The sequence below is a fragment of the Lontra canadensis genome, unplaced genomic scaffold (assembly GCF_010015895.1).
Source record: "Lontra canadensis isolate GAN:19392208 unplaced genomic scaffold, GSC_riverotter_1.0 scaffold38, whole genome shotgun sequence".
Lineage (NCBI taxonomy): Eukaryota > Metazoa > Chordata > Mammalia > Carnivora > Mustelidae > Lontra > Lontra canadensis.
In genome coordinates this window covers 178,320-322,498 of record NW_022631032.1, presented here as the reverse complement: position 1 = coordinate 322,498, position 144,179 = coordinate 178,320, and the positions used below count along the sequence as shown (strand labels likewise).

General features: G+C 38.7%; 1 protein-coding gene across 5 annotated transcripts; it reads right to left on the bottom strand.

Annotated features, from left to right (window-relative positions):
- Positions 1-35,762: 35,762 nt before the first annotated feature.
- OPA1 (OPA1 mitochondrial dynamin like GTPase) lies at positions 35,763-128,574 on the bottom strand. Of its 5 annotated transcripts, none has more exons than XM_032869269.1 (31): positions 128,355-128,574; positions 121,637-121,955; positions 120,884-120,980; positions 119,108-119,215; positions 118,556-118,609; positions 117,803-117,870; positions 109,486-109,596; positions 104,449-104,502; positions 101,255-101,359; positions 93,159-93,245; positions 92,350-92,463; positions 87,987-88,067; positions 87,786-87,860; positions 87,405-87,476; positions 87,222-87,321; positions 86,759-86,889; positions 83,845-83,917; positions 83,684-83,756; positions 81,768-81,883; positions 80,858-80,922; positions 80,016-80,092; positions 73,414-73,579; positions 71,061-71,213; positions 69,227-69,335; positions 68,420-68,499; positions 64,761-64,901; positions 62,872-62,988; positions 61,181-61,274; positions 60,384-60,498; positions 39,071-39,138; positions 35,763-36,907 (listed from the first exon to the last, which is right to left on the bottom strand). In XM_032869269.1, exons 1-30 carry the CDS (start codon positions 128,384-128,386, stop codon positions 39,108-39,110), a joined length of 3,018 nt encoding a protein of 1,005 aa, XP_032725160.1. In that variant the 5' UTR covers positions 128,387-128,574; the 3' UTR covers positions 35,763-36,907; positions 39,071-39,107. The 5 variants fall into 5 exon arrangements, with proteins under 5 accessions (XP_032725160.1, XP_032725159.1, XP_032725162.1 ...); XM_032869268.1 differs by having other exon boundaries at positions 60,388-60,498; positions 128,355-128,573; XM_032869271.1 differs by lacking the exon at positions 109,486-109,596 and having other exon boundaries at positions 60,388-60,498; positions 128,355-128,573.
- Positions 128,575-144,179: the final 15,605 nt, after the last annotated feature.

Sequence of the window (144,179 nt, the reverse complement as noted above, 5' to 3'; positions counted from 1 at the left end):
TACAAACAAAAAATGATTCACTCTTTCAACATATTGAGGAAGGAATGAAAAAAGGGTCTGTGGTGGGTGGGGGTGGGGGGTGGGGGAATATAGGAGTGGGGGCTAGGGAGCCGCGGGGGGGGGGGGGGGGGGGGCTTGCAGAGAAAACCATAAATTTACAGGTTGACTCAACCTGTTCCAGCTGGCAGCTGGTGTGGTGGGGATGGGGACACTTGACCTCGATATATCTTCCGAACAAAGTGGGAGGGAAGGGCTTCCTGCCATCCTTTGTCATCAAGCAGGCCAAGCCTAGCTAATGGGAACTATCACCTGGGCCTTTCCAGGTCAGAAACGAAGAACAGCAATTAACTTCTCCCGGAGGCCCGCGGCCCTGAGCAGGCCCCGCTAGGCCAGGTAGCTAAATCATTAAAGACACAGTTCTTTTCAGTGATAAATTGTGCAGGCGCGTGAAACCCGCTGCTGGCCATTAATCTGGGCTAATCAGCTTGAAAGCTCGGTTGTTTTATTTAGTAATTAACGGGTTATGTGAAAAACATGATCCATGGCCTGGGGCGTGTCTATAGAGCACTGTCCAGGAGGAGAGAATGGAGAGCGGCGGGGATTCTCTGGAGAGCCACTCAGCCTTACGCAATTACAGCCATTGGCAAACGCTGAAAAATGACCCTGGGCTCGTATTGACACCCAGGAAAAAAACATTCCTGCCAACAGCACAGGCGGCGTCTTGAAGGCCGATAATTGCTCTGTCCCTCCTTCCCCTCACCGCAGCCTGCTCTGAACCCCAGGTTTCCGAGATGCACGTGGATCCTGCAAGCACGCAAGGCTCCTCAGAGCAGCAGACAGCCTGCTTTGGAAAGTGGGCGGGACGGAGGTGGTGCCTGTTGCTGAACCGGGGTCTAAGGGGGGAGAAGGGGGGCGCGAGAGACGAATGGTTTGCGCTGAACACGTTGGCATCTTGGTGGTCAGGGATGGCCAAGAGGGAGGGGGGCCTTGGCTAGTGGACAGATGGATCTGGAGCTCAGACGTGGGGCTGAGGCTATGGTCGCCAAGGAGGGCGTGTTAGGGGCAAAGTAGGGAAGGCCGGGCTCAGGGCCCCGGATGTGGCCCAGCTGGAGGTTTGCGGGGGTGGGTCTCCTGCCCAGTCCACCCCACCCCCCTTCCGCCAGCACAATTCTGCTGTTTACTGGCTTCTCTCCTACCCTCTTGCTCCACATCAAGTTACCAGAGATCAAGCCCTACCCGTTCCAACTTCTCACTCGCCCTCATTTCCTGTTTTCCTGCTCCTTGGCCTGCTCTCCCCATCGAGGCACCATGGCCTCTGTAGCAGTCTGTTGCAATAGCTACCTTACAGGGCTGCCAACGTTCATTCTTCAGTCTGCTTCAGCCTCCTCCAGGGCAGCCACGGTGATCTTTCTAAAGATCTAAAATTCTTGGGATACTCCTGAATGACGTCAAGATAAAATCAGAATCCTCACCGGGGTTGTCAAGGTCTGGCATGATATCAGGGCTTTGCCTGCCTGTCCATCCTTCTCTCCAGCTACCTCCTTGCCCCTCACCCTCTGAGACCCAACCATGCCACACTTCACTTCTACAAATCCACATTCACGAATCTACAAGTCTGTGTCTTCCTTGCCCCCTGGCCCCATGCTAGCTAGCATCCGCCTGGTCTCTGCTGAAATGTCCCCTCCTCTAAGAAAACCTATCTGGCCCCTCAAGCTGGCTTAGGAGCCTTCCTGTAGGGTCCCTCCAACCTGTGCCTCCAGCATGCCCTCCACTTTGTGGCCATTACCTTTATGCTTCTCTCTGTGTCACTCACTCCAGACTCTCTGAAGTCACAGACAACAACCAGAGTGCTGTTTGATCTTGCCTTTCTAGCTCTGCAAGGGTTCCTGGCACACAGTCGGTACTTGACAAAATTTGTTGAATGAAGCTGTGAGTAAAAGGGTTCACTGAACAGGAAGCCTCGTGAAGAGCACTGACTGTCAACCCTCGCTGTACGGATAAGGAAACTGACCCCAGAGAAGGCCGATAACACACCAGGCCATATGGCAAATGGGCGGTGGACTCCAAAAGAAACACGGGTCTCCTGACCCAGCCCAGGGCTCTGGCAGCAAACTACGTTACCTTTCAATTCACATCTGCCAACGGCTTTCTCTCTGGAAAGTTGATTCTTTAAATTCTTTGTGGAAGGCCCTTGCTCTTTTGATCAGTTTGAGCAATTTCTCCAGATAAGCAGCCTGTTGGTATGAATGGGAATATCTGACATTTCCCCACAACATCAATGACGAGAAACGATTTAAGGAACATTCCTTAATTTTATGTTAACATTCTAGGAATCTCTGGAGGCAGTTCAAGTGACAGGTAAGAGTGAGTATTTTGGAGCCAGAAACCCCCCGGGGTTAAATCCTGGCTCTGCCATGTATTAGCTGTGTGATTTTGGGCAATGTGCTGGACTTCTCTGTGCCTTACTTCTTTCATCTATAAAATGGGGATAATACTAACACTGACCTAATAAATTATCCCTAATAATAATGGAAGATAATGTTTATTAAGTGCCAGATTCTGTGCTAAATATGTCTTATCTCCATCTCTGAACAACATACTCTTCTTATTCCTGTTTCGTGGCTGGGAATACAGTGCGGCACAGAAAGAGTCCGCCAGTTGCCCAAGGTCACGCAGTCATTTGGTGGAGGGGCCAGAACTGACTCACTTGGAACCATGGTGCTCTATTCCCCGTACAGCCAATACTTGCCATGAATGCACCCCCTCGGCGATGCCTGGTATGAGTGGGGGCAACACCAGGAGCACCTGTAGAAATGGTGTTTTGTCCAGGGCCTTCTTCCTAGTAGCTGCTCCATAAATGGTAGCTTCTAGGACTGTTACTAGCCCAAAAAGTCTGTGTTCCAAAATGTGTTTTCTCTAAAAAAAAAAAAAAAAAAAAAAACCTCAAATTTCAAAAACATAAATTCCAGAATTTGTTTAAAAAAAAAAAAAAGATCTAGGAGTCTTTGCAAGGAAATCCGATCAACAGGAGTGAGTTCCTGTGAAGCTACAGAAGGCCTTCTGGCCATGGAGGAGTCAGGGGTCTCAGTGGGCCAGGAGTTCTGGGCTTGGCCGGCTTCCAGTCCGTGGGCTGCCAAGTCAGGATGTGCCAGGCTCCAAATGGTTTCATCTCCTCCCAGTCTGGAGGCTCAGCCCATGTGTGCAAGCCAGATGGAGGGTCGGGTCAAATATATGAGGGGCAGTGGAAGAACCTGGGAGAGGACGGTGAGAGTTCCAGGGCCCTTGTTTCCCCTGGGACTAGGCCAGGGATGGCCAAGAGAGGACACACCCCAGCTGCCCAGGCCAGCCAAGCAGCAGAGAGGGACGTTCCCACTGTCTTCTTCTCCTAGGAGAAGTCTCTCATCTCTCAAAGACATGCATCTTTTGTGGGTCTTACGGTCTGGGTGAGCAAGGGAAGGTACAAGCCAGTCAGGGCTGATTGGACAAGAACATCAGTGGCACCAGCCCTCAGCAAAGTGGGGCCTTGCTGGACTCGGGAGACGGAAGGGTACTTGCTCGATTTCCTATGAAGGTCAGTGTTATCATATTAAGGCTGAGAGCATGGACTGTGGAAGCATCCTCCCCAGGTTTGAATCCAGGCTCCGTGATGTTCCAGCTCTATGAACTAGGACATTTCCCTGTAACTCCATTTTCTCATCTGTACTAATGGGAACAATAACAGTGCTTACGTCTTAGAGTTCTGTGAATATCACAGGTGAGGGCCCATGTGAAGTATTTAGAACAGTCCTGGAGACGTAATGCTTGCTCCGTATCAATTACTAATTCATGTGTCTATAACCTGCACACCCCCTGCAGGAATCCTCACGATGACTCACATGCAGTTATTGTCTGCTTGACTTTCTCTAGCGACAGGCAGCTCATCACCTTTCAAGGCTGTTCTTATAGCTGCCAGACAACTCTGATTATTGGGTGTACACCCCAACTCTATGCAACAATTAAAAAGCACCATCGGGGGTGGGGGGAGCACCTGGGTGGCTCAGTCAATTAAGCCTCTACCTTCAGGTCAGGTCATGATCTCTGGGTCCTGGGATCAAACCCTGCATCAGACTCTCTGCTCAGTGGGGAGTCTGCTTCTTCTTCTCACTCTCCCCCTGTGCTCTCTCTCTCTCAAATAAATAAATAAAAATCTTAAAAAAAATTATAAGTGCCCGTGGGAAGTCTACATGTCCTAGAATGAAAGATATCCAACATATATTCGACATACTCAGTGATAGCAAATATTGGCTCTCCTGTCTGGGTGATTGGATTCCAAAAGGAATCCGAGGAATCGCCCTCCCACGGGCAAATTTTAGGCATCAGGGCAGGCCGATAGGTAACAGAGGAGAGTGTAGGTGGGGAGGCTCCTGCTAACTTGCCCAGCTGCCCATTAATCCTGTCGTAGGTAAGGTCAGTCCCAGACCTTGACCAGAGGAGACTCACTGGCTTCAAGAAGTGGTTTAGATTATTCTGTGAATGGAGCTCAGGACCTGGAATCAACGGGAGTTCTCCGACCCATCATTTAAAAAAATTCCCTCAGTTCTCAAGAGTTGGTCAAGCATCTGTTCTAGAAGACATGACACGTGCTAATCAGGGCAATCCTAAATCACCATCTCTTTCAGGACACCCCAAGAGTCCTGCTGGAAGCCTCCTGTTGTCCTCCTGATGGCCAGACCTCCTCTCTGCACCTGCTCTACCCAGCCACAGGGGGAGTCAGATTTCCTCCCTGCAGAGGGGAGACCTGGAATAGTATCCTGCAACCACTTGATTAGCATAGAGAGAATGCTCACCTTGTCTGTGAGCATGGTTTCTGCCAGAGAAGTTTCTGTGGGTCCTTGGAAGTTGGCAGACCTGACCCACGTGATGGTGCAAAACTCCACCATCTTCTTTATTTTGTTTAACCTTAAAATAAGGCATGTGGGAGGTCTGGTTCCCATTTCACAGATGAGAAGCCGAGACAAGGAGAGGGAAAGAACCTCCTGAAGGTTGCACAGCTCCCTGGCGGCAGAGGTTGGTTTATATTTTGTCTTCCAACTCCTCACTGAAGGTTCTTTCTCGGCCGCCCTCCCCCACCCCCCACCCTGGCCCCTAGAAGCTTCCTCATTTCCTCCCATCTTTGTTCTTGGACCCGTTCTGCTGCCCCGTTCAAACACCTGCCATCCTTCAATACCAGGGGGCAGGGAGGGTGGAGGAGGAGAAAGGTGAAAGAAAAACATGACAGAACGGAGAACTGTTGGAATTCCAGCGTTGGCACGGCAGCGATCGCAAACACAAAGCCTGTGCCTCCTGCCCTGGCCCCAGACCATCCAAGCTGAGTGTGGGGGTCTGGCTGGAAGGAAGAGGAAGCTCCTCCTGGCGGTGAGCCCAGTCCCTGTGCTCAGAGCTTCAGAGGGCTAGCTCATGAGGCTCAGCAACAGGACTGATGAGGAGACAAAGGGCCCTGATGTGGGCCCGAGGGCACGTACACCGAGGCCACAGAGGTGCCTTAGAGCCTTGAAGCCATACTTTGAAGAAGGGCAGGGATGTGGCCAAATCAAGGAGGAAGGTCATGGACAATGGCCAAAGTGGCAGCCTCACCCGGCAGTGTCATTTCCAAGAAACAGAGACGGGCGGGGGAGAGAGAGAGAGAGAGAGAAACAGAGAGAGAGAGACTAAGGGGTGGGGGGAAGAGGGAGAAAAAGAGGGAAGGGGGGAGAGAGGAAACCAATCACTAGACTGGTCCTGTGCCTATGTTTTGCCCACTAGCCCCAGTCCTTCGCATCTTGGAGTTCAAGGCAAGGATGGTCCAGACATACCCTCCCTCCAGTGGGGACTCTACACTGAGAAGCTGGAGAAGAGGTTTTCAATTTTTTCTCATAAGTAGGGGTTCTTTGGGGACTTTCGATTCCACATCTGTGGGACAAGGGGCTGAAGAAAATTTCCAGTGTTTGTTCCGCTTTCCTGTGACTCTAAATCCCACACGTTGACTTTCAAAAAGCCTGTGTCCCCAGACACTCCAGGGGGACCTATGTGAGATTTTATCCCAGAGAGAGGCCGCTGCTTTACCAAGCATCAAAAACAAGAAAATATTAAATTTTTCCGTGACAGCCTCAGGTGTGTCAGTGTGGCTCCCTAATTCAGCTGCACCCAGTTACCAGGTTAATATAATAATCTAGGTAGGAGTCGCCATGGCTTTCTTTTAATTCAGCCAAAGCTCTGCCTGGAGGATCCCACAGGTCCCTCCAGGTCCGAAAGTGCCCGTTTTAGGTCTTCGTGCAGGTTTCCAATGGTTTCCCCGCTTCCAGCAGCTCAGAGATATCCTTTTCTTAGGAATTTTTATAAACTTTTAGGAATACATGGGAAGACATGTGCACACACCCATGTACATTCATTCAGCGAAATGCGCCCTTGGTCCAGCTTTTGTGCGGGGTGCCAGGCTGACGGTCTCAGGGAGGATGCAGACGAGATAAGCAAGCAGAAAATGACGTCAGAAGCTAACATGGACATGTGTGCCTTGATCCTCCAGGCATTCGGGATCAGACTTGAACACAGGAGATGAAGGCTAAAAATAGGAAACTCACATTGCCCTGTGCACAGGGCTATGGCGGAGGTCACAGGGCCACAGTGGGCAGCCCGGGAGAGTCTCCCCTCCCACTGACCCGACTGGCCCCTCACTCCCCGCTCCCATCACCCCATCACGTGCAGCTCCCTGGGGACCCCATTGTCTACACGGATAAGCACGGGGTTCATTTGGGAAACTTGTCCCTGGGAATGGAATGGGAGATTTCAACCGTGGAGTTGGACTTTTGTGTTAATACAACCATGTTTTGTCTTTTTTCAAATAACACCACACAGAGAACCCTAAGAAAGTCCCCAGGCTGCGACAGACAGACGCATCGCATAGTTTCTTTTTATCTCATCAGTCAGGGGGAAAAAAGTGAGAGAGAGAAAAGAAAGGGACGAAAAGAAAAAGAAGTCCCTTAGAGCCGCTCTCCTGTCCTTCCCATCAGCCACGTGGGTCCGCACAATTAAATCTCAATAGCTCCTTCCACGGATTTGTGGGGCCCTCCCTGCCCCAGGAGGACACCGGGCGCTCAGAGGAATGCTCCTTTGCACATGCCCTCAGGTCTCTCTTTCCGGCCATCACCTAGCCAGGACTGACTGCTCCTGAGGAGTGGGTCATGTTCCCAGCCACAAAGGAGCCCATGCCTGCCTGAGGCAGCCCAGCCTCCAGCTGGGAAAACCTGCCGAAAGCTGCCAGTCCATAAAGAATACAGAGGCTGGCCATGGGCATCATGTACCTTTGCATGGCTGCAAAGAGGGTTCATCCCAAGTGTTACGCTGGTTTATAGCAAGAACAAGAAAATGGTTTGCTCAGAAATTTTTTGCTTTTGTTTTGTTTTCCCTATTAAGGATCTATCTAAGGATCTATCGGGGGTCTTGTGCATTCACAAACCTTTAGTATTTTCTACTTTCAAAAAATCCTAAACTTTCAATTTATAGGATAATGAAATTAAGAATGTGGAAAGATCTGTATATAAAATTACAGTCTCCCTGGTGCTGGAAGCGGGGCAAGGAGGGAGGACATCAGGGAAGGGAACCATGCAGGTGTGAATGGAAAATGGCGACTGGTTTTATTGGAACCAAGAAGGCTCACAAGGTGAGTCTGGAAGAGCTGGTTGAGCGGTATCTGTAGAGGCTTCACATGAGTATTAGGAAAGCCCTCGAGGATTTTTGAGTCAAGAGGTGATGTGCTGTGGGGCGCCTGGGTGGTTCAGTGGGTTAAAACCTCTGCCTTCAGCTCAGGTCATGATCCCAGGGTTCTGGGATCAAGCCCCACATCTGGCTCTCTGCTCAGGGAGGAGCCTGCTTCCCTTCCTCTCTCGGCCTGCCTCTCTGCCTGCTTGTGATCCCTATCTATCGAATTAAAGAAAAAAAAGGTGATGTGCTGTGAGCTCCATCTGAGTGCAGTGACTATGACAGATTGTGCTGGAGGATGGAGACGATGGAGAAGGCCACCATGAGTGGCCTTCTAGCCAGGCAGGTGTGGACTGGGTTGTAGCAACAGTGAGGAGAGAGTGGATTCCGACTCCACCCTTTACCCCCCAAAGGAAGGGGCCTTTGCAGATTACCTTCTGGTGGGTGAGGAAGGAAGGCCAAGAAGCAGTGTCCATGACATCATGAGTGGGTCATCTGTTACCCCAAGGCACCCCCATCCATAGACGGCATTACAGCTGCCTGTGGCTTGTCGGTCTCCCACACTGGACTGTACGCTCCTTGAAAAGGTATCAGAGCAACCTCATATGTCCAGCATCTGGCCCATGGAAGGTGCTAGTAAATACATGTGTGGAATGAATGAGGGTGACTCAAATGTACCCAGTGCCTTCAGGAGAGCCCGTTAGTGAAAGCCTGGGCAAAGGGTTTGTGAGGGAGCTACATTTTGGATAGTGTGGCCCCTTGGGTCTTCCCCCATCCCAGGAAGTTTCTAGTTGCCTCTATTCACGCTTTGCTTTGGCTCTTCCCATCTGATGCAGGTCCCATGACAAGACGAGCCCAGCCCAGACCCAGTCCTGCTCATCACTGATAGCCACCATGGCAGGATTTGTGAGGTGTCTGTTCTCTGCTAGACCCCAAGGCTATGACATCCATCATCTCATTTAATTTCACTTCATCTTTATGGGGAATCCTTTCAAAGAGTCATCACCCCATGTATCAGTGGTAGGAGCTGGGGTCCAGAAGATGTCAGTAACTTGCTCGAGGCTACACAAGGAAACACAATGGAATCAAATTATTCTGCTGCGAAGAACCTGAGGGTAAGACAGCATTGCACTCACTTTTGTAGCCCCCACACCCTGCCCATGCCATGCAATTTTGAGTATTTGTTGAATGAATGAATGAAATATTCTTTTCACTCCAAAGCTCAAATATATCCTGTGCTTCCATTGCCTCATCTAGAAATAATATGAACCTCATGGACTTGGTGTGAGGTTACAAATGGGTCCTAGCTGTTTGTTTGGTAAACAGAGGGGTATGTAAGCCACCTTCTTTCCAGAATTCCCCAAACCCCACGCTGCAGATAATGCATACGGATACCCTCTTGAAGATATTTGGCCTTCAGAGCTCAGCTCACTGCCCACTGGCCTCATTTGTGGGTCTGATCTGATACTTAAATACTGCTAACATCACTGGCTAGCAGGCAAATAGCAAACTTTCCATGAGAAGCTGAACAAACTCCCTTTATTTCCGGAGTGTCTGAAACCTGCTCACCATACCTGGCCACCACCCGCTGGACCACACCTCCCAGCTCTGCTGCCACCTTGTTCTACAGCCCTTTGTCAAAGATCTGAGAAGTGAAAGATTAACTGAAGGGGGACATCTCTAGGGCCAGAATAAGTTAGCAGTGGGTCTGGGTCTCTGCCATTCCTGCTCAAGTTTCAGCTGCTATGGCCACACAGGGCAGGCCTTGTTCAGTCCTGAAAGTTCTAGCCCCAGTTTTGTTCCAGGGATGTGAAACCTTCAGTGGGACCTTTGTGGCCAAAGAAATCTCCTGGACAATTGGGCTACCCTCCTTCAAAATGCTTCCTCCACCCTGGAGGGAGGGCCAAGGCTCACACACTTTTGGCTCCCCAGCACTTTGTGGACGTGGAAAGTTCCATGAAGCCCAGGAGATATGGAGAGCTCAGGCTTCTACTGTGCCATGCCCCTCTTAGGCCAAGTCACAACCCAAGGGACAGTGGCTGCCAGCCCTCGCCTGCCTAATGGTGCCAACATCAACCAGATCCACTGGGGAGCAAGAAGGGAGACTGAAACTCAGCTGAGCTGTCTCACTCCGAGGCGGCCTTCCTCTGCCCAGTGCAGATAGAGACCCCTCTTTGTCTAGAGTGCCAAGACTATGTCATGACCAAAGACAGAGGGTTCAGTGGGGAAAAGTTATGGGGCACTTACTGAATGCCAGGTGGTGTGGGAAGCACCTTAACAAATTAATATGTATTAAGCATCTATTATGTCCTCGGCACTCTGTTAAACAATTAATATCCCTCTTTTCACTTTAGGTTCCCAACAATCTTACAAAGAAGGTAGGAATAGTACAGTCCTCATTTTACAGGTGATAGTGCTGAGGTTCGAAGAGTTCTAGTGACTTGCCTATGGTCTCACAGTCTGTAAATGGTGAACTGGGGTTTAAACCCACGTCTGTACAACAGGGAAGTCTATATTCTTTTTCTTTACTCGTGTATAACTGACAAAGCATGTATGTCAGAGTGAAAGTGTAGAGTTGATCGTTTTCAATGTACATGAGACCATCACCACTCAAGGTGCTGAACGTACTCATTTCCCCAGAGTTCCTTTGTGCCTCTTTGTAGCACCTTTATCCTATCCCAGAGCAACCACAGATGTATTCTTACTGTAATTAGTTTACAATTCCTATATGATTCCTAGAACCATATAACATGTACTTTTTTTTTTAATGTGCCTTCTTTCACTTGGCATAATCATTTTAAGACTCATGTTGTTGCATAGACCACCAGTCTGTTCCTTTCGATGGTCAAGTACCATTCCATTGCCTAGATGTACCAATGTTTGTTTATACATTGCTCTGTTGGTGGACATTGGGATTATGCCCAGTTTCTGGCTGTTAGAAATGAAGCTATTCTGAATATCTGTGTACAAATCTTGTATAGATGGGGCGCCTGAGTGGCTCAGTGGATTAACATCTGCCTTGGGATCAGATCATGATCTCGGGGTCCTGGAATGGAGCCTTACATCGGGATCCCTGCTCGGCAGGGAGTCTGCTTCTCCTCCTCTCTCTGCCCCTCCCCCTGCTCATTCTCTCTCTCTCTCTCTCTCTCAAATAAGTGAATAAAATCTTAAAAAAATAATAAAACACAAGTCTTGTATAGACACATACTTTCATTTTTCTTCGGTGGAAACCTAGGAATAGAATGACTAGATCGTATGAAAGGTTACATATTTAAACATTTAAGAAGGGGTCAACTGTTTTCCAAAGTGGTTGCAGTGTTTTACACTCTCCACCAACAGTGTCTGAAGATCCCAATTGCTCCACACTTTTATCAACACATGGTGTGGTCAGTCTTTAATTTTAACATTTCTAATAGGTGTGGTGGATGGTGGAACCTCATCTTTCCATGGGCTTATTTGCCATCATACACCTTCTTTGCTGAAATGTCTATTTCAATCTATCGCCCTTATTTTTATTGGGTTGTTTGAGTGCTTACCTGGAGTTTTGAGAGTTCTTTATACATTCTAAATACAAGACCTTAATGAGATATAGGATTTATAAATATTTTCTCCCAGTCTGTGGTTTGTCTTTGGAAGAATGGAAGTTTTACATTTTGATGATATCTAATTTATCAATTTCTACTTTTACAGAGGGTACTTTAGTTGTAGTCTGTAATACATGGTTGCCTAATTTAAAGTTGTAAAAATTGTTTCCCTATGTTTTCTTCTATAAGTTTCATAGTTAGAGTTTTTACATTTATGCCCATGATCCTTTTCATGTTATTTTTTGTATATGATGAATTAAAGCTTATTTTTTTGCACATTCAATTGTTTTGGAAACATTTGCTGAAAAAAACATCCTTTCTTCATTGAGTTGTCTTTGAACATCTGTCAGAAATCAGGTGTCCATATATGCATAGGTTTATTTCTGTATTCTGTTTCATTGACCTATTTGTTTGTCTTTAACAGAATATCATGTTGTCCCCACCTGCTTTATTGATTATCTTCTTCTGCTTTATTCTTCTTTGCAAATTTGTTTTGTTTTTTAAGTCCTTTGCACGGCCATACAAATTTTAGAATCAGTTTGTCAATTTTTACTAAAAAATTCTGCTGTGGGGCACCTGACTAACTCAGTCAGTAGAATAGGCAACTCTTGATTTTGGGGTGGTGAGTTCAAGCCCCAAACTGGGCATAGAGTTTACTTAAAAATTTTTTTAAAAATCTGCTGGCATATTGATGAAACTCCTATCTTTAATTACATGCTAATCATATTTGAATTTTACCAAAAATCTTTGAAGTTAGCATATTATTCTTACTATTTTATAGATGAAGAAACCAAGACTCATGTAGGTAACAGAATTGCATTAGAACCAGAACCCATGAGGCGCCTGGGTGGCTCAGAGGGTTAAGCCTCGGCGTTGGCCTCAGGTCATGATCTCTGGCTTCTGGGATCAAGCGCCGCATGGCATCCGGGCTCTCTGCTCATCAGGGAGCTTGCTTCCCCCGCTCTCTGCCTGCCTCTCTGCCTACTTGTGATCTCTCTCTCTCTGTCAAATAAATACATAAAATCTTAAAAAGAAAAGTTCAAGTTCAAAAAAAAAAAAAAAAAAGAACTAGAACCCATGACCCCACGACTGCTATAATTCTTGCTACAGCACTAGAGCTTGGAAAAGTTAGCTGGGTCATAAACGGTGTCCCCGCCTTCAGCTGGGATTTCCCTTTAAACATTTTTGGGTTGTATTCAACCCATGAAGCCATCATTTGATGTCTACTTGACTGCAAAATAGACCTTCAAAACCCATCCTTCATGCTGCTTCTGACTGACCCTCTCTTCATCCTCACTTCTTCCACAAGTGGGAAAAACACATGCTCTCATCTATGTAAATAGCACCTTCCCTGTGAGTCTCACTATGCATGAATATAACAACTTACTTACTGGGCCTGTTCATAATGCTCAAGTAATCATCTCCTTAAAAGCATGTCACTCTCTTGCCCAAACACAAAAAATGACTCCCAATTCTATTAAATTATGTTGACTCGTGGAGTTGTGCACGCTTAGAGCAAAAAGAGACCTTGGAGATCAAGCATACAAAACTTTGAAGAAGTCATGTTGAACCCTCCTGTTTCTGATGGAAGAGCTAATTACCAAGGAGAAGAAATTACTTTGATGCAAGGAATCTGTAACTCCATCTATCTTAGGAATTCTGGTTTTGTTTTATTTGGTTTTGAGTTTATGGCAGGATTTTTATTGCAGTCCCAACCTAATGGTTTTTCTTCTAAAACTCTGCCATTCAAGGCTCTCCTCACTCACACGCCTGCCCGTTTCCTATCGTTCCAGCATACTCCATACTCCATACTTCCTGACCTCTGTGCCTTGCTTTCTGCTGGTCTGTCCAGTGATGAGTACTCCTTTCTCTCTTCGCATCCATTTCTTCGTAAAATACCCCTACTCCTTATCACTTGAGGCTGATCTCAGATGCCACCTCTTCCATGAACTTCATTTCCATGAAATCCACATGCGGACACTATGTTCTTCATCCTCCACCCCCAAGTTTCCAACATCCTGGGTCTGATATGAGAAATACCCTGGATGGAACTAAGAGCAGATTGGTGACTACAGAGGAGAAGATGAGTGGATTTGATGACAGAGCAACAGAACACCAAATGAGAGCCAAAATAAAACCCAGAGATAAAAAGAGAACAGGAAAAATAGACAGTCAATGAGTAGCAAGATAGCTCCACGTGGCCTAATATATGTAATTGGGTCACAGAAGAAGAGGAGAGGTTGCCCAAGAAAATACCGAAGAAGTAATAGCTAAAGTTTTTGTACGTTTAATTTTTAAAAAGCAAACAAACAAAACAGCCCAGATTGAAGAAAGTCAATAAACCCCCAAGAACAGGAAATATGAAGAAAAGTACAAGGCATATTCTAATCAAATAGCTTAAAACTAGTGGTAAAAAGAAAAAAAAAATAAAAGCAATTAGAAAAAATAGGCACAGTGTGTAAAAAAAAAACAAGAATGACAGCATACTTCACCTAACAATGCAAGTCAGAAGATGGTGGTGAAACGTCATGAAAGTTCTGAAAAAAAGAAAACCAACTTAAAATTCTATACCCAGAGAAGGTGAAGTAAAGACTTCCTGGGACATGTGAACGCTGAAAGGGATCATCCTCAGCAGGCCTACACTATGCAAAATATTAAGGTAAATCCATTAAAAATGATACCAGGTGGACATCTGGGATCTACAGAAAGGAATGGTGAGCACCAGGAATGGCTAAACGTGGGTAAGGGCATAAAAGCATGTAAATCCCTTTGAAAGATTCTTTAAAAAAAAAAAAAAAAGAAGAAGTCTCAGGGCACCCGGGTTGCTCAGTGGGTTAAGCCTCTGCCTTCGGCTCAGGTCATGATCTCAGGGTCCTGGGATCGAGCCCTGCATCAGGCTCTCTGCTCATCAGGGAGCCTGCTTCCTCCTCTCTCTCTGCCTGCCTCTCTGCCTACTTGTGATCTCTCTTTCTGTCAAATAAATAGATAAAATCTTTAAAAAAATAAAAATAACAACCATGTATTGGAGAATTTGTAACATACGTTGAAGTAAAATGTATGATAGAAGAGCCCGAAGTTGAGGGATTGCAAAATGGAAGTGTTCTCTGAAAGGTTCTTACATTATATGTGAAGTATAACATTGTTTGAGGTAAACATTTACATCACGAACCCAAAGCTAACATTAAGAATCAAAACAAAGAGGTATAGCTAACATGCTGATAAAGGAAATAAAATGTAATCATAAAGTATATTCAATTATCCCAAAAGAAGGAGAAAAAGGGGAACAAAAAATCAGACAAGTAGAAAATATCACGATGACAGACATAAAATGACAAGATGATAGATTTAAGACCAAGTTATCAATAATCACGTTAAATGAAAATGGTCTAAATGCCTGAATCCAAAGGCAATATACGTAACATAAACAACAATGTTAACCTTTTAACAATAGAAGAGTCAGGGTGAAATGTACATGGAATACTTGTCACTTTTCTTGTAATTTTTCTGTGACTTTGAAATTATTTTAAAATTATTTAAAAATAACAATTTAAGAATATAATCTTTGTGGGTTACCTGGGTGGCTTAGTCGGTTAAGCGGCTGCCTTTGGCTCAGGTCAGCATCTCAGGGTCCTTCTCAGCAGGGAGTCTGCTTCTGCCTCTCCCTGCCCCTCCCCTTGCTTGTGTGCGCATTCTCTCTCTCTCTCTCTCTCTTTCTCTCTTGCACATGCATGCATGTTCTTTCTTTCTCTCTCAAATTAATCTAAAAAAAAAATATGATCCTTGTATTTTTTTTTAAACCAATAGATATTGGTTTAAAAAAACCTCTCACGTCTCTTTCCATATGGCCTGGTATGATCTCAGGTTTCCACTGTGCTAAATGCTGGCAGAGGTGTGCACTGGAAAAAAGCCCTGGTCAGGGAAGCACGGGACCTGAACTATAGTTCTATTTCTACTATGTATTTGACTTGACCTTTCTGATCCTCAGCTCTCTCATCTGAACTGGGCACAATAAAGCATACCTCACCCAATGATTGTAAGAGAGATGGTGCTGAGACATGGGTGCCCAGTGAAAGGCATGCCACCAACAAACAGCCTAAAACCAGGCCTTGGGAGCTTGAGTCCATCTCAGCTCTGCAAGTGGAAGCTAAGAAGAACCTTGTCTCTGGAACCAAACCCAAGTCCAGGCCAGAACCAGGACGGGGCCAAGGCCAGCTGGGCTAACCTGGCCCACCTTCTGCCCTTGCCCACTTCCGGGGCATCATTCCTGATGGCTTTCTCTGGGAATCATTAAAATGCTGAACCTACCCATGCTCCTCCCCGCCCCCACACCAGCATGGAGGGAGATACTATGCCCAGACACAGACAAAGAGTGAACACCCATGTTGGTCTCATCAGCTTCATCCTTATTGCCAGGGTCAGGCTGTGACCCTTGTCACTTCACACCTGGACCATGATGAAGACTCATAAAGGTCACTGAGCCTCCACTTTTACGCTAACCTCCAGCTCCTCACGTCCGAAGCTACTCTCCACTCCATTACTGTGGTCAAAATGATCCTTCAATAAAGCAATTCTGATTACATCTCTTCTTTCTCAAAATTCTTCAACGGCTCCCCATCACCTTCAGGATGAAAATCTAAACTCAGCTGGTTGCAATGTCACCCAAACCTGACTCTTCCATCTCCTCACCCAGCCTGCTCCCCCAGACAAAGACGCAGCCTCGGCTATCATCACCCCAGGTCAGCTGCGGTTACCTAACTCCGTGTGTGACGTTTAACGAGCACCTGCTGTGTGCCAGAAACCCTGCTAAGGGCTTTAAAATATTTTAAATACATATACATTTTCACTGTAAACTTTCCCAGGCTTCACGACAACGAAGTAAGAGCTTACTGTGCCAAAGGGAAAACAGGATGGTGCATTTTCTGAACGTCAGCTCACAGGCCACCTCCTCTGTAAAGCCCACCTAGGCTGGATCTGCTCTCTTTTTGCTCCTTTTCGGAGTGCTGGTTGTCTAAAGTTATTTATTTATTTATTTATTTTGGCCTGTGATCAGGATTATTACTCTCTTCTTCAAGTTCAGCCCCTACCAAATGGTATGAGCCCCTTGAGGGAAGTGAAGCGAAGGCCTCAGGACAAGGGAAATGTTCCCAAGATTGCAGGGGCTGTAGGGCATCCGGGTCCCCCCATGGAGGCCCCTACGCTGGTGGTCTCTGCCAGGCCCTTTTGCCTCTGGTGGGTGGTGTGTCTTGACCATCTGGCAATGGCAGGTCCACCGCGCATGCTCAGGAGAGAGGGCGCCGGACTCTGGGTTCAGGCAAGAGGGGAGATCCCGAGGCTCCGCCTGCTGCCTCAACAACAGAAGTCTCTTAGGAGCATGGCATTTCCCAGTCAGTTTCTTGGCCAAGAATGTGACACGGGGTGACATAATCCAAAATGCAGAACTCCTAGTAGCAGGACCCAGTGTTGTTTTGACCATGGGAAGCGCAGATTCCGAAAGAGACCTCAGTTGGGGTGGGGGTAGAGGTGATGTGAACGCCTGGAGAAGTAGGTGACATGGAGAATTCTCATGGTGCGAATAGTCGTTTTGTTGTTGTGTGTCTGTGCGTCTGTGTGTGTGTCCCATGACATTAGCAATGAAGTTCTTTAAAAGCATTCCAGGATGGATATGGCAAACTGGAGGGAGCCTGTCCACTCTCTACATAGTCTCAGGGAAGTCCCCTCCCTTTTTTGGCCCTCAGTTTCCCCACCTGTTGAGTGAGACAGTTGAACCCTTAGCTCTGGCATGCTTTTTTGTCACCCATTTTAAGCTGCCTCTCATCTCCCAGCCCCCAGTTTGCTTTAGGAATGTGAAAGGAGTGGGGTGTCACGTAGCAGAGCATAGTTAAAAGGAGGCTCCCCCTTCCCTCTCTCAGTTGGCCTGGGGGTGTTTTCAGGCAGAAGAATGGACCAGATTCAGGACTGGAATGACTCCAGTGTATTTGGTGGCATGGAGGGAATCCATAAACCACGTGTCTTCTGATGTTTCTGAACAGTGGTATGGAAGGTATGGAGGTACAGTGGGGCATGGTGGGCTGGGCGCCTGCAACCTTCCTGGGACATAACACCCGAGCCTGTGCATTGCCCGTGGCTTCGACAGTCCTCCTCATGCTCGAGGCAGTAGAGTGGACCCAGGGACCACACACCGGTACTGGGAAGGCCCCAAGGGACATGAGACCAACTCTGTGCTTTCCCGGAGCCCACCCCAACACCAGAGCAGGGAAGGGGCTTGCCTGGGTCAGGGCAGAGCTGGGAGCCGTCGGTGCCAGGCTGTGTGGTGACCATGCCCTGTGGGACAGACACATCGCAGGCCGGCTTCAGATGCCACGGGAAGTTTTCAAAACCATGCGGCTTAACACAGGGGGAACTACTGTATGTTAGAAGTCAGGCGAGCAGTCAGCCTTGCAGGATGTGATGCCTGGGAGGGTCGCAGGTGGGCTTGGGGGATGCTGGGAACATTCAGGTTCTTGATCTACTGGATACAAGGGTGGGGTGCTCTGGGACAGTCCATGAGGCTGACAGATGACACATGTGCATTCTATAGCAAACTTTTTTTTTTTTTTTTTTAAACAAACCGAGAAGAGAGGAAAGGAAGCCTGTGTCTTGGCTACTGTGGTCAGCACCCCTCCCCAGGGGGCAGGCAGAAGAGGGTGAGCGAGGCTCACGCCCCCAGCTGTCCCCCAGCAGTGGGAGGCTGGAAGGCCCGGCCACCCGCACGTATTGGCAGAGCAAACACAGGGGCCTCCGAGCACACTGGCCCCTCTGTGTACACAGGGTGTTAGGCCGGACTCCCCTGGGCTGCACTTCATGGGGACAAAGACAACAAAGACACCATCTCCGAACAGTCAACAGCATGGCCGTACTCGAGTCTTTGGTTCAATATTTGCAGAGTCAGACAAGCCATAGCCACTCTGCCATATTGACTTAGATCCACCACTTACCAGAAAAAGTGGAGGCCCCCGCCCTGCCTGCTCACCTGCCTGGGCCTTCAGTGAGTCTGTGGCCTTCAGCAGGAAGATGGGGGCCTGCGGGTTTGGAGACTCAGGCCTGCTTTGCTTCCTGGCTGTCTGTGTTGTCATTGTTACCTTCTCCCTGTACCTCGGGAGGGAGTCAGGCCTTTCCGGATCGCCTGTAGCCCCGTGTGAATGCTGAGGAGGCAGCTGGGAACACGAGGCATGAAGTTCACAGCCTTGAACTGAAGCTTTCAGGAAATGGCAATTAGAAAGATTTTTTTTTTCCCTGAAAAAGTTTTCTTTTTCATAATGGAGTTAAACCCTGCAAGTGCCAAACATGCTAGCCTCCGGTTCAGGATTTGACGTCCCTCCCAGTAACTTCTGAGTGAGACACTTTCCCATTGACCAACACAAGAGACTACTTTCCAGAAACTCTGCCCCCTTTGTGAGCTCCAGGCCCCCGCAGTGGCGGCCATGACCTGTGACCTCCTGGCTCCCAGCCTTGCTGTCAGCTGGAGAAAGAGAGGGGCCCCGCCTGCGTCAGCTGGACAGACGAGGGCCTGGAAACGCTGCCTGGAGGCTCTGCTTTCCGCAAGGCGCTGACCCCTCGCTGCAGGTGCCTGTCCCCAGGGCAGCTTGCTGCGCGGTCAGGTGGCAAGTTGCTGAGACATCTCAGCTCTCTGAGAATGACTCTTTTTTCCATTTGATCCGAAGAGCTCTGAGGACACTGCTTGGCCTGCCCTCTCTCTGCCTCCAGGGCCCACACATTCAGTGAGGCCTCCAATAACCATTAATTTAGCCAATTTCCTGGGCCACACGGGCCCCCCAGGACCCCACTTTGGTGGGCGGCAGCGGAACAAGCCTCCCTGCTGTTTGCCTTCCCTTTTAATTACACGGGGACAAGCTTCCTTGGGCTGACTTTGGGAGGCAAGCCCCAGGCCAGCCTGGCTGCCCTCCACGAAACAATGCACACATGTTCGGGAGAATTCCCTCCTCGCCTAATCCGGGCTGGGAAGAAAAGGGCTTTTCTTCTTGTTGTCAAAGGGGGTCTTCGATGCTAAGATACCATTTTGTGTCTCAAGTCATGTCACGGGACTTCTGCCTCGGCCTCCGCTGCCTGCTCTTTAGAAATGAAAGACACAGTCCTTGCTTCACCTCAGGACAAGTGCCCCCCACCCTGCCCTCCTCTGAAAATAAAGGGGGTTGGGGGCCTAGGGAAGCAGGAAAAGCTCCCAACTCCCACTGTTCCTTTCTCGTCCTGGCAACCTCGGCTTTCTGGACTATTTGCCCAAAGGATGAGTAGGGAGGGCTGAGCCTCACCTGCTGATCTCAAGGGTCATGAATATTCTTATAATCCCCTGGAAAGAAGGACCCTTTCATTAGAGGAGCAGATTCCTCCTGGAGGCCTGGAGGCTGGCCTCCCCCCTCCTCCTACCCACCGGCTTGCCTGCTGGCTGCTTTCCTGCTCTGCGGCCTCTGGGTCTGGCTAGCTTCTCTGCTCTTGGCGCAGGTTGCATGGAGAGCCAGATTTTCCTAAGGCATTGCTATGCTGCTTCCCTCACTACTCCCTGTCCCTCTTCTGCAGATGAATCAAAGGACATAACAAAGAAACCCCAGACATGCCTCCTGCTGCATAGAAAGGAGCTGGAGTCAGTACAGGAAGGAGAGCAAAGTGACAGCATCTCTGATAGTTGAGTGTACTTATGTTTACATGTTTTACCTATATTTGGCAGAAGAACTGGAGGTCGCTTTTGGAAATACCCACAAAAATTCAGATGAAGAAATCAAAGATAATTAGAGCAAAATGTAACCAAGGCAGGGGAAAGCTTAGTACCACCAGTCAATGTTAACAAGTAAGTTACAAGTAAATGTCAGTATCCATATGGGAGCAAGGCTGAGCTCAGAATGCAAATTTGGGCTTCCTAGAAGCCCAAGAAAAGGGGGAAAAATGGTCTATGGATGGTCAGAGCACTAGTCGCTCAGGGGAAGCACAGTTCTCCCTGACACTGAGGGCTGAGACCCTCTACTAACAGTGGGTCCTTAAACAAACAAAAATTTTCGTGCGCTGCATTAAACATATCACCCCTAATCTTAGAACAGTTTCCTCAATCTGTCTGTCAAGTGGTTCAACCTGCAAGTCACAAACCAACAATCACTGACGTTTGCTAGACTACTTTTAACCCTTGCTATGGATTTAAAATCCATCTTGAATTAGGCTAAGAAACTAAGAGGTAATTCTCATGGAGAGTGCATTGCTTCAGATTTTTTTTAAAAGATTTTATTTATTTATTTAATAGAGAGCGAGATCACAAGTAGGCAGAGAGGCAGGAAGAGAGAGAAGGGGAAGCAGGCTCCCTGCCAAACAGAGAGCCCGATGTGGGGTTCGATCCCAGGACCCTGAGATCATGACCTGAGCCTAAGGCAGAGCTTTAACCCACTGAGCCACCCAGGTGCCCCTGCTTCAGATATTTTAAAGAGGCTTTTTTTTTTTTTTTTTTAATTTACTTGACAGAGAGATAGAAGACAAGTAGGCAGAGTGGCAGGCAGAGGGAGAGGGAGAATCAGGCCCCCCGCCGAGCAGGGAGTCCCAGGATTCTGGGACCACAACCCGAGCAGAAGGCAGACGCCCAATAGACTGAGCCACCCAGGTGACTCTGTTTCAGATATTTTAAACAAAGAGATGGTCTGGTCCTATAGTTAAGCCTCATAGTACAAAGCAGTGATTTTTAGAATTTTAATCTCTTAAAATTATTGAGTATCCCAGAGAAATTTTTCTTTAGATGGGTTACATGTATCAATATTTAATATTTAATATAATATTTGATATCGGTATTTTCAAAATTGACATGGAGAATCATTTAAAATATATACTCATTAATTAATTAAAAAATAAAACAACTTCATGTTAACATAAATTACATTTCTTATTAAAAAACTATAGCTTAATTTTTGAATTTTCTTTGATGTCTGGCTTGATAGAAGATAATTGGAGTCTTCCATCCACTTCTACATTCAACCTATTACAATGTATTGTTTTGATTGAAGTGTACAAAGAAAACTTGGTCTCACACAGTAATGTAATTAGGAAAGAGAAGGAGAATTTAATAGCTTTCCAGGTAATTATGAATCTTCTTTGGTACTACACCAACATTTGATAAAGTTTAGTTGCAATGTAGACTCTGTAATCGTTATCAATGAACTTCTCATACTCTGTGATGTAAAATCCATAGGTCTACCTTCCCCTTGGAAAGGAGCTTTCCCTAGGCTTGACTTGATCCCATCATGCATTAGCCATTTGGAAAATACTGGTTTCCTTGGTTATGCAGATCTTCTGATACATTTCTTTTTACAATATCAAAAAGATACATTCATCTAAATCATGAGAATAAAAGGCACAGCGTAGGAAATACAGTGACATTGTAACAGCATTGCATGGTGACAGATGGGAGCTGCACTTGTGGAGAGCATAGTACAGAAAGGATGAATTACTATGTTGTATGTCTGAAACTATGTAACACTGTGTGTCAGTTATTCTCAAAAACATTAAAAAAATTAAAACATGCTTTAAAAAAAAGATATTCATCAAAGTCATCATTCATTCATTTCTCCAGAAAAATACTGAGAAGTTGTCACGCTCACTCTGTTTTTCCAGATTCCACTTTTTGCCTAAATGTGTAAGTTTTATCATTTGGAAATGAATACAACAGAGTTTTCCATGAAGTGGCAGGCCCACTCTGCTTATTTTTGAGAAAATGTCTGCCACATGACCAAGTTTGAATTAGCATAGTTTCTCAGTCATCCTCACCAAAATGGTGTTCTTTCAAAAAAGTGAGACTTCAGGTCACAAAGCAAGTAACTGCATAACTATTCTTCCTCAAGATGATCATCATATTTTGGGCGTCAAAGTGTTTTATGTGAACCTCCGAATTCGTCACAGACCATGAAAAAGACATGAAAAGTACTTACAGGTGGAGATTAAGCAAAAGTAAAAATCAGTAAAATCATAGTAATACAAAATAATAAAATAAATGACTTTGCTACTTCATCAAGCCATTCATTAAGTAAAACTGGCTTTTTCCTTTTTCTAAACTGTGAGTGTGTAGCAGTGTGGGCAGCACAACATCCCTGCCTGATTCGATCTTAGCAGGGTCACCCACCGCAACTCTGGCACAGCCAGTGGGTATCAATGCAGTGCAAAGGGCAAACAACATGTTAGTACTACTACAAAGTCATGTTGACCTTGTGAGCCTGGAATAGTCTTGACAAGCCCTGGGGTCCACAAACCACCTTTTATCAGACTCGGGTGCAGAGGAAGACCCAGTTTGTAAGACAGCAGTTACTCGAGGAGAGGATCTCCAGATGCCAAGTAAGAAAAGGCAAGCATTTCCTTATGAACATGTTTTACGTCTTGAGTACAGCTCTGACAGCTCCAAGAATTAGAAATGTATCCTGTACTGCAGAAACAAATATTTTTGCAGAAACAAAATACTTCAGAAATTTAGTGGTAGAGTCAAACCATTTGATTAAGGTTAGATAAATACTTAAAATAGGCTAACCACTGAATTCTACTCACCCTATCACAATGACTATCTTCTCTATCGTATTGTTAAATTGTGAAGATCAAATGAGATAATAGCTCTGATGGCTGTATGCCAATTAAGGGTCGTTTTATTTTTTATTTTTAAGGGTAGTTTTATCGGTAAGAGGCAGTTTTGTATAAAAATAGTATTAAAATTTTCGCAAATTATCAGCATCAGAAGGACCTTTAGTGAATATCCAGACAAACCTTCTGTTTTATCAGTGAGGAAATTAAGACCAAAGATGAAAAGGACTTTCCAAGTTATAGCAAATCCTGATTATGGGTCCAATTTTTTGCCAACTGAAGTGAAAAGTTGTTTATGCCAGTTAGCAAATGAAAAGAGACCACACGCGCGTGCGCATGTGCACACACACCCACCCACACCCACACCCACACACCCCCACACACACACGAGTAAACATACAGAGAGCAATAAACATTAATTTGTATGTAACTCAGTATCTACATAGTCTATGCTTTATAGACATGAACAATTGACTCATTTAGACAGTTTTTCCATATTTGTGATGTGCTAAGTGTTAGGTATCTGAAAAGAGAGAACACAGTCCCTGTCCTCGAGATCTTTCAATCTTATGAGGAAATGCGTGAGTGATCAGTAACTCCAGGACATGCCGCTGTGTTAGGATAGGAGTGCGCTTAAGGCGCTGATGAAAAGCAGTTAACTCAGGTGGGAGACAAGGGCGTAAGGAAGGGGTCACATAAGGAGATGGTGCTGGATTGTGGTCCCCAGGAAGGCAGGAGGGTCGCCAGAGCAAGGAAGCTGGTCCAGCCTGAGCAGTGTGTGTGCAGAAAGGCAGTGTGGTGGAGCGGGGGGCTCTGGGCACCAACAGGGATGTGGGATGAGAAGCAGGGCTGGAACTGCTGTCAGAGAGGTGGGCAGATCTCTCATCAGGAAGAGCTATGAGCTGAAGATTTTGAACTTTACCTTGAAAGCTATCTGCAGACAGTTATTAAGTGGTCACGTTTGCACTTTGGACACATCATTCTGACAAGAGTGTGGAGGATGGATGGGGGAGAAGGGACAGTGAAGGTCTGTGGTGGCAATAGAGTTAGACATGAGGGTCATCTGATATGCACAGAGGCCGTAAGATGGTGATGTAGGATAGTAAGATGAAAAGTAGGGAGACTGGTGATTGGGTTTGTCGGGGAGAGAGGGAGATTCCCAGATGTTTGTCTTGTGCACCTATCAGTCAGTGTCTGTCACCAAAATAGTGAGGTCTGGAGAAGGGACAGGTTTAATGGAGAAAGCAGTAGTCTCGCTGTGGACGGGTGTCTGTGGGACATGGGAGTGGACAACTGGAGATGGGGCTTTGGGGCATGGGGAGAGGACTGGGACAGAGCCAGAGAGTGACAGTCACTGCAAACATGGCAGGGAGTGGACCAGCCAGGGAGAACATGAGATTGAGGAAAGGACACTGAGGGAGAGCTCTGGGAAAGGCCACCATTTAGAAAGGTCTGCAAAGAGCACCAAGAATCAGCAGCTGCTTTGTTACTAGAAGGGAAACCAGGAAAAAGTGGTGTCATCAAAGGACAGAAGCCAAGGAAATAAGGGTTTACAGAGAGAGAGAGAAGGGAAGGGAGAGGGAATGGATGCCACCGTGTTAAATGGCCAAGTAAGTAAAAGAGTGCTTGGGGGGACAGTGGTGGCCTCGATGAGGGGCATGGCAGAGCAGCCCAGGTGGCCAAAGAAAATGCGAGCTAGGAGTGAGCCAAACAAGGAATGGTGCATGATTTCTCTTTCAAGGATCCTGGCTGTGAATGAAAGGAAAGATAGTGTACACTTTACAGATTGACAGACTTCACAAAAGATACCAATTTGTTTCTAGATCCTGGGATTCACGGATATTTTAAAAGTTCATTTAGAGTGTCTGAGTGGCTCAGTAGGTTGAGCCCCTGACTCTTGATTTTGGCTCAGGTCATGATCTCAGGGTCCTGGGATCGAACCCCCCATCGGGCTCTGCCCTCAGCACACAGTCTGCTTGAGATTCTCTCCCTCCACCCCTCCTGCTTACATGTGCACATGCCCTCTCTAAAATAAATAAGCAAATCTTTAAAAAAAAATTTTAAGAAAAATTCATTTGCCTTATTTCCAAATAACTATATCCAGAGTACCCAGAACACAGTATGTTAAAGTGGTGGTATAAAATGAGAATAAAGGAAAACCCATTCGGATTAAAAAAATGCAAAAACAGCAAATGCAAACCACCATACTGGTAATCTAAAATGCTCCAAATCCAGTTTCCTTATACCCACATGGTGGCTAAAGCATGGCCTGGGATCCCAGCAGGTCTATTTTAGAGAAGGCAATCCCTTTTCCACCTGGTTGTGAACCTAAGTTCACTCAGCTCGCACTGTGCTCTCTCCCAGGCAGCCAACCGATAGTCTCTTTGGAAGCCTAAAGTGTATATATATACAATGTAATATAATGCAGCCACCAAAAAATAAATAAATAAATATTGCCAATTGTAACGACCGTGGATGGAACTAGAGGGTATTGTGCTGAGCGAAATAAGTCAATCAGAGAAAGACAATTATCATATGATCTCCCTGATATGAGGCATTTGAGAAACAAGACAAGAGGATCACAGGGGAAGGGAGGGGAAAATAAAACAAGATGAAATCAGAGAGAGGGAGACAAACCATAAGGGACTCTTAACTCAGGAAACTGAGAGTTGCTGGAGGGGAGAAGGTAGGAGGGATGGGGTGAACACTGGGGAGGCTATGTGCTATGGTGTGTGCTGTGAATTGTGTTAAGACTGATGATTCACAGACCTGTACCCCTGAAACAAATAATACATTATAGGTTAATTAAAAAAAAATACAAAAAAAAAAAAAAAGAAAAAAGAAAAAAAGAACCCTACTTTGGATTTAGGTCTCTTTGCTCATTCCTGTTCTAGTGCAGATTGACACAGGCTCATGCCCTTTGCCCCTGGCAGGGAGTAGCTGCTGGCTGTGAGCTGTCTTGTTCGAAGTGAGGGGTATCTCAGGACTGGTGTGTGGAGCCAAGGCACCTGTGAGCCAGCAACGCTATTTCTCTGTGCAAACATTCCTGAGAAAGCAGGACCTCTCCTTACCTACAGCTCCCCAATGCCTCCCTTCTGAACTCACAACCTCCCAAACTTCTCTGGTGTCTTTGCCAACAGTAACTTCTTAGTCTTGCATCGTACCATGCAATGCAGGCCATTTATGGGTGAGAAACAATTTATAGCACAGGATGGTGGTGAGGGGCACAGATCAAGGTGGAAGTCCCAGCTTTGCCACTTATAAGCTAAGCAAACTGACAATGTGGACAATTTAAAAGCTGTTTTGTTTTTGCCTATAAAATGGGGGAAATAATAGTACCTATCTCTCAGGGTTGTGGAAGTTACCAACATTCACATAGTTTAAGTGCCTACAACAGTGCCTGACAAACAGTACATGGTAACTAGTTATTTAGAAGGATTCAACAGAGAAACACCTTGTACCTGGTTTTGAGGCAACTATTAGAATGCCTTTCACTGAAAAAAGAGTGTGATCTGGAAAACATCTTGCCTGACTTGGTTGGACAAGGATGCATGTTTCCTTGGTTTCTCTGGATGCTAAGTTTAATCAGTGGCAGAAACTCAGAGGTTATCTGGGCTGGAGGAAACCTGTGGGGCTGTCCTTTCACACATCTGGTCTGGGGAAGGAAGTGGCTCTGACACAGTCATGTGGGGAGCAGAGCATGTTTAATCCGAAGTAGGACTCCTGTGCTTCATGGTCCTGGGCTCTGCTTTGCCCTTCTGAAGAGCCAGACACACAGGCTTGAGCTCTGTGTGTGCCCATGTCATTGCCTTCTTTCCTGACAGAATTTCTCCAAATAGGATGGCTTTTTTTGGGAACTAAGTTGAACCCTTTGTTAGAGATCCAGGATAAATACACACACACACATACACAGTAGACAACTGGCTTTCCCTTATGATTCGGTACCCTTTAGTTAGTGAGATGATTTTATTAAAGCTGAGCAACAAAAACAAAATAATTACCAGAATTCTGGGCTACCTCTTCCTCCGTAAACCTTAAAAATAGAATGTGCTCTGAATACTCAGGATTCACTTAAATTGTGCAAAATTTGGCCTCGGGGCCATTTTCCCCTGTTGAAGTTCACCAGCGTGACTTTCAGAACTTGAAAAAGGTAGGCGTATAGAACAAAAGACTTTTACTTAAATATGTGCATCTTATTCAATCAGGGTTTCCTCTCAGCACCGACTTGTCCGTGGTCCTGGAAGTAGTATATTAAGTATCTCTTCAGGAATGTGCACACTTCTTTGCGGCTTACAACATGAAAAGGAACTGCTGGGTCAGGACAGGTGAGTGGGTGACGGAAGGGGGCTCCGGGCACGTTGCCAGCTTATTCACTACCCGCTCTGTTTTCCAGGCTCTGCAGGCAAACCTACATGGGATCCCAGACAGACTCAGCTAACTTGTCAGCCTGGGAACTCAGGGAAGCCCTTCCAGCAGGCATCCACATACTGGAAAACAGCGATAGTGCCGATATTAGGAAGAATTAAGAAATATATTTAGTATAGTTGGCATTTAATAAATGAGATTTCCCCCTTCAGTCCAGTCTCATCATTCAACTTCATTTAAAGTTAAGGCTCCATGCCTCTAAATGCAGCTGAACATCTGTGCACCTCTAAGCATGCCCAGAAATCATGCTCTCTTCAGAAGCCCTCAGGAGTGTTGTCACTCAGCTGCACGGAGGCCGGCAGTGAACAAAACGCTGCAGTTCAAATTGAGAGTTTTCACATGGTGATCCGTGGCCGGGCAGCATGCTGGTTGTGAATGTTTCTGTCTGACTTACACACCGTTTAGGATTTTTTCAAAAAAATATTTATTTATTTGAGAGAGAGAGTGAGCGAGCAAGCAGGGGGAGGAGCAGAGGGAGAGGGAGAAGCAGACTCCCCGCTGAGTGCAGAGTTTGACACAGGGCTAGATCCCAGGACCCTAAGACCGTGACTTGAGCCCAAATCAAGAGTTGGATGCTCAGCCCACTGAGCCACCCAGGCGCCCCAAGGTTTTTAAATACCTGCTAACATTCAAAAGTAAGGCGATTTCAAATAAATATTCAGATTCCCCAGGTTCTTTTGCAAAATGCCTGACTTTGGGGGCCCTGAGTTTGTGGCCTGGCTTAAATCTTCTCAGAATAGAAACAGTCCCCCATGATCAAGACGCCGGTGGATGCCTGAAACTGCAGAGTTCCGGCCCTATAGACGTCATGTTTTTCCCTATTCATACATACCTAGGATAAAGTTTAGTTTAGTAAATCTAGTAAGAGATTAACAATAACCAGTAACAAGATAGAACAACTGTAACAATATACTATAATAAAAGTTGTGTGAATATGGTCTCTTTCTTCAAATACCTTATTGGCCTGTACTCACCCTCCTTCTTGTGATGAGATGGAGTGAGGGGAATGACGTAGGCACCATGACAGAGCGTTAGGACACTGCTGGCCTGATGATGCCTCAAGAGGGTCACCCGCTTCCAGATGGGGGTTGCCCTTGGATCACTGGAGTCCCGGGTAAGGGAGGATGCCTGTACTTGTTTAGGAGTCAGAAGACAATGGTTCTCGTTCTGTCACTAATTGAACAAATTGTTTCTTCTCTCAGGACCTCTTTTCTTCTTTTGCAAATGGCAAGCTATCGTTGTTCTCAAACTATAACTTACTGGCTAAAGTGAAGCCGAGGGTAAAAAAAGGGATAGAAAGCCTCTGCAGATCACACCATCCTCCATACGGTCAGCCAGGTCGTGGACGCCTTTAAAAATGTTTCCAAATACGCATCTGGTTGCACAGAAGACTATCCAAACTACAGGCGTTAGTAATAAAAGCTATGGTAGTTCAGAAGGAGGGAACTCTTTTTTAAAGGAAGAACTACTCTATTTTATATACACAGGACGATCTTCGCTTCCCACAACCAGATGGCAAACACGTAGACGTGCCGCGTATGCATCTTCTCTAGAAATTTCCCTATTTCCATATTCTCATCTTGTAGTTTTGAGGAGGTTGGCTGAGCATGCCACGCCTGGTCCGTGGAGGCTTTCTGCTCGGTTGGCTTCAGACAAAGTTACCATTAACTCCCCAACCTGCAAGAAAATTATTTAACACAAAGGATTCCAAAATGTCCTCCTCTCCCCCTACAAGCCTGCAAACAAATGGTACAGGAATGAGGTCAGAAAGGAATCCCCCGCCTACCAGGCCTCTGAATTCATTTACCTACCTCAGAGCCCATTCAGGGAAAGGGGTGGAACGGGGAACAAGAGATGCTCGGAGGCCAAGTGGAGTTTGGGGGTCGAGCGCTACATTACGAGATTTGACAGGCCTTTGCCAGCCTTCAGCTTCTTTGTGTCTCTCACATAATAGAGAAACACAAACTGAGCAGCACACGATCTGTGGTTACACCCTTGGACAGAGCACACTCTTTGCAAATGCTAATAGTATTGTAGCATCCTGTCACCCGGGAACACAAAAAAGGATGTTGATTTTCACATGAACCAGAACAGGCCCATTGTACACACGTTTGTGACCAACTTGTAGTATCTGCACATCAAAAGCCCAGCCAATCATAGGGTGCGCAGCTGGTGAACTGCACCGATGGGGGTGTTCAACGGCGAACAAGATCCAAATGCCTCGTCCGTCCATACAGCGACACACATGGTACTTTTGACATGAATGAAACTACCATCTCACAATCCTGGTTCAGCTCTGGCCATGGCAATTGGCAAGTATAATTAGCAAGAAAGGAGATGTCTCGGATGTTTAAAAAGAGAAATCTGGATGTATGAAAACGAGAGTGGTTTCACTCGTGCTGAGAGCCTCCCATATGGGAGAGGCAGCAAAGGGTGGGGGTGTTTAATTAAGGGTGATCTGATACACGAGAAGATAAACTCATGAGGATGCTGGCAAGAAAAGTATCTATTTCCAAGTCCTGGCGAACTAGAAACTCAAGGCAAGAAAATTAAATAAGGAATGTATATGATGTTCTTAAAAATAAGTTGAGTCAAAATTGTAGAGGCTTCTGCTAACAGCCTTTCTCTCAAGGTTTAAGCTTATTAGAAACAGAAAGGCAGCCAAAGTTTGGGAAGAGATTCAATCCAGGTTTTAAAAACTGGGGTAAAAATAATCCTGGATCTGAATAGTTGGGCTAACTCAAAAGAATGTAGAGAATCAACATAGGTAAGATGCGAAAATTAACATGATTAACATGTTGAGGAAAAATCACCAGGTACTACTAACTACTACTGAGGTTTGAGGTCTGAGGCAGGCAGGAGATTCGAACCCCTGAATCTCAGTATCACCTTGTCCCCCAGGACCCCACAGGAGCCCCCGCCTCTGCCGAGATCCCCATTCTTGTGATGCAGCAACAGCCTCATTAGTTAGGGTTAGTCCCTTATGCACGTTCTAAGTCTGTCGGGGGCCAGAATACTCCTCAATGAATTCACTTCATAAATAAGCTTACTGTCCTAAAACTACGTCTGAGAGACAGCAAAGTGCACACGGGTTTGTAACCAGACTTGTTTTCAAATTTAGACTTTACTACTCACTAGAATGACCTTGGGCAGGTTACTTAAAATTTTGGAGCCAATTTCCTCATCGACAAAATGGAAATACTACTACCTGGGGTAATGAATGCAAAACACAAGATATACCCGTTTGAGTTCGTTTCTTAACTTCAAAACTTAAAAGAAAACCCCCCAAAATTTATGGGACCAATCCTTGGCAAGATAGGATACTAAAAAGGCTTAGGGACCTCAAAATGCTAATGGCCAGTGACAGTACACATCTTTGCTGTGCGCTCAGTCCTGCAAGGACCTTTCTGATGGGCCCTTAGTAAGGGTGTGCTACTGTCTGTAACTTTCTCCCAACACGCACCAGGAACCTCTTCCTCCTGTTAGTACTGCTCATGGAGGCAAGGAGGCAGGTTTGCTGTTTTAACTGGGTTCATGCTGTGCTCTTAAAGCACAGCTAAGGTGTTTTAAGTGTGGGTACTTTTGGACTTAAGCTCTCTAGACAAATACATTTCTTGATGAAGAGAGAGTAAGCACTGCAGCTTGTTAGTGATGTGTGACTACTTCCATGTTAAGACCTATGGAAAAGAGAGATTAAAAACAAAAGTGGAAAGCAGAAAAATGGATAGGTTAATTCCTTAAGAGGTAAATTAATTTCAGCATTTCCTGCAGCTGAAGTGAAGAAACAGGTTAAAGTCTTGAATTCTTTTTGACAGAAAAGTGACATACACATTTGTTTGGAGTGGGAAGCTTTGCTGGAACTTAATTATCTCGTAATCCTTACTTTAATGAACTTAAATGAAAAGTCATGTTCTTAGGTTTTACTTCTGCAAAGGATACCTTGCAGAAGAGTATTTTCTTCAAATAGGTACATCATATAGGATCTGGGAGAGCCAAGGGCATATTAGATAAATCAAGAGGTAGGTCAGTGGCAGTCCAGGCACTATTGCTTCCTGAAGATTTGGCCTAATTCTCAGAAAAAGTTTAGTAGAGCAAGATGGAGTTAGTCTATTCTCTACGTACTTTCTCAGAAATGTTAGAGGTCTCACAAGCTTCTGGCAAGTGCTAAATCATGTAAACCATGACTGTATTTTCTGACAAGTGGATATAATTCTAATTTCCATGCTGTTGCTATGTGATTAAGTGACTGCAAGAGGGAGCAGCAGAACAGACATTCAGCTTCAAACATGGAGTATACCCTGTATTGGTAGCACAGCTTCTGGGAGAGGCAGCTAGCAGTGTCACGGCATGGTGACTGGGTTTTCACTGGGGTCTTGGGCCTATAGGCGTTTTAAAAATCGGGTTTTTCAATTTTCTCAAATACCTGGATAGGAACCAGGCCAACACCTGGATTAATTAGTTAAAAACAAAACAAGTAAGAATTCTTTACCTCAAAGAATGAGGGAATAGGGATTTAAAAAGTTACTTCCTACTCAGTGACTTGTCCGCAAATGAGCCTCAACACTGGCCCTAGGGAATGTGAACCTAACTCAACTCCTTCATTTCAAGATACTTATTTAACCTTATGAGGCACATTTTTCTTACCCTTATCCTATAGAACTGTCTTCTTCAGGGTAAAGGTCACTCACATTTAAATAGAATGGAGGTTCCTCAGTAAGTTCAAAATAGAGCTACCCTAAGACCTAGCAATTGCACAGCTGGGTATTTACCCCAGACATAGTGAAAAGAAGGGCACCTGCATCCCAATGTTCATAGCAGCAATGTCCACAAGAGCCAAACTGTGGAAAGAGCTGAGATGTCCTTCAATAGGTGAATGGATAAAGAAGATGTGGTTCATGTATACAATGGAATATTACTCAGCCACCAGAGAGGATAAATACCTTCCATTCATATCAACGTGGATGGAACCGGAGGGTACTATGCTAAGTGAAATAAGGCAATCAGAGAAAGATAATTATCATATGGTTTCACTCATATGTGGAATGTAAGAAACAGTGCAGAGGACCATAGGGGAAGGGAGGGAAACTGAATGGGAGGAAATGAAAGGGAGACAAACCATGAGATACTCCCGAGTCTGGGAAACAAACAGGGTTGCTGGAGGGGAGGTGGGTGGGGTGATGGGGTAACCGGGTGATGGGTATTAAGGAGGGCATGTGATGTGATGAGCACTGGGTGGTATATGAAACTGATGAATCACTAAACATACATCAGAAACTAATGATGTACTACTATATGTTGGATAACTGAATTTAAATAAATAATAAACAAAAATAAACTTTACTGATACTGTTCTGCTTCTTAATCTTTGACAATTTTTATAGCACTCATCTTAACTCTAAAGTTTTCTACATCTATTAACTTATATGTGCAGAATATAACCATTTTAATTATCACCAATTGGATGTGTTTGATTATTTTAAAACACATTTTGTAATACAATTAAACAATACATCTGTATTATTTACAAGCACATGATAGCTGCTTCACTTTGGTAGAGAATTCTTCATACATCTGAAACTAGTTTAATATTATGTTAACTGTATTTCAATTAAAAATGAGTAATTTTTAAAAGGTATGACTTTTTTCATTTGGAAGCGTGAGAAGGAATAAATCACTCTGTTAAATCTACAGGAAGTAAATTCTTCAACCTTTTTTGATGCATGCAGTTTTTGAACCTGAAGTATACAAAAGGATAATAAAGTACAACTACTTTTTGAGCCTCACATTGAGACTGGTCTGTTAACAGTGACAAGTGACATACAGGCTAACGTGACTAAAACATGTTCTTTGCTACAAAACTTCCAAAGGAATTCGAAGACGGTCTCTTGACATTAACTCACCAGCAATAAACCATATTCCAGCTAGAATGTACTACTTATAGAAGCAATCATGACTTTGAGTCTTTCCCTAGTTTTGACTTCAGCCAACCAGAGGAATCCTGGAGAAGGCACACTTCTACTCTGTCTTATTTTACACATCAAATGATCAACAAACATTTAATAAGCATCATTTAGGAGCAAAGTTCTGGGAAGAAAAAAAAAAGAGAGAGAAATAGGAGTTCATAACAAGGTGGTAGATGGAAGTAAGGGATCCTCAATTTCTTCCCATTCTAAGACTTGGGTATGATTTTCCAGTAAGCCTCCTGTACAAATGAACATGCTAGGTAGCATCATTAATGAAAATGATGGCCATGGCAGCAAAATCCAATTAAAAGACATTTTTAATACATTTTATCAGAGAAGATACCAAAATGTTTTGACAAATATCAAGACATGAAAAAAGGCATTGTTTGACCATGGATTACAACGGTGAAATGTGAAGCATGTGAAATATAAGTATTCAGAAAAGAGCCACATTAAGAGGCTTATGAGACCATGAATTTGGTTAAACTATGAGGTCAAATTATGAGCCTAGGTGCACAGGTCTCTCTCTCTCTCTCTCTTTCTCTCTCTCGCCTCCTCATTAATACAGAGAAAAGTTAAAAGATGCTCTCCAATATCAAATTATAACATGATTTAAATATTTTTAATTACTAATCTATACAAATGACCTTAATTAAGCACAAGCAAAATAAAATTGCAATAACATCTACATGGAGTACGAAGGTTTTAAAAAATAATACAAAGTTCATTCACAGTGCACAAGTAAAAACAAGGTTAAGTTTTAAAAATTTAAACACATAGCCATGACCATTCAAAAGTAAGTATATTTGTAAGCACATCTGTACACTGCTAAGTACCTACAGCCAACACCAGCTTAGAGAACTGAGAGAAAAAGCACTATTCTGATCCCTTTCAGTGGAAAACTAAAATACCATTATTTCTTTTTTAAGATAAATACATCTGAAATAAATAAATATAAAATTATTAACTAGTTAAGGAATTTACCTTGTAAGCCTACACTCTGAATCTTACCATCGTATGTAAATTTCCCAAATTATACGGTGAGGAAGTATCACTCTCTGCAATGTACCCTACTCATTTTTCCACTATTCATTTGTATTTGGAGGCCAAATTATTTGTGGGAAGGAGTCCAGTGGGGTAAAGTCTGAAAAAGGGGGGTAATACAAAGAGGAGAGAATACAATGAAGCCACTAAGAAAGGCGGATTGCTCCACCGATAGCTAGAGCTCAGTGGGTTCAACTGTGAAGCAGTGAGAAGGGCTTATTTCCTGTTGTGCACTGCCTACGAATATGGAGTTTTAAAACTGACACCTTGACCGAGTCAATTATAGATATCATCTACTTACAGTTGTTCAGTCTTCCATACGGGGCTTTGTTCACCCTATTCTTGGCAAATTCTGCCAGGAAAAACAAATGATTCCTGGTCAAGTTAGAACTTAACTCCTGTATATTCAATTTCTGAAATGATTTGTTTAAATTTGAATCATTTGTAATTTTTTGAACTACAGACAAAACACACAGGATTTACTGTTGAGAATCTGAATTTTATTTTTTCTTTAAATAACATCTGCATCAACCTAACTTCCAAGGGGCGGAGGGGAGGCATGCTTAGAATGAGATCAGCTTAAAAAGGGAAAAAAAAAAAAAAAAATGTAGCCCATGAAAGAAAGAAGTCATATTAGTGTGGGGGATGAGGGGGGGTATCTGGACTCTTACATGGGATTTTTAATCACATTAATTTTTATCACCTATTTGTGTGTTTAATTTATAAACACTGATCTCAAAAATGAAGACACCTATCACTGTTTCTTGTATTTACACAAAGAGATGTGAAAAAGTACTGACTTAACATTAACCTTCTGCTTGGGAAAAAGCTATAGAAATACAGCTGAGGGTATTTTTTTCCTATCCATAGCATATACAAATAAACATGGTCCTATTTCTTTAGAAACAGATTTATAGTTGTAAAGTGGCTGTGTTTTACAACTACAGAAATATTCCTAAGTGCACAGTGCCTGCTTCAGTGAGGAGTTACCACCAAACAGCACTGGTTAGAGGGAGTTAACCAGTGAGGTCATCTCCAAACTCAGCACAGAACACGTGTGTGTGTGTGTGTGTGTGTGTGTGTGTGTGTGTGTGTATTTATTCCCTTTCTGTTCACCCATCAGCCCTAGAGGTGAAAGACACATGAAATGTTCTTGACTCTCTTCTACCAAATAACAACACAGATTGCTACCAGCTGTGTAAAACTGGATCTACCTTTCTTATCAAATAGTATAAAACAAATATTTACTGAATTCTCAATTTCTGAAATATTCTGTGATATCCTTCCAACTTTGTATATTAAATGTCCTCAGATCTTAGAGAAATCACAATGAAGAGTATATTGATGCTAAATTAAAAAAAAAAAGTGGGATAGCAAGTAAACTGTTACCAAAACATAATTCTAAAAATAGCTGTAAAATTAAGTAAACTATAAAATAAAACTGTCACACAATGGGCACTTTTATTAGATTAATAAAGGCTTAATGAAATGGCAACAAAGAGCAGAGAGAAACGAGAAAGATTTTAAGCCCAAAATGGCTTATTTCTTTGCTTTAAAGTCCTTCAGCCAATAAAAAAGTATTTGTATGAAACACACGAAAATGCTGTGAGGGTACAGTAACTGAACTACAGTGAATCAAATTTTATGTTTTTTTTTTTACATGTTCAGCTAAGAGGGAGATGGTCGTTATTCGGTTGAAATAATTTCTATTTAAAACAGTCTTGTGACAGAAAGCCTTTTCCTGAAGCCCACCAGAAATGCTTGATAACAGTCTCAATGAAATCAGTCAACTGATTATTCTTTATCTTCCTTACCCTGTGTCACAATCCAGTAGCTCTGTCCACGGGTTCAAAACATCCATGGTTAACAGAACACCGACTTACCTATACAACATCCAAAATGGGTACAGAAAGGATGAAACTGTCAACGGAAGCAAACAGGGAAGCCGCTGCCGACTTGGCTTCTAAGGCAGCCCTCTTAGCCAGCAATGAAGGGTGAGACCTCTTTCACGGGATGTACCCGGAGTTGCTGAAATCCGAATTCACCTATTTGAGGCACTCTTCTGTTAGCTAGTCCTCTTTCACATGATAAATGTAAACTGAATTTTCATAATCAGATAGCTACTGCATATAGAGCATTACAGATACAGACAACAACTTAGCGGGCTACCATCATCTTATATACAATTGATAGCTCTTCACAACATCTGGCATTTTTTCCCCAGAAAAAAACTGACACTGAGTAACATGAGCTAATGAATTAGTTGAACACGTGCCACCACAAATGAGACAAGCAGGAGAGCAGGTTTCTTATCTTCAAGGACTGAATCTAACTGCCACACCACTTGTACTATCTTAATTTGTCACTTCAATACAATAAAACAGGATTTTAATGCCATTTCCATTGTTCTTGCATTCGAAAGGCAACTGATGGTTAAAGTGCCTCGAACACACATAAATTATTTTTATCCCATGACTTTATTTTATGTTTAAAAAGGTGGAATAGCAGAAGGAAAAAAAGCAGGACAAGAGACCTTGAAGTTTTCTTTCTTCACATGTATGCAGAGGTGATTATATTATGGGTAGGATTCTGCAAAAATAAACACATTTGATAAATTAAGGTATGAGACAAATACAAAATTTCTAAACTTTATTACTGCAAGATTATAAAAATACTGAAGCTTAACTGCTTGTCTGCTAGTTTTATTAAATTCAAAATATCACCTAATGTAACAATAGAACAATTTTATTAACATGATGTGTAAATCAAAAAATGCTGTTAATTTATTTTTGATGGCAAAAATTTAAAAACCTATTAAAACCAATCAGCAGAAGGAAACTGTGTATGACTGTGTTGGGTATAAACCTCTTCAGCAATTATCAGAATGAACTACTTAAAAACCATCAGGCTGAGAAACCCTATCATTAAGAAACTATTCTTTAAAGTTCGTTCCTGGTAACTTTTATAAAATGGTCAGAATGAAGCAAGGCTACTACCATTTTGCCACGTTTATTCTTTTCATTGGCTTTGCAGGGTACAAAATAGAATTACTAACAGTTGACAAGGTTATAAATCCCAAGGGTTGGGAAGGGCCTTAGAGACTAAAGACAAGTAAGGAACAATGAAAGTTGGGGTGGTTTCCTCATAGACAAGTGTCATTACAACTTAGCTCTTGGGACTGCCCTGGACTCCACCTGACACAGACACTCTGGAAGGAAAAGGCATGTTCTCAGTAGCAATGGTAACACCAAGATGTCACACTGACCAGCTCAGGGAAGTGACATCGACCATTATGTAAAACACTGGCTGGCTTTAGGCTTCTTCATTTTATTAAAGACAGAAATGAAGCTTTTATTTTTAATGGGTTTCTGTGATTTTCATGAATTTTCTCCACCCCCCCATCCCCGCCCTGAACCACATTTATAAACAAAAATTTCAAGAGAACGTTGGTACTGAAGAAGAGAATCTCCAAATCAAAAAGGCTCTCAAAATGTTTATTTCTAACATTAATATTAATTACTGATAGTAATTATGACAGCGAGGAAGATATAACAACCTTATGGCTTTAAGAGAAAATTTTCAGACACTGAAGTTGTATAAAATAATTTATGAACATAGACACTTTTAAAAACAATGAATTACTTTTGGATTGTGTTCAAGATGATTGATACTTAGTTTCTAGATACATTTTGTATACATCCATATATACATCTGTCTTAACTTCAGGGAGAGAGACAGAACAAAGTAACAAAGCATTACTGGAAAGCTTTCTAAGTCCTTCCTCCCTCATTCATTGCTGGGATGCTATTCTGATGAGAAGGATCTGAGCTGTGCTTCCTTTTCTAGCTTGCTTTCTCAAATATACTGTCCCTCCAATAGAGGAAAACAGGTAGTCTGGCTAAAGACCTTTCCTGAAATGAATGCAGCTAGGGAGGGAATCTTTCATTTTTCTATTCCTTCCAGTTCTGAATGTGTTGCATGCTGCCTACAGGGCAAGGCTCACAAATGAAGTGATTAATTAAATATTTTAAATACATGATAATGGCTTAATTACAGCATTTTCCCTTTCTCAGTTTCTTCAGTAAAAGCAAAAGACTTACTAATTATAATTCTTTAGCAATAATCAGCAGGTTACTAAGCTACTAAGGCAAGTCTTTAAATATGTAATACTTTATTTGGAACATGCTTCCAATGCCAGACTACAGAATTAGACAAGAGTCCACACATTCAGAAGAGTACTACATTCTAAGGCTATCTGAGTTATTTTAAACAACAGAAATATTTTTAAACATAAGAGAATAAGATTTAGGAAAATTTTTAGGATTACTAGTCAAGCCAAATAAATGCTTTGCAAGTTAACATACACATAATTACCTACTGAGTGTGAACAATGAGCAATAAAATAATGAGGGCTACAGTCCAATTCTTTACATGCAGAAAACTTACGAGCCACGTGCATATTATGAAACAGCTTAGAGCTTTGTTTACCTTTGTTCTGTTCAAAATGAGTTCTAGAGGATATTTTTAGTTCAGCCAGAAGACAATCAAGTATTCAAAAGGGACATTACATGTATGAAATGTAGAATTAGTTTCAGAGATTCCTGCTATTAAAATTATTTAATTACACTAAAACTGTTATTAAGGACAAGCAAGATATAGTCAACTATAATGATAAACTATAATAATAAGTTAAAAAATACAAATTTTGCATCTAGTCAGTACCAATGCAGTAAGAGGACTTTTACTTATTACCATTTATTTCTCCTGATGAAGAGCTTCAATAAAAGCATCAAGTTTTTCTTGAATTTCTCTGACTTTTTCTGCAGAGATAAAAAGATAACAAATTAGTTAAAAGTGGATTTATTTTTCAAGGCAACACAAATCTTAAAAGATAATTGTCCAATAAATGGTCTGGGATACTCTATTAGGGAAAAGGGAAAAAAATTACTTTAGCATCCCATACTACCTTATATCGAAAAAAGATTAAGATAAATTGTAGTAGTAGCTCATAACAATTTTCTGGAAAGGGGCATGTAGAGTTTGTGACAGACCCCTTTCAGAATATTAAGAGTTATGGAATCTTACACAGAAAAATGTATGTATAGATACATATGTAATTGTGTATAGAATTTTAGGAATTCTCAGATTCTTTGGAGTCCAACCCAGGACTCAGTTAGCAATATCTGGAACAGAGGAAAATATAAAATAAAATAATGAAACCATTTTTAAAAATTAAAAGTGAATACAGGTGAGCATTGAACAGGCCTTAGACTGGAAAATGACTTTCCAGGATAAACGGGAAAAGTTACAAAGGGTAAGATTACCAGTAAGACCACATTAAAATGCACACTTTATATGTCAAAGTAAATCAAAGAAATTGCAGGAAATATTTGCAACAAACATGAAAAGGGCAAAACACTTAAAAAATACATATAAAAAAGGTACTTTTCTAGCTATAAATGAATATAGTTGAAAAACACTGCAGGCACTGAAGACAGACTTACATTATTTTATTTGATTTTAGGTTTTCATGTTCATAGACTTCCAAATAAAATCTATAACTTCCCTATGAAATATAAAGATTTCCTTCACAGATACACACTAGTCACAGTACATGTCAATTTCCAAATGTTAAAAACAATGGAAGTTGTGATTTATTCTACTTCATTGCCAACTTAATAATGCAACTCCTCCTTCAAAATATAGCTTGTGGTAAGCACAGTGACAAATATTTTTGTTCTTTTAACACAATTCTATATATTAGTGAGAATTATCAATTAAAGTAAAGTGACTGGTTCAAAACTATTGATCTAGAAACAAAACTGTAAAGTATTCTGCATTATAGCTATAGAAAAACCATTAAGATTTTCAACATTAGTATCTTTTAAAAAATTTACTTATTTATTTATTTACTTACTTTAGAGAGAGCAAGAATGCTTTTAAGCAGGAGAAGGGGCAAAGGGAGAGGGAGAGAATCTCAAGCAGACTCTGTGCTGAGCATGGAGCCCGATGCGGGGCTCATCTCATGATCATGACCTGAGCTGAAACTTCAGGTTTCAGATACTCATGTGACTGAGCCACCCAAGCACCTCAACATTTATATCTTTTATATTTAAAAAGAATCTGCAACTAAAGACGTTAAGTATTTCTATCAGTGAGACAGTAGTTTTGATGAACATCCAAAGAAAGGGAGACCTGTCCTCTTCATGAATTCTTATTAGCATTATAGGAACTCAACAAAGCCTGTATGGTTCCAGATCAAGAACATAACGTCTTCATCTTTTTTTGCCAGTCATTTAACACTTCTACCTCTTGGTATTAGTCTGAGACTAACACAAAATCTAGATATAGGAAAAAAAAGTATATTGTTTTAATCAAACTATTTACTGAGCAAACATGAGAATAGATATCGCAGAGGTGGCAGTAATTCCTTGTATGTGAAAATAAACTAGAGAAACTGGAAAAAATAATCCCAACCCATCTCATGGAAGTTTAGTCTGTACTTTTTGACTATAAACAGTCAAACCCAAAATATACAACCTTTCTCAAAATAAGGCTGTGTTTTTATTTTTAAAATTAATTCATTTGTTGCTTAGAAGCATTTTCACCCATTTTCTTCAGTGAGTATTTAGAGAGTTCCATGTAGAACAGTTCATCAGTTTAATAATTTTTTTAAAAAAAGGGGAGAGTAGGAGAAATGGAGTTTTCTTTTCTTAAGATTTTATATATTTGACAGGCAGAAATCACAAGTAGGCAGAGAGGCAGGCAGAGAAAGGGGGTAAGGAGGCTCCCTGTCAAGCAGAGAGCCCAATGCGGGGCTCGATCCCAGGACCCTGAAATCATGACCTGAGCCGAAGGCAGAGGCTTAACCCACTGAGCCACCCAGGCGCCCTGAAAAGGAGTTTTCTAAGTTGTCTCACAGAATTTTGGAAATGAACAGGGTATTTAAAAAATCATCTGGCTTAAATGGCACAACATATGGAAATCTATACCAGGTGTTTAAAGCCTTGGCAGCTCCTCTAAACATTTCACCGAGAACCACTTCAACTTGGGAAAGCTGTAACTGTATGAAAAGGAAATCTGATTCCTCTTCTCCACGATCTGCGTACAATCGGGCAGCTGTAGGGCCAGCTCTATCCATCCTTTTGCCCTGTCCATGACCTCTATCCTCAGCTGGACAGACGACCTGAGAGTGGGTAGTATAGCACCATCACTCACCAGAGACTGTTCAGAGCAAGATCTATTTGTATAGAAAGAAACCAAGGGCTACTCAGATGGAGGCAGCTAACTGTGGAGTCTGAATCAAACTCAAATTCTTCTAAAATTAGAGATAAGCAGTGTTTTTTTTTTCCCAAATGACAGTAAAAGACTTATCTAATTAACTTTAGTAAGAAAACCACAGAATAAAATTGCCAAATTTCCCTTCCAAAAAGCTGTTTTTACATATTTTACAATTAGAATATCAGGACACCATGCCACTATACTCTGAAATCCCAAGAATGACACAAAGGGTATTTAAGTAAGTAACCAGGAAGTAATGGGGGTAGAAGAGAAGAGAGAGGAGAGGGTGGAGGTAAACAGTTTAAGTAAAAAAAAGAGTAATTGTGATAAATGTACCCTTTTTACATTAAATTTAAAAATTTATTTCTGCGTTTGTTCATTCATTTAATACAGCGCACTTAATGGAGTGACCTGGGGATACAGATGCTATCCTGACTTTGAGAAGAACTCTTCGATCACCTCCTACCTACCTCATTCTAAGTCTATATATATAGTGTCTACTATATTTGGAATGATTTTAAATCCCACCTTTCATTTGGTCCTCACAGACCAAAGGTGTCACTGCCAAAGACGAGGACATGAATCCTGGAGAGGTAGCTTTGTGACATCACTAATTCAGAAACATACCAGATCTGTTACCATATACACACTCTAAATGGTAACAAAACAAATGCTGTTATTTCAAGTGTGTTTGTTTTAAGTTTTACCTTCTTTGTGAAGTAAGACACACTGTGGTAAAAGTTAGGGAATGGATTAGTTACCAAGCAGGCTCCCAAGTATGTGCCTAAGAATGACTAAAAAACTCTTACTTCTTAAGGAGGACTAGATCTGCACACATTTGAAGAAATTCTTGGAAAATAATACAAAAGTACGAAACTGGACAAAAAAAGTTCAGCATCTTCAGCATCTACAACAATGTCAGACTCAATATACATGCTCAATAAATACTCAACGGGTGGTAAGCGAAGTTCCCAAAAGTATAGCACAAAAAATAAAGGCTATAGGTTACTAAGAAGGAAAAATATCACTTAATAGGCTTCCTGGGTATGATGCCAATGACCAAGAGGACAGAAGTCAGGAGCAGAGGCCAGAACTAGAGCCACCCTGGGAACAGGAGGCAGGCTACATACACACTGACCACGAAGGTCAAGGACAGCTGGTGGGTCACCCAAACCATATAAGCAATACAGAAGAGAATACTCAGCTCTAACATTATCAGTGTAAAGAGAAACATCAATTTGATTATTTCACCTTATTAAGAAGACTAAACTATGCTGACTGTGCGCGTGCATGCGCGCACACGCACACACACAGAGCTTTAGAAAGTAGACATTTCATTGCTTGCAAAGAAGCTATATTACCAATAATAAACAGTATTATTTCTTATATTTGAATTCATTCATTTTAAATTCTAAGTTTTCAGCTCTTCTTATGTACAAACTGTCATCTAACTGCACACAGGAAATAGAGTTATCTGTAAAAATAAGGTTAAGTGTTAGCAACTAAAACTTTCTACTTTCTGATCCTTCCAAATTAAAGTCCCAGTATTAGTGTTTTCAAATTCCAAGATATTACTTTACTTAACTATTTTGCTATTTAGAAATTATTTTCCCATAGAAATGTGTATACAGATTAGCATAGCTAATTACAAAACAAACTCCTTTTTCTATTATATATTTGCATTAAATATTTATAGCTAGAGAATGCTTATAAAATTTCAGATTAACTTGATAAATTAAACCAACTCAGGAAGGGATTAACAAACCACTATTTCTGTTTGAACTGCTATTTCGATTCTGAAATAGGCAATTCTACATATAGTGAATACGGAGTCTACTTTCCATTTATCCAATGTTTACTTAAAAGATGAACTATTTCAAACATCAATTCATTGTGCTTCTTGAGTCATGAATATTCCCATAATCCCCACCGCATAAACCATCCGTCTCAGTGAATGAAGTTCCTTCTCTTTTTTCTTTTCTTCAGATGACTTGACACCCATTCATGTTTTGGGTCTCTTTATCTCCACATGAAATGATACTGCTACTCTGGATTTCTTTTTGAAACTTCTGATACTTGCTCTAAAAGTCTCAAATATAGACTAATCTGTAATTAGGTTTTGAATACACTGTGAATACCAAAAGACCAAACCAGGGAGAAGGTTCACTTCAGTGGTTAATAACAGTTTAGAATAGGAACAAAGAATCACACACAAAACACTACTATATGCGCTGAAATAAATCTTTTACAACTTCTGAGGTTTTTAAAGAAAGCACAAAGAAACAAACTGCAAAGTTCCTCATGCAGTGTACTTTCAAGCAAACCACACATCCAAAGATCAAAATGTACCTTAACAGAACTGTTTTGTAACATGCTGCATACCTACTTTGTACCAAGCTTGAGGACACCTTGTAGGTGAGATTTCCCTGTAAAAAAGTTGGTTCACTAAAGGAACAGTTTTTAAGATGTAACATTTGTTGTTCCTAAAAAGGTTTGCCTTTTATTAGACAATTACACTGCAAGTGCTCTATAGAACTTCAGTATTTAGAGGAATTATCTAGAGTACAGGGAAACAAGGAAAATACCCAACAGATGAAAAAGGTGGACAAGAATCCAGATTTAAGATTCTCAAAGGTATAGTCAAAACAGATTTAGCACAAGTAAAACGGAGCACCTTTTATAGTCAATGAGAGGGAAAACCAAAAAGATAGTCAAACGTGTAATGCTAAATTTCATACTTCTCCTCTAAATCTTGGCACTGTAGTTTTTTTTCCCCCTTCAAACAGGCATGGCTATTTTTAAAGGCTTATTAATGAAGATGAACAGAATACTTCTGTTTGTTATAGAAAAAGGAGGCATCATTTCCTATGTTCTGGAAAGCTGTTTGAGACTGATATAGTAATTTCAAAGCTGGGTGGGGTCCCTGACTTCTAGGGGTCTGCTGAAGGTGGTAGCAGAGTTGTCTGGGTTATTTCTATTATCTCAGGAAATCTTTGGCCAGAATTATGCCTACTCCCAGAATAATTATTATTTAGTCTGATAGGAGATATAATTTTAACTATGTTTCTAATGAAAAAGTATATATTACTGTAGACAGATCTTCCAAAACATAGACTTCTCAGGAGTATATAATGAAAGGAGTGTTTTAGGACAACAAAGGTTAGAAACCCCTGCACTAACACCCCTAATAATCAATGGGGTAGTAACTTTATATGGTTTTTATAAAGATGAGAACATAATGGATTAAGAGCTATGGGACAGCGTAGTCAGCAGAAGCAAGGCTTCTAGTCCTTCCTTTGCCTTTAACATTCACAGTCATGTCACAGCCCCAGTTTATGTGTAATGTGAGGGACTATCCAGAAGAATTCAAAGCCTGCATTCCTTTAAAACTCAGAACTGAAATGTACTATTCTAACTGATCATATCTTTTAACTGCATCCTTTTAAACTTGTCTTGTTTGCTCCTTACTACTTTTTATAATTTATTCAGTATTAAGCACGGAATAAAAATTCAACTGCAAATGCCATTATTATTCTCACAGGGCTACATAATTTCAGAAACATTAGATTTTTTTTAAAAGATTTTATTTATTTATTTGAGACAGAGAGACACAGCAAGAGAGGGAACAAGAAGGGGAGAGGGGGAAGCAGGCTCCCCACCACCGATGTGGGGCTCGATCTCAGGACCCCGGGATCATGACCTGAGCTGAAGGCAGATGCTTAATGGCTGAGCCATCCAGGCTCATCAGAAACATTAGTTTTATACTATTGTATAAAACTAGAATCAATGTGGGGCAAAAAAGTGTCTTTTAATATCACTTGGCCTAGCACAGAACCTGCTCTGCAATAGACGCCTATGAAGATTCATTCACTGTTGGGTAATCTACTTAACCGAAACATAAGTCAAACAGTAAAGATGACTATTTTAAAAATTTGCTGTAATCAGACCCCCAAAACAGTATGATTTAGAAAGAAAGCTGCCTTAAGAAAGTCTATGAGATAAAACATAACTTAGGTCTAATCAATATACAAATAGCTCAGTGACTTGTTAGTAAATTTGCCTGCCAGCCAGCCTGCCTGCCTTCCTTTCTCCCTTCCTCCCTCTTTTTCTCTTTCTTTTTTAAAACTCTTAACTGCAAGCATTTCTACTAGGCTTTTTTGGCCAATATAATCAAAACCTCTTAAAACATTTCCATGATATATTAAAGCAAATTCTCCAAAAGACTTCAGGATGAATGAACACAGAGTAGCCTTACACTCAGCTCTTTCATTTTTGTAAGTAGATGGCCCTATAATTTCATCTCAGCTAGCTATTAATGCTTATGGGATCTGCCCTTAATTAATAGAGTAGCTCCATTCCAGGTGTTTGTTACTGTCAATGAGTATAAAACCTTGAACTTTCTACTGCTTGATTATTACAAGGCTCAGCTGCAAAAAGAAATCATATGTGAAAGACTGTATAGGGGATATTAGATACTATGTAAGTTCATCTTTAGATAAGTCAAACAGCTATGTATCTGGACTGCATCATTTTGATTTCACCTAGAACTACTTATGTTATTAGCCTACAATGAGCCAAAACCAAGAGCCCCACAAAATTCGTGATAATACGTAGTCATCTGATGTACTCTATCATATAACTCAGTGTTCTGTCTGTGAGGATGGATGAAATTTCCCTCAGGTGTTGTATGCTAGCAACACCTATGCTTCCACTAAGCAACTGCTGGGTCTGACAGCCACCAGCAACGTAATCAACTTTGCTTTCCATTTTGCATCAGCTGTCCAGGAAACTCAGGGCTAAATTTTCAGGTTACTTACAAAACAGAAGAACCCCTAAACAAGTATTTTGAGAGGGTACCAATCTTATCCCAAGTTTCACATGATCTCACGGGCCTTAACTTTCTCTTTCCTTTCACCCAACTTTCCACTTAAGCATTTCTACCTTTTGTATAGGATAGACCTTTGCAAGCTGCTGCAAACCCTCTTTTTGAAACAGGAGAGGGAATCAACAAACAAGCTAAAAAAACTAGTTCGTGGAAGGTGTACCACTAGGCAGCTGTTTCATATAATACAGCATAAAACTTGAGAAGTGGTCTTTTTACGCTGGTAATATTTTTAAAATCAGTAATTTAAAAACATTTTTGGAGGAGTGATATTTGTCCCATTAGGCTTCTATAAGTAACTTCTGCATGGGAGAAAAAAATATTTTTATTTCTGCTCAATGCTTGGAAAATCCAATCATATAAATATATATACTTGAAGCATTTCTTTTTAGCAACTGAAGAAAAAATAATAAATTTTTATAGGATTCATGATTGTCTTTTCAGTGTAAAAGTTAAGATTCTAGCATAAGATGAATAGTCATCTACTGTGAATTATTTTATTCTGTATCCAGTACATAAAATGTTCCATATTAATTACATCTATCAACTCAAATTATGGTGAAAAAAAATCTTTAAAAGTTATTCTACATACTAAGTCATTAATGATACATTGCTTTATTTGTCCCCCACAAAAGTTTAAATAAATACATTATTTCAAAATAAATACATTCCTTTTGTCTCCACAGAAAAATCTAAATATCAAAACAATTTCTAAAATATGATTGAGGCAGTTAATTGAGAAAGCTAAAAAATCTTTAGTAAAATATTTGGTCCCAATCAATTAAGAAAGTTTGAAAATAATCCATCACTTTTTCCTTTCCTATTTTCCTCTTCTTCTTAAAAGTATATTTTATTCTGAATTTTATTAGAAGGGAAGTTGAAACATTTTAAGAAAAAGAAAACCACCCAGGCAGCCCTTAAAGAGACAGGACATCATTTATCACCAGCGAAGACAGATTTATAAGAAGAGGGCCCCTTCTGTTCCTTTAAGGCTGCAAAACAGATGGGAAGTGAATGGACAGTCAATGGGACAAGAAAACACATGGGAGGTGCTGCTGTATGTATGTTCCCAGCATAAGAAAGAGGTCAAGATTGTAACTGCATGACTGGGTCCTGGAAAGGGTCTTTCTTCAAGCTGTTACAAAGACAAACGCTGTTCCTCATCCTGCTGTCAAACTGTTATAAATATTGGTTTGTCAAAAGACCTTCAGTGCTGAAGCTTTAAAAGGAGGCGTAACAGATGAATGAATCATGAGAATGATTCTTAAACAGTCAGCTCATTAATGTAATCTTTAAAAGTAGAAGAAAATAATATGAGAATAAAGACTGTAATCTGATTTATGAACCTTACCAAAAGCTTATGAAAAAAATATGGTACTAAAAATAGCAGGTTTCAATAAAGTTATGAGCTAAGTGAGATGAAAAACAAAAATGAAACACAATGATATTTCTTAACTTAGATGCTGCACTAGGACAAAGGATTATTATTAAATTTATCACAAGAAGAGCTAACAGGAATTCATGTTTTGTTAGGCTGATTCCGTAAGTTCTCAGTTATTTCTCACCAAGCCCCTGTAAAGAGGTATCATTGTTGATGCTGGTTCCAGTCAGAGTAAGACTCAAGGAAATGAAAATAACTTCAGAATTAGTTTTACATATAATCATTAATTCAGAAAATCACCTTCACATTTCATCACAATTTCTTATTTCCTACAAAAAAAGGAAAATCACAAAATTGAAAGACCAATGCAGAACACACAGTTTTATAAACCTATATATTTATCTTTTTTGAACAATGAAACCATTACATACATCTTTAGGAGACCAATTCATTGTTCTTGATTCTTAATAATTAGTTTAGGAGAGGAGGATCAAAACTAGCACACTGAAAATTATATAAAAACGGAAGCCAAATTATATGACTTTGGTCACCCACAAGCACAAACCTAAAGACTAAAGATGAGCAGATCCCAAAACAAATCTGAAAATAAACTATCTCTAACACATGTTGTTATCCCCAGCTTTGCCATAAATATTTATGTAACTAGCTAAATCTTTTCCCTCAATGATCATTAATTTCCCCATCTGAACAACGGGGGATTAATACCTCATAAGCTTCATATGCCTTTACAAGGCAAACATGGACAAATGTAACATGTTTTGGGAAGTACAAAGCTCTACACAGTTGAAGAGGTCCAAGCGGGATGTGGATCCCGAAGTACCAAATGCTGCGGTTACACCAGAACATACTTTCTATTCCTTAATGCTCACCTGGCTCACTGCTCTCTCCTGACTGTCAGCGATCTTGGAAAAAACAAATTTGGCAGAAGTGAAAATAAAAGATTCCAAAGTTAAGAGAGTGGATGGTTAAAGTGGAGGTAGCAGGCAAAAGTTCAAAGGTTTTTCTGGATAAGTCAGATCAAGGCAGAGGGCATTCAAGAATCAATCCAGTGGCTTTAAGATGGGGCCGATGTGAACATCTTCGGAGAAAGGACAGACATAATGCAGGCATAAGCACACACAGGAAGTGCCAGGGTCCTGGATACAAGGTGGATATTAACTTTCAAAGCAGAGTGATTTTCTATGTGTTTTGCTATGATATATCCTTTGGAATACCTGACCTATTTAAAGTAACTAGTACCATATGAAGAAAAAAAGGAGAAATTTCGCTTACTCTGATAAATGAAGAGTCCAGAAATAGGAGCAATGGCAAGGTAGTGAAGATTGGTAGTTTAAGAGAAAGCCAAGCTAAGATCTCCACATGAAAAATGTGTTCCAGAAATGTGCAGAAATTATGTCCCTAAGACCACATTAAAATTTTTGTTAGAATACAATGTTACAGTGGTTATCTCTGGGTAGTGGCAATTGTTTTAAAAATTTTGCGCTCTTTATTTTCTGATTTTCTTTCCAAAGACTTTATTTATTTATGTGAGAGACAGAGAGAGAGAGAGAGAGAGCAAGCAGAAGCAGGGGAACAGGAGAGGGAGAGGAAATTGGAGAAGCAGGATCCCCACTGAGCAGGGAGCCAGATGTGGGGTTGAAAGGCAAAAGCTTAAAAGACTGAGCCACCCATGTGCCTAGTATTTTCTAATTTTCCACAATGCAAATATATGTACTAGCCTATGATAGTAAGAGGGATTAAAACCAACATCTGAAATCCTGGTAGTGTACTTGGTGGAGACAGGTAGTCTGTACCTATGACTCAGAGAATGAAGTAGTGCCTCAAGGAGACTCAACAGGTAAGTTTAGAAAGACCTGAATTCCTTTATCCAGGAAACAGATCTAACTCAAGTGAATAAAAACCAGCAAACTCATTTCTACAATGCACAATACTAAGGAAGATACGAAACAGATGTCCTAAGAGAAATTAAAATGGACTATTTTCATACTTCGCAGGTAACAATGAAGCAGGGAAAATCTATTATCTTGCATGGGTTGCATGAGCTTGAAAACTTCACCAGTTCAAGAAAGATTTCAATTTGTTTACAGATGACAGAGTGGGCATTTACTGGAAATCAGAAGAATTCAAAGTGAATCACAACTACTGAGGAAGACCCCATGATGAGCAATTACTATCTAGTCCCATGAAATGTCTCTTGTCACCACAATCACCAAGAAATTATTTGAAAAAATCATCCGTCACTTTTAAGATTGATTATATCATGAATTAGATTTGTCATTTCTATGAATACAATAATTAAGAATATGAAATTTTTAAGGTAATTTTGAATTATGCTTATTTGGGGAAAGAAATTTAGAAATGTACAAAATAGTAAACAGTTAAAATTCCTTTGCTTTTAATTCCCCTCTCCAACTACCCTGAGAACCCTACTTCACAGAAGTTACCTTTTCAGTATGCACCAATTCATCCTCCAAGACAGTTCCTTTTAAAAAAAATTTATTCATATCTTGGCTTAATTTTATTTTTTTAACATAGTGTTTCACAGGCCAGTAGCCTGTTTTATGATTAGATTTGGTTCTCAATGACTAAAATGTTCTTTTTTTTCCATTTTAGCAATGGAGAGAAAATCGTAAAACAAAAACCAAAACACATCACAATTTAATCCCAACGTTAAAGATACTACTTCATTCTAGTAAGGTCTCAGTAAGGAGGAAGTGGTTAAGCGTTATTAGCCTGGGTGGGGGGAGGAGTTGAAGTTCTAGCTGAAAATATGCACACTGGCTTTTTTACATAACGAGAGACACATAAACACACTACAATATGTAAATAAGACCTACTTCAAAATGATAAACGAATACCTTTCTTATCTTTATTCTTACTATTAATAAGTTAAAATGTGAGTTTAAGGCAAAAAGAATATACTTGCTAATAAAACACTACCAGTAGCCTGTATAAGATTACAGAGAAGTAAATACCATTTTAATCATATACCAATTTATCAATAACCCTGAATGCTGCCTTTAAAAGATACACTTAGGCCATGAAAAATGTGCTTGATTCTAAATGCCCCATTTTGAGTCTGGATTTTCTCATCAATAACCTGGAAAGCACACCGCTCAGGCTTGTCATGTGAATTCTGTGTGTAAATAACTACTTCTCTAACAGAGAGGACTCTCCCTGAGGATTACTTTATTCTTTGTGTTGTCTGTCTGTCTGTCTCTCTCTCTCCCTCTCTCGCTACAACACAAAGCAGAGTCTACTTCACCTGTGCAGACTCAAGGTAAAAATAATTCTTCGCTATCTTCCTTAGTTTGTCATTTTCACTTACTATGAAAAATATTTCACAAAGGCAAAATGTAAAATTCAACTGCTTTTACCCTGAACAGATGCCTTAAAGACCTCAAACACTGGTAACACAAAACAGAAAGAAGTTATCTTACCCTGTATCAACAGGAGAAACATTCCAATCTGTTTTTTAAAATATACTAATTTCTACTAATAACCATTCCAAAAAGTACACAAAAGGTACCCGAATGTGGAAGACAATGAAAGCAATTCCAATCAACTTAAAAAATTATGAAAGTTTTTTGGTAAATTGGATGGACTGGCAATTAGGAAATCACTGGTGACCTAGAAGCAAGTGGTTTCATTAGGAATGAAAGCCGTATCACAAGATGTCAGCAAGGGAATGGGTGGGTGGAGACAGGGGAGAACACAGCAAATGCAAGCTGTTCTACAAGAGAAATGATATGGTAGCTTCCTGGCAGGACAGAGTGTTAGAAAGATTCCTTAGGATAAGAGTTAGCTTCCTTCCTCTTTTTTAAGCCAGGAGGAAGAGGAGGCTAATAAAGAATCTGTATTAAAAGGTCATGATTAAATAGTCACTGAACACTTACAATATATACCATACAAGATATGGTGCATTTATGAAATAACCAAATCCCTTTAGCAGAACAGATCAAAACAGATAAGAAATTTTTTTTAAAGATTTATTTATTTGAGAGAGTGAGCGAGCGTGCCTCACAAGCAGGGGGAGGAGCAGAGGAAGAAGCAGGCTCCCTGCTGAGCAGGCAGCTGGATGTGGAACTGGATCCCAGGGTCCTGGGATCATACCTGAGCAGAAGGCAGGCACTTAACTGACAGAGTCATGCAGGTTGCCTCCCCCTGCACCCCTACCAAATTTTATTTTTTAAACTGATTATTTCAGTTGATCTACTGTTGCCTACAGTGGGAAGTCTGCCTTCTGCTCAAATAAACAATACTGGCAGTAACTCAGTAAGGTTTTCAATCACTGGAGGAAGGCAAATAAGTAGGGAGGAGGAAAAATCCTGGTTGAGCAAGTGGTAATAGTCTGCAAGAAGGCAGACTGCAAGAAGGAAGAGACATAAAAAACAGACAAAGGGAAAAGACTGCTTAGAAATGTGCTAAATGCCAGGAGAGATGAGAAACCTGTACTGAGGTCTTACAATTACTGGCCAAAGAAATGAAGTAACAGTATTCAGATACAAGTAAAACTGAACGGGTTATGGTCCTTATACTTCATGTTTTCTCTCCAGGGCACCTTACTCTATTCTCTCTGATTGTGCCTTGAAAAAAAAGTAGGCCTCTCTAGGCCTACTTACCTAGAATTCTACAATTCAATGCTACCTGTTCCCTTTTCAAATCCCTTTAAAATTCATTTACTGGGGCACCTGGGTGACTCAGTGGGTTAAGCCTCTCCCTTTCTCCCTTTGGCTCAGGTCAGGATATCAGGGTCCTGGGATCCAGCCCCGAATCGGCTCTCTACTCATCGGGGAGCCTGCCTCCCCACCCCCTCTCTCTGCCTGCCTCTCTGCCTACTTGTGATCTCTTTCTCTCTGTCAAATAAATACAAAAAACTTAAAAAAAAATTTATTTTCTTTGGTTATATCAATAGACACAAAATGAATATGCTACTACAGACAGAGTTCAAATAACTTACCAATTTTCAATAGTCACATGGTTTCTAAGGGTCTACTGAAAGAAGATAAGTGTCAATTTTATCCCAGTTAATAAAACGACAATTTTAATGCTGTGAATAGTTAGAATTTTCTAGAGTATGGACTTGGGGGCAGGATGATGGGTAGTGGTGGTGCCTAGCAAAAATCCTCTATGGAGACTTGTTAAAATTTGCATGCCAGAGCCCTACCGCTAGAAAAATAGTTTTAAATAGGAGTTCTCTTTTCCATAATTTTAAGTTCCAGATTCTGAGTATAATAATCATTTTTTAGGATAATTTTCAGTCTCACACTACTTCATAGTCACTATTTTCATCCATAATGGCCTTCAAGGATAAGGCAGGTATGGAAGAAGTTTAGGAATGTGGAATAACCAACAGAAATTAAATCCGAGAGTATCTTGGTAGTCTTCCTTTCTAGATCAAGAACAACAGTATTGTTCTGGCTGAGGGTTCCATCTAGATATGTTCTGACTACCTTTTACTCAAGTTTCAACATAGCACAAAGATGTATTTCTTAACTACCTTACACACTTAGAATTATGCTTTATTTATTTATTTATTTAATGTCAGTGGTCTTTTTAAAAAAGATTTATTTTGTTTTATTTAAAGATTTTATTTATTTATTTGACAGAGATCACAAGTAGGCAGAGAGGCAGGCATCGAGAGAGGGAGAAGCAGGCTCCCTGCAGAGCAGAGAGCCTGATGTGGGGCTCGATCCCAGGACCCCGGGATCATGACCTGAGCAGAAGGCAGAGGCTTTAACCCTGAGCCACCCAGGCGCCCCAATAAAGAGAGAGAGAGCTCGAGTGAGCGCATACACGCATGGGGAGAGGGAGAGAGAATCCTCCTGGAGCGGACTCCCTGTGGAGTTCAGAGCCCAACTTGTAGGGCTTGGTCCCAAGACCTTGAGATCATGACCTGAGCCGAAATAAGTCAGCTGCTTAACAGACTGAGCCACTCAGCCACCCTTAGAATTATGTTTTAGATCTAATAAAAAAATGTTTAAAAATTTTTTAGTTGAAGTATAGCTGACATGCAATGTTTTATTAGTTTCAGGTGTACAACTCAGTGATGTGAGACAAGTCTGGTATTCTATGTGCACCACAAATGTAGCTCCCATCTGTCACCATACAGTGCCATTATAATACCATCAACTTGATTCCCTATGCTGTACCAGTAAAGGATCTTTTTAAAATTTAAGCAGCTATGGTGCATTTCTCTTCCAATTTTAGCTTTTAAAACAGCAGTACTGGTTCACTCTGCTCTCATGCCCTTTTTATCATCACAATTTCAAAAATACCCTAGTAGGCTAATAATGAACAAAACTTTCACTCCAAAAATAATTTGCTAGTGAGTATCTGGTAGCTCAGAGAAAAATAAAATTTCCATCTAAGTTTTTAGAGTCAAAACTGAATCTCATTCACACTAAGATACAAAGCTGGTAACTTTGCTCCTTTCTAATTATCAAGAGAAAGCACAGGATGGATTATAAGAGGAGACTGGGAAAGTGAAGAGACACAAAGACAAGCCCCACCAGCATTGTACACTCCCAAGAGAAACAAACTTTAAGTTTTAAGAAACAATTGCTGGCTGTCTGGGAGATGCCCAGGCATCAAACAATAAAGAACAGTCAACAGAGGCAAGAGGCCGAGCACGCTGCTGTGATTCCTGCTCCCTAATCCCTGGGCTCCAGTGAAAGGCCAGCTGTTGCCACCTCGCGTAGGGAGTCAGCAGAGCAAATTAACTGCAGGAGGAAAAAAGCTGCGGATATTGGAAAATTCTAATCTGCTAGGCTCTATTAGCTATACTATTTTAAACATTAGGGACATCAAACTGTATCATTAAATAAAATAAAGTATAAAGCAATGGCAGCCCAAGTAAAGGAGTTTATCACTGTTTCACATTTCACTTAGTAAATGAGATGGAAATACGAAGTTACTCAATTTTTACTGAAGCACACCTTCAATTTGTATAAAGTACAAGAAGCAGGAAGCAATACACTGAAGCCCATTACCATAGATTTCAACACTCCCAAGCCAAAAAAAAAAAAAAAAACCAAAAAAACCCCTCAACTTGGAGTAACAATGTTTATGCTCAAGTAAACATTCTCTATCTGTTACAACTGGATCTTGAAAAGCTGTGTCTGAATTTCGGGCAATGTACATACTATTTAACTATGGTGGAATTTGATAGATATTAATTTGAAGCATGTTTACAAGTCATAAATTAATTTCTTTAACCTGGTCAATGTCTTGGTTTACACTTTAGTGTTCCCTTATCTAGATGTTCTAATTCTATCAAAGTTTTCATATCATTTGAAAGTTTAAATATTAAATCACTAATATGTAGGTTTTTTCTGACGCACTCCATAAAGGACATTGTTAACTATAAGCTTCCAAATGTAACGGACCACGTTTTGTGTAATTACATTTTTCAAAGGCTTGAGTTTTATTCTCAAGTTAATTCGGCACAGTAGTTGAAGACATGGACTCAAATCTTGGCTTTACCACTTACTACCTATGTGTTCCTAGGCTTCCATTTCTTTATCTATAAAATTAAAAAAAAATGTCTGAACCTATGAGAACGCATATAAGGCACACAAACTAACATCTGGCACAGGAAAAGTATCCAAATATTAACTCAACATAAACAGTTTCAAGTTCTGATATAAAAATGAAATGTATTTTAAAATAAAAGGGAAAGACTATAGATCTTGGATCTAAATGATTTGTAACGCCCCTTTAACTCCCAGGTATCAATGATTCTTTGATTACATACAGAATGAAAATTCGGGCTTTAGTGAACAAGAATTTAGAAAGAAACCTAAGCTCTAAATCCCAGGCAATTGATATAAAGGTCCAAAACTCACAATAACCTTGTTAACAATTGATATAACATTCATATAACAAATAATAAAAGAATTCCACGCTGTTTTGCTGAAACTCACTTTAGCAACATTACAGCAATTGTTACCAGTGCCCAAATACCCCATTTCCAGGATAGGGTAGAACAAATTCCAAAATGTCTATGAGATGTTAGCATTATCTATGAGATGTTAGTATTGTTTTATATGATGACAATTATAAAATAGGTTTTATAAATCATAAAACAGTACCTTATGAAAAAACTATACCAATCTTCCCCTCTTCAAAGAAAGCATTAAAAATACAGTCTGTTTCAATAAATATATTGAAAACATTACTACAAATTTTACTGGGAATCCAAATGGATTTTATCTAAGTTGACACTGTATTTAAATATCCACAAAAAATCCTTTGAAATAAAATTTGCTACAAAGTCAAAAGAATTTCATCAAGGTCATAGTGGGCATATTTCAACACTAAATAGTTGTAGGTGGAACCAGATGCTGCAAATAAGGAATTAAGGTGGAAAGATGAGCTATGCAGGAGATGGGGTACCTGGCTGGCTCAGTTGGTAGAGCATGTGACTCCTGGTCTCAAGGTCATGAGTTTAAGCCCCACGCTGGACGTGGAGCCTATGTAAAAAAAGAAAAAAAAAATGTCCAGGAGGTAACTAAGCCTTTCAACACATTCAGAGTTCATATTTTTAAAATTCTCATTTTCTCTAAATTATTTTCATCTGACCATGATCCATTTATACAAACAAATACAGTTATAAAAATAAAATTAAACCATTTTTACACTTTTTTATGTAAAAATTATTTCAGATATGGAGAAAAGTTGTAAGAACACTACAAAGAACATATTTTTCCTGAATAATTTACTCTCATTACATCCCATAAAGCCCAAATATTGTATTGTGTACTTGCTACAAATGCAGACTATCTTCCTAAATAATCCCAATTTTACAATCAAAATTAAAAAAATTTACACTGATGTATCATTACCATGTAACACCCCATTCAAGTTTTACCAACTGTCCCAGTAACATCCAACAACATCCCAACAACATCCCAATAACATCCTGTAGAGCAACAAAATTAGGTTCAGGATTACACATTGCATTTTGTTTTCATTCTTTAGTCTCTTTCAACCTGAAATACTTCCTCACTATTTTGTTTCTCATGATCTTGATACATTTGAAGATTATAGGCCAGTTATTCTACAGACTGTGCCTCAATTTGGGTTTGTCTAATGAATCTTCATGATTGGATTTAAGTTACACATCCTTTGGTAAAAATATCCAAGAAGTGATGTTTGGCATTTTTTTACTGCATTCCACAAGGTGCACACAGTTCTAATTTGACCATTACTGGTAATATTAATATTAACTTTGACAACTTGATTAAGGTGGTTATTGCCAGGCTTCTCCATTGTAAAGTTACTCTTTTTCCTTTTTCAATTATTTTGTGAGGAGATACTTTGTGTGATTATATAACCACCCCATTCCTCATCACTAATTTTGTTCATTTATCTATATAATCCATTTTATTCATTTATATAATTATCAACTTATGGAATCCTATTTTATTCAGTGGGTTACAGTTAGTATTTGTCATTATTTCTTTTGCTACCTCAATTGTCCTAGTTTGGCTAGTGGGAGCCTTCTGAAGCTGGCTTTTGCACCTTGCTGACATGTCCCCATCATCCTTCAACCACTTCCTTCTTCCGTCATCTTAGGATGCTCCAGGTTCATCCTAATCTTTTCTTGCTCCAGCTATGGAATCCACCACCTCTCCAAAGAGTCCTGTTTCCTATGTATGACTTCTGTTCTTGACACTACAAGGGGTAGGCTCTTGTTTCATTTCTTTGACCCTCCTAACTCAGGACAATCAGTTGATGAAATCTCCAAAGTAAAGAAAGTAGTGAAAGGATTTAAAATCGAGCAAGTTTAGTAAGATTGGCAAAAAATATGATGCACCAAACTTTCCCAAACTCCACAATACTCTACCCCTATACTATTTTGAAATTGTAGTAAAAGCTTGTTTGACAATTTTCCCTTCTCTGAATTCCATCAACACACGGTATTCTAACTGAATACGCTATATATGAAAAACTCTGATCCCAGTAATACAGTAATTACTGTTAAAACTTTCAAAGTTTTCTGGCTAAAAGGATCCATGACCATATTCCCAAGTGTTACACTAAAGATAAAAAAGTATGGAAAAGGTACTCCCAAGAGTCTTTTCCAACTAATAGACAACGTCATGGCTCATCTGCTCCTTCAGTGTGAATGATGAATCTGAGTCACTGGTGAAACACCTGCAAGGACGTTACTTGGTACATTAACACGACCATAATTTTATATGTAAAAAACAGTAAATCATTTCAAGGGAGTCATAAAGTACTTTCTCAGGAAAACGAGCAGGATAACGTTAAAGACTTGGCTTGACAGGGTACAAATCTGTGTTAGCAATTCACTTTCCTGAAATAATCAAATTGGGCCTGGAAAGTAATGGGGTTATATAAAGCTCTCTTACAAAATATGAGAAAAGACACATTATTTTTAATTACTTAAAATTATATATGCTGGTGAAATACAATGAAGTACTTGCTGTCTGATAACCATGTCCTGAAGGATACGAAAGAAATTATTTGCGCATCTTGGAACACTGACACACCTCTTCCTGTAACAGCACTAACGGAGCATAAAACTGTGAAGCAGGGACTTGCAAGTGGTTTTTGAAGTAATTCTCCCAAAGCCCCTCCAAGAATATAGTAACTACTGGAGTCATTTTTATAAACAAAGGGACTAAGACTCTGAGAGATACCCTGCCTAAGGTAACACAGCTAGTGTAAGGCAGTTCACAAACACAGATCTACAAGTTAGCACAATCTTAATTATTCGATAAAGTGACAGGAAAGACATTTAAAAAAAAAGCAGCAGAAAATGAAAATAAAGGCTAAAATGAGATACGTTTAAAAAAAAAAGATTATTTAAGGGAAGAAAGGACAGAAGAGAGAACAAATGACGAGCTGAGGTAACACAGAGGAGGCAACGGCAGTGGAGAAGTGTGCTGCTGAGGCACCGGGTGTTAAAACAGGAAAACTGCTGGTTTCTCTTGGTTATTTTAGGGAGCATATTGTAGTGACCTAAGTTCAGATTAGAAATGGTTTTCAAATGTGAAGAACTTATTCCTATTTAGTATCTGCTTTCTCTTAGATATCAGAAAACTCCTAAGACTAAATTTAAGAAAAAATACTGTTTCATGAAATTAATGAGGGGAAACTTGTACCAAGGTAAGCTCAAATGGAAGCACCAACCTCAGTATTTTTATTTTTATTTAATATTACTCTTTCACGGATTGCCTCGGATTCTCGAGGATCTAAATAAGTCTTAATATGCAATCCAAATACCTTAAAGCTAGGAACCAACTAGCGTTCAGAGAGAACCAGATATTCCCCTCAAACAAAGCGACAAGGTGATCATCAGGAAGGCTAAGCCAGGTTTGGGGTGGGGGAGTGGTGACAGAAGGGAAAGCCTTGTGGGTCTAGTATAGCTGTTAAAGCCCAATCTGGCAGAAGAAGGTGTTCATGTGGGAGTGCTGGTGGCTTGGCCTAGTAGTGAGGGGACTATCTCTGCAGGAGAGCAGTCCAGTCTGGTGCACAGTACAGGAGCACATGTAGGATGAAGAGGGTATCCTCCAAAAAAGCATGCCCTGGCTTCAGGTGAGGAGGATGTCCTGCTGCTGGGGAAGAGGTGGGAAGGATGAAGGGGGATACACCCGGTACACAATGCCAGAGCATAAGCTCAGTGAAGAGTGTCAACACAGGGCAAGTTACTGTGGTGTGGCCTGGAGTCGGGTGGTTAGAGCCTGAACTGGGTGAAAAGGATGCCTGTGCAATGAAGGGAACAGTGACAAGTTTGGTTATATACAGGAAGACAGATCAAAGGAAGTAAATATATTAAGAAGACTTGGAGCCAGATTTCTCATTGTCAGAAAAAAGGAGAAAACTAGGATGAACTCTGTATTACTGAATTAAAATGGAAACTTATGATTTTTCAATACATATACCTATGATTGGGAATACAGATGTAAATACGTGTAAATATATCTATATGTGTACACGTGTGCATTTACACACGCGTGCACACACACACACACACGAATGCATGCAAAATCTGTTCTCCAGCTCTTTCCATTGAGAGGGTCTGGGAATAGTGATATTCCAATCATAATCAGTGTATTTAGTTTCCAACTCTTGATTTCTAAATACCATTCTCAAAAAAAAAAAAAAAAAAAAAAAGAAGAAGAAGCTGTATCAGGGAAAATACAGGATGAGCATGGAACATCCTGTTAAATGGAAGGACAATACCAGGATGACACATGACTAGAAGAGGGCCTGAAAATTAGATGTAGTGATGTATCAGTGTCAATATCCTGATTTTGATGGTTGCTAGGAGAAAATCCTTGTTTCTAAGAAACACACATTAAAGTACTTGAAAGTGATGGGGATACAGGTCAGCAATTTTTTTCTCAAATAGTTCATGGGAAAAAAGTTCTTGTATATACTTTTCCACAGTTTGCGATTAAATGGATGATTGAATAATGGAAATGCGGAAGGAGGAAAGGTAGTAAGTGGAAGGCAGGAAGAACTACTTACTGAGGTCTTCAGCCAGCTGAACTCGTTTGCCAGTGAGCAGTTTTACCTTCTTTTCGCTATCTTCAGCAAAATCTTCTAATACCTCTTTCACATTTTTCTCTAATCGCCTGACTGTTTAAAGTAAACAAACAAACTTGAAGGGCATCATTTTTATGAATGCACGGGGATGATAAATTAGCAATATTTGGAGAGTAAGTTCCAATTTTTCTCTTCATGTTAGATCTGTTGAGTTCAGACTTCTCACAGTTATAGGCAGAATCTGTACCTATTACATAGTACACTTATCCAACAGGAATCTAATACATATTCTCAAGTGCTAACACTTTAAAGAAGTGAGGATTTCCCCCAAAAACTTAAGTGATGCTTAGGAGTCCCTTTCTAACAGCTTTTGTGTAAAGAAGGAAGACTCCTGGTATGTTTTAATTTCTGTCTTTTCCAATTATGATTTATTTTCATTAATATTTTAAGGACAGATTATAGTTCTCAATTTTTCTAACAAATCTATTTTTACTTTAAAATTTATTTTGAACTTATTTGAGAGAGGGAAAGTGTGCATGTGGGGTGGGGAGGGTCAGAGGAAGAGGGAGAGAGAGAATTTCAAGCAGACTCGATTTCATGACCCTGAGATCACGATCTGAACCAAAACCAAGAGTCAGGGACTTAACCGACTCAGACACCCAGGTGCCCCTAATGAATCTATTTTTAAAGAAGTATTTTGATATCCTTCCATTAAAAAGGAGTTATTACTATTTTTTTGATGTGAGAATTACAAAGCGGTCCCTCTGTGGCTTACCTTCAGTATTTGTAAGTTGCTGCCTCAAAGTATTTGCAGTGATAGCAAGCATGCGCTGTATTCGCCAAAAGAGGACGACATCATTGCATTCCAACTGAAATTTAGGTAATTAAGATTACCAGATGCAAATTTAAAATTAAAAACCACAATCATAAATACATATGGCTACTGAAGTTGTACCCATACCCTAAACTTATTTACCTAATACATATATTACCCATATTTACCTAATACATATATTCCTATTGTAGATATAAGCCACTGAATCTTTTCTGTACAGATCCAAGAACATTTGCATGAATTGGCGTCAACCTACACCGCCCCCCCCCCCAAGCAGAGGTTTGTTTTGATTCCAATGACAAAGCAAATAAATTTGGGAAGTAGAGAATTTCATGACATTATATACAAGTAGAAATTCATAGCATATACCCTTAATTTTTATTTAGTTTCAGCTAACATCCATGTTAGCTTAAATATACCCTTAGGTTAACCTCTTTTCTGTACTCAAGCCAGTTTTGAAATGCAGCTGTATATAAAGGTAAGTTAATGATATGTTTTAAAAGAAGCTTATTCTGTAGAGAGGCCTCCTCAACAATTATGCAAAAAACTTTCCACTTTTTACATAGGTATATTTAAATACAAATTTACTTTAAGCTGTAGAAAACGCAAAAGCTCTTATTTTAGGGGTCTCAAATAAGGTCACTGATTAATAGAGAGCCCTTTCAGAAGGATAATTTAAAAAGCATTTCTGCTTGTAAGAATATGCTCAAAATATATCCATCTGCTGCCACCTAGGGGTTACTCTATGAAACGTGGCATTAAACAAAGTACAACTTTATACACTCCTTTTAAATAGTTAAGAGATTTTAATGATATGAAGAATTACAATACAATACAGGAAAAAGCACAATAAAAATTGTTTTTGCAGTCTTATTTCCACTATCCAAAGGGACTGCTACATTATACACATGCACACACAACTAAGTATAGAAAGAATTGAACAGATATGTATAAATATGTTAACTAAAATTTCTTCTAGGACAGGAAATTATAAGTGACTTATTCCTTAATAGGGAATATTTAAATAGGTGACTATTTTCTTTTGTAATTTTTTTTACATTTGTTTATTGATTTTCCACAATAATTTTTTTTACATTTGTTTATTGCATTTCCTCAAGAAGAATGCATTATTTTCTAACATAAAACATAAAAATGCAGTATTTTCTAACATTAAAATTTTTTTTTAAAATTTTGTTTATTGGTTTATTAGAGAGAGAGAGAGAGAGAGCGCACGCACACAAGCAGGGGGAGTGGCAGATGGAGAGGCAGAAGCAGACTGCCTGCTGAGCAGAGAGCCCAAAGTGGGGCTTGATCACTGAACTCAGATCATGACCTAAGCTGAAGGCAGACACTTAACTGAGCCACCCAGCTGCCCCAAGAAGTTAATTCTTAAAAAAAATTAAGAAAGTGGTTTGGAGCCCATTATCTGCATACAAAATTTTATAGTGTGTAAAATATAAACTGGAAATACCTTAGAAAGGTATTTAGGTATTTAGGTTATTCTTCATAAATCACACTTACTTTCCCCAGTATATCAAAGGATTTAAAACTAATGCAAAAGCTATAGTTCACTTTTAAGCATCTAAATAATGATCACTAAAAGCATTTCCCCTTGTTTTTGGACACCTTACCTCAGAATCTACAAAATGCCTTTGGTAGTAGTAAAAGCCTCTTCGACAAAGGTTACAATGGTTTAGAGCTGTTTTTAAGAAGTGTCTTCTATAAACTTGGTGCCAAGTATCCTTAATCTAAAATGAAAAAAGAAAACAAAAAAACAGAGTTATTGTACACTCTGCAGATTAACCAAACACATTCTGAAAAGTCATCCAAAGAGTTTACTTACAAAAAAAATAATTAAAACTAATGGTAATATTATTATTCTAACCAACATTTTTATCCATTAAAAATATTTTAAGACAAAGATTAGATTTACCACACTCTGACCCCTTACCAGTTTATGTACTTCCAAATATGCAGTGTTTTTTAACAAGCATTGTTATTATATTCATATAATCATCCTGTAGAGTAGATAGGGTTGAGATTATCATCTCCCCTAGTTAGAGGTAAGGAACCCCCAGGAAAAAGGGCTGGTGAGCCTAATCTAAGGATAGTTAGGACTAGGAAGCCGATCTCAGACCATGTCCATCGATGTAACAATATTTCCTTTTTGATTACTTCATTTCATTTTTACCACAGCAAAATGACCGCCACTAACGTCATTACTATGTAGTGTCCAAGGTTCTTTGACATCATTATCTTTTCTGAGCATGACAGTGATAATGTTAAGTAGGCAAAACAAGTATCACCAACACTATATGGCAGATGAGGAAAGTTGAAGTTCAAAGAGATTATATTAGTTACTAAAGGTACTATTACTAATGAATGGGATGAAACTGCGCTAGAATTCACACCTCTGACATCTAGCCCATCTGCTATTCTTGTCATTATACTTTGCTAACTATTTCATAGCTTCATAAAGTATCCTGAACAAAATGTCTCTTGGAAAAAACCAGAGATTTTCCTGCTCAGAAAAAGAAATTAAGATATATAGTCAGTCCATATCTTAATATGTGGACAAAGTCCAAATGTGGATAAATTAAATTTATATTCAACTAATAGTTCCATGTAATCATTAGTTTTAATTTCATTTTTTAATTATAAATAATGCTAGATAAAGGGTTTAATCTGCTTTCCTTTCTTCTTCTGACCTCTGGTGGAATTTATATATTAAGTATACTCATTTCTCAAGTGCAGAAACATAAATAGTAGATAATCTCTGAAAGAATTAATGGGTGGCTCTGAAATTTCTTGTATGATTATTTTTCTCCTTAGAATTATTTTTCTAATTGTGTTTCACTTAACTTAAGCTAATATTAAAGTGAAATTTCGATCCCTTACACCCTAACTGGGGCACACAGGCCCAGGAAGTTATTTTCTAAAAAATTTCCCAAATAAGCATCACGAAGGTAAGCAAAACATAGTCTGAACTGTAATTATTTTTATTCTCTTATTTATAATGAATGAGGAAAATGAGACAAAACCCTAAGGCACTATCCAGTTTAATAAGACTGTAACATTTCTATTTTTTTCTCAACCTACTCATACCTGATAAAGGTACACCGGACTAAGAAAATACAAATAAAAAAACTGTATCAAAGTAGAACTTGTATTTTGCAATCTGAAGCAGTGGAGCGGGGTGCAGAGATGTGGGTGGGCGTCACCCCCTCCTGCCAGAGCTCCCTGCTCAACCTGCCCAGGTACGTCACTTTTTCAAGTCTCAATCTCCTCACTTACAAATTAAAGCATTATGTTTAAGAAAGCAATACCAAGAATAAATCTCTGCTCTGTAACAGTCAAAATGACTGTTCTTATAGTCATTTTTAGAGCCAACAAAAGTACACGTGACTAAGGTCAAATCAAGCAGTTAAATACCCAAATAACATGTGAGTAGTAGTCACATTTCACCCCAAGAAACACAGATTAAGGAAGCAAGTTCATGCTAATCAGCAATATGTATTACCAAGCTTGGGTCCACTTCTACTCCTCGGGATTCGAGGTTCTTCCGGACCGTAGTTATCTCATCACTCGCCAGATAGGCTGGGTGCTCCTCATTACACTTCAACATCTTCTCTAATTCATTCTTGGTTTCATTGTGGACAAACTTTAAATTGTTTAAAAGAGGACTGTATTTTAGATGGTTCATCCTTTGGCACACTTATAAAAAATTTTAATAAATATATTGCTATTGCACAACAGGGGACACAAGCTCCACACAAGAAACAAAAAAGAACACAGTATCCTGGCTTATGAATACAGAACAATGGGCTGGACTTGGGTGAGGCAAAAAAACAAAAACAAAAACAAAAACAAACCTTATCTGTTACATATTTTACTTTTGCTGAAATGTTTTATTGTCAAAGTTACAGTACCAGGTACCTTACTTCTTAACCTTAGCGTGGAATATCAGTATAGGAAAAAGGACCCTGAATACACAGGAAGAGATAATGTTTTATTAATGCCTCATATCTAAGAACTAGAGGATTATAAGGACTTGCACCTGCTGACATGTTTTTCTGATAAATATTAAATACATAGTTGGGATTTTTTTTAAATGTCTGTTCATTAAAAACTGTGCTTTAGACTGCTTCTGCAAGGTGCTTATCCTCCCCTTTTTTTTAAGATTTCATTTCTATTTATTTATTTATATAGATTTTATTTATTTAAAGATTTTTATTTATTTATTTATTTGAGCGCAAGAACAAGCAAGCATGAGAGACAAAGCAGGAGAGAGAGAGCACAAGCAGGGCAGGGGCAGAGGGAGAGGGAGAAGCAGACTCCCGGCTAAGCAGGGAGTCTGATGTGGGGCTCCATCCCCTGACCCTGGGATTACGACCTGAGCCAAAGGCAGACGCTTAACCCACTGAGCTACCCAGGTACACCTAAGATTTTATTTTTAAGTAATCTCTACACCCAACATGGGGCTTGAGCTTACAACCCTGAGATCAAGGGTAGCACCTGTATGGACTGAGCCAGTCAGGCACCCCAAGGTGCCTATTATTCTTAAATGTACTTCCAATCCCTTCTCTGTAATTGTTCAGTCTGATGACCAAAGGAGGAAAACACATACTAGTGATAAACTTGAAAATAAAACTCATGCAGTGTCAAATTGAAATTTTTCTTCAATCCTTTCAAAATTGCATAGTAAAAGAAACTAGCTTCATATTCACCGATTATTCTCAAGAAACTACCACCACCGACAGCACTTTGCCCCTATTTAAGTATAGAAGAGTAAGATGTAAATGTGAATAACTGGCTTACAAATGAAACTACTAATTAATATTCTCCTAACACATGACACTTTATAAAAGCTATTACTTAATGAAGAGAATTTTACAGTTTCCTTAAACATCTGCTAGTGGTCTGAAGAAAGAAGGAAATCTCTAAGTTAGATAATGTTCCTAACTCTTGTCCTGTTTCCACTTCCGTCTGTCCACCTGTCCCCTGACCACAGTGGGTCTTCATGAGAACACTACTCTCCCATCCATCCTGAAGATGATCTCCACAATTCAGCTCCAACAAGGAGAGAATGTTTCGATGGCATGGATTTTTCCCCAGATAACTAATGAAAATGTAATAACATAAAAGAACAAAACAGTTTTTAGAGCATAGACTTCTCATCTTTAACACAGGACAATCTTAAATTTTCCGGCTAAATCAGTCATTCAAAAAGACAGAAGGAATTGTTACACAGCCACTGAAACTTGCAGTGTGAGACAAGGGTATAGTCTCAACCTCTTCCAGAATCTGTTTCTCACAGTAGCCTCTAGGAATGAGGTCTAGAATAGTGGCTTTCAACAGGGAGCAGGAGGGATAAAAAGGTTAGAGAATGAGAACTTGGTTCAGTGAATCTGACAGGAGGGGATTTCTTCTGAAACAGAAAATGAAACACAACACATACAAATACCTCCCCAGGCGGTCCTGATGCGGCTGCCCCTACACTTCCAGTTACAGCCTCTGTTCTAAAGTCAGTCTGGGTCTTACACATGCTGCCCTGAAACCCTGAGGGGGCTCTTCTCTGAAGGTTTTCCACATCCCTCTCCTAGGCGACAGATCCCTGCATTAATCTAAAACTAATTCTTCTACTTCTCTTGTAGGGATCCCATATGGGTTCAAATTCCTGAGACAATAAGTTACGACTAAGAATTATTTCTCTCTGAGAGTGATTGACCAAAGCAGTTTTGCCACTAGTTGCTGAGGCAAGCTGCCATCACTGATTATTCTGGGGACTTCAGGCCTAATTGCCCATTAGCCATGGTGGTCAGACACCATTTTTCTTCCAAGTTTATTTGCCTCATGCCAGTGCTTTTCAATCAATTCTTCTTCTAGTCTTAAAATCAGAAACCTCTGATGGATCTCCTAAAACTTCGGACAGACTTCGTCCTCTCAACCCATGTGTCAAGAGAGATAACTGTTGCTCCCTGAAAACATGCATGATCCAACCACTAACTGTCCACTTCCTTGGCTTCTCTCCAGTCTCTTAATGACCCATTTTTCCACAAGAATCCTTCCAGGAAAAAAAGAAGAGGAAGACTGTCCCTTCACCTTTTTAAGACAAATTGGAACTCACATTGGACAGCTTATGAAACAAAAAATGGATGAAACTAAAAAAACATATATATATATATGTGTGTGTGTGTATGTATGTATAGGGTGTTGATGATATAACTTAATTCTGTATTTAAGATGAGAACAAAAAAAATAGGAATGACATAATATTTGGTAATTTTCCATTTTTAAAATTTTTTCTCTTGATATTTCCATATCTTGGCCTCCTTTCTCTAATTACATGGATTCAAAGATTGAAGGAAAGAAAGAAGATTGGATTCCACCTCTTTTTCTTATTCATTACTTCCTTCACTTACATATTTTCATTCTGATACCCTCTTTTCTCTCTTTAGTTTAAGGAATGAACATAAGAATGAGATGTGGTATAAAACTGATTGCTAGATAGGAAAAGAAGCCCTAATGATAAAGAATAAAAAGATGGTAGGGGATAGGGACTTGAATGATCTGTACATCTTCCCTGCATTCATTTGTTGTCATTTATACTTGCCTTTACTGTTTTATTCTTCTGAAGTGCTCATTGAGTATTTACTGAATGAACAAATTCTATAGTTCCTCTTCCTACCTGAATTTTTATACCATTTTGGGAACACAACAGCAAAATAACAGAAAAATCCAGAGGTAACTGATATCAGATGAGGTTAAAAAAAAAAAAAAGTCACTATAGCTTTTATTCTAATCATATTCACTCTACATTCTCTGAAATCCTTGTCATTTTTTATTTCTGTTCATAATTTTAATTTTCGCTTTACCTCAAACAGGGAATTGAAATGAACAAAGTATTCTACCACAAAAGGGGCATGGTTCATTTCCCCTTCGTTTTAACAACACAGCTACTTCACTTAAAAAAAACCAAAAACATAACAAAAAAAACCCCAAAACAACTTTCTTTTGTAGTTTTCTATTTATTCTAAAGATTCATTATAGTTTAGAAAGGCTGATGTAAAACATTTGAAATTATTAAGCTTGGTCTGGAGGCATGGAAAACCTGTATTTTAATACCTGAATTACAATAAATGGAATTGTATCATAACACAGAGATAAGCTTGTTTTAACCTGTTCTTGGGTCCGGTTCTTCCAGTACAACCACCTCTTTTTCCAATCTGGACCTATCATGTTTTCAATTGCGTTTTCAGCTGGAAAAATTAAAAAACGTTTTTAATTCATCAAGAATTTGATCATTTACCAAGTACATGAATTATAACTAATAATAGTCTTGTTTTCTTAACTATTTCCAACTGCTATCTCAATATAAAGTCAGCTTAAATAAATTTAAAGATTACATGATTGATATGGTACATATAGAAGGAATAATTTAATTATATGTGTTTATAATCTATGAAAGGTACAGTTGCTTGTAAAGTTCCTATAAACATAGAGTCAAACACTAAAATAGTCTTCAATTTATAGTTTTTTAAGAATATGAGTACATAAAAACATGCATCCAGTTTATTTAGTATTTTCAGTAGTTACTAAGCAGTTGACTGAAAAATCTCACAAAAATATTTAATTATAGTATTAATGACAAAGACTATGAAATGTAGGTTTATTTTTTAAAAACTTTTTTTTTTTCAAGATTTTATTTATTTGACAGAGAGAGATCACAAGTAGGCAGAGAGGCAAGCAGAAAGAGAGGAGGAAGCAGGATCCCTGCCGAGCAGAGAGCGGGATGTGGGGCTCCATCCCAGCACCCTGGGATCATGACCTGAGCCGAAGGCAGAGGCTTTAACCCACTGAGCCACCCAGGGGCCCCGAAAAACTTTTTTTTTTTTTTTTTTTTTTTTAAACAAATGTTCATCAAGTTGACTTAACTCCTTCACCACTGGGAATACTCAAAATTCAGTAACCTGTGTCCCTACTTACTATCTTTGAGACGAGCTTGAAGAGCTTCTTCCATAAAATAAATAGCTGCATCCCACTGCTGTTTATCAGATATGGAACGATCTTCTAAAGCATTGTGTTGAATAACCCTCTGAAATGACAAGGAAGGAGAAACAGCTAATTTGATTTATGCCTTATCATCTTTTTTTTTTTTTAAACATTTTATTTATTTATTCGACAGAGACAGATCACAAGCAGGCAGAGAGGCAGGCAGAGAGAGAGTGGGGGAAACAGGCTCCCCGCTGAGCAGAGAGCCTGAAGGCATAGGGGTGCCTGGGTGGCTCAGTGGGTTAAGCCTCTGCCTTCAGTTCAGGTCATGATTCCAGGACCCTGAGATCATGACCTAAGCCGAAGGCAGAGGCTTAATTCATTGAACCACCCAGGCACCCCATGCCTTATCATCTTAGTAATTTTATTCACACAGATAGCTTATCAAATATACAAAATAACAGCTACACCTAAAACATAAAAGTATGTAGCTCCCACGCAAATACAGGAGGTCCTACTGTCTGCCTATTTTGTCAGCTTTCTTCCAAAAGAATGAACAGTGAAGATTTCTTCCTATACCAAATTAAATGATCTATGTGAGACAGAGACACATCATACATGTAACTACATAAAATCTGCCTAGAACCCGAGTACTCAAGAGTTAATGATTCAGATCTTCGCTACTCTCCTTTTTGTCATATGATCTGTATGTCTCATCTTCAAAAAAGAGAAAAACAACCCATCTCACTGTTAACATCACTGAAAAGTATAAAGGAGAGAAGCTTAAAAAGTATGGACAACTATAAGCAAATGTAAGTTATTATAAGAAAATTGATTTCTAAATTTTATAATTTTTGAATGAATGAATAAAAAAGGACACTCGCAGGAAGCTAGTCTCAAAGGCATTTAACAAGAATGAATACAGCTTTCAAACACAAAGACAAACCATTGTTTAAAAATAAATTGTAATTACAACCAGCCCCCAGTGAAATATGCATTTTTCTAGAAAACTGTTCTATCTTATCTTTCAAAGGTACCTTTTTGGAACTGTCTGAGCCGAGCAGGGGCTTATTAACAAGTTTATGGTGATGTGAACATTTTACATAACAAAAGATCTGTTGGAGGTGGAGGATTTGGTGAAGGTCAAGAGCCAGGCTTTGTAATTAGAGCAGGGCTTGAGTCTAAGCTTTGCCAAGGACAATAATAAAACTGCTTAAGAACTAAATAAAATAGTGCTTAGAAAATATATTATAGAGTTTCTGGCACCTTTTAAGCATTCAACATGTGGTAATTAGCATTATTTTAGGAGTCTAATATTTTATGACTCAAATCCGCTGAAAAGCAATGCATCTAATACCTTTCATTACCCCCAAGGGTAAAAATGAGAAGCAGCTATCCTCTGAGCCATCTGTGGTTCAGGCTCATGTAATGGCTAGTCTACAACAATTTGTGAAAGTTTAAAGAAGCCTTTTTACTGCGAAATTTGACTCTTCTTTGAAATGACAGCCATGAAAGAAATAGCAGAGAATTGTTAAAGGGCTGATTACGGACAGTTAAACTATTTCTTTTCCTCATTATTTTAAATGCAGATCCTAATTGAAATAGTCATATAAAAACAACTTCCTAATTAAAAAGGGCATACATTTGAGAAATTATATAAAACTGTGAGGATGACACTGTAATATAATTATAATATTACATTATAATAGAATAATCAAATTATATAATACATAGTAATATATAATTACATATAATAATACATAAATATAAGTATATATCAATAAGTATATACATATATGTAATATAATATAACAATAAAATCACGTACCAAGCTGTCCTCCGCAAAATCATTCCACTTGTGGCGTTTAATACTTTCTTCCTTAACAGCCTCTTTAAGTTTATCAAATATGTCATCATGCTCTTTCCCTTTTGGTTCTGTCATGAAGCGGGAAAATTCTTCTTGTAGCGTCTCCCAAGCAACCTAGATTTAAAAGAAAAAAAGCTGTATTTATACTACATACTTTAATATGTAACATGACAAACACGTGAATTTAAGCCAAACGGATGTAATAAGTCAGCTTGTCACAAAACACATATGAAACCACAATTTTTTTTTTTTTTAAAGGCAGCAAATATAAACTCTGGCCTAGATATCTCACGCTGGTAGCTGGTGGGATAGAGCGGGTGTCCTGACATTTTTTTCTAGACATACAGTGTTTTAAATTTTAAAAAATTAGTAGCCAACACTAAAAATAGACTTCATATAAAACCCGTGTTTCCAGCCTCTCTCTTGAACTGACAGCACTGTACCCGAGTTCCCATACAACACTAGCTGCAGCTGAACTGGGGCTACCCCCTTGAGATAGGTTTGCACTCCAATCATCCACCACACTTCGTTCACGTAATTATTTCATTCTGTATAACATGTGAGTTTGCCTGCTTCTTCCATACTGTAGAAAGTTTAAAATGTCATAATAATTTATCTTCTTCACATCATTGTGAAGATCCAGTCTTTTTCACATCTTTGCCTTTATGCAAATATATGAACCAATGCATCAATACCTTCAATCATATTGAATATTACTTATACCAAATAAGTAATATTCAACTTATATTAATAGCTAACTCATAATTACCTGGCCAGTGAAAGGAAGAGCATAGTGTCAAAAGTAACTAAGAACTGAATCTACCTAGGATTAAGTGGGCTAGTTGATGCTGTATTTTTTATTTAGCCCTCTTCATTTTAAACATTAAGAAATCAGGGCATAAACAACGTGACTGTCCAAAAACATGCAGTGAGGTGTGAGAATCTGTATTTCCTGACCGTTCAGCAGATCTACATCTTTCTGCCAACTCAGCCATGAAGGGAGAAAGCAGCAGGAAACAGATTGACCATTTCCCTGCTGAGCCTTAGGATGTGACAATATCCTACCATGGGACAGGGCCCAGATAGATGTCAAGGCCAGCTGTGAGAAGAGCTAGTGGAGTGGTGGCAGCGGCCCCCTCGTTATTTGAAGTACATGTGTCGAGAACTGACAGGGGTCAGCTCTATGCAGCTTTGGAAAAACAGCTGTCAGTTCTTAGAAAGCTTAAAGAAGCTGAGAAAAGAGGTGAAGAAGCCAGGAGCAGAGCACGACAGGAAAGGGGGAAACACACCCGAATAATTAAAAAGTTGACATTTTCTTTTTAAGAAAATGAAAAATAAAATTATCTTTAACACTGATTCTAATTTTGTGAGCAACCTCACACAGAGGCACAGGACACGCTGAGTCTTTGCTAGAATAATCATTCTTCAGAGTAGCACGTATGGCAGATGAACTTAGATAACAGCAGCTGGCACTTACTGTGAGCCAGGTATGTCTAAATATTTTACATGTTACATACATTTAGGTATCATTTACTTTTTTTTTTTTTTTTAAGATTTTATTTATTTGACAGGCAGAGATCACAAGTAGGCAGAGAGGCAGGCAGAGGGAGGGGGAGAAGCAGGTTCCCCACTGAGCAGAGAGCAGAGAGATGCAAGGCTTGATCCCAGCACCCTGGGATCATGACCTGAGCCAAAGGCAGAGGCTTAACCCACTGAGCCACCCAGGCGCCCCACATATCATTTAGTTCTTATAACAGTCTGTGAGGTAGGCAACATTACCATCCCTAACATACAGACAAAAAAAAGCTTAAGCAACGGGTCCAAGGCTCACACAGCTACTAAGTGGGAGACCATGTGTAACAGAAAAGCATTCTTCAAGGTACTTTCTTTTAATTCCTAGTCTAACCTTCTGGCAGGACCCAAACTAAGGAAATGATTAAGTACAACTGAGCTTTGCAGAAAATCAGTAAATGAAATGTTTCATCCATTAAACATTTTTCTTATGAAATCCTTATCCATAGAAAAAGCTAAAAGCATTTCATATTTGAGCAAATTTTGCTGGTTTTGTTATATGCTATCTTTGGAACAGAATACCCTCAGGCCACCACCATACCAATTAGTAAATTTTTATAATGGTAGTCACCAGTAGTAGCATTAAGGTTAATCCCACCACAGAGAAGAGGAGTACAGAATAAATGGAGCATAATGACCCAAAGGAGAGACAATGGCTGTGATGGGAATAAAAACTAAAATTCACAGCCCCTACTCCCTTCAGATAATGCTTCTTACCCATTTAATTAAATTATATCCTAACCTCTACTGCTTTATTAGGAAGCTGTTTATCAGTCCACTGTTTAAGCTTGATATCCACTGTTGTATTAAAAGTCCCTGAATTCATGGTCTGTGCAGCTGGAAGATAGATGTTTTCAATCACATGAGTTGATACTCTTTCCCATAAAGACTGCTGAAGGATTTCTTCCCTGAAATTAAAAAAAAAAAAAAAAAAAGTTTCAAAAACACCAAAATTTAAACATAACCTTGCTTTCAAAAACAACTTTATTGAAGTATCACTCACTTATAATAGATTGCACATATTTAAAATGTTGACAATATGAACACACCTGTGTGAATCACCATAATCAACATAATGAACTTCTCCATCATCTCCAAACGTTTTAGCCATCGTATCCACTTTATTACTAGGGATTAGCTTGTATGTTCTAGAACTGATTATTAATGCAACCATACAGCATCCTCCTATTTTGTCTGTCTTCTTTTACTCAGTGTATTTTGAGATTCATCCATTGTTGTGTATATCAATGTTTCACTTCTTTTTACTTCTGAGTAGTATTCCACTATATGAATCTGTTTATCTGTTTACCTGTTAATGGACATCTGGGTTGCTTCCCATTACTGGCTATTCCAAATAAAGCTGCTACAAGCATTCACTGTATGGGCACATACTGCTGCTCCTCTTGGGCAAAAAATCTAGGATTGGAATAGCTGTATCATATGGCAATTATACAAATAACTTTATATGGTACTGCCAAAACTGTTTTTCAAAATGGTTGAACTATTTTACATTCCCACCAGACAGTATGAGAGTTCTAGATGCTCTACATGTTGCCAACATTTGATATGGTTAGTCATTCTGCCAGGTTTACAGTGGTATCTCACTGTGGTTTTGTTCTGCACTTCCCTAATGATTAATACCTCTGAGCATCTTTTCAAGGGCTTATTTGCCCAATATTAATACATACTCTATATGTATTGATGGTGAAGGGGAGTCCAAGTCTGAGAACTTCTTGGTGTGATTTTAAGAATTTATCAGACCAGAGCACAAAGCACAGAGATGTTATCAGATACTGCTACGTAAAACTGTCCAACACATCACGATAAATAAAGGTAACAATGTAAAAGATGGATAATCAAGTTGAGAATCCTTCCTGCCTTAAAGACATCTTAGAAGAACAAAGATCTCTAAACAAAAAAATCAAGGAAAAAACCTGAACTCTTAAGAAAATATTTATTTGGCTTCTCCCAAACTAATTACTACTATAAGATAATACTACAACATAAAAAACACTCTGCTTACCCAAAGTGGTCAGTCTTAAGAGTAACCTCAACCCGCTACTACGCAGCCATAAAGCTCAGGGTAGCAGAAACAGCTGACCAAAGGCCAAGTTGCAATTTTCTTGGTTGAAAAGTGTCAACACTCCCTTCTATCCAAACTCCTCATGTTCACTCAACATCTTGTGTAAAAACAAGTTTACTGAGTCAATAGGCTTAGCTGCTGGTTTCCCCTTGTTAACTTTCAGGTCTGTTTTCAGTGACAACCAGAACACCAAAGAGTGTAAGGAGGTAAGGATATCCACAGCCCAGAAGGACAAAGTTAATTTAGTCACAGTGTTAATGACAGATAATGACAGGGAGATTTTTAGGAGCAAACTGGAAAAAAAAGCTTCTCAGGGTCTCCTATTCATTAATTTCAACTTAATTCATATTCATATAACTTTAAACACAAATTCAAGATTTCTGAAAGATGAACAAAAGGCCAAGATCCAGCCTCTGACCAGCAAGCTTTTTGCTGCTCCTGTCTCAGAACAGACTTGGTCTGTCGTCTCTTCCCTGGAGTCTGGGCCAAGAAGTGACATCTCAGACACCCTTTCAAGGAGATAATAACAAAATTCCAGACCATCAAATCCTGACAAGTCTACGGTAACTTTCTTACAGGAGGCCTCTTTCCAATCCACCACAGGTAGCTGCTGTCACCTATCCTCACCCCTCAATCCTCACCTCCCCTTTCACCACCAAGCTGTTGTCCTCTGTCCACACTCCGCCTGCTCCCCTGCCTTCATCATAATCATGTTTACTGTGCCCTCTATACTCTGTTCCGTAACAAACAAACCACTTTACATTCTCACTCTTTGCCTGTTCCTTATATCCTCAAACCTTTCCTGGCTCTCCCTTCCAGACAGTGGTTGCCCTTACATTCTGCTGTCTGGAAGCTGCTCACAGTTAGGAAGTGGAAGCCATGTTCTCCTCACCCCACAATCTTTCTTCTGGACCATTCATTAGTCCTCAACTCTGACGCAAAAATCCCTGTGCTGAGGCCAGCTCATGTGCTTACACTGTCTGCCACCCTGACATGCACCCTTACTTACATTTCCCAACATGTTATATGACTGTAGACTTCTCTATTCTACATTTTGCCATCATCTAGGGAAAATCCCACAAATACACAAAATATAACTTTAACATTATAGTTCTATGTATTCCCCTCATTATTTCCAGGAACTTTACCTCCGTTTTACTCCATTTTAATGAAAACACTTTTCAAAATGGAAGTTTTAAAGCAGAGGACTCACTCTATAATTTCGACTAATACAGAAAATGTAAGAAGTCCTCCATAATTCCTCTTTCAGTAGTATAATTCACAGCTTAATTTATCAATAAAAACATTTAATGCTTGCATAAATATCTGTGTGTTTACATAGATGGATCATATTACACAGACTGATATATAAACACTTTTTAAAAGTTAAAAGCATATTATACAGTTTTCCATGTCAACATCTTCTATTTTTTTCTTTTTATTTTTTAAAGATTTTATTTATTTATTTCACAGAGGTCACAAGTAGGCAGAGAGAGAGGAGGAAGCAGGCTCCCCGCCAAGCAAAGAGCCTGATGTGGGGGCTTGATTCCAGGACCCTGAGATCATGACCCAAGCCGAAGGGAGAGGCTTTAACCCACTGAGCCACCCAGGTGCCCCAACATCTTATATTTTTCAACGGCATCACAGTAATCCAGTCTATGAATAAATCAAATATGTTAATTCAAAGAGAAAACATAAGTTTTCAATTTTTTTACACTTACAAGTAAAAGAGTGAAGATTCTTATGTGTTCATCTTTGTCAAATATATCTTTATTCCTACAAATTCACAGCAATGTAATGACTGGATAAAAATGTACTCACTGTTTAACTAATTTTTCCATTATCTATACATCCAATCACTAAATCCTATCAATTCGACCTTCTAGGTAACTTCTCAGATATTTTAAAACTGTCTCCTCTTCTCCATCTGCACAACACTATTCAAGTTCGAGCCACCATCACCTCTCATCTACATAATTTCAACAGCCAACTGTCTCTCTGCTCACTGTCCTCTTCTTCATAACATTCCACTTTCCCTAGTACAAAGATCCTTCTAAAATGCAAATCTGCCCTAAAGTTATTCAGCGGCCTTCAGTGCTCATGGGATAAATTCCAAGCTTCTGAACAAGGCTTATATGGCCCTTGATAATCTGTATCTTATTTGTATCTACGGTTTTATCTCCTGCTACTCGCCTCTCCTATGCTAAAGCCATAGGTAACAGTCTTCAGCTACTTTTGTCACCTTGCTTGTTCTCACCTCCTGGGTTCTGCAATTTTCTGTCACTGCCTTTACCTAACACTTTTTACCCATTAAATCTAGAATTATGATATCAGAAATTTTTTTTAATTCCTCAACTCTGAGTTAGGGAACTCAGCTGTGCATTCCCATTTTCCTTTCACTCTTTTAACAAAATAAACTTAACACTTTTAACCAAAAGTTATATGCATACCATCATACCATTTTTTAAAAAGTGTATTTCTATTAATATAGCCAGCTACCCTTCTAAATGACTATGAAAAACATATATAACTATAATAATGGTCACATAATGTTAATGGTATACCAATATCTCCTACTTAATGTTTGTAATCAATTCCTGATGATGAGGTATATTACGTGAAATTGCTGGGAGCCTATTTCTGCCTATAATGCATCATATGTCAAATATAAACCCCTAACAAATTTTTTAAAAACACAGTTACAGTACAGTAGAATGCCTATAAGTAAATTATAAACAATCAACATTTGGGACATAAAATACTTGTAATTCTGCTTCCAGATCACAAAGTATAGATCAAGTAGTCTTGGTAATTAAATAATTAATATCTTAGTCAACCCTAAAATATCACATAAGGCAGATGCAACAACAACAAATACTACTTAGGACAGTAACAACTATGTCGCAAAAATAAAATGCTTTGGGTAAAATGCAGTTGAATTCAGTGTGGTATGAATACTTCCAATTAGGACCTGCTATTTTGATATATGTTTGTGTTAAGCTACAGAGTCCAGGAAAAAAAAAAAAAAAAAAACGCTGATGAAAAGATATAGAATCATCTGATCCAGCAGCTCACAGAATAAATCTCTAAGCAGCCATATGTCCTATTTCTTCCCCTTGCCTTATCAGTAGGCAGCCTGGAAATACAGGCTTCTCATCCCTTCACAATTCCGTTCGGTCACCTGTGTGTTAAATAAATGACATCTATATCCATTGCTCACTTTAGTGTAGGCATACAAAATTACCCATTTCATGATGATGACAGAAATTTACAGAGGCATCATATTTTTCTCCCATAAACAGCATTATTAGCTATAATAGTTTACAAATCACTTTTCATGTACATTATCCTCATACAACCTAGTACAAGTAGTATTCACTCTTTGTTTGCACATGTGTCGTGTGTGAGTGTGTACACACACACACACACACAGTATATTGCAATTTCAAAAGCTAATTGGCTTACAGAAAGCCATAGAACTGGCTTAAAATACAAACAATAACAAAGATGAGCTGGACTGTGTATATAAACCTGATTAATCAATCAACAAGTATAGATAAGATCAAGAATCCTTTTGGGGATATGGAGAAGAGACTGGAAACAGACCAGCTTTGGCTCCTTGAAGAAGAAGAAAGGACACTGATGTGGGGAAACTAACAATACTAAATAAACTAATAATACTGAATATTGAATTCAAATTTAAGGACTGGACACTACTCTCTAGGATCAATTTGGATCTTCAGCTGAGCAAACAGAAGAACAGAAAATACTTAGTTCTAGTCCAAGAATGATAAATTCTTAAAAACACTATAGACTTCATTAGAAAGATAATTCATGCATAAGGAATTTGTTAATTAAAATACGATCACAAAAAAAAAAAATCAAGGCTATTTATACATACCTTACCTGAGGTACACAGAACCTATTTTGGTTTCCAGTGCCCTATTCCAACAAATTTAAGAGTGCCAAAATTCACTTAAACATAAATAGAAGGTGAAAATAAATAAATAAGTAAATAATGAGAAGGTGATAATTTGCCCCGAAAGAGATTTGCATGACTACTTCTCCAGATGATGCATTTACCTATTTTTTTAAATCTCCAATAAAATTCAACTTAAAATATGATTTGTACAAAACATGAGGCATGTTATTACAAAAAGCACCAACTGTTCTTACTCAGAAATGAGAACTTGAAAATACATATTCTTTTCCCTTTACAAATTAGTTTTCACTACAGTTTTGCTCTCTGTGATTAATCTAACAAGAGCAACCAGGTTTTTTAAATTTATTTTTTTATTTAAATTCAGTTAAATAACATATAGTGTATTATGAGTTTCAGAGACAGAGATCAGTGATCATTCTATCACCCTGTGCTCATTATATCACGTGCCCTCCTCAATGTCCAGCACCCAGTTTCCCCATCTCTCCACCCACCACCCCTCCAGTTTGATTCCTATGATTAGGAGTCTCTTATGGTTTGTCTCCCTCTCTGATTTTGCCTTGTTTTATTTCTTCCTCCCTTCCCCTATAAGAACAACCAGTTTTGATAGACTAATCCTTTTTTTTTTTTTTTAAGATTTTATTTATTTGACAGAGAGAGATCATAAGTAGGCAGAGAGGCAGGCAGAGAGAGAGAGAGAGAGAGAGAGAGAGGAGGAAGCAGGCTCCCTGCCTAGCAGAGAGCCCGATGAGGGACTCGATCCCAGGACCCTGAGATCATGACCTGAGCCGAAGACAGAGGCTTAACCCACCAAGCCATCTGGGCAGCCCTTGATAGACTAATCTATAACACACAACTTGATGCAACTTTTGCCTAAAGGACTTGACAGAAATCAAAATTTTTACATGGTAAAAAGTAGTCCAAGACAAATTAAGATTTAAAAAGACCATGCAGAAAGCAATTTTTCAGAATACATTTTCTGAAAGATACTTAATAAATATATAATTTATTATATTTAAGACTGACCACTTTCAGTAAGCAGAATGTTTTTGTATGTTGTAGCATTATCTTACAGTAGAAATTAGTTTGGGAGAAGCCATATAAATATTTTCCTGAGAGTTCAGTTGAAATAGCCTTTTTAAAAAAAAAATTAGTTAGACTACAATAGTAGTTAGATTTTGCAAAAAGAAATACTTTTATGCTATTTACTGTTTGGGGGGATGAGCCAAGGCTACAATAAATCACTGATTTATCAATCTAAATTTTAATATTTCGTTATAATCCATGTAGTAAAATCTTTGAGAAAAGGTCAAATACTCACCAATGTTTTGGTGTAACCTGGCTCAGACTGATAACTTCATCGAGGATTTCATTTTTTGCTTTTTCAAATAGTTCATTCTAGGTAATATAGATACAAGTAAGTAAGATTTTTGTAAGATTAATCTGCCCTGATGTGAATTTCAGAGATAACTAAAAAGAAGGCCTCTGACAGGCTAGTAGGGTTAGATTACATCTGAAGCATGCATGACCAGCAAGTAACGTTCTTCTCTTCTACTCTCTTTTTTAGGAATACCAGTAGCCAGATAAGAACAAAGACATGGACAAGGACGTCTATCTTATTCAATCAATTCTGAGTGTATTTTTTCATGTAACAAATGTTACATGAAAATATCAATACATATTTAGTCTATTAGCGTTAGTAAATTGATGCAGTGTTTTACAACAGATAGCATTTTAAAATCAAAGAAAACCAATATTTAAGTCCCACTAAATTAGAGTATATTTCTCCATGGTAAATACTGAAAAGGTAAAGTTGATGTATAATTTTTAAAAGTTTACATTACACATATATTAATTCTATTAAGACCTTTAAAGAAATGTTCCTCACTTTTTCAGAAAACATTTTTAAACACTTGCTTTAGCATCTTATGATCTAAAATTATTTTTTAATATTATGTGCTAAATAATTTAAAATTATTATAGAAGAGAGAACTGCACTCTTGCATTTATACAGAGACTGTATTCTTGCAGCTCTAAATTAGTAATGCTGTGGTCAAAACCAAAGCAGTGTGGCTTACCAGACTTTGCTCATCAACATAAATTCTGTCGGAGCACAATATTAAACAAGCCATACGCAAAATACATGAGGCACACAAACATTACCCGGTCAAGTTCTCGCAGGCGAGGATAGTTATTCTTCCACTCAGTTTCAAGGTTAAAACGTGTTGCTAAGGAAGAAGGAAAGATGTTCCAGTTTCAGGATTCTCTTTCTATCCAGCTGCAGTGGTTAAAGGTGATCTGACTTATCTCTGTACTAACTGAATTCCTGGTGTGTATCTACGGCTCCTGAGTATTCTGGCTCTCAACACCTCAGAATCTCACTATTGCAAGTTTTCCAAACCAATCTTCTTGACTTGCTTCTCCATCTTCAATCCACACAGCACAGAGCTGAAACAGCTTAGTACAGCTGCTAAGGCATGGACTCTGGAGTCACATCACAACGATTCAAATCCTGGGTCTATTATTTATTGTGTGTGATACTGAGTGCATCACTTCGGTAAGTTACCCTGCTGTCCCAGTTTCCTCTTCTGTAAAATGGGAACAATAACAATACTCATAGGGTTGCTGAGGGACTAAGCAGGTAGAATTCCCAAGTGGGAAAAGGGAAGGAAAGTATACTCCCATCAAATGAAACTATGGAAACAAAGCCACAGAGCAGGAAAGTGTGGGCTTCAGGAACTAGGACAACAGAGCTGAAGCAGAGGCTGCTCTGCCTCCAACACCATTCCCCTCTTCCCCCTAAAACAGGGGAATTTGCGTCCTCTCTAGTTTACTAAGCTTTCTCCCAAACACTACTGCAAACTTTTTACTCTGTTTAAACTCTGCAAAGTGCTCCTTGCAATGTTTCCTCTGAAGGAGAAAGTGTTCTTGAACAACTGAAAATTTCTATTCTTCCCATTTTCCACATGCTAGCTAATAGACAATGAGCTAAAAAGCAACAGTTTGGGGAATAAAGAATCTGCTGGATACCTAAGACTGCCAACTAAAGAAATGTCTAAAGTTGTTAACTTACCTTTGAAACTATCAGCCTGTTGCTCAACTGACTCTCGCACCATTTTCCAAAAGCAGTCTGAAACAGCTAGGCTTAAATTTCTTGTAGTCACTTGGTGTGCCTTCAGCATGCTTGTCCTATTAAAAAATAACAAGAGCTATGTACATAAAAATGGCAAAAAGGACAACACTCTCACCAGGTTTGAAAATGTGCTTGTTATAATATAATGAGAATAGTTACTCTCACATTTTATACTGGCGCTGTTCAATAAAACCTTCTATGATGCAGAAACTGTCCTCTGTCTGAGCTACCCACATGGGACCTACTAAGTGCATGGGGTATTTGAGCCCTTGGAATGCATGGCTGGTGTGACTGAGAAACAGAAATCTAAATTTCCTTGAAGTTAACTAATTCAAATTTAAATAACCATCTGAGGCTAGTGCCTATCATGTTGGACAGCTGAGTTCCATATACTTGTCAGCTCCAGTACCCACAGGTAATACTCAAGACTATGTTTTCAAGAGCTATCTTGACTTACTACACTAATACAGACGCAAATATACGTTGCCATTTTTGAGACCCTCTATATAATTTTTAATATAATTCAGTTGTCCCTTAACTCTTCCTTTTTGTTTCTCTGTCCGGATCTTACTTTCTGTTAATTTCTGTCAATATTTACTTAGGGATATCCCTTTGACATCCTCATCCCCTACTCCAACTTTCCCCAATACTGAAAGAGAACCAAATATGTGTACTCAAAATGTACCTGTTGAGCGCACTTGGCTGGCTCAGCATGCAACTTTTTTTTTTTTAAAGATTTTAAAAGATTTTATTTATTTAGGGATGCCTGGGTGGCTCAGTTGGTTAACTGTCTGACTCTTGGTTTCAGTTCAGGTCATGATCTTGGGGTCATTAGATTGAGCCTGATGCTGGGCTCTGTGCTCAGCACAAAGTCTGCTTGTCCCTTTCCCTCTGATCCTCCCCCTGCTTGCCCCACTCTCTCTCAAATAACACATAAAATCTTGAAACAATAAAACAATATTTTATTTATTGAGAGCAAGCGTGCGCATGGGCACAAGCAGGGGGAGGGGCAGGGGGAAGACAGAGAGAATCTCAAGCAGACTCCCCACTAAGTGCAAAGCCCAACACAGGGTTCAATCCCACAACCCTGAGATCCTGACCTGAGCCAAAATCAAGAGTCAGACGCTGAACCGACTGAACCCCCCAGGCACTCTGGTAGGGCAGGCAAATCTTTTTTTTTTTTTTGAGATTTATTTATTTGACAGAGAGAGAGAAAGAGAGACTGATTGATCACAAGTAGGCAGAGAGGCGAAAGGCAGGCAGAGAGAGAGAGACAGAGAGGAGGAAGCAGGCTCCCTAGCGAGCAGAGAACCCGATGCGGGGCTCGATCCCAGGACCCTGGGATCATGACGTGAGCCCAAGGCTGAGGCTTAACCCACTGAGCCACGCAGGCGCCCCTAGGGCACCACATCAGAGGCAGGGTACTTACTTACTTACTTATGAGAGAAAAAAAAAAAAAGAAGAGAAGAGAAAAGAAAAAAGAGAGAGAGAGAGAGAAAGACAGAAAGAAAATAAATATGAAATACAAGATGGGTTTCTTTAAAAGATAAATAAAAATGTTAAGTATTGATTTTTAAATATCACTTCATAAGTAAAACTAAAGAGGTGTCTGTGTTATCTTTCAGTGCCCACAGTCTAAGGGGCAGTTTATCACACGAGCATGTGTTGTACCAGGTGATAAGCTGCTTCTCATTTTGAGTAGTTTGAGGACTTGCCTTTTAGATAGAGACCGTTATTTGGGAAAAGTTCTGGAAATTCAATGTTAAACTAACAGCTATAAAACAAACGTTTAAGTGAAAACAGTTTAAGCTACTTCCTCAGTATAAAATTTTAAAATATTTAAACCATATACCTACTTTAGAAGTTTAGAATTTTGAAAAAATTCTTCTTCATATTCTCTTATAGCTTCAATGCTTTCAGAGCTGTTTCCTAGGGAAAGATGAAGGAGGTCTAAGAAAATTAATTTTATTTGAAAACAAGAAAAACTTAAATTATATAATAATCCCTCTTTGCATACCTTTTCCTGTTACAACAGCAAAATAACCCAGAGCTTTCATTGGGAAGAGTTTTCCTTCAATAATCTGCTGAATCTATTTTTAAAAGTGGGAAATAAATGTGAGATATATGTTTATGTAATTTTTTAAAGCACAACATACTATTCAAAAAGAAAATTTAATAATGCTGCATATATATATGTTCAGTGAAATATATAAATCTGTACAAAACTGTTAAAATGGTTCTCAATCGCTATTTGAGGGAAAAAAATGAATATATTTAATTTCACTACACTAAAAGATACATTATTAAGACCTAAGATGATTAGTAAAACCTGGGATGATGTTCAGTGGAGTCAGGCTTTAGTTCAATTTCAGTTCCACCACTTACTAGCTACGAGGCCTGAAGAAGCTACTTACTTTAAAAAAAAAAAATTTTTTTTTTTTAGATTTTATTTATTTATTTGACAGACAGAGATCACAAGTAGGCAAAGAGGTAGGCAGAGAGAGAGAGAGAGAGAGAGAGAGAGGAGGAAGCAGGCTCCGTGCTGAGCAGAGAGCCCAATATGGGGCTCGATCCCAGGACCCTGGGACCATGACCCAAGCTGAAGGCAAAGGCTTTAACCCACTGAACCACCCAGGTGCCCCGCTACTTTTTTCAAAATGACTGTTGAGAAGATTCTCTGCAGCACTACGATACCTACCACAGTGCCAGGCAGGCAGAGGCACTTGATAAATGGCAGCTGTGATGATTATTTCCCTATACTCTTCTTCAAATAGATAAATTCTAACCAAGGTGGACAGTCTTATATTACTTTTAAAAATATTGGGATCCATTGGCTCTCATCTCTTTTAGGGTCAAAAACCCTTTTCTAAATGTAGTAAAAACTATAAACTCTGTCCCCAGAAAAATGCATATTTACATAGAGATCTATCATTCACACAACTGTAGTTTCTGCTCCCAGAAGCCCATTCACATTAACACTACAGGAAGAATCACTCCTCCAAGACAAGTTACACCTCTGAGCTAATGCTGCCTCTTTGGTATAAAAAAGGACTGATAGAAAATTTAACTGCATTTCAAAAGAAATACAAACTTACTATCCTAGGGAAGAGGGGAGAGGAATGAAAGAAATGAAGGGACATGGGAAGGAGGCACAGAATTCCCTTCCACTTTGTTTCTACTTGTCTCCATACCAGGACCAGCACTATCACAGCGGGCCCTCCCCCTCAAAACATGGCAAAGCAAAGATCATGGAGGCTGTGCAGAGAAGAGTTAACAGAGCAGGCATGAGACTGCGGTCCTTAGAAAGGCCTGTTCGTCCTTGGCTGGCATCCGAGGACCTCACTGGTAAACAATTCCCACATTGAAACAAAACCTTCCCTGCAAAAGAATGGCTCATTGTGTGAGTAATGTGGTTTCTGCTGAACATCTGCTTTCCTTTGGGCATCTGGAATTCTGGTACTTGAGGGGGCCTACATGAACAGCCCCCAGTAAAAACCTTAGGTGTTGAGTCTCTCATGAGAAACTTGTTGCTGGAGGGATTAAGCGTTTCCTTCAAGACTGTCCCGGGAGAGGGCTCTTGGATACCTGAGCCTGGTTTCCTCCAGATAGCATCTCTTGTACTTTTGCTTTTTGGGATTCTTCTTTGTATCCAATCACTGTTAACAGATGCTGGTGTAAGAATGACTATGTGCTGAGTCTTGTGAGTCCTTCTATGGAATTGGTGAACTCTGGGGTGGTCTATCTTGGGAACACAGCATAAGAGGCACACATGCAGCAAGTTTCAGGTGGGAAGGAGAGAAATTCTAAGCAGTAGCACAAGGGATGGGTACTTACACCTGAAGTTGTTCTATGGGGGATCAAGATATAATAATAACAGATGACAGCCACCATGTATATAAGACAGTGCCAAGCACTATTTTAACCACTTCACACAAATATTTAACTCATTAAATCTTTGCAACTTATGAGACAGTACCATTAATATCTTCATTCCAACAGATGAGGAAGCCAAAAGCACTAAAAAAGTTTAAAATACCCAACATTATACAGCTAGCGAAGAGCAGAGCCAGCATTTGAAACCAAGCAATCTGGCTACAGACCCTGTACTTTCAATCCCTGCCTTCCGCTTTTAAAACTAAGAACTCACTCTAAGTCATGATTTGCTCCCTAGTAAGAGTTACAATGTCATGTTGAAATAAAACTCTCTCGTTGTTAGAGGAGAAAGAGGGACATGGAACCCCATGTATAAAGATGTATAAAGCTGCAGAATTTTAGAAATGAAAATGACCCTAGAGATCAGCTAGGCTAATAGGATGGATTATGCACTAACTAGATGCAGAGAAGTAACAAGATTTCTCCAAGGACACACAGCTTGGTGGTGGAGCATGGATAACAACTGTGAGGCCTGAGACCAGCCTACTGCCTTCCGTTTTATAAAAGTCTGCTTCATAGTCTTTGATCAGTTAGGAAAGGTAATGTTTGTTTGCAAAACAAAAACCAACAAAAAAAGTATACACAATGTCCAGAAGGAACCTATAGTGTCACTAGGCCTACACTAATTTATAAACATTAACTTAAAAAAAATTTTTTTAAGAAAAGAAACACCACAATCATTATTAATTTGTGGTTAATTAATAAGTGGTTAATGATTATTGGCATAGAAGATTATTTAAGTTAGAGTAAGCAGCATTAATAGTTTTCTAAGAATTTCTGAAGCAAACAAACTGAAATTATGGAATTTTATTTAAACCTCAAAATTGCACTTAAGTAATTAACTTCCTAATACTTTGTTTTTAATGAGAAGAAAAATCCCACTAAAGTATTCCATAAGTTTTTGTTTGCTGTATGTTTTTGTTTTTATCACCAGTCCCTATCATAGCTGAAGCTTATACAAAGAATCTATTCTCTCACAATGAAGAACTTGCCCTCACCCTGCTTGGACTAGCCACGTTTTTTTCTGCCAGGTCTACTTTGGTCAAAACAAATATCGTCCTCCTTCCATGGGGATCCATTTGACTGACCAGGTCTGTAACAATGCTGCGTTCAGCATCCACAGATCCATCTGAAAAAAATTTGAAAAATGACACTGTAACAACTGCAAAGTAGACTTTAAAATTTCTATATGCTATACCCTTGTACCTACATTACAGTAAGAAAACTTAATACATTTATTTTAGTTATGAAAAGAACTTCTAGCTAATAAAAATCTGTGATGCCTACAATGAAATTTATCAAAATATTGCCAATCAATCCTATTTACTAATAAATGAATGATTTAGGGAGGGCAAGACATTTATCTTCTATGTTTATGTAATATGCATATTTAGAGCAAAGCTTAGCCTGCTAAAGAGGGAAGCATTATCAGTGCAATTAAAACCTTTTGATAAGATTTACCTTGAATACACAGTATGATGGCATTAGGATTCTGCATATAAGCTTTGCTGATACTGAAAATAGTTTCCTTTGTGTCAGGAGCCATGCCTGATGTCACAGTCTTGAAGAAAAAGGTTTTAAATATCGTTATACATATTTTCCACAATAGGAACAAGACAAAATACATGTTCTATATATACTTACATTGATCACACCTGGTAAGTCAACAAGCACCATCCTCTGCAATCCCGGGCCTTTTACATTTAAAGATATGGTCTACTCAGGGAAAACAAAACAAAACAAAACAAAACTCACCATGGGTGGCGATCTGTTAGGAATATATTCATGATATATATGTTCTGAAAATTCTGTACCTCATCCATTTAGAAAGAAGTTATTCTTTTTCTGATCCTTTTATTTAATTATTCTAGAAAATTACTCACAAAATGATACATTATTTGGAATATTAAAAAAATCTGTGTGTTTTAGAATAGCTGCAATCTAATGAATGCCGATCATGATTTATCTCAAATCATAAACTCTGAATTGCCATAGAACATTGTCAAAATGAATTACAACACTCACCTCAGGACTAACAGTACAGCCTTCTTTCACATTTTTCCTCATTCGGAGTTCTATTTCATGTCTTAATGCTGCGAGCTATTAATAGAAAACAACAAAATCCTATGAAAATCTTCAACTAACAAATATTCCAGTTTAGTTGTCTTTCATAAGCTTATAGGAGTTAGAAGCTACACACATGAACCTCATACAAATTCTACTTACATCCTCCTCTTTGGTAAGATCGAACTCCCGAGAACTATCTTTAAACAAGGCCACATGGTGAGGGCCTTCACTCAGAGTAACCTGAAATTAATGGAAAATCAAGATGTAATACATTTACAATTCATATTGATCCCATAGGACTTACAGGGTCTAGAGCAGCCCACCGCACTGCATAAATCCAGGCATCCCCTCACAGTACACATAAAGGAACATTCCCGGGGGCTGTCAACATGGCAGTGCAGAGACTACAGAATTTTTTATCTGTATTGTCCATATATCTGTTGCATGTGCTGTAATTTCCCAACAAGACTGCTGGCTACTCTTGATCTTTCATGACCTAAAACAAAATGCTGCTGCCCCTATCCTTTTCCAGTCAATGCTATAAGACTACTAAGAACAGAACCATCAAACTACAACTTGAAAAACAAAAAGAAATCTTGGATTGAACTTCAAAGGTTAACTTAGGTAAAGGACAATTCATTCATTCAACTTCTATCTATTAAGGACTAACTGTGTCAAGTGTTGCTGGAGGGTAAACAAAGAACCTACTGTCTCTGGTTTTAGAGCTCACTACCTCCTGGGAGAAATAATACACAGAACTAAATGGACAGTGTAGCAAAACCTAGGCGCACATAAGACTGACCACAGGGGAGCTAATGTAGCTTCTACCCAAGGAGTGAGAGACCTCTGCATAAAGAATTCTCTAACAGCTTATATATCAACAGCCAGGGCTTTCATGAGAACTTCTAAAGTTCACATTCCTTTGCTTTTCAACTGCAGCTTTTCAGGCTTCTTTATAATGATCCAATTTTACTTTAAAAATACAATTCCTTCTACTGAGACTTGCTAAGAAAACCAACAAAACTTAGCTGTTTGAAAGCATCAGAGAGCAGCCATTGCATCCTGGACTGGGCCCAAGACCCCAGAGGATTTTAGGGGCATATTCCTATGGCTGTTTTCCTTCAGGGTGCTTGTAGATTTGTGGCACAGGGTAACATAAGAGAAAAGGTTAAAACTTGAAGCAGTCTTACTGGGTTGAGGAGACAAGATCAGAGATCAGAGGGTATCAAGCAGCCCTGGCTTAAGGTGCTAAAGCTCCAGAAAAAAACTGACAGCAGAAATCAATCTCCAAAAACCAAGCCCTACCTTTTGTCCACAATTTCCCTGTAACATGTTTGCACATGAGTTAGCAAAACAGAAAGAATCTGCTAAAGAGGCTAAATCAAGATTCTGGCAATCTGTCTAGGGGAGACAAAAACATGGAGTTCAGAGTCTATCAAAGAGGAGAAGTCCTGGTAAATTCTAGAGAAGTATGGTGAACTGGAAAGAAACCAGCCTTGTCTGTTTCAAGGAAATCTGTCCATGATTTACTCACCTGCCAGAAGAAAATGAATTCCTTCCTAAAATATGACATCATTCATAATGCTATTCATATAACAGCCACTATAATTAGAGTGCTGGTAGCAATGTAGAAGGTAGATTTACAACTTTTTTAGAGATGATTATAGAATAAGCTATGAGGTACAGTCAGACTTTCCCCCCACCAGAAATATCCCAAGTGCCTATCAATAGTTAGATGGATCTATAAAGTTTGGCATGTTCACACAAAACCATGGAGCAATGGAAAAGAAACTGGTTTTACACAACATAGTTGAATTCATGCCCAGATCCAAAACAGTGCACTCCGTTATAAATCACACTAGATTGTTTGTTGCAGTTATGAACAGACTTCATTTCTGGAAGATTTTAGCACTAGCCTTATTATCTATTCTGGTCTTTGTTCTTGGTGATGTCAATTTTCTAATTCTCCCATTACTCTACACCCACCAGCTAAAGTAAAAGAAAAAAAAAAAACAAAACAACCTTACGACAGCTTTCCCCCGAATTTATGTCCACAGATCTTTCTTGAGAGAAAGAGCAGACGTGCAAGTGGAGGGGTGGAAAGAGAGGCAGAGGGAGAAAGAGAATCTTAAGTAGGCCCCAACCCAGCAACAGAGCCCAACGTGGGGCTCGATCTCATGACCTTGAGATTATGACCTGAGACAAAACTGAAGAGCTGAACATTCAACCAACTGAGCCACACAGGCGCCCCTATCTCCACAGATCTTAATGGAGACCTTAGTATGCCTCAGGAATCCTATTATATCTTGCCTTATCTCATCAACTCACTTCTGGAGTCACCACTTGCCTAGAAAGACTTGTTCACTCGATCTTTAATACCTACTCCCCTCTCATTACTTCACAGCTGATAATCTAGCCTCTCATTTCACTGAGCAAGTGGAAGCAAGCAGAAGGATACTTCTACATATTCTACTTAATTGCCTTCACTGGTAAAATGGCCAATTATTCGTCTTCATCTTTCCTGATCTGTCAGCAGTGTTTGACCTCACTGATCACCGCCTCCTCCTAGTTATTTTCTTGACCTGGCTTCCAGTACACTGCACTGCTTGGGTTCCCCCTATTACACTGCTGGCTCCTTGAGAAGCTCCTTTGTTGTCTGCTCCACCCTCAAGCTCTTAATCTTGGGTATGCCCAGGACACAATCCTTCGTCCTACGTCTTCTCTTTCCTCACTCCCTCGGTGATCTTACCTAGTAAGACCATGGCTTTACATACCACCTTTAGATATTTGATTATGACGTCTAAATTTATGTCTCTAGGCCAGGTCTCCAACTGCTACTTATTTGTTAATATCCTTTGCAAGTCCAAAACTCCCAATCTTCTCTCCAGAGCTAACTCCCACTACTCCAGACTCCCCCATATCAATTACATGTTCTAATTTATTCAGGCCAGAAGCACTGGCATCATCTTGATAACTGACTCACACTTCATATCAAGTATGCTAAGAAATCCTACTGATTTTGCTTTAAGAATCGATCCATAATCCAACCATCTCTTATCATCTTTGTGGCTAGTTCCCTGGTGAAAGAATCACCTGAACATTCCAACAGCTTCCCATTTGGTCTCTGTCGATCTACCCATCTTACTTACGTCTATTTTCAGCACAGCAGCTACAGTGAGCCTTTTTAAAAAGTAGTATTATAGGGCGCCTGGGTGGCTCAGTCGATTGAGCATTCAGCTCTTGATTTTGGCTCAGGTCGTCATCTTGGGGTCCTGGGATCGAGCCCTGTGTTGGGCTCTGCACTCAGCACAGTCTGCTTGGGATATTCTCCCTCTCCCTCTGCACCCCTCTCCACTTGTATGCACGGAGAACTCTTTCTCTATAAAAACAATGTAGTAGTACTCTGTTCAAAACCCTGCACTGGCTCCCTATTTTATTCAAAATAAAAATCCAAGTCTGTGCAATGACCAACAAAGCCCTAATGATCTGTTTCCTCCTGGCTCCCATTAGTCCTCTGATCTCATCATCCGCTACTCTTCCCTCTGCTCTAGCCACACTGGCCTTGAACACAACAGCCACTTAACTACCTCAGCGGCTTTGCACTAACTTTTTCTCTGCATGGAACACTCTTGAACCAGATATCCACAGGACTTCTTCCCTCACTTTGTGCAAGCCTTGGTTCAAATGTCACCATCTCAATGCAGTCTACCTGGCACCCTACCCTTACCTGGCTTCACCTTCTGTTCTTTGTGGCACAATAATTATTACCTTCTAACACACTATGTAATTCAGTCATTTATTTTGCTTCTTACTTATTGCCTGCTTCTTCTACTGGAACCCATCCTCCATTATGGAAAGGATCTTTGTTTTATTTAACTAACACACTGCCTTAGAACAGCGCCAGAGCATAGTAGGCACTAATAAATATTTGTTGAATGAAAGACTTTCTTCCCGCGGCAATGAATGATGGATGGATGAACTGTGAGAACTTCTATATATTGCATGCTGAGTCGCAGCCTTTGTCCTCAAAGACTCTGCTACTACGAGCAATCGTTCCCTGTCCCTTACATCATCATTTTTACCTCTCAAACTGTATCGTTACAGTTTGTAAATATCTTTCCCTTGACCCAACATACTTCAACTACTACTTCCCCATTGCTCCACTCTTCTTAGAGTAAAACTGGGAAATTATCTACATTTACAGACTCCACTTCCAATATTCTCATTTTCTGACTCAACCTCTCACTGACCTCACTCTGAATAAAATCCAGAGTCCTAACAACGGCTTAGTGCAGCTTGGTCCCACCACACCTCTGCCCTCCTCTTCCATCTCTCGTCCATCACCTGCTCCACTCCTGTCACACTGGTCTCCAGGCTGTGCCTGCACTGATTCCACAATAGGACTAATTCCCAGGGCTATGTATCCATTCTTTTTAGTTATAAGTCTTCATTTCAACATAACAAACTTCACTGCAGCAGCTACGTTCCCGAGGAGCTTCATCCAGATGGCCTACTGTCCTACCTTAACCGGAGAGCGTGTCATCATCTCCCCAGATCCTCGAGGGAATATCCGTGCTTGAGCAATCATTTCCAACACACTGGTTTTTCCAGCACTCTGGTCTCCAACCACAACAACCTTACCATAGAACAAATAACATCAGTTCAGATTTTAAATACACACTTTTACTTAAATAGATTTGAAATATCACTGAGATTTTTTCAGTCTTTTAAAATACTACAGTTAAATGATTTTTAAAAATCCCATCCATAAAAACAAAGATGGTCATTACCTCTATGTATACCGAAAATATAAACAGTAAAATATTAATTAGATCCAGTATTTATATCCAAATTTTAAACAAAAAATTGTGTTAAATTAAACTACTACTTCTAAAACCAGATCACTCATGTTCTATGAATCTTTTCCGTAGCTAGCTTATTCATTATAAAGACATTTTCAATTCCATGATGTTAAATTTCCTTCATGACTAATTTAATCCACTGTTCCAATATTTTAGTTTCGTGGATGTTACAAATACATAATGCCAAGTACCTAATAACCTTACTTCATTACATATAAATATAAGTAAGCCAGTGGGCCAAGAGTCAAACAACAGTCAATGCTTAAGACATCACCTAAAGCACATAAATAATATTATATAGGTAAAAAATATATATCTCTGTTTATATCTGTGTCATATGTCCATATGTATATGGCTAGACTGTATGTCTGAGTATATACATACACATACACACACACATAACTTTTTTAAAATCTGAATTGTTCCTTTGCTGAAGAGCAAGCTCACTGCGTATAAATTTTTCACTTACCCTTGGCAGATGATCTTGTGTATTGTAACTGGCATCATAATCAGATAGAACATCAAGAACTTCAGAATACATGTCAATCAAAGATTTCTAGAAAATTTCAAAAATTAATATGAACAAATTAAAGAAAATCAGATGTGTCAAGAGAAAAAAAGTTGATAAATCCAAAATGTTTTTCCATAATGATTATACTGTTTTTTCTAATTACATAATATACTTTCATAGTAAAACAGTATATAATAAAATTCCATTTTCTCTTACTCAATTTAGAGATATGCTGATTTAATATAGTACATTAACTGAGGATTTCCTAACCTTCCAATTAAATGTTAAAAGAGGGAAGTTACTGTTTAATATTGAAGAATAAATATTAAATGCCCAACAAAGGAAGACCATTAACACCACAAAGGCCAAAAAAGGAGTCAGGTGACCAACTACAAGGAAATCATCCCCTATCAAGTTTGGTATGTGTATGGGGTCAGGGGGAGAGAGAGAGAAACTGAAGAAAGGATAAAAGTAGAGAAGAAATCACTAAGAAGACTGTTAATTCAGTAAGAATGAGTAAGTGTACTGTGACAGTGGTACAGACTCAAGTGTGAGAGCATCAAGGGCAGACATCCTGCATTGTTTCTCTCTCTAGAACCAGGACAGAACATGGTACCTGGAAAATACTTCAATAAAGTATTTGAACAACTAATGAACAAATAAACAAGTGAGGAAAAAAAGGACTACCATCCCAAGCATTTAATAATTAAAGACAAGTTTCAATGCAAGGTAGGAACAAAATGAGGGCCAACATTTCCTTTCAGCTCTTAACACCTAGAAGTAATTAAATGGAAAGCAACTGCTATCCCTTCCACCAAAAAATTAACAAAAAATTCTTGAAATTTTCATTACAATTTCATTTTATGAGAAAAAATACCATTTCTGAGATGAACTCTCAAAATATATTACATTTGGACATGACTTTACTCAATTGCCACATGTAAATTGTTGAATAAAGCCATGCTCTTTATCTGTTTTATGAAGTCATGATTTACAGTTAGAACTATTAATACAGATAGGGAGTCAAGATGGCGGAGAAGTAGCAGCTGAGACTACTTCAGGTAGCGGGAGATCAGCTAGATAGCTTATCTAAAGATTGCAAACACCTACAAATCCAACGGGAGATGGAAGAGAAGAAGAACAGCAATTCTAGAAACAGAAAATCAACCACTTTCTGAAAGGCAGCACTGGCGGAGAAGTGAATCCGAAGCGACGGGAAGATAGACCGTGGGGGGTGGAGCAACGGAGCACAAAATCAGGACTTTTAAAAGTCTGTTCCGCTGAGGGACATCGCTCCAGAGGCTTAACCGGGGTGAAGCGCACGCGGGGTCAGCGTGGCCTCAGGTCCCGCAGGGTCACAGAAGGATCGGGGGTGTCTGAGTGTCGCAGAGCTCGCAGGTATTAGAACGGGGAAGCTGGCTACAGAGACAGAGCCAAGGAGTGACTCTCAGCTTGGGGTTACCTTGAACCGGTCGCAGGCTCGGTCAGCTCGGAGTGCGGCCGGAGGCCAGGGTGACGGGAGCAATTGGGCGCTGTTCTCTGAGGGCGCGCTGAGGAGTGGGGCCCCAGACTCTCGGCTCCTTTGGGCCGGAGACCGGGAGGCTGCCATCTTCATTCCCGTCCTCCGGAACTCTACTGAGTGCGCTCAGGGAACAAAAGCTCCCGAAAGCAAACCCGAGCGGGTTACTCAGCCCGGCCCCTGGTAAGGGCGGTGCAACTCCGCCTGGGGCAAAGACACTTGAGAATCACTACAACAGGCCCCTCCCCCAGAAGATCAACAAGAAACCCAGCCAGGACCAAGTTCACCTACCAAGGAGTGCAGTTTTAATACCAAGGAGAGCAGCAGAATTCCAGAGGAGGAGAAAGCAAAGCACGGAACTCATGGCTTTCTCCCCATGATTCTTTAGCCTTGCAGTTAATTTAATTTTTTTTTCTTTTTCAATTTTTTTTTCTCTTCTTCTGCTAAATTTTTTTAACTTTTACCCTTTTCTTTTTTAACGTTTTTTAACTAGTTTATCTAATATATATATATTTTTTTCCTTTTTATATTTTTTCATTATTGGTTTTCTTTTTTTATTTGTTTCTTTTTTCTTTTTTTTTTTTCTTTCTGAACCTCTTTATATCCCATTCCCCCCCCCCACTCACGATTTGGGATCTCTTCTGATTTGGCTAAAGCATATTTTCCTGGGGTTGTTGCCACCCTTTTAGTATTTTACTTGTTCCTTCATATACTCTTATCTGGACAAAATGACAAGGCGGAAAAATTCACCACAAAAAAAAGAACAAGAGGCAGTACCAAAGGCTAGGGACCTAATCAATACAGACATTGGTAATATGTCAGATCTAGAGCTCAGAATGACGATTCTCAAGGTTCTAGCCGGACTCGAAAAAGGCATGGAAGATATTAGAGAAACCCTCTCAGGAGATATAAAAGCCCTTTCTGGAGAAATAAAAGAACTAAAATCTAATCAAGTTGAAATAAGAAAAGCTATTAATGAGGTACAATCAAAAATGGAGGCTCTCACTGCTAGGATAAATGAGGCAGAAGAAAGAATTAGCGATATAGAAGACCAAATGACAGAGAATAAAGAAGCTGAGCAAAAGAGGGACAAACAGCTACTGGACCACGAGGGCAGAATTCGAGAGATAAGTGACACCATAAGACGAAACAACATTAGAATAATTGGGATTCCAGAAGAAGAAGAAAGAGAGAGGGGAGCAGAAGGTATATTGGAGAGAATTATTGGAGAGAATTTCCCCAATATGGCAAAGGGAACAAGCATCAAAATCCAGGAGGTTCAGAGAACCCCACTCAAAATCAATAAGAATAGGTCCACACCCCGTCACCTAATAGTCAAATTTACAAGTCTTAGTGACAAAGAGAAAATCCTGAAAGCAGCCCGGGAGAAGAAGTCTGTAACATACAATGGTAAAAATATTAGATTGGCAGCAGACTTATCCACAGAGACCTGGCAGGCCAGAAAGAGCTGGCATGATATATTCAGAGTACTAAACGAGAAAAACATGCAGCCAAGAATACTATATCCAGCTAGGCTATCATTGAAAATAGAAGGAGAGATTAAAAGCTTCCAGGACAAACAAAAACTGAAAGAATTTGCAAACACCAAGCCAGCTCTACAGGAAATATTGAAAGGGCTCCTCTAAGCAAAGAGAGACCCTAAAAGTAGTAGATCAGAAAGGAACAGAAACAATATACAATAACAGTCACCTTACAGGCAATACAATGGCACTAAATTCATATCTCTCAATAGTTACCCTGAATGTTAATGGGCTAAATGCCCCAATCAAAAGACACAGGGTATCAGAATGGATAAAAAAACAAAACCCATCTAAATGTTGCCTACAAGAAACTCATTTTAAACCCGAAGACACTTTCAGATTTAAAGTGAGGGGGTGGAAAAGAATTTACCATGCTAATGGACATCAGAAGAAAGCAGGAGTGGCAATCCTTATATCAGATCAATTAGATTTTAAGCCAAAGATTATAATAAGAGATGAGGAAGGACACTATATCATACTCAAAGGATCTGTCCATCAAGAAGATCTAACAATTTTAAATATCTATGCCCCTAACGTGGGAGCAGCCAACTATATAAACCAATTAATAACAAAATCAAAGAAACACATCAACAATAATACAATAATAGTAGAGGACTTTAATACTACCCTCACTGAAATGGACAGATCATCCAAGCAAAAGATCAACAAGGAAATAAAGGCCTTAAATGACACTCTGGACCAGATGGATATCACAGATATATTCAGAACATTTCATCCCAAAGCAAAAGAATACACATTCTTCTCTAGTGCGCATGGAACATTCTCCAGAATAGATCACATCCTCAGTCCTAAATCAGGTCTCAACTGGTATCAAAAGATTGGGATCATTCCCTGCATATTTTCAGACCACAATGCTCTGAAGCTAGAACTCAATCACAAGAGGAAATTTGGAAAGAACCCAAATACATGGAGACTAAACAGCATCCTTCTAAAGAATGAATGGGTCAACCAGAATTTAATTCTTTAATTAAAGAAGAATTGAAAAAATTCATGGAAACAAATGATAATGAAAATACAATGGTTCAAAATCTGTGGGACACAACAAAGGCAGTCCTGAGAGGAAAATATATAGCAGTACAAGCCTTTCTCAAGAAACAAGAAAGGTCTCAGGTACACAACCTAACTCTACAGCTAAAGGAGCTGGAGAAAGAACAAGAAAGAAAGCCTAAACCCAGCAGGAGAAGAGAAATCATAAAGATCAGAGCAGAAATCAATGAAATAGAAACCAAAAAAACAATAGAACAAATCAATGAAACTAGGAGCTGGTTCTTCGAAAGAATTAATAAGATTGATAAACCCCTGGCCAGACTTATCAAAAAGAAAAGAGAAAGGACCCAAATAAATAAAATCATGAATGAAAGAGGAGAGATCACAACTAACACCAAAGAAATACAGACAATCGTAAGAACATATTATGAGCAACTCTATGCCAACAAATTTGACAATCTGGAAGAAATGGATGCATTCCTAGAGACATATAAACTACCACAACTGAACCAGGAAGATATAGAAAGCCTGAACAGACCCATAACCAGTAAGGAGATTGAAACAGTCATCAAAAATCTCCAAACAAACAAAAGCCCAGGGCCAGACGGCTTCCCAGGGGAATTCTACCAAACATTTAAGGAAGAACTAATTTCCTATTCTCCTGAAACTGTTCCAAAAAATAGAAATGGAAGGAAAACTTCCAAACTCATTTTATGAGGCCAGCATCACCTTGATCCCAAAACCAGACAAGGAACCCATCAAAAAAGAGAACTACAGACCAATATCCTTGATGAACACAGATGCAAAAATTCTCACCAAAATACTAGCCAATAGGATTCAACAGTACATTAAAAGGATTATTCACCACGACCAAGTGGGATTTATTCTAGGGCTGCAAGGTTGGTTCAACATCCGCAAATCAATCAATGTGATACCACACATTAATCAAAGAAAGAACAAGAACCATATGATACTCTCCATAGATGCTGAAAAAGCATTTGACAAAGTACAGCATCCCTTCCTGATCAAAACTCTTCAAAGTGTAGGGATAGAGGGCACATACCTCAATATTATCAAAGCCATCTATGAAAAACCCATCGCAAATATCATTCTCAATGGAGAAAAACTGAAAGCATTTCCGCTAAGGTCAGGAACACGGCAGGGATGTCCGTTATCACTACTGTTATTCAACATAGTACTAGAAGTCCTAGCCTCAGCAATCAGACAACAAAAAGAAATTAAAGGCATCCAAATCGGCAAAGAAGAAGTCAAACTATCACTCTTCGCAGATGATATGATACTATATGTGGAAAACCCAAAAGACTCCACTCCAAAACTGCTAGAACTGGTACAGGAATTCAGTAAAGCGTCAGGATATAAAATCAATGCACAGAAATCAGTTGCATTTCTCTACACCAACAACAAGACAGAAGAAAGAGAAATTAAGGAGTCCATCCCATTTACAATTGCACCCAAAACTATAAGATACCTAGGAATAAACCTAACCAAAGAGACTAAGAATCTATACACAGAAAACTATAAAGTACTCATGAAAGAAACTGAGGAAGACACAAAGAAATGGAAAAATGTTCCATGCTCCTGGATTGGAAGAATAAATACTGTGAAAATGTCTATGCTACCTAAAGCAATCTACACATTTAATGCAATTCCTATCAAAGTACCATCCATTTTTTTCAAAGAAATGGAACAAATAATCCTAAAATTTATATGGAACCAGAAAAGACCTCGAATAGCCAAAGGAAGTTTAAAAAAGAAAGCCAAAGTTGGTGGCATCACAATTCCAGACTTCAAGCTCTACTACAAAGCTGTCATCATCAAGACATCATGGTACTGGCACAAAAACAGACACATAGATCAATGGAACAGAATAGAGAGCCCAGAAATAGACCCTCAACTCTATGGTCAACTAATCTTCGACAAAGCAGGAAAGAATGTCCAATGGAAAAAAGACAGCCTCTTCAATAAATGGTGTTGGGAAAATTGGACAGCCATATGCAGAAAAATGTAATTGGATCATTTCCTTACACCACACACGAAAATAGACTCAAAATGGATGAAGGACCTCAATGTGAGAAAGGAATCCATCAAAATCCTTGAGGAGAATACAGGCAGCAACCTCTTTGACCTCAGCCACAGCAACATCTTCCTAGGAACATCGCCAAAGGCAAGGGAAGCAAGGGCACAAATGAACTATTGGGATTTTATCAAGATCAAAAGCTTTTGCACAGCAAAGGAAACAGTTAACAAAACCAAAAGACAACTGACAGAATGGGAGAAGATATTTGCAAACGACATATCAGATAAAGGGCTAGTGTCCAGAATCTATAAAGAGCTTAGCAAACTCAACACCCAAAGAACAAATAATCCAATCAAGAAATGGGCAGAAGACATGAACAGACATTTCTGCAAAGAAGACATCCAGATGGCCAACAGACACATGAAAAAGTGCTCCATATCACTCGGCATCAGAGAAATACAAATCAAAACCACAATGAGATACCACCACACACCAGTCAGAATGGCTGAAATTAACAAGTCCGGAAATGACAGATGCTGGCGAGGATGCGGAGAGAGGGGAACCCTCCTACACTGTTGGTGGGAATGCAAGCTGGTGCAACCACTCTGGAAAACAGCATGGAGGTTCCTCAAAATGTTGAAAATAGAACTACCCTATGACCCAGCAATTGCACTGCTGGGTATTTACCCTAAAGATACAAACGTAGTGATCCGAAGGGGCACGTGCACCCGAATGTTTATAGCAGCAATGTCTACAATAGCCAAACTATGGAAAGAACCTAGATGTCCATCAACAGACGAATGGATAAAGAAGATGTGGTATATATACACAATGGAATACTATGCAGCCATCAAAAGAAATGAAATCTTGCCATTTGCGACGACGTGGATGGAACTAGAGGGTATCATGCTTAGCGAAATAAGTCAATCGGAGAAAGACAACTATCATATGATCTCCCTGATATGAGGGAGAGGAGATGCAACATGGGGGTTAAGGGGGTAGGAGAAGAGTAAATGAAGCAAGATGGGATTGGGAGGGAGATAAACCATAAGTGACTCTTAATCTCAGAAAACAAACTGCGGGTTGCTGGGGGGATGGGGGTTGGGGGGGGTGGGGTTATTATGGACATTGGGAGGGTATGTGCTATGGTGAGTGCGGTGAAGTGTGTAAACCTGGCGATTCACATACCTGTACCCCTGGGGAAAAAAATTTATGTTTATAAAAAATAAAATTAAAAAAAAAAAAAGAACTATTAATACATGTTGGTTAAAGAGGAACTACTTATCTTTGGACCCTGGGTTCAGAATACATGTGCCATGACTTATTGACGGTTTGCTATATACAAATTCTGTTTACTTATATGAGATATACGTTAAAAATCTTACTAATTCAACTAATTCAGCACATACAGCTTGGTTTAGTGGGCAATAATGAGATTTAACTTACTGATAATGGTAATTACCAATGTGCTGATGATAAAAATACCAGCATACACTTTTTACAAAAATGCTGTAAAATGCCTACGAAACCTTCCAGAAGAAAACAGTAATTCTCATAAAACTGAAGAAAATGGACTAATCATTCACTGGAAATTTAAGATATGATGCCAAGTCACATCTAAATGTCCCTCAACTCACAATTCTTATTTTATAACTGTAGAACTTAAATCAGCCTAAAGACAAATGGGGTATTTCTGAAAAATAAATTGATTCACAAGAAATGACTGTTAAAAGGATGAAGATTTTATGGCCCCATATGAAACAAATATCTGTAGACTATAATTTATGAAATGTCTTAATATAGGAAAAGACTTCCCTATCTCCAAAGGATATCAGGTTAGAAAGAAAAGGATAGAACACATTATGGCTTTAAAAACTGGTATTGATGAATGTACAATGTGAAGTGGCAAAGTTCTGGAATTAGCAAAATTAAGGTAAACTGAAAATACCTTAAGTTTTCTGTGATGGATGCCTTTGTCATCTTTCTGCAATACTAATTTTCTTAATTCTTTGTTCTCTTTTTCTAACCGTTCCAAGATCCTCTGGTACTTTAACTGTAACAAAATAACACCATAATTACATAAGAAAAAGATGAGTTAACAATTTAATTAAGTCTAAATTAAAATCTTCCAAAATCCTGAAGTCATATCTTCTGAATATTTAAAATGAATTATTTCATTTAAGAAGCTTCTTTGAAAATGCTGAGGATAAAATAAATTATGAAAATTCTCATACAAACAATGGAATTCATTTTTCTATTATAATTTGACATTTTCTTTGGAAAATTCTTTGCTATTTACATTGAAGAAATTGAATTATTTAAAAATAGTAAAATGTAAGAATTTAAAGAAGCAAGTTCTTAAGTATACTCTACTGAAACAGTATTTCCTATTACATCAAAAATTTAAGTCTTTACCATAGGGACATTTGACAAAAATTCAAATTCTTCCCATTCCCCACATTATTTTATGTTGTATATTAAAATGAAATAACAACAGCTAATAGTACCTGAGCATGTATTATGTGACAGGCCCAATACTGAATGTTTTATTAGCATTAGCTTCCTGAAGTCTTTACATGAGGCAAAGGTTCCCTAGATTAGGGCTCTGAGGTTAGGGACCCTTGGTAGCTTATCACAGGGTTTTGATTATAGGTCAGAATCGAGAACTCAAACTCTCCAAATTTTGGTTAAGTTTCCAAGGCCAGAGATTTCACATTAATTCTTAAAATACTGATATAAAAAGAGATTTTAAAAAAAGACTGATACATGTAGACAGCTTGCTTTGTCGAAGTAGATGCTTAGCTACACACTTTTCTTCTCAAATAAATGCAATCCTTTTCTACTTGATCTTCTCAGTTTGTATACTATCATCTCTTCTCTAATTATGAGCAATGTTCAGACACTATTAAGAATTACTTCTTCCTAAAACCAGCAGAATGTTTATGTCCAGAATGTTTATGTCCAACTTATATCATGCCTTTCAAAATGGAAAAATCATCCTCTGGAAAATTTTTAGGTTGTTGTAATCTTTCAAGAATAAAGTAATAGGCAATCAGGGGTCTATCCTCAGACAATGTCCAACTATAGTCAAATTTTAAAAAAGCATATTCTGCAGTAGAACTCAGTAATATGAGACAGGTAGAACAAGAAGCTAGATTTTACTATAAACATTTTTAAGTAACACCTGCTCATTTATACATTGTATATGTAATATATACAACAGAACTCTGACATAAATAGATCTTTGCTGTGTAATATGGTAGCCACTAGCCACTGGAGCTGTTGAGCACTCTGAAATGTCGTCAATTGGAAATGAGATGCACTGTTAAATGTAAAATACACACCAGACTTTTACAATTCAGTAAATAAATGAATAAATAAAATACCTCATTACTATGTTTCTACTAATTACATGTTAAATGATCCTAATTTGGAATTCACTGTGTTAAATAAAATATATTATTAAAATCAGTTCTACCTATTCCTTTTTACCTTTTTGGAATGCAAAAATTTTAAATCACACATGTGGCTTGCACTGTATTTCTACTGCACATCACTGCTATAGATAGCTAACCCTAGGGTTTATTATATCAAGAGTCAATGCCCATGGCTGACACTACAAATTACACGAGTCAAAGAGTTGATATCAATAGATACACAAGGGTGGTAGGATTTACACTGGCTCATTTCTTTGTAAATATGGAATCAATTATGTGGATCTACATTTTCTGGGGATGGAATAATTCTTTGGTACAGGTGCCAATCTTCAGCCATTCTGCAGAGATGTGTTACTGAGCTGTCCTCCAAAGATCAAGACCAATAGTTTTCAAACTTAAGGATGCATCAGAATAATCTGAGGGCTTTTAAAAAGAAAGATTGTTGGGTTTTACTTCTAGAGTTTCTGATTCAGGAGGTTTAGGAAGGGGTCAATAATTTGCATTTCTAACAAGATCCTGGAAGGATGCTGATGCAAATGCTGGAGAGACCACACTTTGACACCAATGATTCCTAACCTCTGGCTGAACTGAAGATTGGAATTGCTTGGCTGAAAAGCCTTTAAAAATATACATGGAGACAGCCAGAGCACAAGTGATTCTATGGTGTAGTCAGGCATGAGGATCAATGCATAGATATCAACGAAATCAATGATATTAAGAGAACCTGTGACTCAAAATATACTGTTTAATTTCATATAGGTTGTCCCTTATATTTCTTCCCTAAAAAAGAGACCCTCCTTTAAAAAAGTGTTAATTTAAAAGACAAAAACTTAATTATTATTGCACATTGTTGTTATCCATGTAAATTAACATAACTAGATTATATATTTCAATTGTATTTATATCATATAATAATCATAAAAATACATTAATTAATGATGGAGTGGGTGATATGGCAATTCTGCACTAGAATTTACCTACTCATCAGATTGTACAGAACAACATGTCTTTAAAATAATCAAGGTTTTATAACCAACTACAGGAGAAGAGCTTTTCAAATCAGTGCCAGAAATACATTTAGAAAAGCCATTATCTGATTCATTTTGGGATTAGAGAAGTAAAGGAAAAAGATACTGAGGGATGATTAGAACTACGGTAGACTCAAATCAACCTAGTAAATGACTTGAATTATTAGCCTATCTACGTAAAAATGCAAGCATAGGTCTATGTAAGAACAAGCCACTTTCCTCCACTTTTTTTTCCGCAGCAGTTTTTCATTAAAATTAGAAGTACAAGATTCACTCAGATACAGGTTTTTACACATAAATGAGTAAAGCACACTTACCAAGTTTCTTTTTTATACTTTATTTCTTAATTTACTTTTGCATTTTTTTACATCTATTTATAAGGTTGTATCATCAAACCACTCCAAATTTCGCTCTCTTAAAAAAATTCCATTATCAAACTTAAGTAGAAGATAAAGTCCCTTGTTCTTTTTTCTTTTTTTAAGATTTTATTTATTTGATAGAGATAGAGAAAGAGAGAGAGCCAAGCAGAGTGGCAGGCAGAGGGAGAAGCAGGCAGCCTGATGCAGGGCTTGATCCCAGGGTCCTGGGGTCATGACCTGAGATGAAGGCAGATGCTTAACCACTGAGCCACCCAGGTGCCCCTCAAGTCCCTGGATCTTTCTATTCATCAGAATTACCTGAGTATGCAGAAGTTCTTCTTGAAGCTGGTCAATTTTCTCTTTGTCTGTCACCTAAATATTTAAAATAAATTAATTTTATTTCAGTAGAAATAGATTTACATAAAATGTACAGTAAGTTAAATTTTTTGAAAAGTATTTTTAAAAACTATTGACTTTATATGCATATTTAATCAAAGCAAATTTTAAGTTACATGATTTAATAAAGTAAAAAAATCTGTATTCAACACTAAAATTGCTTATCAAAAAATTTTAACTATATTAATAGGTAAAAGCCTTAAAAAGCAATCCTTTTCCAGACGCTATTCTAGTCATTTCTGATGAAGGGCTTGTTAAAAAAATAAGAGATCAGCACATACAGTTACTATAGTTTTCATAGGTTGTTTTATACTCTGCCCCAGGCATTTGGATGCTTGGAGAAAAAGAGCACTGACACCTCCAGAATGTGTTTTGGGAACTTAGATGCATGTTATCACTTATAGTTACTGAAAAAATTCACTAGTCACAGTGTATATGTTAAGCATCTATTACCATTACTATTACCCATTTCTGTTCTGTAAGTAGAGAAGTATTTAATAAATCAAAGAACAACTTGTATTTTCAGAGCTTTAAGTAGAGCCAGATGCTTGTTTTTAAATTCAATTCCAGTGCAAGATCTGCTAACCCACAACAGAGTGAATGCATCAGTAGCAATAAAATTGAGTAAGGCAACTAACATTGATTTAAACAAATCTATTGCTGGAATCTATTGTGGAAACTACTTCCGATTGTTACTAATGCTAACAGTTCTAAGATAAAATATCCAAAACAACAAAGAACTTTATTGCATTAACAGGCTCTAGTCACAGTATAATTCAAAATATAAAACAACTGATCAATTTTATTAAAATGATGTCATTTATGACAAATCCATATAACTGCTCTTTGACTCCTTGGTGAGGTGCAGAAGTTGTCATACTCAGTCTTTCAAAATAATTATCTAATTTCTGATAATCAAAATTCATAAACATGACTTTATTTCACAGGAGACAAAACTCAAGGTGAAATTCATGTAAGTCCTTGTTCACTTTCATTCAATAGTTATTTAAGCAATCAAGACATGGTAGCAACTACATATGAAAAAATTTTAAGTGATTTACTTCTTGAGATAGATATTAATAACTCTTATCCACACAATAAAAATGTATTTTGAGGTTTTAATTCCTCTTTCCAAATAGTTTCTCAAAACATTCCCCAAAGTTCTTTTAAATAAAAATGGCAACGCTTGCTACGAACATAGTGTTTTTCCTTAAATCTCTGCAAATATGATTCAGTAATTAGAAGAAAAGATAATATAAAACAAACTCTGTATTATTGTTTTCTCATTCTTGTATAGCAAACAGACTTATGGAGAAAAGCTTTTTCATTTGACTGTGTTTGTGTAAAATGGACAAGAATTATTAATAGTCTCCTAAAATGTGAGGAAACAAGCAAGTTGGGAAGGCATCAACAACTGGAAGAACAAAATCTTGAAGACCGATGGAGAAATAAATAATTTCATATTGTTTTCATATGGCATGCCATCATACTATAATAATGCACTCATAAAAATTGTGCTATGTGGGGCGCCTGGGTGGCTCAGTGGGTTAAAGCCTCTGCCTTCGGCTCAGGCCATGATCCCAGGGTCTTGGGATCGAGCCCCACATTGGGCTCTCTCCTCTGCAGGGAGCCTGCTTCCTCCTCTCGCTCTCTCTGCCTGCCTCTCTGCCTACTTGTGATCGCTGTCTATCAAATAAATAAATAAAATCTTTAAAAAAAAATTGTGCTATGTCGATTAAATTCTCAATTCATTTTAAAAGCTAACTGTTCCATTAAAAACTCATCTGACTGCAGCTAATTAGTATGAAATATATAAGCAGTGTTAGTATAAACTTTTAGTTTTGAATGTGAGTATTAATGGCTTCATGCAATATACCCTAAATTATACCAGAAAAATCCACTAGTACTCTACATATGGGACAATAATTAAGTAACTGATATAATTACACCAAAACAGTTAGAATGCTTACTGTAAACCAAGGTCTATAGAAGGTTAACTTGGTAATTTGGTAACATAAAAAGGGTAAGTTAAAATGATACAAGGTTATCAGACTATTAATTACAATCTTTATGCTAACATTAGTATTTAGTAGCAGTGACTTAAGATTTTATATATTTGTATTTTTAGGAGTCTTTAGGTTTATCATTTGCCTTTTTGGCACAAGTGTTAGGCATAACTCATGCACAGATTTAGCACTATGCTTCCTATCTGCTCAGTTTAATGGAACATCAAAATTATATTAAGACAAGTGTTGTGGAAGTAAAGAATCAGACCTAATATTTTCTGGCAAATAAGATGAAAACTTTTAGGTTTCTAAAGTAAATGTTAAAGATAATGAGAAGACACTTTTCCGTATTTTCTTAAGGGAACAGCACATCTGACTTTTCACCTGTCACCTATTCAGTATCTTAACTAGCCATCTGGGTATATTTAATGTTGATGCACTTTGCTGGTACAGTTCCGCCACTTATGACAAGAGTTAAGTTCTTGTCCTGTTGCTCAATATATTCAGTTTGCATTATGAAATTAATTTAAAACTCACCCTGACAGAAATGGGTATCAATGGTCTTGAAACCAGAGCTTTTCTACAATTCCAGGGCTGTGAAACTGATGGAGAAAGAGCGGAATCCTCCGCAGAAACAAGCTAAAGCTGAAAAAGAAAAACCTTTACTAGCTCCTCACAAAACCAAGCCTGAGTTTCATATTTTAAGTGTTTCTTTCTACTAAGCCATTGTGGCCATTCTGAAATACCAAAATACATAGGTAAAGGACTCGTAAACATTTCCACATATGTTATGTATTCACAGGAGGCAGAACTACCAAAGGCAGTTTGAATCTACTGTCTCTGCATGAGCTATAGGGACAGTTTATTAGCGGCTACTAATAAGATATAAAGAAGTTCAGGCCTACCTACATTTTCAAGAAGGGAGGAAGAATGATTAAAACACAACAAAAAGCTGTGGTTTTGCACCTCAAGAAAACCTCAAATGTTTAGAGGAATGACACAAATCTCATGAACTGGGGTTCAGATCATGAGGACAGTGAAGGGCGAAAAGTCACCTGTGTACCCACCATAGGGAGAAACAGGGGAAGGTGAAGTAAGGAAATGATCTTTCAGGACAGATAGGGAATGATGTCATTACAGAAGAGTGTGAATTGTTTTTGAAGTTCAATTTCCTTGTGCACCGTGTAACTCTGGAGTGGACCAGACTGTCTGGTATTCTACTAAGTATGCCTCAATGAGCCACACACACACGGAGGTGCAATCCTGCCAGCTACTGTTTTACAAACGGGGAAAATGCAAAATAAAAGGTTACATGGACAATCTGATGACATCAGAAATAGAAATGAGATTTCTAAACCTGAAAACAGCCTAGTAAAGTAGGCCTCAAATGAACACTAACCTTGAGCAATGTAGAAAATTAACATTATTCACTACTAAGATCCCTTTAATTCACTACTAAGATCCCTTTAATCATCCCTTTAAGCCCCATGCGGGGATTCAAAAGTGTATTGATAATCTTAAGCCATATCTTAGAATATTAGGATGGCAGATCTGTGGGGCTCATTTCAAAATATTTTACCATTCTGAGAAAACAAGAAATTGTAAGTAGAGCTCTTCATATTTCTAACATACCAGAACATAGTAACTCCTTCCCTTCTTTGTGTAACAAACCTAAGAACAGATGGCTCAGCTTAAGCATCCAATTTGTAAGACTATTTATGGCACTTCAAAGACATACAGAGCAGAGAATGTTAAAGCACCACTTAACATAAGCCCTTTTTGGTTTAAGGCATCTACTTTAACTTAACCAAATAGGAAAATAACTTATTTTCAATTTCTACCTATGTTGTTCATTCACTGAAAGTTAAATATACAGGAGTTGATTCCACAGCCATGGAATTGAGAAAAGTCAGGAAATGACACTGAAAAGATAAATGAAACTGTGAGGAGTACTCTCAAATATTACCCATCACCAAACGAGGTAATAAGGTTAGTAAGCAAAACTTCATTAAATCATTACAATATTGGTTGACTTCAAACCAGAACCTAGAGGAAGCTAATTAAATAGCTGAATCTCTTTTCCTGAGTAAAACTTACATACCACTTTTAAAACTTTCCTGATCTAATAAATGTAACCTAATTAAGCTGATGTCAAGATCTCAGAAGTAACTCTGAAGTCATTACATTCCTTTCATTTTGACTCAAGTCTTTTCAGAACATTAACCTTGGGATCTACACCACGGCATCATTTAACAGCCAAAAGCATTTTTTTAAGTACTTCTTAATTACACCTATAACCAAACATTTGTACAGATTTATGCCAACTTTTATTAGAATCTGTTCTTTAGGACCTGAATCATATCAAATTTCCAATGTCAATCCTTCAGTAGTCCAAGGTGAAAATTTATTTGTGCTAACTTCACTGATGATTGTGGAAATAATCAATGAGTTTATCAGGGTGTACTAAATAATTTTGCCCAAAATTTATACCAGAATATTTTCTTCTACAAGAAGTAGCCATGTTTTCTGCTAACCCATTTTACTAAAACAAGTAAATTTCATTCTTTAGATAATTTAAATAGTGGTCATCCACAGTAATCCTTTACATTTTAGGAATGAAAACTTGGGTGAACCACAGACAAGCTGGCTACAAAATGGGGTGACTCCATACAGTAACTGGACCAAGTGAACTACAATTCATAATTCTTCTCTAAATACAAATCCATGGACCCTCACAGAGAATCTCAGTTTCAGAAAATAAATTCCTATGTTTAATATTTTGGGTTTATTAATCCACTCCAGAAAAGTTACAGATTTGTATTAGGTGTCTTTTATATTTTTACTTTGTTAAAAATAATTTCACTGGTCCACAAACAGATTAAGGTGACATGATCCTGGCAGCAACGGCCGGTTAGTGTGAACACATCAGTAGCCCCCTTAAATCATCCATCACCTTGCGCTTCTGTTGGGCATAGCTCGTGCTATATTGGCCACCGGCTCTGCGTGCTTCCTCTTCATGCTCTTGAATTTGCTGTTGTAAGAGAATGAGCTCACCAAGCAGACCCTGCCGTGAGTTTACAATGAGGAGAAGAGGAAAATTGGGGAGGAGAACAATGTTAAACCAAAGGGCACAAGCAAGGAACAGGTGTAAGTTAGGGAAGAATGGATAGCTTCTAACAAAAATGGAAATGCATTTCTGTACCTCTCGAGCCGCTATATAATAGGGCTCTATACTGCATTTCCATTCTCCCCCCTCACTAAAACTAGATGTGTCAGAAATATAAAACAGCAGAGTTTAAAAAGTGAAAAGCAATGTGACTGTCAGCTGAATAAAATGAGCCAGACATATAATATTAAGATACAGTAAAACCTAGACTAACTGGAATGCTCAAGGAAAGTGGCATTGTCGTTAACAACTTAATACTTCAACGCTTATTTTTGAATTGCCAATATGAACTAGTGTATGCTCCTGACTTGAATCAAAAGGGAAAAAAATCTTTTAATTCTCAACCATAATTCTCACAAGACTGGAGTATATATAGTAGCTTATTTAATTATTAAGTTATTATTAAGTATTTTTTCCTTGATATCTAATGACTTCAGTTAAAGATTACAGCCCCTCAAAACTATAAATTTGAGTTTCTAAGCATCAAGTTAATCACAGTTTTATATTAATTCATATATTCTATATACCTTCTCACACAAGCTTATATGACTACAATTTAGGATCTCTTTCCAAATTAAAAAATGATGTTTGAGGCACTGCTTTAACTTTATAATACATAAAGTAAGTAGTTCAACTGAATTTTCACTTTTTATGAACTGTTCTGACATTCAGTAAAAGCAGCTTCTAAGAACGTAGGTAAAAATCTATCAATTACTAAAGCAAAAGTACTATAAAAGAACATAACTGAGATTTGGAGATAATACAGTTATTCTGAAAATTCAAAATGAAACAAAACCCAGTAACCCATATACAACACAAGCACCATTCCTATGTTTAAAATTCATTCCATTTAATAATTGTGAAATGTTAACTGGTGCAATTTTTATCACAATGTATTTACATGTGGATTGGTACTCAATACATGTTATTTTCTGTACAGTATTTTTAACTGCTGGCCTATCAGATAAAAGACCTCAAGAGATATGGGAGAAAAGACAACTAAGAATTGACAATGTCACAAGCCTAATATTTTTTTCAATTAGACACCCAAAAAAGGGTAAAGTTGCAATGAATGAGGTCACTAATTTGCACAAGAACAGTGTTCTGGGAGAACAATGGGCTCAATTTTTACCACATTATAAAAATACGAGTTAGGAAAACTAAACTCATTAAAATAATCTAAATTGGCAGTTTCAAATAGCTTCAGAGTTTTTAAAAATAATTGTCCAAATATTATATTTTATATAATACAACTAGAAAATTTCCTAAAATGCTGGTTAACATTACATTGAAAATTTTAATGAGTAGACTCATCCAGAGGCTTAAACTTTATATAAGCCAAAGACTTCTACTATAAATAAAAATTTCCTAGAAAAGAAAAAATTACAAACAGTAAGGCATTTTAAATTAAGGGAAAGTATTAGCATATAATTTGGGAGATTTTTGTCTGATTCTTAGACTGAATACATTAGGCTACGCCAACAGTAATGAAACTGGTTGATTTACTATACATCAAAGGATGAAACTAGTTGAAATTTCTGTGTGACAAGCGAGAGAACATCAAAATGGCAGGTGACATAACTGAACTGTCAACATCTGTTTCCAAATTCAACAGTACAAAATGTATTTACAAAAACCTATGGCTGTCTTTAGAGATAACTCTTCTAAATGAACACTTCTATGATCATGGATATATCTATAAAGAAAAGACAATGCCAAACGACTACTCTCACTGTCCTCATCATTCCCCTCATCACCTGTCATTTTTTCATTTTTTTGTATGATTGTTTTCATTTTTTTGTATGATTTTTTTCATTTATTTGTATGATTGTTTTTCATAAAGCAGAAAAAAGAGTAATCCAACTTATTTTTATTAATTTAATCATTTACTATATAATCACTTCTCATCATCCAAATGTTTAGATGTCTCAAAACAATATCCTTTTACAGGTTTCTTGTGTTGGCTTATACAGTAGTAGTGTACCTGTGGTTTAACATACCACCAATACTCTAACTTATATAATGTCAAAGCAGTAAGCAAATACTCCACATTTCTTAACTGTCTAGTAGTCTACCAGGCACACAATTCCTTTTTTTTACCTGTAGCTTAAATACCATCCCAAATCCATATATATCTATATATAAATTATATGGTAAATACTTAACATCTATTATATTACAAGCAAACACCCGCTTTCTAATGACACCTCACTTCCTTCCAAGTTTGTTACTGAAGCACTGTTATGTGAAGGTAGCTGAAATTAACTGTTACCTCCTAAAAAGACTAGGAAGAAAACAAGAATTAGACATGGAAAAAACTACTTATACTATGTTAAATGACTAAAGGAAGTTACTGTTATTCAATTTGGGGCATCAAATCTCACCCTAAACACAGCTTCTGAGCTAAGGCCATGTGGAATAAGGAAGGGAAAGAAATGTGGCTACAAATGGACAAAATACATTTTGTTCAATAAATATTTTCCCAACCTCAGACATTTTCCATCAAGAAATAGCACGTAATTATGTTAAAATCGTACACATTATATATAAAAATAATTGTTGTAAATAACAAGTTATTTACAGATGATAGTTATTTACAGATGATATGCTCTCTAAACATCTCTTATTGTCAATTTGATACTGCAACTCTCACAGTCTCATATTTCTATAGAATTGTCAGATTTTAAAAATATTATTAGATCAAGAAAATCAGTGATAACTCTAGAAACCAAAACATCAGCCAAAAATGCTGTGAAAACCTTAAAGTCTCTCCTTTCGATAGGAAAGATTTTAAATAATCTTAAATTTAGAAGTCATTCATATATGAATACATTTAAAATACTGTATTTATAACAGCATTTTAAAAATTCATAGCAGAACTAGGCCCTTACACTGTTTGTATACCCACCACCTAGAATAAGACCTGACACTTGAGATGTGTTACAGCTGACACCTAAGGAAAGGCTTGGCACATGTTTGCTCCTTCAGTAAATCGAATTATGACCACTTTTACCTAATAATAATGATGCACATGAAGTTTCTAGTATAAAAATCCAAATTGGCTTTTCAAAAAAATGTATATTCTGTCAGTAAGGTATACATCAGCCCTATAATCTATTTTCCCATTTTTCATAATCCCCAGAACAGACTCCATAGAAATTAAGAAAAGGGGAGAAAAGTCATCAAATAATGTTAATAGGTGATAAACTCATACAGTGATTAAAAATGTAAGGTAATCATCATCATCACCATCATCATCACCCTAACAGCCAGTATTTGTTTAGTTTTATTATGTGCAGATCTTGTGCTAAAGGGCTATACATAAAACAACCCTATCAAGCAGGGGGTCTGCATTTTACAGAAGAGGAGACCAGCAACTTAGAGTTTGATCTTGTCCAACCAAGATCACATAGCTCAGAAAGCAAGCAGGACAGGATCTGAATGCAGGCAGTGTGACTACAAAATCTGTGCCTGATACTGTCTTATTGCAATGACAGTCTATTTACAAAGTAGCTTGACTCCATCCGATTTAATCCATATTTAAAAGAAGAAAATGGTAAAACTTCAATACACCAGAAGGCATATCTGAATCACTAAGAAGGTGGACTGGCTGAGTAGTCCACAAAGACCTTTGGGCCTACAAACCTAAAATAGTCACTATCTAGCCCTTTACAGAAAAGTGCTAACCTCTGCCTTATTAGTTTTAAAAGTAACTTGGGTCTAGAAAAGAACTTTATGAAAGTGAAGACTTCTTTTCCCTTCCATTCAAAAAATACTGGTATGCATTAAACTACTTTTCAAAATTTGAATAATTCTATTTGATTAGCTAAAAACAACTATTTCCCCCCTCCCAGTAATACATAGTACTGTTCAAGGTATTTATGGTCAATGGAAAAATGTTTATTAATGGATATCAGAAGGAAATATGTCTTTCCATTTGGATTATTTAACCTGCTTCTATTCAGACATATCATTTCCCATTTTACTAGTTAGACAATTTCTACAACTGATAATTTTTAAGAGATGAATAAATCAGTCTGTTATGGATAGTTATTATCAATATTATAATTCCTACAAATCTCCTTTGTTCTAAATTGTTACCAAAAAATAGTATTAGATACAAAGTATGTACTTAATGTTTCTTAAAAGACGTAAAAGGACAGTGTGCTTCTGAAGGAATAAAATAGGATTGCCTGTTTTGCCATTCCATTTTTCTTCATGTAGCTCTTCCCTGCTTTTCTTCCTCTGATCCCTCTGCTTCCTAACTACTGTGCTCTGGTGCAAAAGCGGGTTGGCTTCCTAGCTAAGATTCTAACCTACTCTAGTTGTTGCCAGTTCGCTGCTCAGGAAACTTAAGTTTACTGATCTTCGGTTGCTTGATGATGTTGGTGGTGGGAATTTCATTTTGCCACAGTTAGTGCATTATTTGCTGCCCGAGGAATCCCAGAAACATAAATCCTACTTAAGCAATGCTGTTTCATTAGAGTTACCAAGCACAGGTACTGCTTTTGTATTCCTATGCTCCTCGGTAGCTGCCAAACACCAAAGGCCAAGGAAAATTCACATGTGATCAGAGCGAACACATCTTATATAAAATTTTGTGGCCTACTTGTTGGCATTAAATGAAATTTATATACTTCAATTAGCATCTCTTTTACTGTGTTAAATCAATCACTCAATTTTGCTAAAAGCTCAGTATTATCCTAGATGTTCTAAGGACGGAGATTTTATGATAGAATGCAAGCAGAAGTAAATGTTTTAGTTGGCAACCATTTTCAGTGTTAAGTATAGAGTTAATGGAACTAAAATAATGATGCAAGGTTTCATGAAGAGGACAACAGAGCAAGGCTTTAAGGATGAGAAAAAATTTGGCAGAAAAGGTAAGAGATTTCAGCTGGAAGGTACAACAGAAGTAAAGCCACAAAAATAAGAATTAGAGCAACATGTGAAAAGGAAGAACATTAATTACTACCTAATAATTATACTTAAAACAGTATCCCCATTCTTCATGATTTAGACTTTTAAAAGGTCCTTCAATTATTTCCTATAAATTATAAATGTGTCTGTAACCTTCAGAATGACCATACTGCTTCTTCTGTGAGATGTTTATGACCAATCAAAAACATGATAAAACAAAAGCACAGAAAATAACTGTCATTTAGCAAGTTAGTTTTCACTAGTCACAGACAATCTTACTGAATCTAAAAAAAGGAGATTCACTAAATGGTCTTGTCACCTATGTTGTGACTGATATATAGAAATCTGCAGATTTGCAAATTATTCACTAAAAAAGGCTCATCACTTCAATTCTCAATTTTCCTTCAGGTGGTTTTGAAGGTCTCCTGGTCTCAAGGATATTATTCAGTTGACATCAAGGGCTCTAATATTTCTCTTCAGTCGATGCAAATTCTAAAATTTCTGACTAATACCATTTATTGAAAAGTGGTTTTGGTATTTTTCCATTTTTTAAATTTGGTAATATGTATCAGAACTTCTGGTCAAATGATGTAAATAACTACTGTCCATAAACTGAGTGGATATAAATCCAGGCAAAGTCAAAGAAACTTGATGTTTAGTTAGCCTGTGCAGCATCATGCAGAAATACATGCTGTTCACTTTTGTAGACTTTTGGTAGACCTCAATTACAACTTTCCAGAGTACTTAAAAGTCTAGTGACCCCAGACTGGGTGCCACAGGTAATCAGTTCATTGTGCCATTCATTCTGTCTAACTCAAGTCCAACAATCTGAATCTGTATTCTCTCAACTCCATCATTTTCACTTCAATTGATTTTGAAAGGTCCTACCTGTTCCTGTTCTTTTTAAATGTATTTATTTTAGGGGGAGGGGGAGAGAGAAAGAGAGTGCATGTGCATGAGTAGGGGGAGAGGCAGAGGGGAAGCAGACTCCCTGCTGAGTGGGGGGCCCCATATAGAGCCCCATCTCAAGATGGGGAGATCACAACCCCAGCTGAAACTCAGTCATATGTTCCATGGACTGAGCCACCCAGGTGCCCCTGTGTTCTATTAGAAAGGACAAATCTCTTTTCTAGTTCTAGCTGTAGAAATGTTTCACTACTTTAAAAAATAATTGATTCACATTTACTTTTACATTTGTAGTTTAAATTTTACATTTGTAGTTTAAGTCTGGCCAGAAATTTTGGTACAACACAGACAACCATTAAGCTAAGACATGACTGCTTCAAACTCTGAATACCATTTTTGATCTGGGGCTCTCATAGGTAAGCGTATCATAGGTAAGTACCAAGCCTTGAAACCCATAATGTTGCATATTAACAAAATTCAAAACCACTAGTTGAGGCTGGAAATACTTTTCCTGTATAATAAATCCTTATACTAGCATTTGCTACAATTTAATTTAAACCGTAATGAAAGTAGCTTAATTACAACTCTAGACTTAGTAATATTAATTGCTGAGCTTTTAATGGGAAAGATAATCCCCATAAATTATGAAGAAGTTAAAAGGAAATAGTAGATGAGAACATTTACCTTCAAGCGAAGTAAATTCTAAAATAAAGCAGTAAATTTACTTTTATGTCTATTGTGTAAAATAACATCTGAGAATATAATGATATTCCTAGGGATCCATTCTTTTGCTTCTGTACTGCAAAGCTCCTGATCACTTACCAATTATTCGTTAAGCATCTTAGCAGGATTTTAAGGAGATTATCTGAGTTAGACCCCGAAACAGGTTTTTCATTCACCAAAGCAATCCTCCTTGGCCATACCAGAGAAGAGCAAAGATGCCGACCTCCCCTAAATGATCTAGGCAACAAGGCCTCATCACTCTAAAACCACACTACTAATCCAGTAAGAGAGGTTCCTACCCCCTCTTTAGATTAGCTGTTGTCTGCATATTAAGTGTACCTGCATTAAGGGACAAGGTCTTGGCTCAAAATAAGCTTTGCATAATAGGCTAATTGCTATTCAAACTTTTCTCCGCAGTAGCATGAATAGTCAAAGGTGTTCCTTTTGTTAAAATGCCAATGGAAAAGGTATCAAACAAGATCAAGTTAAAAGGCAAATACACTTACACACAAACACACATTATGTACACACATTTTAAAATGTTTTCTCCAAAAGATCTAGTTAAAAGGCAAGAGAAAAGTCTTTTGAAATACTAGAATTCAAACTTGAATATCCTATAAAAAGTTCAAAGTTAAAGGACAAGGAGAAAGATGGAAACCTACACATAGTAATTATTTTCTTTCTGCCTTCCAAATAAACATAAAATTAATTTCCCTTCAATTTATTAAAAACCATAATAACCTTCAGTATAAAAGTTACATATTCCATATTTAATTCTGAAATGTTCATTAAATATCTTTTTTAGGTATCTGTTTATATAAATATTATTTCAGAAAAACTTCCAAGGAATCAGTTATGTCGCCAATTCCAAAAGATGAAAAAAACGAAGACTAAGAGAATGTCAGGTTAACATATGAATATAAATAAAGAGCAATGCATATGTTATTTTATATCAATAGCTCTCCCAAACATTCGTATGGATTTTAACACAAGTACTGAAATTGACATAACTGAAATAAATCCATACACAATTGTTAACTATTAATGTGAGAAAATCAATTTATCCTCTAACAGTCCATTTCCTATTCTCTTAATATTTCCCCAAAGTATATGCCATAAAAACAGTAGTCCCTAGAATGTATTTCATGGAAAAAGGTTCTGTTGCTAAATAAATCTGGACGACTCTGTACACTTTGACTTCTCCTGGGATTCACAATGCACACAAGTATATTAAGGTCTGAGAAGTCCTAGGGAAAAGAAAAGCTTGCTTATATTACTTAATCAGCTTTTCCTATACATATTTAACAATAAAGCCCTTTGTTGAAAACAATGCTTTTAACTAGTATTTCATAGAGCATATTTGAAGGAAATGGGCTTCTCCAGTATTTCCAGAACTGTCACATAGTACCTCCACTTTGTATCAAGATTAAAAACATCTCTACTTAGATGTTTTTATATTTGCTCCCGAGATGTTACTGTTGTCAAATCTTCTAGGTGGGTAAAAACTATTTTATCTCTTTCAGGACTACTGATGTGATGAATTCTCCGTTGTACTTACCTTTCTATAATGCTTGTCACTTTCAGATCCATGATCTGTTGCTCTAAATGCTGTTTCTCCTGGTGAACCTTAAAGACAAATAATGCAGTCCTTTAAATTCTCCATTGCTGTCAAAAGCCCAAATTCCAACTTATTTTAAAGGCAAGTAGATTTTTAGAGCAAAAATCACTTTTTTGAAAAATAAAAGCTATTCCTATTTTAGGGAACATACTGGTAACCTATGCAAAAACAAACAAACAAAAAACCCAAAAAAACCCCTTTTTAAATATTATAGGACATGTTTTTTTAAAATTCCACTGAAAATTTCAATTAAAAAAAAAGAAGACAATATTTGATAAGGATTATTTTCCATGAGAGTACTTACAGCTCAGCCATTTACCACTGCCATGAGAGACCACAGATAGTAACAAAATAAATTTAAAATGTCAACTGTGACAGGGCAGATGAGACAAACTAAAATTACTTTTCATTTCAATTATGAAACAATCAAATCAAGTGATATTTTGAGAAAGTATTTTGGTTAAGCAGTAACAGTTTTAATCTTATAGATACATACTTAGGAATTTTAGTTTTACTGCAAAATAATTATTTCTTTATTTTCTCCTGTAAGATAAAGAATTTGCCCAATATAGTTCTGGAGTTGTAAAATTCAGCATAAGCAGCATAAATTTGGTCTGCAATTTTATTTGCAACTAGTTTATTAGAAGCATTTAAAAGGCATGTGAAGGTCAGCAAAAATGTCTGTTTACACACCTAACAAGAGAAGTAGGTCAGAAGCTCCTATGACTTCACTAACCAATTTGTGACCTGTGAAAAACCAGCAAAAGGGGAAATAGAAATGTAAAATTTGACAGGAATGAGCAAACAAGTATGTCTGAGATCTCAGAGTTATATCATGATAGGGCATGAATTGGGCAAATACAACAGGATTAACCTCAATAAATTCCACTCATTATGGTCCATCATAATTAAGTTTGTCTTAAAATCACCAAATTGGTTCTAACCAATTATGAAAAGCAAGCACATAGGAAGTCTCATCTACTTGTCAGGAACAAGAAATACTTTTTCCCTCATTGATTAAAGCCAAGCATGTTTAAACTCTTACAGATTTTCATTTTTGTTGCACTAAACAAAATTTAAAACCAATGAGCACCAAAACTTTGTGTGTCTTTTTTTCAAAAACCTGTTTTTCATTTGTACTAACTGTTTTCATTTAAAAGACAGGAATCAACAAGGAATATATCTCAGTACTTTTCCTCCTGGGTTTCTGACATTTTAAGTGAGATCAAACAGGTCCTTCCTTACCTGTGGTGAAAAAGTCCTTCAATAAGCTGAGGCTTTCAACAATCTTATCAAAGTCAGGTGCCAATTTTGCAAGGTCCTCTGAATTAGGAAGTGCTTTTCTAATTTTCTCTGGAGAAGAAAAAAAAAATTCTCAAAATAAGAATTTCACTATTACAACACTTATAAAATTTAAATAACACCATACTTAAGTGTCATATATAAATTTAAATTAAAATATTTTTTGCATTTTTCTCCCTATTACAACCACAACTGCTACATGTATCTGGAACAATTTGTAATTCTGAGGATATTCCATGAGCCATGAAATTTGTTTAAAAACTCACCAAATGTCTGGCTTTGGTGAAAAGATGGACAGCTTTGATCTATAAGTTAAATGACTTAAAACAAGGAGGAAATTAACAAGGTTAACACTGTATTGGAATCAGAGGTAGTTTTAAGGAGAAGGTCACAGTGAAGAGGCCAAGAATAAAAGAAAAAGAGAAAAACGCCTCCTGTAACACCTGGTCCAAACTCAAAAAAAGTAATGAAATCTCAGTTCAAGTTCAGAAACAGAGTTCCATTACTTTTCTCTGTCCTTTCACAGACTTTCAGAAAAGTCACACTTGTTACCATTTAGAAGTAACTGTCTTGAAGAGCCCAAGGCAAGCTTTGGTTTTATTTTTGCTAGCTTCATTTAAAAAATGGTCAGAGTATTTACTTTTGTTTACCACTTTACAGTATCTTCTGAATTAGGATAGGCTTATCTTCTCTGCAAAACACATAAATATTCTCAAAATAAGGATATATGTCAGATATTGTTTTAGTGCTATAAAAGCATTCACCTGTTTAGTCTTCATAGCAACCCTACAGAACAGTTATCATCAACTCCACTTTACAGGTGAGGGACTGAGCCACTGAGGTTAAGTAGCTGGACCTGCGCACACGGCGAACAAGTGGGGAGTCAGGCTTCAAGCCCAGCCAGGCCAGCTTCAGAATCCAGGCCCTCAGCGGTACTGGCAAATACATCAAAGTCGAAAGCTCTCCACATGAATATTGGAAAAATACTCAAAGAATACTTCAAATTCCAGCAGGTTCCTCTGTCAATGCAGCACGGTCTTCTCTTTAAGGAAATGCCGTGTGAGTAAGTACACAGATTAATTCTACCCCCATATACACCTAGGCTAAGAAATTAGACAAAGTCTAAAAAAAAGAGGCTGAGGAAAATAATTTCATTGAAAAAAAATTTTTTTTAACTACTCAGCTTAATCTTGGCAATCAGAACTATCAAATATACTTTTTTCTCATTTACCCATTATAGAAAAAGGGGAACAGTGGCTGACTATGGGGAGAAATTACTCTGGACACATAGCAGACTTTAAGGGACCTGGTTACAAGAAGTGGGGGTAAACAAGGGAGCTAGTCAAAATTAACTAGTTAGGTGGGTCACGGTGCCTCTGTTCTGGGTAATAATACAAAACACTGAAAGTGATGTCTAGAAGGCTGCTTAGCTGACAAATCTGTTAGTTAGCAAAAGATAAAAAATGAAAGCGTATGTTCACTATGGCTCTAAAATATTAACCACACACACAGATTAGCTGCAACTAAAAGAAAATGTGAGTGATGGGTGAGGACATTATTTTTTTTTCCTAACAATTTTTTCTCTGATATTCTATTATGTCTATCATTCAAATAAAACTGCTACACAGTAAGCTCATGAGTTAAGAAAATCTCAATACCACTATTTCTCTTTCCCAAAGATACAACCAAGAAACATGTTTTAATGTTGATGATACAGACCTAAATCGATATACTCATCAATTTCCCACACAATGTCAGGCACAATCCATTTATAGTCACTAAGGTCAGGTATCATATCTTTCCATTGATCAAAAGTCTAAAAGAAAAGAAAGTATGCCAATCAAATGCTCTGAATGTCATACAAAAATAGAGAAAAACTACCTTAATTTATCTAATTAAAACATGCTAATCTACTAAAAACGATGTATTATGTTCAAATATTTTAGAAACAAAGTAGCCTTGGCTCTTCTAAATATAAATTAGTTGGCAAGCATATAAAATATGTAAATGTTCCTTTACAAAATATGGAAAATGTAAAAATTCAAAAGACAGTCTTATTTCAAACAGGTTTCATCATTTGGCTTTAAACAATACTGCAGAACAGAAGACAAACCAGGGGCCAGGACACCTTGCCTCTACTCTCAAAGCTGCCCAAAAGTGGTTGTGTTAGCATGCCAACTACTTTCTTGTCTGAGCTACTAAGTGGCAAGCTGAAAATCAAACCTAGGTGACCTCACTCCAGCCCAATGCTCCTTCCATTAGGGCCATTCTGATCTCTTATAAGTATAACCAAGATTCAGAGAGCAGTTTTCTATTAGCATCATTAAAACAACTTAGCACATGGTAGAGATACACAATACATTTTTAAACATCAAATTACAGTCTATTGCACTAAAGAAAAATGATTTGTGCTATAAACCCTTCAAATAATCATGCTAAACTAACTGGAAAAGCAATGGAAACGAGACTCACCTTTTTGGCTGTATAGCCACCCCCAACAGCAGATCCTAGTATGAGATAGCGAAGTTTTAAGAGTCTTGCAGCTAATCTCGCTGGCCAAAAATTCCTGCGTGGCTGGTAGCCATATTTAATTGGAGAAAGTTTCAATTTACGTAAGTGAAGGTTAGTTAAAGAGGAGAACTGATGAAATGACGTCCTGAATTGGGGTCTTTGAAGCTTTAAGGTAGGATGATGTGAATGATAAATGCTCCGTGAAACCAGATGCAGTTTTTGTAGTGGTAAGCTTCCTTTGATTCCAGAGCTATGTTTCACTAAGGACTGGCAGACCTCACTAGAAAAAAAAAAAAAAAAAAAAAGAGCATGGGACAAAGATCAGACTGGGTAATAGTGCAAAGAAAATGATAAAAAAAAAAAAAAGAGCAATATGCACAAGAGAAAACACACCTGCGGGCGTGTGTTCAAACACACTATGTCGGACCGCACCTCGCATTTACTAACCATTTATTACATGCCAGGCACTGCTGCATGCAGCATGTGCTACCTCCTTTAATTCTGCTAAAAATCCTATGGTGAAAATACCAGTATTCCCTCCATCCTACCAATGAGGAAAAGGTGGCACACACATAAATAGCTTGCCCAAGTCCACACACACTGGATTCAAACCCAAGAGCTGGGACTCCAGAGCCTGTCCTCTCGTTTACTTCTTTTATTAACTGCTATTCACTATCAGTAAAACTGGAAAACAAAATGAATGCAAACCTGCTTTTAAGCACAAAAATTCCAACAGCTTAGAATACCTATTCTTTGGCCTCTCCTCTGGGTCTCAGGATCCTGAGACAGCCCAGGGATAGAAACTAAGGAACAATCATTAACTCTATATATAAGGCACCTGACTGAAAGTTTCTGAGTAGAATAAATTCATTAAAGAGTAATGAAAGAAGATACTAAAAGCAATGTGCAACCATCTGAATATTTGTGTCCTCCCCCAATTTATATATGGAAGCCTCATTCTCAACATGAAGTATTTGGAGGTGAGGCATTTGGGAGGTAATTTGCTTTGTATGTGGTCATGGGCACGGAGCCCCTGTGTTGGGACTGGTGCTCTTATAAGAAAATAAAGGGCACGGATCTCTCTGTCCCCTCTCTTTCTTGTGAGGTCACAAAAAGATGCTGCTTGTCTATGAGCCAGGAAGAGAGTCCTCACCATATACCAAATATGCTGGCACCTTGATCCTGGAGCTCTCAGCCACCAATAACTGTGAGAAATAAATGTTTACTGCTGAAGCCACCCAGGTTTTGGTAATTTGGGGAGTGATAAGGTGACTGTGTATCAGTTGTGCAGATATAAGGGAACACGCTAGAGTGAGTTGAGGTGGCAGCACTGAAAAAGGAAAGACATACCAGAATGATGAACTGACATGGGAATCGAGGGAAGAAGCAAACAGTAATCCTGACATTTTTGCCACTTACAGATATTTAAAAAAAAAAAAAAAATCAAGAGCCTAACCAACTGGGTGGGGCAAGTAGCCCACGGTTCCATAATATTTAGCTCAAACTTCTTTTAGCTCTCTTCTTACAGCCACTTAGTGTTTTAAGCCAGATAAACTTTGGTCCCATTATAGTTTCACTGCTTAGTTGTGTGCAGTCAAGGGCAAATTATGAACTTGCCAAAGGCTCAGTTTTTAAAAATCTGTTAAAATGGGATAATAGCTACATCAGAATTATTGCCAATAATCACTAATCTAAGTTATCTTCTTCGCAGACCATAATTCCCATCACCCCTTCACTATAACCATCTTTGATCCTACTGGAAGAACCAAGTCATGGATCCTTCTATCTTCTTCTTAACCTATTAGTCTCTACCATATTTACTTACCTACTTACCCACCTTATAAATAGTTCATAGTTCATAGTTCACAGTTTCAATGACTTTTTTACAAATACTCTAAACTCAATTGCCCTCTGGCTTTTTGTTACACTTGTCTGGCAAAATGCAAAGCCTAGATGAACCTTATCACTTTAAGCCTGTACCAAGGGAATGAAGCACTACTGAAGAAAACTGCACCTACTGGACAGACATCTCACCTTGGCTCCAAGAATGCTTGACAATCCTACTTTGTTTACCAATCCATTCTTCCACTCTCTGCTAGGACCATTTCGGATGTTCTCCCCACTCCTCTACCCTCCAATATTCTCCCTATACTTCCTGCAATTTTCTGGAGAAAATGGAAGCCATCTGGAGGAGACATGCTGTTGCTTCCTTGCTTCCTATTGCATCTACGCCCACCCTCCTCTAGCTGCTCCCCCCGAATTCCCGGAGCCCTGAACCCAGAGTCCTGTAAGATTACAGCAAGTACTCCTCTTCCCTTCAAAGGCAACTCCCTCTGTTTCCTCTGAATTCTTTCTGCCTTTTTAGGAATCACTAGTCAAGTCTCTCTCAATTTAAAGAAGAGATGGAAAAAAACCTCCAGTTCCCTGCTCTAGCTATTCTATTAAAAGCCAAACCAACCTGATTTCCATTTGTATCACTTCACTGAAACACCCCTTACTGAATGTCCTGATGCCTTCCAATGGGCATTTATTTTTTCAATTCTCATTTTCTCTCTCTCAGCAATATCTGACCCCTCCTTGCAGGAACTCCTTTATACCAACAGTCGCTAGCTTTACCCCTACTCACTGACCACTCTTTTTCAGGCACCACTTCCCCAACTACCCCTTCCCCCCCTTTTTTTGATTTATTTATTTTAGAGAGACAGAGAGCTTGTGAGCATGGAGGGTAGGGGGCAGAGGGAGAGGGAAAGAGAATCCCAAGCAGACTCCCCAGTGAGTGCACAGCCCAACATGGGCTTGATCCTAGGACCCAGAGACGACCCCTCCAGCCAAAATCAAGAAGCAGATGCTCAACCAACTACCTTTTAAATGTTGGGAGCATGGGACTCAGATGTAAAGTCACTTTTCTTCTCATTCTATTCACTCTTCCTAGCTAATCTTATCTACACCCATTTCCTCAATTGCCATATACATATTCATGTTTCTCCAAACTTCTACATCTAATACAAATAGTTAAGTTCCAGACCCTTGTGTCCAACTGCCTACTGAACATCACCCCTTAGATATCGAAAAGTATCCCAAATGTCCAAATTCAAATTCATGATATCTTTCCTCCCTCCCCCCAAACCCAGACCTTCTCTAGTACTTCCTGTATCAGGAAATGGCAAAAACATCTGTCCGGCAGTTGCACAAGCCACAGGCTGGGGCTCATTCTTGATACCTTCCTCATCTTCAAGTTCTACTTCCAACACAGATCTCGAGGCTTCCATTTCTCCCGTCTCCACTACCAGGGTTCCTTACCTGGGCTGCTGTAACAGTCCTGACTGCAGTGTTCTCCACAGCACAATCAGAGCACTCTTCTGAAAAGTGAATCTGATCACTGTCATTCACCTGCATAAATCTCAATGCCTCCTCCTACATTCAGAATAAAATCCAAACTCTCCATGGTCTGGTCCTGCCTCTCTCCCTCTCACCTCCCAGCTCCACCCAGACCAGTTTTCATCTAGCTCCTCGACTGTGCCATACTCCTTCCCACCTCAAGGCCCTGATACCCACTGCGCCTGAACAAACTCTTGTACCTACTTAACTCCCATTACTCCTGTTAACTCTGGTCACAAATGGTTTCACCTCAGCATTCCCTCCTCTCCTGGATCTACATTCTAATTCAAGTCCCTTGCTACAGTTCTTACCTTCTTCAGTGCACATAAAATTGGTATTAAATAACAGGGTAATTATTGGATTAATATTTGTCTCTACCAGTAAACTGCAATCTTCATAAAGCCACGGTGGTCCTGTTTTGCTTTTCACTGTATTTCTAAAGCCCAGCCCAGTGTTTTACAAGTAGTAGATGCTTAATAAATTCACTGAATGAACATATGTAATTGGAACAATAGCAAAAACAAAATAAAAGGTGAAAGAACCTAGCAATGACCATAGAGTAAGTACTCAATAAATGTCATTTCAACATTAACCGCACTAACCTCTACTAATGTATCAATGAGTACACTGTATCCCTCAAAAGTTGTTTGCTTTTTTTCAAAAAAGGAGTTAATCCAAATATATATCCAAATTAGATAAACTCAAGACCCAAGTAGTCCTACTGCTAAGATGCTATTATAAAGTTTATTGAATTAAACATATGTTTAAGAGTGTAATAAATGCTTGAAAGGAATTCATGGAAATTAAAGCTGTAATAGTCAATAATAAAAAAAAAATGAACAGCAACACCAAAAAATGTATTAAGGAAACTCCTGGGAACTTAGAACATAAAGAAAAAAGGTGGAAACCATGAGAAAAAAGTGACTCAGAGAATTGGTATCCAAAGTGGGGATGTGTGGGGAATGTGTTTCAAAGGATACACAAAATAACTCACTGGGATTCAGGAAAAAGTACCAACACTTCTAAATACAGCATTTTTTTGTATCTCATCTTTCAAGATTATGTTAGGGTAGAATTATAATGTAAATAATTAAGTAATACAGAGATGTAATTCAAAAATAAGTGTGTATATGCACATTTGTGGCATATGCCTACTATTTTTTAAAAATATATGATAAGCACAGATCATATTTTGCAAATCATGGACATACAGGATCAACCTAAGAAGACCAATTCATCTAAAAGGAGTCTAAAAACAAAAAGAGGAAAAATGGAAGGAAGAAAATAAAGAAAACTGAAGAACTGAAGAAAGAATCTTTTTAACGGAAAGGCCCACTAGTACCAAGCCAGATTTGGGTGGGGGTGAGGGGGGACCTACACCTTTCTCAAGGACAAAGCCTTGAGAAATTAAAGATAAGGCCAAGATCCTGAAAGCTCCTGGGAAGGGAAAAGCAGAATACCTTCAAAAACACAAAAATCAGATTGTCCTGAGAGTCTGTATTAGTAACAAAGGATGCTAGAAAAAAATGTACCAATGCCTTTACTGTTCTGAAAAAGTATTTTGAATATAGACTTCTATATTTGGCCAAACTAAAAATCAATGTGATGCAAAACAACCACCCTCATGACTCCCGAAATCATGTATTCTCTCTCATCTATCATCTCTTTTAACTATATAACATCTCCTAATACGAATTTTTTTCAACAAATTTACACAAACATTTATTGCACCTAAATAAATGTTGGTCACTATCTTCTTATTTGTCAGTGAGTATGTATTTACATACCTTATATCAAAAAAAGTTCATGTTCGATCGATCTGCTTAAGAATGGGAATTTAAATGTACTCCTTCATAACAAACATGCAGAAGAAATACAGCAAAACACAAACTCCAGAGCTTGAGGCTCCTAACCTTCCCCATCTCCTCTTCTGCAAGAAAGCTAAACTGTGCTATCAACATAAACACTTTTAAGCCATGACTCTGTGGAGTCCATAATAACTTAAGAAACAATTTAGCCCAACAGCATCCACCTGAATAAACAAATATCAGTTATTAATCAGTCTGTTAAGTTCAAATTTTACAATTTTCCTACATGTCTCAATTGTTCCAATGAAGCATAATGTTTTCTGCAAAGCCTTTTCCCTTTTTATTTAAATAACATTAGGTATGTTTCTCCAGGAAACAGGGAGGAGTAGAAATAAAAAGGTAGTAAATAATTTACTGCAGTATCAAGAGTTGTGGATTTACTCAGAAACTCAAATTCCATAAAATTAGAAATAACTATCCAATTAGTCTAATTGACTATAACTATTGCATGTCATCCAGTTCTAAATTTAGACTCAACCTTCATAAAAAATGGATACCATTCCTTATAAAAACTATAAATTATCCATACCCTTTAAACAATGGTATGAAAAAAATTCAAGACAGGTGTTGAGAGGCTAATTCAGGAAAACCAAGTTTTTTCAACTGTATTTGATGCATATGACTTCTTATCAACAGCCTGCAACAATAAGTTAAGCCTGAAAGTATCTAAGGATATCAGAACACAAATACATTTAAAGATAAAGTCAAATTTAAATCTTATTGACATGTATATAGTAACCCACAGGAATGAAAAGATCCTAAGATTTTTTTACTTGGGATTAAACCAGGCCAGGGCAGTAGTAACCATGTGATAAGAAAGTTGGTGTTATATTCACCACTTTTCATCCAAAGCAAGTCTTCCTCCCTAAACACTGAAAAGCTGCTATTGAGTGTGCATCTCTAATCACCATCTCCGACACCATTTGCGTCACTGCCCAGATCAGACTCAGACGATTAGGACAATAGGCAGAGCCTCTTCACTCTGGGAGAAGAACGAGTACCCGCAAGAGCAACGTACACCTGTCGTGGAGGTAGAAGAAAGAGTTGAAAGGCGGAGAGGGGGACACATGAATAGAGCCAGGAGCCAGGGAGGTGGAGGGCAGAAACAAGAAGCAACCAGAGACAGCGATAACAGCAAGGACAGAAAGGTGAAAGAGGCAGGGACAAAAGGACAACAGAGACAAGCCAAGACTGAAAAGAGCCCAGAATCTTCGAGTGGCACAGGACAGGAACAAGGGCCAGTACTGCAGCCGGCACCTCAGGTAAGCCGGGTCAGGGCTCCTGTAACCACGGGTCCTCAAAAATATCCCGGAATCCTCCAACCTTCTCCGCCTGGCCTGAAAGTTATGTGCACATTCCGGAGGTAGCAATGAAATAACTCGGCTTTTTGGAGGCCCCAGAAATAACGGGGCCAGGTCGGAGCCCACACTTACCAGGCCACGGCGGCCCGGTGTAGTCGCCACATCCCGCCGGCGAGGAGGTCACACAGGCGCCTACAGGGCCACGCGGGAGCCTGGGTGTCAGCCCCCGTCCGGCCCTTGCTCCAGGAATGACCCAGGAAGAAGCCCTCGGCAACAAGGGCACAGAGCAGCCGCTGCGGCCCTCCCAATGGCGCATGGACTTCCGTGAGAGCCCGCCCGGCACCCGTACTCGGTCCGTCAGAAAAACAAGCACCCACTCACCCTTCCTAGGAGGGCAGCACAAACGGTCCGCGGAGGAGTAGTGCTCTCGCTCAGAGCCTCCAGAGGAAGCAAACACTTTCCGTTTCCCCTCACCGTTTCACTCTCTCTTCGTTTCCGGGATGGAACTAACGAAATTTGAGTTTCCCTGGTCAAAGATTTGGAGAGGGGAGGAGTTCAGAGTTGAGCAGGGACTGGCGGGGTGTCGGGCGAAGAAAGCGGATTGATAAATTCTCTCTAGGTGGCTATCGGCTCCCGATTTAAGAAAATTTAGTACTGAGGGGGCATGGAGGAGCCTACGTAGTACCAAATGAATACAGTGATAGGGTAATAGAATAATAAAAGCCAGTGGTTGCCAGTGGATTGTTCGGTGTCCTTGTTTACAAAGCACTTTCAGAACAATCCTGGGAAGCAAGAGGAGTCATGGATTGGTTAAGTGCTTTAGGATCCTCTGAAGGTCACATCTGAGAAGGGCTCGGATGAGCAGCTGTGGGTTTGGAATAAGTTTGTGCGCTTTATAAAAGCATCGAAAATGATTTTTTCCCCCCATTCACTTTTTAAATGGCTTTCATTTGGCTTTTAATCCCACTCATTTGTTTAAATGGCTTGTGTCAAAGCCTCCAACAATTCCATATTATCAGTGGCCACTGGACCTCAGCATTTAGTTGAGAATGTTGGGTAACCAGCACTCTCCTTAGTTGGCTTCTCTCTCTGGGTTTTTAGGACATAACCTTTTCCTTTTTTTCCAGGAGCCGCTACTCCCCATTCTCCTTTGCTGGTTCTTCCACCCCCAAAACTCTCAGTGTAGGAAGCTTCCAGAGCTCAGAGATCCTGGGCCCCTTTCACTCTGTATCTTCACTCTCTTCCTACCTAATCTGAATCAGTTCTATGGCTTTAAATACTGTTTTCCCTTAACACTCTGTGTTTTATGAGGAAATTGAGGCCCATAAAAGGACGTGGTCCATGAAAAGTAATAAAGTCAATTGCTGGCTTAACCAAGACCAAAATCAAAGGGTCCTATTACCCCTTCTTCACTTCAAGGGCACCCCTCCCAACTCCTTTTCCCTTAATCACCGGAATCCTTAATCAGTATCCATCCATTCACAACAAAGCCAAGTATTAGACCCAGTCATTACTAGTAAACTTCCCAAACGTAGGACTCGGGCTTTTCTTTATTATATTTATTGTGGTGACTATTTTAATGGCGGGTCCAGTTAGGAACTTGCTATACTGACCTCTGCAAACTGTAGCTTTTTCCAGGATTGCAGAGTTGTGCAAAATTCCTTTGTTAATGTTACTTCCCAGTATGGGTTACCTTTACATTTCGCAAAGCACTTTTTTTTTGCAATTCTATTTCTAGGCAGAAATGGAATACTGAAACATTCCCACTTGTGCAAAGACAAAGGCATGTTTATTTTTGCATTGTATGAAATAGTGAAAGATTGGAATCTATATCATTTAAAGATAAACTGAGGCATAATAAAAATTGTAAACATTTATTTGATCAAAAATTGATTTGAATTAAGCAGTGCCAAGCCAGAATTGATTAGGAGTGCTCCATCAACAGGAGCCAGGGACAAAACTTTTATGGAGAAGAAAGGGAAGCAAAAGCAAGGAAATTATTTGTTTGGCTAATAGCTTACATGATTGCCTTATTTGGGAAAGTCTAGTTAACTGTGATTGGTTGCCTTTTTTTTTTAAATTTAAATACAATTAGCCAACATATGGTATACCATTTGTTTCAGATGTAGAGTTCAGTAATTCATCAGTATTGCTTTCTTAACCTTAGGCATTTATAGGCTTCCGATTTGGTTTGCTTAGTAGGCTACCAAGGTGTTAGAACCAAGTTGGTCTATGTATTCAGCCCATTCCCAACATAATCCCAGCAAGTATTGCAGAAATTAACAATATATTCTAAAATGTATGTAGAAATGCAAAGTGCCTAGAATATCCAAAACAAAGAACAAAACTAGAGTATTTATAACCAACTGACTTCAAGACTTAATATTATAATCAAGATAGTATAGTATTGGGATAAGAAATAGATGAAGGGACCAAATTAGAGGGCTCAGAAATAGATCTCTGTGCAGTCAATTGGTTTTTTACAAAAGCACCAAAGCAATTCAATAAAGATGAAAATCTTTTCAATAAATGATGTGAAAAATATTGAATATCTATGTGGGAAAAATATACCCTACATATGCTACACATAAAATTTAGTATAAATTTATATCATATACAAAAATTTTTATACATAAACAAAAATTATGTAATCTGGGACACAGTCCTAAATGTAAAAATAAAAACTATAAATCTAAAGTAGACAAAGATTTCTTAGGTCACACACAGCATGTAATACCACAAAATTTAAATTGATAAATTAGACTCCATCAAACTGAAATACTTCTGCTCATGAAATAACAACACTGAGAAAATTTAATAGACAAACATCAAATTTGGAGAAGGTGTTTTTAGAATATTTATCTGACAAAGTATACATCTCCAGAATATGTAAAAAGTTCTTACAACTCAGTAGTGAGATAAAAAATTTACTTTGAATGTTTGTACTAAGGCCCATTTTGTTAGGATTAAGGGTCTTTGGGAGGCCTTAAATCATGAGGGGGAAGCTCTCATGAATGGGATTAGCCTCTTATAAAAGAGACCCTACATAGCTCCCTGAATTTTCCATGCTATAAAGTTACAGCAAAAAAGACATCCATTTATGAAGCAGAAAGCAGACTCTCCCTGACCCAAACAAGACCACGCTGGTGCCTTGATCTTGGACTCCCCAGCCTCTAGAACTGTGAGAAATTTGTGTTTTTATATGCTACCCAATATATGGTATTTTGTTATAGCAGCCCAAATGGACTAAGACACAACCCAGTTAAAAATTCAAACACTACACAAAGGAAGATATATATATCTTACATACAGTGCTCACACATAAAGTGCTCAATGTTAATGGTCATCAAGGAAATGCAAATTAAAGCCACAATGAGACAGCACTCTATCTTCCCTAAAACTACTAGCCTTAAAAAGACTATACCAAGTCTGGCAAGCATGTGAGACAACCAGAACTGTCAGCCACTGCTGATGGGAACGTACATGATATGACCACTTTGGAAAAATATTTGGCAGTTTCTTACAAAGTTAAACATACACCTCTCCTTTGGTCTAGCAATTCCAGTCATATAGACTTATCTAAGAGAAAAAAAATGTTATGCACAAAAAGGCTTATACAAAAATGTTCATAGCAGCTTTATTCATAGTAGCCAAGAACTGAAACCAAACCAAATGTGCGTCAACAAGAAAATGGATAAATGAATTTATACAAGGAAATACTACTCAACACCAAAAAGGAAACAACTACTGGACGTGTAACAACATGAATCAGTCTAACAGACATGCTGAAATCAAAGAGGATGTTCCACTTACGGGAAAATGGGTGTTGGGAATGGGAAAGGAACATTAGGGAACTTTTTTAGGAAGATGGAAATGTTAGGAGTCTGAGTTACTTGGATGTATCTGTTTATCATAATGTGCAGCTAAGAACTGTGCATTCCAAGTTTCAGATATGTGTATGTACCCTTTGCCAGCATCTATAAATTGATTGAGTGGGGAGGGTTGAAGTGGGTGGAGACTAGGGGGAACAAGAATGACAAAATGTAGATAATTATGGAAGCAGGGTGGTAGGTACCTGAGGGCTCCTTATACTATTCTGTTCACTTTACATACTGGAAAATTTTCATCATAATGACTTTAAAATTTATCACATACTTCTTATAAAAATGATGCAGGAAGAAAAACAAAATGAATGTAACAGAAAAGCAGTCTTGTGGGTGTTTGAAGGAGGGGAGTGGTGAATATGAAAGTCACACGGCCTGTGTACTATGTAGAATTTATTCTAGCTGTATTTTTTTCCTATTTGGCTACAACAGATTACCCCGAATGTAATGACTTAAAACAAAACAAACTTATTATCTTACTGTTCTACGGGTCAGACTTAAAAAATGGGTTTCCCTGGGCTAAAAACAAAATATGTACAGTGCTGCATCCTTTTGGAGGGCGACTCTCAGGAAGAAGCTGGCTTTTTGCCTTTTACAGCTTTTAGATGCTCCTCACATTCCTTGGCTTCTGGCTCATTTCTGTCTTCAAAGCTAGCAATGACTGGTTGAATCTTTGTTAATATCATAGCCTTTGACCCTGACTCCTCTGCTTTCCTCTTCTGCATTTAGGGACCCTTGTGGTTGCATTGGGACCATCCAGAGAATCTAGGATAATCTTATTTTATTTTATTTATTTATTTCCCCAAGATTTTATTTTTATTTATTTGACAGAGATACAAGTAGGCAGAGAGGCAGGCAGAGAGAGAGGAGGAATCAGGCTCCCCGCCGAACAGAGAGTCCGATGTGGGGCTTGATCCCAGGACCCTGAGATCATGACCTGAGCCGAAGCAGAGGCTTTAACCCACCGAGCCACCCAGGGGCCCCATAATCTTCTTATTTTAAAGTCAGGGGTTAGCAACCTTAATTCTATCTGCATCCTTAATTCTTCTTTGCCATATTCACGGGTTCTAGGAAATAGGATGCAGACTTCTTTGTGGGAGGCATTATTCTGCCTATCTCACAGCTCCATTTAAATTCTCTTCAGTGAGGTCTCTCTGATACTAAGGAGTGTGTGCGCGTGCTTGAAGTATCAAGTTTATGCAGCTCAGTCACACTCGGAAATAGCTGTTGCTTTAAAACTGTACTTCGAATATTTGTTCTTTATATTTATCATTTTCTTAGTTTTAATGACTTTCATACCTTTTTCTTCTTTTCCTGAAATCTAAGAAGAAACCTCAAGTCTGCGTTCCATGTCACAAATTTCATTTTCTACAGTGGCACTTTTGCCTTCTAAGTAGTTTCTAAAATTTACTTTTGCATTGTAAATCTTGAAATCTTTCCTTTACTTATCTTTATTGCTTTCTGGAATGTGTATCTTAGAGGTCAAGGTTTTTTTCATCATATTAAAGATGTAAAATTACATCTTTAATATTTAACAATGTAAAATGTAACATTTGTAACAATGTAAAATTCTTGTCCCTATAGTGAATAAACTCATAGATAATAAAATTCACTGATATGCATTTGGATCTTTTATTATAATGGATCTTTTTATTATGAAGACTATTGTTATTACTATTCCCAGTGGACACCCATGTAATGTGCTAGGTGGTATGTTACACTTTATGTATAATATCTCCTTCCATTCTTTCCTACAATATTTTTTCACAGGCTTCATCTTTTCTCCCCCTTTCTTGTCCTCCTAAGGCCAGAGGGTTTATTTTGTTTTATGCAGCAAAAGATGTATTGGCCAATGACTATAATCTTTAATTCTCCTGCACAGGTCTTATCCTTAGTGGTTGGTCCTGTGAATCTGGTTATAAATGTTCATATTTTTATTGAGTTTCCACAAGTATTTTAGTAATTGACTAGGGAAAAAAAAACTGCATCAAGGACTGCTAGTCAAATACCTTATTGACTAAGAAAATGTGGTTCCACTGTGGACACTCAAACCGAAAATGAAGACTTTCTCCAGCTGTATACACTACTTAGTTGAGGTAAACTTTTGAACTGAATTTATTTTAATTTTCCAGACTTCTCTTTTCCTTCCCCCACTGAAAGGAGAGGCGGTTTTTGTAATTTCCTTGTCTCAGGGATTTTAGCAGGAAGGAATGTGTGAGGAATTCAATGGCTCTTTTGGTAAAAGCTCTCTAAGAAAGCTTAAGTCTGTCCTGGGATTTTGCTGGGAGCCTGGGAGTAGAGAGGGCCTTGGAGAAGCAAAAGTTGGAGGGTAGAGATTTATAAAGGCCAGAAAGAGGAGAATGTTCTCTCCTAACTACCGTTCCCATACTTGGGAGACATCAAGATCTCGGAGGGTTCTCAGCCCCTCAAAAGATTCTACCTAAGCATGATCAGAAACAGCGGATCCATCAGATTCAAAAAGATCATGAAAATTAGGAATTTGGGGGACAACAGAGATTACCTATGACCACTAATTATAAAAAGAACTATTTTCTACGCACACTGTTATCTATATCCAGTAAATCTGTGTGGGGAAAATAATTATATAATAGCATGTTATTGTGTATCTCTTTCCAACTCTACATTCACTGACATCTAGTTGATAGCTTGAGATTAGTTTTGGTGGCAGTATTTACACCACAGAAGTAAGCAAACTCTACCAATCGGGGCTCTATTTATCATTCTATTGATTGTTTAGTCTTAAGAAAGATATGGAAAAACAGTGATACTTCAGGTTAAATTTTAAAGTGTGCTGCATCTGTGGCTATTTCATTGTGAAGAGCACGGAAAACTGAGGAAATATTCTTCCAGTATTTAAAACCTTTTATCTGATTCAGTAAAGAAGTCATGATGTTTTCATGAATTATTTAAGTTCTCACATATATCTTTGTTGTTTCACTTTCTTCTTGTTAAAGTATAGGCAAATAGCAACCAATATTCATGTCAGATTTAAACTCATAGGTCAATGATGTGAGCAACTTCTTTGCTGAATAGCTAGCAATCAAAATAATCAAGCATTTATTCCTACTAAAACGTATAACAAACATGCATATATATGCGCATATATATATATATATATATTTTTTTTTTTTGTAGACCTGATTGCTGAATATTTAGCAGCATACCACTGGTATGGTACTGCTGGTATGGTATGCTTGAGCATTGTACCAGTTCTTTCCTTTGATGTATTTCCATCTTTCCATCATAGAAAACTTTTTTTTTAAATTTTTTATTTTTTATAAACATATAATATATTTTTATCCCCAGGGGTACAGGTCTGTGAATCACCAGGCTTACACACTTCACAGCACTCACCATAGCACATACCTTCCCCAATGTCTGTAACCCCACCCCCCTCTCCCAACCCCCCTCCCCCCAGCAACCCTCAGTTTGTTTTGTGAGATTAAGAGTCACTTATGGTTTCTCTCCCTCCCAATCCCATCTTGTTTCATTTATTTTTCTCCTACCCCCTTAACCCCCCATGTTGCATCTCCACTTCCTCATATCAGGGAGATCATATGATAGTTGTCTTTCTCTGACTGACTTATTTCGCTAAGCATGATACCCTCTAGTTCCATCCACATCGTCGCAAATGGCAAGATTTCATTTCCATCATAGAAAACTTTTGCCATTTAGTTCCTAATTTGTTTCAAAGTTTCCTATATCTCTGACTACTTATACACTGTCTCATTTTGGGGACACAATGCCATGACCAAAGCAGGCAGAAGTATTACCTTCTTCCACTCTCCAGGTTCTGAGGCTTTCTCCCTCCTGCTTGGAGGTATTTTTGCTCACACTTTGGAACATTTGCTTTTTGCTTCCTTTTTAGACTAAAAATATATCTTCTACTTTCACCATGTTCCCAAACTTGGCCTATGCAAGAAATAAAATACATATTAGTCCCTAAGTAATTCTGCATGGCAGTCTATTCTGGAATTACCTGTACAAACTACTTTCCAGTTTACTAGTGTCTTCTTCAGTAAGAGGAGTTGAGACTATGTGCCTTGCAGAGGGACAGGATCCCATACCCTTGCTGCTCATTGTTACAAGCTGTTGACAGTCTCCTTACTTTCTCATCTTTTGGGTGGTCTGGAGTTTCTTCTGCAGTAGGAAGGGCCAAGATGAGCAGTTCAGGCAGTAGCTTGTTACAAGTTCTGTAATCCTAATATAGCTCACGAAAGCCATCAGAAACGTGAGATCTACCATCTCCTGGTCTGGAGACCCACCTACACAACAATGGTTCCAGCGTTTAGAGAAGACAAAGTGATTCATTTACCTGTTTATTCCAGTAGAAGAGATGATAGGAATGTGCAATACCCAAGGAATTCTGAGCAAGCGGGATTGGATTTACACATTTACATAAAACAAATAGAAATTAGAACCCTTTCTTCCTTTGTTTTCTTTATTTGCCATCTTCTTTCGTCCTTGGGGGATGGGTGAGATTTAGAAAAGCAAAATACTCTAAGGATGTGTGTGGTGAATTTGTAGCTCAATGACTGTTTTAGGTTTGTACATCTGCATTTTTCTGTTACCATGACACTATATTATGGGCTAATGTGTCTATCTCATTATTAAAAAAGCTACTAGATGTTGAGGCATTTAGAGCTGTGCCTGGTATTTAGTAAACACTTACTAGTTGTATTAGTTGAGGTAGGGTGGGATATGATGCTCTAGAAAATATATGCCCAAATTTCAAGGACTTAATCACAAACACAGCTATTTCCTTCTCAAATGACAGTCTAATGTACAATGGAGGTGGTGGTGGTTTCTTGAAGCCTGGAGACTCGGACCTGCACATTGCTTCCTGCTTGAGCCTACACCACCTGAAACATCTGGTCTTCGAGGTCACTTTGGAGAGCCCAGTGGGTTGTCTGGGATGGTTGTTAAGGACTGGAATAGAAATAGTCAAGAGGTCAAAGATCACTTCTGCCCACATTTTATTTGCCGGAACCTCATCATATGGCCAACTTAACCACAAATAAAACTGGGAACTACAGAGGAGCACATGAAAGCTGTGCAGACTCCCTAGCTCTGCAAATATGAACATCAGCTGTAACAACAACAACAACAACAATCATATTATTCTCCCATGATAATGTTGTTATTCTCCAAGAATGGAATATTGTCTTCTGGTTACATTTGCTATCTATATTCCCATTGAACTTGGAGTTTTAGATTACTTTGTAACCTATGTCTATCAATATCTAAAACACCATGAAACCCACTTTTATTTTATTCTCCATAATGGTAGAGTACCTCATTTTATTTTACTCTCCATAATAGGAGAGCCACCATATTGACAGGTGTTAAATTTCCTAGAAACCAACTAAACATGGGCTCAGAGTTAAAATTCAGTTGATATAAAGAAATGCAGTATTTATTGCACACCTGAGTTTGCAGTCTGGGACTGATTCCTACCGCATTAAAATATACACTCTACACAGAGAGATTGAAAGAGATTGAAGTATTCTCAACTTCAGGACCATTCCATGGACCTGTCAAGAAGGCCTGGCTATTTTAAGAGAACTGGAAGAAAAGGTTAACGTGATCTACAGCCTTCCATATGTTAGGCTGAAGCTTAGAGATCTGATTGAGAAAGGGTTGGACTTGGTAGTCCTACTGCATCAGCCAAAAGCATGAGAAAGACTGTGTGCTAGTGCTTACCCTCCAGTTTCGTCAAGACACAGGATTTGAGGCTACCAGTTCTGCAATGAGCAGCACAGATAAGAGGATTTCCATTTTGTATTTTTATGACTCCGGAGAAATATATTAATTTTCTCAAGGTCATACAGTCATTTGGAAGTATTTGGTATACTTAGGATCAAAATGCAAACCATTTCCCTGGAAGAGTTTTGGCAGAGAAAACTAGAAACTAGGTTTAGAACAGCTTATAAAGTGGTTTGAAGATTTCCAATTATTTTTGGATATTTTTCTTCTGGCAAAAGAACAAAGTGCAGTTTCTCTGCAAGGAAGCACCATGATTCAAATGGTATTCCATGGAGGTTAATCTACCCGTGTGTGTGTGTGTGTGTGTGTGTGTGTGTGTGTGTTGGGGGGTGGTGGGTAAAGGTGGGAAGCTACAAGCAGAGAGCCTAGTTAGGAGGCTATCATAATTATCCTAATGTGGTCTGATCTAGATTATGGTTAAAGGGTCAAAGATAGCAACTAACTTTTAAGCATAAGTGGCTGAATTTAGATTTTCTATGTTAGGGCTGAAAGATATTTATATGCTTGTAAAATGGACTTTTTTGATGTCATGTATTTTTCTCCCCTATTTAATCTGCCATGTTTCATCCCACTGAATTGTCAGCCTGAATAAGATCATTTCAGTAATGCTTCATTAGGAATGAGATGGCCATTGGGAGAAGCCAGGATGCTTTCAACCAAAACTTCCATCACCTGTCACCTGGCTGGATGAGCAGCCCTTCTGGTTTGGGGTGTCCGGGTGGTGGTCTTCAACAAAGAATGATCTCTGGGCCAGGGCCCGAGGAGCACTGCATCCAGTGCTGCCGTCTTACTAACTTTTAAGGTCCGGAGAGCCTCCACCAGGGCATCTTGATCGACTAACTGACATTTACGGGTGTGTTAAAGGATGTGGTAAAAGGTATGAATCTGCAGCCAGATGAAGAGATGCATTGGTGTGGAGAAAGGGTGCAAGCTTCCATGTCTTCTCCAGGCTGCCACTCTCCCTGCATCTTCACATCTTCACCAACCTGGAAGCTCTTCTCCTTTCCTCTTTTCAGGTATCCATTCTATCTGATGGCTATCCTATCCTTCCTTCCTTCTAGCAGTGTCTCTGACAGCTGTGGGAGCACTGACATCTTCATAGTCCTGTTATGGAGTTTGCTTCTATGAGCTGTTCTTTTCTGTGTGGTCTCCAGGCCCCTTTCTCCAGCCCTTCTAACGATTTTCTGAGATGCCCGTTATTAATACATTCCTTTTTTGCTCATTTTTTCCTGGCGACTGTTTCTGTTATTTCCAAATAAGAGCCATGACTGGTTCATTTGTTAGCTTTGATGCCATAACCCAGATGTTAACCAGAACCACCCTGGATGATTTAGATAAGATTGATTCAAAGTACATTCAATGGATGCTAGAAAGTCCAATGTCTTCTTCAAGATTTCTACAAATTCTGCTGGAGATTTAGGTTCTCGTGGACACATCTGACTCAGATCTTTTGCTTCCTCTAAATAAGAATTTCTCAACCTTGATATTTTAGGCTGGACAATTCTTTATTATGGGTGACTGTCTTGCATATTGGAGCAATTTTGGCATCTGCCCACTCGATGCTAGTGGCTGCCCTGTCCCAGTTATGACAATAGAAAGTGTCTCCAGACATTTCTAAATGTGGCCTGGTGGGGGGGGGGGAGCAAAATCACTCCTATTTGGGAACCACTATCCTGAATTAGTTAAGTGCTGGAAGTGACACCTGTCCCTGTTGTCACCAAGTCAACATAGGTGTGATACTTAAACATTTTTCTTAGTTTCCACTTTTCTTTCTTTCTTTCTTTCTTTTTTTTTTTTAAGTCACAAAAGATGTCTATACTGGTAGCAAATCTGATGGGAGTTCTGGAGAAATTCAGATTTTCATAATAAATATTCAAACAAATCAAATTTGTTAGATGTCTACGTTTTTAAAAACATCTCCTGGTCATTTTTGCAACTTAGGTTCTAACCTCTGGCCATGTTGCTTTTCCCTCCTTGGTTTCTCTTCCCTTATCTCTCTTCACCTCCTCTATTCTCTGTTCTTCCCTACTTCCAAATTTCTGTCCATTTTCAATTTAGAGTGGTTTAGTTTTATTGTTTTACTTCTCTTTGCCAACTTATCCCCTCAGGGTCTCGCCTTCCACTCCTAATTGGCAAATCAAGGTATTTTTCTAAACAAAAAAGGCCCTTCTCCCATGGTAATTCTGGAACCTATTATGGAGATAATTAAAATAGAATCTTGTCGCAATTCTCACTACAAGTTCTTTTTGTGTAGCTACAGTAGTATTAACCCCCTTTTGTAGGAAGGAAGCTGTTCTAATTATCTGTTGCAGCATAACAACTGACCAAAACATAGTGGCTTAAAACAACAACCATTACATCGTATTTCTCTTCAAATGGCATATCCACACAGTTAGCTTGGGTTTCTCCAGAAGGATACTTTTGGACTAGTTCATTTTTTACATGGTGGCTAAGGGGTCCTAGAGGAAAGGTTTTATGTGACAGGAAGAGAGAGCCATACCAGTCTCGTAAAGTCTTGGGTCTTTAATGTCACTTTTTGCCATATGGGTCAAAGGGGTCTTAAGTCTGTCAGATTCAAGTCAATGTGTGGTGACACGCATTGTACAACATCTGGCCATACATTTTGACATTACTCCTTCATGCAAATAACCCCCCCCCCAAAGTTTCATTCCATTATAGCATCAGACTCAGACTTGAGGTCTAGGTTTTTGATGCATCAGAGACCTAGGAAAAAAGAGTTAAGAGAACTTGGTGTTCTGAAAGCTGAAGAAAAAGTGGGTCTCAAGGAGAGTGGTCAGTAGGGTTAAAGATCAAGTAATCCAGAGACTGAAAAGAGGAGAGCTTTGACTTTGCCCAGTGGAATGCTTAGGTCCTTCATTCCCCCTCTTTCACTGTGGTGAAGATGCTGGGAGCCAAAGACCTTGTTTATTTCCCTTCTTATGTATAATTTTCTTTTTCTGATGGTATAGAATATGTTTCTTCTAGAAATTCAGAAAATATGGAAAATTATTAAAAAGAAAGTATAATGTGTAGATGACCACTGAAACCTTTCATTGAATTGATTTTTCTATTCTTTATATGAACATGTATGCTTACATAGACATGTATATATGAGCATGTGTGTATATATTTGTCCCTTTTTACTCTCATCCTTCCTCTGATTGTTTAATCACCAGCAAAACTTTTTTTGTGTGTGCACTTAGAGTAAGGTTACAACAGGAATGCGAAGAGAAAGGAAAGAGACAATTTTCAGCATTTACAGTTTCTAAATAGATTTGAAATTCTTGGAAGAGACATTACTTAGAGAAAAAGGATTTCTGAGTCTCCAAGTTTGTCTTGGGGGACAAAAACTTAATTTTATTTTCATAAATAATAGGCCTTGGAAGCATGAGTGAAGTAAGAGCCAATTTTCCTGCCATGAATTTGATAGAAATATCACAGCTGAGGGAGGAGAGATTTGGGAGGTATGATTGGGTTTGGTGCTGGTGTCAGTCTCAGGGACACTCGCACACTTTGCGGAATGGTAGAAGTCCTAGAGGGATGGGCTGGGACCTGAAGCAGAGAACTATGTCCTGATTCCTGGGGAAATCTGAGGGGGTAGCGATGATGGCACAGAAGTCCTTCATACTCACATGTCACAGCAGTAGTCGAGCAGAAATGGGCAAAACCGAGCAAGTCTAGCTAGAGACCACACCGCACATTGCCTGTGGCCCAGCAGGACAAGTGCCCTAGAGTTTCATTTCCTCTAAAGGGATAGAGAAGGCAGAGATAAAACTCATGCACATGTCGCAGAGGAGGAAGCCTAGCACAGGCAAAGGACCAGATAAACAAAGACAAGTGATGGCTCGGCTTATGCCAACAGAGGACAGAGGATGGGGAAGGACCCACCTTTCCTCACTCTGTGACACCAAAATCCAGTGAATATAGGTGCCAGTCTAATGGAAGAAGGAGGGAAGGGGTAAATCCTTAAATGATTGTTTAAACATAGAGTGCTGAGGAATACCGTGGGGGTGACTAGGCTTTTTCTGCCATCAGGCAAAATGAGGGATTAAAACAAAATCAAGTTGAGTTATTAAAAAATAAAAAGTTACATTTTCTGTACACTGTAACCTAAGAACTACGTGTCATTGTTTATTTGTGTATGTGTATATATGGTCATCTGTATTATTTCCTGAAGTTTTGATCACACTGTTGATATTGTTTTACTAAACATTGTATCAGGAACAGTTTAACCATGTCACTAAATATATTCAGGAATGCCTTTATCAACTGCACAGTAGTGCAGTATATAGATAGAGTTTTCCTTCTTTCCCCTTCCTTCCTTTCTTCCTCCATAATTCCCTAATTGTCAAACACTTACTTTGTTTCAGACTTTTCATTGTTATATATAAAATTAAAAAAATATTTTATTTTATTTTTTAAAGGTTTTATTTATTTATTTGAGAGAAAGAGAAAGCAATCACAGAGAGAGAGGGACCACAGAGACAGAGGGAGAAGCAGACTTGCCACTGAGCAGAGAACCTGATGCAGAGCTTTATCCCAGGACCCTGAGATCATAACCCGAGCTGAAGGCAGAGGCTTAACCGACTGAGCCACCATGGCACCCGCATTTTTAAAAAATATTTTAAATCTTTTACTGTAACTTGCATTATTTCCTAGGGAACAGTTTCCAAAAGTGAAATTACTGGGTGAAGATGCATAAACATTATTAAATCTTCCCATCCACACTGTCAAACTGCCCCCTAGCCTCTAAAAATGCCTTTTACACTAGCCAGTTCCCTCGCATAAATGTGTCTCTCCTCCGAGACCATTCAGGAAGGTAAAGTTCTTGCATATGAACAGAGTAGGGGATGGTTCCAGCAGAGTAAAGGCCTTTGAGTATATTCTGGCACTTGTATGGACTTTGAAACATCAAAAGTGGTACAGGTAGACTTTCCTGTGCCACTAAATGTACACAAAATATTAAGCCACTAGAGGGCAGAGTTATCTCACTAAACCAAGAGGATTTTTTTGTTGTTGGTTGGTTTTTGTAAATCCCAAGACGGTTTATAGCACCAGTCCAGATCAAAATCCTGACATTGCGGTCAAGGTGGCTTTAATTATTTTAACAAGGTGATAAACAAAGGCAAGGATGCTATAAATGTAAACCAATCAGTTCCCAATTACTATAATAAACACATTACATTCACACTGCTTTTTAAAGAGTAAACTTTTAATATCAGAATAGTTTTGGATTTACAGAAAGATTGTGGATATAGTACAGACTTTCCATGTGCTCCAGTTCCAGTTTCCCCTATGGTTAACATCTTGCTTTAGTATTTCATATTTATTACAACTAACGGACCAATATTGACATATCACTGTTAAGTAAAGTCTATAGTTTATTCAGATTTTCTTAGTTTTAACCTTGTTTGTTCCAGGAAACCACATTACACTTAGTAGTCATGTCCCCTTAGGCTCCTCTTAGCTGTGACAGTTTATCAAACTTTCCTTGTTTTTGGTGACGTTGACAGTTTTGAGAGTACCACGGGGGGTGGTGGGGAGTGTTTCATGGAATGTCCCTCTACTGGGGTTTGTCTAATGTTTTTCTCATTATTAGACCAGAATTATTAGTTTTCGGGGAAAGGGAACATACAGAGGCAAAGTGCGAATCCCATCTCATCTTGGTAAGAGCAGATACCACCAACATGATTTATCATTGTTGATGTTGATCTCTGTCCCTTGGCTGAGGTGGAGCTTGTCAGGTTTCTCCACCACAAAGTTACTTTTTTTTTCTTTTTTTCTTTTCCTATACTGTACTCTTCAGGAAGGAAGTCACTGTGTGCAGCCCACACATGAGGGGAGAGCTGCGGTCTCTCCTGGGGTAGGGTAGGATCTACATAAATTATTTGGATTGCTCCATGTAGAAGACTGAGCTCTTCTCCCTGATTTATTTATTTACTCTACCCTTTATTTACAACAGTATGGACTCATGGATAGCTATTTTATACTTTGGGTTATAACCCAAATCCAATTTTTAAATTTTTTTTTAAATTTTTATTTATTTTTTTAAATTTCTTTTCAGTGTTCCCGAATTCTTTGTTTATGCACCACACCCAGTGCTCCATGCAATACGTGCCCTCCTTAATACCCACCACCAGGCTCACCTAACCCTCCACTCCCCTCCCCTCCAAAGCCCTCAGTTTGTTTCTCAGAGTCCACAGTCTCTCATGGTTTCCGATTTCCCTCAATTCACTTCTCCTCTCCTTCTCCCAATGTCCTCCGTGTTACTCCTTGTGCTCCACAA

Bases quoted from the DNA above. Each gene is read 5' to 3' on its own strand.
- OPA1 (XM_032869268.1), bottom strand. From the start codon at position 128,386: ATGTGGCGACTACACCGGGCCGCCGTGGCCTG. The intron at 93,246-101,254 runs GTATTTTCAGTT...GAAATTTTCTAG, and splicing joins TCCATCACAGAAAACTTAAG to AAATCTTTGATTGACATGTA. The intron at 64,902-68,419 runs GTTAAAACAAGC...AACAATTTAAAG, and splicing joins AGAACCGGACCCAAGAACAG to TTTGTCCACAATGAAACCAA.